This window comes from Eulemur rufifrons, chromosome 23 (assembly GCF_041146395.1).
Source record: "Eulemur rufifrons isolate Redbay chromosome 23, OSU_ERuf_1, whole genome shotgun sequence".
Classification (NCBI taxonomy): domain Eukaryota; kingdom Metazoa; phylum Chordata; class Mammalia; order Primates; family Lemuridae; genus Eulemur; species Eulemur rufifrons.
The window spans coordinates 985,106-1,123,957 of NC_091005.1; the positions used below are offsets into that span (position 1 = coordinate 985,106).

The following is a 138,852-nucleotide window of genomic DNA, read 5'->3' on the forward strand; positions in this document are numbered from 1 at the left end:
ATAAAGAAAGCATCAATAAATTTCACAGACGAAGCGCGGTGGCTCATACCTGTGATCCCAGCACTCTGGGAGGCCAGGAGTTCAAGACCAGCCTCGGTGACAGCGCAAGACCCAGTCTCCAAAAACAAATACATAAAGGTAACAACATAAAAATAGAAGAAACTTTTTCATTGTTACAAACACCATAAACAAAGTCAAAAGGCAGTTGATAAACTGGGAGAGAATATTTTCAACATAAACCCCAGACAAAAGGTTAATATCCCTAATACATAGGAACTCTAAAAAAATTGAGGGAAAGACCCAAAAACCTGATAGAAAAATGGGCAAAAAACACGAACAGGCATCTTATAGAAAAAGACACAAAAATGGAATCCCCACCTGGTTCTCTGACCCTGCCAGAGCCTCTGAGATCCTGTTAATATTTAATGAATTTGCTACCACTCACACTAGACATAGTAAGTCTGTTGTTTGCAATTTATTGGGGGGGGGGGCACAGGCTATTTCCAGATATGAGTCCACCCTGAAGCAGGAAGACTTTCCAGCCTAGAGTTCGTCCAAACATTACTCACACCAGATTCTGAGACAGTTTTGAAAGAAGAACGCACAGATCTACTTGTAAGCAATGACAGCTCTATCACAATAAGGGTAGTGCCTTCTGGACCGACAACTTTGAAGGAGGGAGAGCCTGGGGGTTGGGTGAGCTCCGGTATGTTTGTTTAAAAAGAAACCTTTGCAAGTTACACCTCATCACCCAAACAACACGTTCCCCGCCTTTGGAATGTTCTTGTCACCCACACTGGAGTCTCGGCGTGTCTCGTGCGCGGAGACTTCATTTCAGACGAGACAGAGATGGCCATGGGAAAGCTCCGTGGCTCCTCCGTCTTCCCCGGGCTCCTCTGAAACTCGATACTTCCCTGTACCCAAGCAGGAGCGAGTGCAGGCTGACCAGGTTTCAGCGAGCAAAGTCCAGGGTAAGCAGGACTGTCTTTTGAAATTCTCTCAGCACAGAAACAATCTGAATGCCCAAGAGCAGGGGATCTGTGGAATGAATCGTGGTACCTCCAGTGAGATTCCAAACCATGATTAGAAGAGAGCCAGTGACATGGAGAGACATTTGGGATATATTGCTAGGTGAAAAAGTAGATTGCAAACCATGGAGCATGATCCTATTTGGGGTAGTGTACCATTTCTGTAAAAGTATGTAGACGTAAATATATATGAATACAGAAGTGTCTAGATGAGTACATTTTAGAATTCGTTATGACTGAGACGGGAGATTATTTGCAATGTTTTTATATTATTTTTTAGTGAGGCATAATCTCTTTAGAAGGAACAGGTATTACCTCATAATCAGACAAAACAATGCGGTAATTCATATATATTTTTAAATCCTCTATTTGCTTGAAAATACTACAGAAAGAGAGCGTGGAGCGAGTTAGAGAAGCAGAGGAGACAGGAATGGCGAAATGTCCTCTCTGCTGACCCAGCCGGGAGGTGTGGGGACTCACCGCCCACTCTCTTGACTTGGGGGTATGTTTGAAAATTTCCCTATAAAAGGTAAAAACAAACAAATAAAACCTACAAGACCAATAGCAGCAAGGAATTAACGGAGGCCTTCGGGCGATATTATTGCAAACTAGAAATGTGGAAACAAACAACATACGACAAAAATAAGGCGGGGGAACCTGATGCTAAGAACCCAGGGGCCACCAGCTGTGTCATTTATCCTTGTTAAGCCTCGGTTTCCTCATCTGTGGAGTAGGAAAAATCCCTGTCTAACGGTGGGCACGTGACACGGACCCAAAGCTCTGATCACCACCTCGGTGCTGTGGCCCAACCCAGAGGTGCACCCTAGGAGCCTGAAAGCAAGAACCCCACATCCCAACAGTAATTTCCAAACTTTGGCACCAGCAAGAAATGCAGATTCCAAGGCCTCATCCCCGGGGGGGCCTGGCTCAATATCTGGGGTGAGGCTTAGCTCTCTCCATTTTAAATAATTCCCACTGGGGAAATACCGCATCTAGCCCAATGCCAAAGACACCCCGGCAAGCGGGCCTGCTGTGGACAAAAACGTGTCGCTGTAGAGAGACCAGGGCAGGGCGTCGTCCGGGATAATTGCCCATTTACGACTCTAGGTGGACTTTGTCGGCTAGGTGGACTTTGTCGGCAGTCACGGCTAGGAGGAGGTGGCATACCACAAACACCTTTGCAAAGATAGCGAAGAAACGAGATGTGTCACATTTGGGATTCTTTCCTGGGACGGGCGGAGTCTGTGGGCCATTGGCTCGGGTCGGAATCCAGTTCCGATACGCACTCACCGCTGGCCCAGGCTGATGCCCGACTGTCCGGCACCTGCAACATGGGAACTCTGACAGCAGTACCAGGACCAGCCCCACGGGCTGTGGCGATTACCGGAGGCTGCCAGGGGCCGAGACACGGAGCAAGGGCCATTTAGGGATCCATTGGATTCACGGCCTCCACGTTAGGGGTACTGGGCCCAGAACCTTCTCAACCACAGGACAGCAGGGCTCAGGCCAAAGGAAAGATGAAACTCTGCAGGTGCGTCCCACCTGGAGACCAGGCGTCCCCTGGGGACACAGCCCAGGGAAAACACGCAGCAAGCACCGCAGAGCTGCCCTGTGCACTGCCAGCCCCGGCTGCACAGGGAACTCCCCTCCTGACCGAGCGTTCCTGCGAATTCTACGTCTTCCTCGGCCAGCCCACCAGCGGCCCAGACCCCTCCTCTCGGGCGGATGCTAAGTGGGAAGGAAAAGCAAGACGACCACAGCGGCGGGGGAAGAGCATGGACTTGGGGACCAGGGGCCCATTTCTAGGCTTGGCCTGGCCACCAGCTGCGGTCCTCTGAGTCAGTCCCACCAGTTCGGACACAAGAAGTAACCCCAGGCACGTCATACCTTCAATGCAAAATGTGGTGACAAGCCTCTCTCTCTCTGCCTTAAAAAATATATATACTATTGAAGTGATTTATGCTTGATTCCAGCCCTGTGGAAGGGACAGTCCCCACTTCTCCCTGATCTGACACCCAGAGGTCACCAATTTGGCATAAACAAAAATGCAGACAGACCTATCTTGGAACCCCAGGTTTCCAGCTCCTGCTGTACCCGAGGGCCCCCTCCCCTGCCCCAGCAGGAGGCACAGGCAGCTCTGGCCTGAGTATGAGTGGATGCGCTTTTCCCACTCTGTGCCGTGTCTGAACATACCACCCGCTCCCCTCTCCCCTGGCCTGCGTTCTGCGGCCCTCACCTGGAGGCACAGCCCACGCTCTGGCCCAGCCCTCCTCTGCCTCCGCCCAGGGGACTCCACGGGGTCTGGGGCGGGTTCCTTCAGCTGCTGTGCTCTCTGGAGGAGGAGCGGGCAGCAGACGTCAAGGCCGAGGTGGAGAAAGAGAGACCCGCTTGCAGCCAGGCGTTGCCTTGTGCACCTGCGGAGACAGAGAAGTGGGAGTGAGAGCAGGCACCTGGTGCAGAAGTCCCAGGTCCTCAGGGCCAGGCCACAGGTCGGTGTCCGCCCTCTGCGGGTCTAGACCGTCAGTTCCTTAAAGCCTCGGGGCTGGGTCTCATTCCCCCAGCCCCTTCATGAGGTCTGGCCTTGCAGGGTAGGTTGTGACCTGAATGAAGCGGGGCCACACTGAAGTTCAGGGGGGATGACATCGCGCTGGCTTCCTGTGGCTGCCACAACGGATAACCACAAATCAGGGGGCTTAAAACAATATACATTCATCCTCCCACAGTGCTGGAGGGCGGGAGTCTGCAGCCGAGGAGTGGGCAGGGCTGTGCTCCCTGTGAACGCTCTACGGGAGGACCCTTCCTGCCTCTTCCAGCTCCCGGGGCCCCGGTGCCCCTTGGCGCCAATCTCTGCCTCTGTCTTCACAGGGCCTTTCCCGAAAGTCTCTGGGTCTTTTCTGTCTCCTACAAGGCCGGTCTCCTTGGATTTAGGGCACACCCTAACTCAGTATGATTTTATCTTGATTTTTACCTTGATCATATCTACAAAGACGCATTTTCCAAAGAGGGTCACATTCTGAGGTTCTGGAGGAACATGAACTTTTAGGGGACACTGTTCAATACAGTAAGACATTAAATGACAAATAGCACAGCAAGAGGTACCAAGAAGGCAGTTTGGAGCTGGGGGACCTTGATCCTGTGACTTCCACAGGATCCCTTGATCCCTTAGGCCTCCCCTGTCCCAGCTAGCCAGGGCTTCCCATGAGCATGCTTGACTTCCACTGCCAGCAGGGAGGTCAGCTTCCTGGCCCCCTGTGACAGATGAGGAAACTGAGGCTCAGAGGGGTTGAGCGAATGGCCAAGGTCACACGGCTCGCCAGAGCTGGGACCCGGATCTGGGTACTGGAGCCCGGTGGTTTCACAGCCAGCTCCGGCTGGATCGCAGGAGTCCCAGTGCTGACAAGGTTCTCAGATTTTTCCAAGATCTTTCTCCGAGGAACGTGCTTTATCAATAATAAGCAAAGGTCTTGAATCTTATGTTCATGCGCCTTCACTTCCTTAAATCGTAGATCTAGGAATGTGGCCACTGGCCTGGAATCACATGAGAAGGTGAAGTCCAAGGGAACAAGGATTAATTCAATTATTGACAGAAATTGGTCCGTACATGGCAAGTGAGGTGAGGGACCCGCCTGGGCCTGGCCTCCCCCACGCCTATGTGGGAAGCCACCCTGACTGTCCCCTCCAATCCTGCCAATTCTTGTACTGCTCCCACCACACCCCCAAGAACACCGGGGGCTCCCGGAAATGTGCTCAGGGGTGGAGGGGGCTGGGGGAAGAGGGAGCAAATTGTTTTCCTCCCAGCTGTGGCTCTCTGCAGTGTCTGCTCAGCTTTGAACACCCGAGGCTGGAGAAGGTTTAGCTGGGAAGTTTTCAGCACCGTGGACCATACCCTGAAGAAAGTCATGTATTTATTCCCCAAATCTCTACTGCGTGTCCCGCCCAGAGCCAGGCTGTAAGCGTCCCGGGCAGGGAGGGGCTGCCCGCAGGGCTCAGGCCCCGGCAGCACCTGGCAGCACCTGGCAGATGCTGAACCGAGGCAAGCACAGACCCTGTTCTAGACCAAAAGCAGCCTCGCAGGGGCCGGGCAGGGAGGGAGGAAGGCCTTGCCCGTGCCTCAGTTTCTTCAGCTTGGGATGGGATCCGCAGCTGCAGGATTTCCAGGCGGCCGGTGCCTCGCCCCTCCCCCAGCGGCGGCCGGTGCCTGCACAAGTGCCAGGGGAGGCGGCGCTGCTGCCCCGTCCGGCCAGGTGAGCTCCCCGACCCCGGCCCGCGTGCCCGTGTTTCTCGGTTCCACTCGGGGAAGGGGAAATCCCGCCGAAAGACGGCGACCGAAAGGCTCCCTTCGCTGGAGGTTTCTGGGGAGAACCTGCGGCTCCCGCGGCACCCCGAGGCAGGCCAGCGCCGGAGCTCACCGCCTTCCCACGGCCCCCGGCGGTTGTTATTACCCCCAGTCTTCCCGGGAGGCGCCCCGGGCTCAGAGAGGCCAAGTGACTCGCCCAAGGTCACACAGCAGAGCGCTGACAGCTGGGGACCGGAACGCGTGTCCGGACCCCGCCCCGGCCGTTTTGAGGAGACACCGCCACGTCCCCGTTATAACGCTCGGGAATAAAGCAGCCAGGCCGAGCGCCCGGCTTCCACCTGAAAACAATGCTCCACACAGATTTGCGGGAACAAAAGCACCCCGGAATCCACACCGGGTTTTCGGCCTCGCCGGGCTCCGCCGGCCAATCGAGTCGCGCCGGCCGCCGAGGGGCGGGAAAGGGCGGTGCCATCGTGATTGACAGCCGCTGCGGAGGCGGGGCCCCGGCGCGGGCGAATCGGATTGGGGAGTCGGAACAATCACGGCCCGAGAACTGGCCGCGCGAGCCAATTGGCGGGGGGGGCGGGCCCGGCCGGCCCGGGCTGTCGCGAGAGGCAGCCACCCCGCCCACTTGTGCTGGTCCGGCCGCCCGTCAGCGCGAGCGCGCGATCCCTCCGCTCCCGGACGCTGCCGTCGCCGCCGCCGCCGCCGTTGCGCTCGGGCCCGGATCCGTCCGCCGCGCCCGCGGATCCCTCCGCGCCCGCCGCGTGTCCCTCCCGCGCGACGCGCCCGTTCTGCCGCCGCGGCCCCAGGCGCTCCGAGGCGGCGACGCCGAGCCCACGGCCCGCGGAAACGGCCGGCCTGGGCGGCGCGGGCGGCGGCGGCATGGCCGGGGCGGCTCCGTCGGGGGGCGGCTCGCAGTGACAGACCCTGCGGCGCGGGGGGAGATGGGGGCGGCCGCCTCCCGGGCGACGACGACGACGACGAGGAGCAGCCGCCGCCGCCGCCGCCGCGCACCGGCCGCCGCTGGGGACGGGCGCGGGCAAGGAGCCTGCCCGTGAGCGGGGGGCCCGAGGCCGCTCGCCGCCCCCGGCCGCCCCGGGCCCCCCCGGCGCCCCGCGCGCGCCCGCCCGCCGGCTCCTGGCGGGGGCCCTGCCCGGCCCCGGCCCGCGCCCGCGCCCCGGCCCGCGCCCGGCCCGCGGCGCCCGGCCGCCCTCGCCCGGCCCCGGCCCCGGCCCCGGCGCGCCCCCCGGCCGCCCCCGCGCGGCCCCCGGGCCCGGCTCGCGGCGCGGCGCGGGCGGCAGCATGGTGGAGAAGCGCTGCCCGCTGCAGAGGGACGGCGTGTACCGCTGGTTCTCGGAGCTGCCGTCGCCGCAGCGCGTGGAGTTCCTGTGCGGCCTGCTGGACCTGTGCATCCCGCTCGAGCTGCGCTTCCTCGGCTCGTGCCTGGAGGACCTGGCGCGCAAGGACTACCACTCGCTGCGCGACTCGGAGATCAAGGCCAACAACCCGGCCGACCTGGGCAGCCTCACCAACCTGACGGACGAGGTGGTGCGCAGCAAGCTGCTCGTGTCGCTGGCGCTGCTGGGCTCGGAGCAGCGCGAGGCGGCGGGCGTGCTGTACCGCACGCTCACGCACATCGACTCCATCATCCACAACTACGGGCTGCAGCTCAACGAGGGCCGCACGGGCGATGAGTTCCTGCTGCTCTTCACCATGGCCTCCAACCACCCGGCCTTCAGCTTCCATCAGAAGCAGGTGCTGCGCCAGGAGCTCACGCAGATCCAGAGCAGCCTGAGCAGCGGCGGGGGGCCCGGGGGCAAGGGCGCGCCCGCCTGCCCGGCCTGCCACAAGGTGCGTGCCGCTGCCGCGCGCGGGGCTGGGGCCTCCCCGCCCGCCTGCACTGGCTCCCGGTCCCCGGGTCTGCGCGCCGCGTCCCCGCCCCGAACCCCCAAACCCCGATCTCGGCCTCGCGCCTGCACCCCACGTCTCCACCCTGAATCCCCGGCCTCACGCCTGCACCCCCGTCCCCACCCCGAACCCCCGACCCCTGTGCCGAGACTGCACCCGGCGCCTCAGGCTGCTTCGTGGCTTCGTCCCCGCCAGCGGCCCGTTTCCGGCCGCTATCCCGCACCCCGGGTCTGCACGCCAACCCCGGCCTGAGCTTCCGCGAGGCCTCGCCGGCTGGCCGACCAGGCTCCGGTCCGAGCGGCCGGCGGGGGCGCAGGGCACCCAGCGCCCCAGACCTCGGCGGGAGCCAGTCAGCACCCGGCCAGAGTTCGCGGCCCCTTGGCGCCGCCTCCCTCCACTTTGCGGGCTGGAAGTGCGATAAGGCGTTTGTCCTTTTAATTGGGCTCTTGGATGACAGAAAACAGTTACACGTTGTGTCGCCTTGGTCTCTCCAAATCTGGTGTTTATTACCAGGAAGGAGGGACTGGGCCCGTGCCAGAGCCGCTCGCGAGGTGGGAGGTGGGGTAGAACCGCGCGCCGGCCGCCCTGGGCACAGGTGTCCCAGATGTCCGAGTGCCCGAGGGGCTGTGCCCCGCAGACGTGTGTGCACTCGTGTGTTGAATGTGTGTGTTTGTGAACGTGTGTGAGAGATTGTTTTTAAGAGCCAGGCTGCCTGAATAGAGACTCATAGAGTCTGAGCACCCGCAGAGTGCTGGGACTGCCCTCCCGGCGGACAGCCGGCCTCCGTGCCTGGCCTCCAGCCTCCATGCCCAGCCTCCGTGAGGAGCTGGGCCGATTGAGGCTCAGCCTGCGGGTGAGACAGGAAAGCCTTCTGCTCGCGCGCCCCGTCCGAACGTTTCACAACTGTGGTGGTGTTTTTAGCAGCTCCCTGGGAACCCAGTGCCAACATTTTCCTCTCAGAGAAAAGATTTCCCTTTGACCCAGTGTGGTGTGCAGTTAGATTACAACCCAGTTCTCTTTGTTTGAAAGCCAGAGGTTGCGTCGGACCTGCGTGCCGAGTGCGCTTTGCAATGTCTTCATGCTCCTTGCAGTTAAAACTTAGACATGACTTTGCTTTTATGAGTGGCTGAGAAAACTGTCGGGGTTGCTTGTGCTTATTTTTTTAAAGCTCTCTTTCAACCCCACATTGTGGCTTTTCCTTTTTAATGTCTTCGTCTAAGAAGTGGTTGTGGTACTTATATTGGTTTTTTATTGATGTCTTATCTTTTTTGGTGACGATTACCTTCAGGACCATGGTTGTCTTTTTATCGAGTTGAGTCCCCCCCTAGACTCCATGTGTGCTAGGCAGGAAAAGGTTCCAGCCACAGCAGTGAAAGCAGGGCCCTGGGAAGTGTGGTGTTTGTGGTGAGCTCTGTGTGAGCTTTGCGATGCCGCGGAGTTGTCACCTGGTCCTGGAACCTCAGTGGTCCATGGTCGGTTTCATACGCTGTCAGTCCTCCGAGTTAGTAACGTCCGGCTCTGGCCAGTTACGGCAGCTCTTTACGGACACTCTTATGTGTGCAGATGCATCACTGGGTGCAGGAGGTGGTGATTATTATTTTGGTGGGGCAGTGAGCTAAATCTAGAACAAAAATATCTTTCATGAAAAGGAGAGCCTTTCTGTCGAGCAAAAATCCCTTTGATGAGATGAACGGGGTCTATCCTTCTCACGCCCCCCCCACCTTGGGGCCGTGAGCTCTGAATTTACCAGCCCTGCGGCCTTGGCCAGAATCCCCCTCTCGAAGTTCCCTATTGCAGTTGCAGGGGGTGTCCCCGACCTCACAGGCGTGCTCGGAGGATTGCACGGGTGACACATCCGGCACACGTGCCGGGAGTGCTGCTTGGTTCTCCGCAGCCTCTCTGGCTTTTTAAACTGATGTTTTATAGAGGTGCGCGCACGGAAAGCAAGGCGCGTTTTATAGAATTAAATATTCACACCTTGGTCACGAGTGCTCATGTGTTCTAATCTGATTTTTGAATAGTTATTTGAAGCTGATGATTTTTTTTTTTTATTTTTGGAAAATCAGAAAATTCCATGTGATCCTTAATAATGAGGATTATCATAAAAGGAGTAACTTTGGGGCCATTGTTCACATATTTCCAAACAACTATGGTTTCTGGTTTTCCCTCTGTGTCCGCTGTGTCACTGCTGAAGTAATTTCAATCATGTTTATTTCACTCTCCGTTCCTTTGCCACTTCACAGTTAAGGCTGGTTTCTGAGACGCGATAAACCCTGTGTTGCCTGGAGCAGGCCGCTCAGACGGGATCCGGCCTTTAAGCATTTTGCCTTCTCCGTCTCAGTCTGACATTTGGTGTCGTCCTGACAGAGCAGCCCCACTGAAGCCCTGTTGTATGTTTCTTTTGTAAGCTGTTGTGCAAACTCTTTGAGTTTAGAGACTCTGTGTTTTTGTTCTAAATTCTTTACCCTATTTAAATTTTTATTTCTTTTTAAATTATATTTTCTGAAATATTCATTATTTGCAGTTGTATCTCCAAATCTTCACTGTGTCTTTATTTTAAAATTCTTATTCTGAGGACTTCTAGAAGTTCAAAAGTGTGGGGAGTGTGGGATAGATATATCTGTATTTTACTTTCAGAAAGGGAAATACTCACAGTAGTGAAGCTGATGGTAGATTGAAATAGTTTTACTCTTAGTAAAACTAAGAGTAATTTACAGCTTAGTAGCTGAGCTGATAAAAGCTATCAACTTGCTAAGCGCTGATGACAGTTGGCTTTAGACTTAGCACTGCCTGTCTTTTCATTCATTTAAATATAAAGGGTTAGTTTTGGAAACAAGATTAATCCCTGTGCAGTTTTTTCTTTATGTCAGTGATGTGCTGTGATATACGCATGTGCTTATGTATCTTTTAGTAGCAGCTTCATTGAGATACAATTCACGCACCATACAGTCCACCCTTTTAGTGTGTGCAAGTCGGCGGTTTTTAGTATAGTCGCAGAGTTGTGCAACCATTACCACTAATTTCAGAACATTTTCATCGCCCAGAAGAGAAATCTGGTACCTATTAGCAGTTGTTCCTCACTCTTCCCAGCCCCTGACAACCGCTAATCCACTTTCTGTGGATGATTTTCCTGGACATTGCATGAGTGGACCATGCACCGTGTGGCCTTTTGTGTCTGGTTTCTTAGACTCTGCGTCGTGTCTCACGGGTCATCTCTGTCATGCACGTGTCAGCGCTTAATTTCCCAGCTGAGTGATGCTCCGTGTCATGGGGAGACCACATCTCATCTGGTCCTCAGTGGATGGGCATTTGGGTTGTTTCACGTGCTTATTTTTAGATGACTTGTTTTGCTTCATGGTTAATAGGCTCTTTGTCTTAATTTCCTTGTGTTGGACCTTACAGAAACATGGTCTTTGGAGTGCTGTCAGCACGTGGCAGCACATGGCTGTCCTGAGGAACCTGGTTCCTGTGAGCAGAGTCCACTTGGTGACCGGCTAGGCATTGTGTGCCCAGCCGTGTGTGTGTGTGTGTGTGTGTGTGTGTGTAGCCTGTCTTGGGAACTGCATTAAAGGTGGTAGCGGGTGCTGCTGTAGATACGGAGGTGTGAGGGCTGGTGGTAGGCAGTGAAGCTGTTTCTGGTGCAGGCGGGGAGGGATAGGGCAGGAGGTGGGGAGCAGGGGCCACACCTCAGCCCCAGCTGGCTGGCAGGTAGGCCCGAGTGCCCCCTGACCTTTGTATTTCAGCGTCCTTGTGATACAGACCATAATGGAACTACTGCATGGGTTTTTTTCTTAAAAGGGGGTGTTAAAATGGTGTTTTTAAAGTGTGTGGTGCAGAGGTGTGGTGGGGTGGTGGTCTTCCCGAGGGCGTGTGTTCTATGGAACAGGCAAGGAGTGCCTAGGACAAGCACTGCAGGAACCTCGGCTGTGCACAAACGCCGTGAGTGCACCTGCTAGTGATCTCTTGCCCAAGGTCAGCAAATCATCGCAGTTCAAAGGTAGAACGTTGGGTAGTTTGACCTGTGGTTATCACGTGAGGTGTAAATGACTTCTTTTGGTTTCTCCTTTAACTCTGAAACTCTTTGCTTGTTGCAACTGAAAGTAATCTAGCATTCTGCAAGAGAGGACTTTGGAGCAGCTGTTGCTGATGGTTAAAGGAATAGCTGTGACCTAAGGGAACTATTTTGTCTCCAGCTTTAACATTTGTTCTCCTGGGCAGCTGGGAACTGCCCAGTCTGTGAACTTAAGTCTGGCTGTCTGTGTATACATTACTTTGTTTATTACACTGCAGGAGATAGTGTCCTAACACGTATGGCATTTTGAGGGGCCAGGTTTTATAGGTGTAAGAGTGTCGTGTTTTTATAGTGAGTACAGTATATGATATAGGAATTGAGACCTGCAGTCGTGCACCACTTGAGGTTTGGGATATGTTCTAAGACGTGCATGGTCAGGTGACTGTCCTGTGGGAACATCAGAGCACACTTACAGAAACGTAGGCTGCGTGGTGTAGCCTGTGGCTCCCGGGCTACAAGCCTGCATAGCATACTACTGGACTGAATACTGCAGGCAGTTGTGGCTCAGTGCTACAAATGTATTTGTGTGTCGAAACATAGAAAAGGTACAGCAAGAATACATTATAATCTTACGGGGCACCCACCATCAAGTGTAGCCAAGTACACCTGGTTGTCATTGACAGAAACATTGTTATGTGGCGCATGGTTGTATGGAGTGCAGTTTTAATTGCTTTCTTGTCGGTGGTAACTTCATTTAGTTGATTAGATGAAGACCTGATGATGTGTTTTAGAGTCAGTACTTCACCTCCTGTATGACGGCTTCGCCCATGCGGCACTTCCGTTACTGTCCTCTGCCCTTACGTTAAGTGGAGGCCGTTTATTTTCGCATGAGCTAGTTCACATCTGACTTACTCAACGCAGCAAACATCGGAGTTCCTGTTTTATTGATATTATATGTTGTGTTCTGGAGTATAGTTATAGGACTTTGAGTTTTATGTCATCTTTGGGTATGATGAGTGATAGGATGGTATTAATATAATTCATAAAAATTGGAAACAGTTGTGGATAAACATCAACATTAGTCTTGCTGCTGCAGTTTTTAAAGCTTGTTTACTTAGGCTTTATTCTACCCATTTTCTCATTAGTCCTATAAGCTTCGTTTACCTTCCTGTTGGATCGAGGACATTTTTGGATTAGTACACATTTTCCAGTACGTTTACATGCGGGTCTCACAACTTCGGAGGCCAGCTAGTAGAAGTACTCACACTGGTACATTTTTGTTTGTTCATTGAAGTGGTGACTGCTGACCTCATTGGAGACTGAATTGGTCAAAAGAGATTTTTGTTATGCCTAGGAAAACTAGTTCTCCCCCCATCTTAGGGGGATTAGTTTTGTTTGTTTGTTTTTAAGAGACAGGTTCTCACTTTTTTGCCCAGGCTGGAGTGCAGTGGTGCGATCATAGCTCACTGCAGCCTCCAACTCCTGGGCTCAAGCAATCCTCCTGCCTCAAACTCCTAAGTAGCTGAGTATCTGGAACTACGGGTGCGCACCACCATGCCTGGCCAATTTTTTATTTTTGTAGAAAAAGGGTCTTGCTATGTTGTCCAGGCTGGTCTTGAATTTGTGGCCACAAGGGATCCTCCAGCCTTGGCCTCGCAGAGTGCTGGGATCATAGATGTGAGCCACTGCACTTGGCCCATTTTAGAAGATCTTTGTTTTTTGTGAGAAACTCCCAGTTGGAACAGTAGTTATCTTGTTAGTTTAAGTAAGAACTGTTAGTTTACATTATCGAAGGGTTTCTGACTTTGGACTTTAGCTTTGACATGTTCAGTTTAGAAATTAGTTTTAACAGGATTGTTTTTGTCCAATCATATGTAGATAGATGTTTTGATTGTGGAGAGACCTGATACGTTGTAGAAACATTTCCTATCAAAAGTAAAAAGAGAAAATCAAGAACTAATAAGATAGGTTAATTCTTGGCAATTTCTGTTTTGTTCCGGGTTAAAAGGCCTGAAGTTACTTAAAGTGAAGCGGAGACAAAGGCAAGACAGTATCTTTCAAACGGTTGCTATTCTGAAGCGGCGTGAAGTGCATGGCCGGGCGTGATTAAGTGTGACTGCACACAGAGGGCTGCTTGGGTGCAGGACAGCTTCCCTCCCCGCACCTGTGGACGCCATCACGGGTCTCACCAGTGAAGTTGCCTGAGGCGGGGTTTGCAGGCCCCTGGAAACAGCACTGGCCCTTGGAATGTCTTATCTAGACCTGGCCCTGGCCTTCATTTCTCCTGTTTCCTGTCTGTTTTGGTCACATCTCTGTGTCCTCAGGGGCACTGTTGGGGCAGCTGTCCAAACTTTGCCATTTCCTGGCTCCCTCCTCCTCCCCCCACTGAACTTTGACCTCCAGTATTTTCCCACTTGGCCTACAAACATGTTCATGGTTCTCTGATTTGTCTTTTAAACAAAACCAAACCCTTCCTTTAGTGTTGTCTGCCTCTGTCAGCCCCTCCTCCCTCTGCCCCTGCGTGGCCCAAGTCCCCTCAGCCGACCAGCAGGCTTCCCACGGCTGCTGCGCAGTGGCGGTCTGTCTCCGCCAGGCTGGCGTGCGTCCTCCTGGGCGTTTTTACCATGTGATACACGCGTGTTTACAGTGCTTTTGAAACGTCACACACGCGTATTTAAATCCACGCAGGGGTTAGCGGTGCTGTTCTCGACGTCCGTGTGGAGCGCAGCCGGCGTCGTGCATGGGCACCCATGGCCTCAGCGACCCACCTTGTGCCTCCAACCTCTTTGACTAAGACAGTTTTCATTAAAGGGAATTAAGTAATTTCTTGAGCTAAGAAAAATTTAAATAGATAATCAGAGGCAAGATTTGAAAAGGCGGCCAGGGTATTGGGTGACAGTCCCCCTCTCCTACCAGCAGTCAGGAAGGGCACAGGCACGTTTTAGGGGTCAGGCAGTGTTTGGTTTCTTTGCCCGGGTGTGAGAACTTTTATTTCACATTTAAAGAACAATTTTCTAGCCGGGCCTGGTGGCGCATGCCTGTATTTCCAGCTACTCGGGAGGCTGAGGCAGGAGGATCGCTTGAGCCCAGGAGTTTGAGGTTGCTGTGAGCTACGCTGACGCCACGGCACTCTAGCTCAGGTGACAGAGCAAGACTCTGTCTCAAAAAAAAAAGAACAAGTTTCTCACCCTCTCCTCAGCCATCTAGTTCCCCTCATAGCAGGTGACACTGTTCTTTGTAGAACCTTCCAGAGAGATTGTCTGTATTTATTAAATGGATAACTGGTGTCGTCCTCAACACAGGGGCCTGTCCCTTGGTTTCCTCTCTTGGTGGCCTGGAGGAGGGCTCTCAGCCATCCCTGAGAAGCTCCCTGGTTGTGTTCTGAGGCTGCCCAGTGTGGGTGTGTTTTTACTCAGTCCCTGTTGATGGACATTTTGGTGCCATCGTGTTACTGCGAACAGCGCGGTGTCAGTTATGTGTTACATACGTAGTGCCCAGGTCTGCAGGTGTGACCTTTCGCACGCAGACAGGTGTATCTGTGGAATAGAAATCTGGGCATGGAGTTGGTCAAATGGCCTGTGCTTCTCTTATTATGTTACATATTGCCACGATCTCCCGAAACAGTATGGAGGGCCTGTTTCCCTGTACACTGAAAGAGCGTGTGAGTGCCACCGCGTGAGGTGGACAGCACACCTCCGCGCCGTGTAGTCTTAGCTCGCAGCCGTCTTGCGAATGAAGTTGAGCGTTTCCTCAGGGGACCATTGTATCATTTTTGGAGAGTCAGCCATCTCCTTTGCGCATCTCTGTCGGATTGCTGGCCGTTAGTTTTCAGAAGCTCTGTACGTTTCAAGGAAAGTATCTTTAGTAGGAGTTGCAAGTGTGTGTTTTCCCTTTTTTATCTTTTGACTTTGCCATGCAGTTTTTTTAATGTCATATTTATCAGTCTTTTTTTGTATGGCTTCTGGGTTTTGTGTCATAATCAGAAATGCATTATACGTTACATATTATGCATTACACACTTGAGTATATATCACACATGCGTACACACAGGGCGTCATCCATTATGAAGGCATTCCTCTGCAGTGTCTTCTGGTATAGAACTTGTGTGGTTTCGCTTTGTGTATCGAACCGATCCATCTGGAACTTATTTGGTATAAGATACAAAGCTAGTTTTAGAGGTTCCAGATGACAGCCCGTTTGTCCGAATGCCATGTGTCCAATGTCTATCTTCTCCCTCCCAGCGCTGAAATACCTTTTATCACGTGTCCCGTCTCCGTTGGCTTCGCCTGTGCGTCCTCTGTCCTGCGCCTTCGATGTCTGCGTCTGGACGGCCTCGTCCTGGCCGGGTGCGTCACCGCCTCGAGGACCGAGCACAGTGCTGCCGCCTGTCAGCGCCGAGTGTTTCTTTCAGTTTCTCATCTGCTTTCTGCACTTTTAACTATGTTATTTCTCAGGCTTCTTTCCTTTTGCTGTATAGTTTGTGACATTCTCAGCTGTGGTTTTGCCAGTCTCACCGGTGAATCCAAAAAATGTGTGTGCCCAGCCAGACCCTGGGGTCCCAGCGAAGGTTCTGGTAGCCCAGTCCATGCAAAGGCAGGTTTCTCTGTTCGCATCTGCCGTGGTTTGACTGTGTCTGCCAAGGTTCACATGTTGGAAGCTTAATGCTCGTGCGGTGGTATTGGAGGTGGGACCTCCTGGGAGGTGATTAGGCCTGTGACAGCACTCAGTGTCCTTACTGCCCAGAGTGGGCTTGTTACCACAGCGAGTCCGGCCTCTTCTCGCTCTCCTGCCCTTCCGCCCGGGACGACGCAGCACAGGGGCCCTCGCCAGGTGCGGCCCTCGACCCTGGGCCTCCAGCCTCCAGACCCATCAGAGGTACATTGCTTTTCTTCATAGCTTGCCCCTCTCTGGTGTTCTGAGATGCCATCCCTGGCCAGCTCCCCCTTCCTCCCAGTCCCCGCCAGCCAGAGCCCACGCCTGTCATTCGGGGGCCCTTCTTATCCCTCACTGGTTTGCTCCTGAGTCCTGACCCCTTTGCAGGTTTGTTGTGCAGTGACATTGTCACGGCTCCGGCGTGTGTCTCTCAGGGTCTCCATCTGCACTTGCCGTGGTGGTCACACAGGTGGCACACTGCCAAGGCAGACTCAGGCGGGGCGGGCAGTGTGCCACGGAGCCAGGACATAGACGAAAATAGTCTTCAGGAAACAAGCACGACCCCAGCCTAGCGTAACTCCACTTTTCCTTCCGATTCAGAAATGCGTGTTGGTATGCAAGGGGCTGATGTATCTCTTTTAGAATTAAGCTGATGTTATTGTTTAAAGTCTACAAGAAACAGCTCTATAGCTGCTTTATTTTATTATTTTAAATTAAATAGTTCAGAAACATTGATACCTTAGCTGTTTATAGGAATAACAGTGACAAACTCAACTTCTGACCTTGAGTTGGGTCATCTGTTTAGCCCCTTCTGGTCTCTGGCCTGGGTCCCGTCTCTGCAGCCCCTGTGTTTGCAGGTCCCCCGTTCCCTGCGGTCCCTCTGTCCCCTGAGCAGATGCTGTTCTCTCCGGCAGGACACCTGGTCCCGGCGGCACCCCGCGTTTCCACCTCTTGGCTGTCAGGTGCCGTCCTGTCGTTGCCTCCTCACCCCCGACCTGTGTGCTGTGTTATAACAGATTTCTCTACGTTTCTGTCACGAGACTTGGGCTTCCTGGAGGGTGGACCCTGAGTCTGTCCTTTCAGTCACTAGAGCCTGGCAGTTCTGCCCCTGATGGGCTCATCCCGGGCGTGGCTGTTAAACCTGGTGGCAGGAGGTGTCGGACGCGGATGGAAAGGACAGTGTCTTCCTCTGGGCGCTTGTTCCCTGGCCGTGGTAATGACTCACGTCACCGACTCCAGCTCGTCACCTCTCACCTGTGCCCTCGTGAGACGACTGCTTCTCGGACGTGCCATATATCTGTAGATCCTGGGGAATTTTAACATCTGTATTCTACTTTCTTATTTTTAACTTAAAAATATATTTTTCAAAATGCTCAACATCCCTAATCATCAGAGAAATGCAAATCAAAACCACAATGAGATATCACTTAACCCCAATGAGAGTGGCCTTTATCAAAAAAACCCAAAACAACACATGTTGGCGTGGGTGTGGAGAGACAGGAACACTCATACACTGCTGGTGGGACTGCAAACTAGTGCAACCCCTGTGGAAAGCATTATGGAGGTATCTTAAACAGATTCAAGTAGACCTGCCATTTGACCCAGCAATCCCATTACTGGGCACATACCCAAAGGAAAAAAGGTCATTCTGTAACAAAGACACATGTACCCGAATGTTTATAGCAGCACAATTCACAATCGCAAAGGTGTGGAAACAACCCAAATGCCCATCAATACATGATTGGATTAGTAAACTGTGGTCTATGTATACCATGGAATATTACTCAGCTGTAAGGAATAATGAAGATACGACATCTCTATGGTTCTCCTGGAGAGAGTTGGAACCCATTATATTAAGTGAAGTATCCCAAGAATGGAAAAACAAGAATCACATGTACTCACCAGAAAATTGGTTTCCCTGATCATCACCTAAATACACATCTAGGAACGACACCAATCGGACATCAGACTGAGGCGGGGGGTGGGGGAGGGGATGGGGGTATGCCTACACAATGAGTGCATTGCACACCGTTTGGGGAATGGTAACACTCGAAGGTGCTGACTCGGGAAGGGGGGGTGGGGGGGGAGGGACATATACCTACCTGATGGGTGCAACACGCACTACCTGGGGAACAGACACGCCTGGAGCTCTGACTTGGGGGGAAAGGCGGTACATGGGCAACATATGTAACCTGCAATTCTGTATCCCCCATAACAATAAGATGAAATAAAAAAAAAAAATATATATATATTTTTTCAAACACTGGCGAGTGGAAGCTTCCTTTGGGGGAAACTGACCCGATAGTTCGGCTCATTACCTGGATTGCAGACACACGGGTTGCAAGCAGGTCGGCTCAGCTGGGGAGCCCGCCTCGGCGCCTGGGGGGCACGAGTGTGGCCAGTGCCTTGCCTTGGAGGGATGTTTCTAGCTCTACAAGGAAGTCCCGTGGTGTAAAAATATAAAAGGATCTTTTAGTATGAAAGGATTATACTCCTTCAGTGCTCACAAAATTGTAAATCATGGGAAGCCTTTGTGTTTTAGTTTGCTGTAGAACGGCAAAAACCTGAGCAAGTGTTGGTCCTTCCAGTTAACATTTAGTTCATATTCCTCTTATACTTTCAACAGTGACGTCAGGTCAGCCGCAGGGAGGGAGCCTTATGGAAGCGTTTCCTAGTTACGTGGGACCTTCACAGAAAAGCATCAGTGGAATTACTAGAAGTTGTTAAATCCTCAGGTTTCTTCCTGGTTCCCAGTGAATCTAATTGAAACATGTCTGGGTAGGAACTAGCTCTAGAAATTTTATAGTCTAGACTTGAATAAAGATTGAACTGTTGGAAATAGGAAGAGATTTAATTTATGAGGAAGAGAAGCAAACCCCACCCCCAATCTCTTTTGGTCATTTTAACAAAATTTGAAAGCTTGGGAATGATGCTGACAACCTAGGTGTGATACGGTTGGTGCAGTTAATAAAATACCTTGGTTGGAAGGGCTGCGTATTAGAGGGCGTGGGACCAGCGTGGCTCGTGTCGTCCGCTGGACCCTGAAACGTTAGACTTTGCGGAGCTTCGGCACTGCCTGCGGGGGTCCCCCTGACGCCGGGCTCCCGGTGGAGCAGCTGCCACACGTGGGGACTGGGCAGGGTGCGGTGCTTCTGAGAGCACCTGCATGTGTGGACCTTTTTCTTTAGAGAATAGTGTGAGGCTTGTGAACGGGTGCGCTGTTGCCACTAGGGCATTAGGGTGGGGAGGTTAGTTTATGGATCAGCACTCTCCCCTTCCGAGTCACTAGCAGGACACGAGGTGAGCGCGGCAGCGTGAGCCGCGTGAGCCGGAGGACGGTGCCAGCCGTAGCATTTCCGGTCCCTCCGTGCAGCCGCTGCACCGAGTGCTCCCGAGTGTTTATTTAACCCTCATGACAATGCTGTGAGTCAGTTTCTATTTCTGTCCCCATTTCAGCCGTGAGAAAACAGACACAGAGAGGTTAAGTGTAAGTAATTTGCCGAAGGTGACATTAGTAAGTGGCTATTTTTATTATGTGACATCAAAATTGTGTGTTCACTTCATCAGGAAAAGTGAGAGGAAAACCTGAGGAGTAAGAAATGGAAAGAAAGTGAGCCGGCCCCGGCGGCCGTGACAGTGGGGTTGACCTCGCGCGCGTGGCTCCGCCCTGCCCCGGGAACGTGGTCCCGCTCGAGTCCTTGGACCAGTCTCCAGCTGCGAGGCCTGTGCGCTGCAGGCCGGTGTTCTGTTGGGTTTTTCTTTCTTTTCATTGAAAGGTAAAACTCAGTTTAGTGAAACGCACAGATTCTGAGTGTGTCATTTGAGCGTTTTTACCATTAGAGGTTTGACAGATGCACGGGCCTTGACAGGGGTTCACGCGGCGTTCTCTGTTACCCCAGAAAGCTCCTTCGTGCCATGTTCCAGCCAGGTCCCACCTTCGCCCCCTGACCCCGGGCTGTGCTCTATTTTTTATTCTCTATTCTGCTGCTTTTCCGCCACTGAGTACTTGTGCCTTGCTGAAGCGTATTTGAACCGAGTCGTAGACGTCCCTGTTACCTGCTGGCATGCCCTGCCATGTGGCTTGGTGGCTGTCCCAGGATCACGCTGTCCATGCTTAGCTCTGAGCAGTCTGCTCTGAACCTCGCGGAGCGTGTGAGAAGCTTGCAGCTGTACCGCAGCCGTGTCCTCTGTCTCTGGTTGGCATACAAATCACATCTGCACAGCTCAGCACGGTCCCCTTGTTTGCTTCAGTGCCAGTGCGTTTCTTAAAAACCAGGAGGAAAATACTATCTTGTACGTTGGCCCACGTGTCTGCCATCTTGATGCTCTCCTTCCTCGCGGGAGCTCCAGTGTGTCACCACGTCCTTCCAGCCTGGGGGACGGCGTCAGCACTCTCTGGAGTGTGGGTGTGCTGGCAAGAAAGTCTGAGTTTTCTTTTATCAGAAAGTGTTTTGCTTTTACCTGTGTTATTGAAGGGTATTTTCACCGGGTGTAGGATTCTTTGTTGACAGCTTTTTCTTCCAGCACTTTGGAGAAGTGGAGACGCCGTCTTCTGGCCCCTGGTGTCCGCTGGCCTTGCTCCCGGGTCCGGCATGGTGCTCTCCTCTGGCTGGTTTCAAGATCGTCTCTGTCTTGGGTATTTGAGCGGCTTGACTGTGACTGGCAGCTTGGATTTATCTTATCTGGTTTCCCCGAACTTACTGGATCTGTAAATTCATGCCTTCTACCAAATGTGGGAATTTTTCTGCCATAATTTGGCCATAACTTTTTCTCAGCACCTCTCCTTCTGGGACTCAGGGACAGATACGTTCAACCGCGTACACTGTACGGTCCCTGAAGCCTCGTTCATTTTTTTTTCCTTTCAAATCTCTCTCTCTCTCCTGATTGGGCACTTTCTATTGATCTGTCTTCAAATCACTGAGGCCTCTGTTGTTCCCAGTCTGCTGTTCAAGCCCATCCACTGGATTTTTTTTAGTTTAGAGGGAGCATTTTTTTAGTTCTGGAATTTCCATTTTTAAAATATTGTTTGTCTCTGGAAAGCCCTTTCATTCCGTCCGTGTGCATCGTGATGGTCGTTCCTGCGGAGCCCGCCGTGGCCTCCGTGTGCCGCTCCGCCGTGGCCGCCCTCTGCGTGGACTGTGTCTGTTCTCCACGTGTCTGCTAATCCCGGATGGCTTCTGGGATCGCGAATACTTTGTGGAGACTCTGGGTTTTGTTCTGTCCTCCTGGGAGTATCGGTGTTACTTTGCGTGTTTTAGCAGAGAGTAAATTTGGCTGGACTCCACTGCAGACTCATCCCTGTGCCCTCGGCGGCTGGGATCTGTGCTCGGCCTCGTCCTAGGGCGTCCCGGAGCCTCCCTTGTCCCTGTGCCCTCGGCGGCTGGGATCTCTGCTCGGCCTCGTCCTAGGGCGTCCCGGAGCCTCCCTTGTCCCTGTGCCCTCGGCGGCTGGGATCTCTGCTCGGCCTCGTCCTAGGGCGTCCCGGAGCCTCCCGAGCATGCGCATTTCGGGGCTCGCCCGCAGACTTTGGTGCTCCCCTTCCCAGGCTCTCCCCGCTGTGGAATCCCCCCGACTCCCCAGCCGCGGTGGTCCAACAGCGTGGGCTCTTGTGTCTCCCAGGCCCCCCTGGGTGCTGCCTGTTCAGCCTGGTGCTTTCCGGCTGTGTGCGGAGTTCGCAGTTACCTGCGAGGGGACTGGTCTGGCTGCTCGGCCGTCACAGGAAACAGAACCACCTGTGGCCAACAGGAGCTGTGTTCTCAGAGGGGCAAAGGCGCCCTGTGGGAGGCGGCCATGGAGGAGGTTTGTGTTGCAGGAGCCCCGCTGTCAGGGAGGGTAAAGGATAAGCCTGTGTCCCCAGAAGCAGCTGGGTGGCCTCTGCCTTGAAGTCAGAGGGTCCCTTTAGGGCACGTAACGTAAGTCTTGTGGCGCGTAGAGGTGCTGAAGAGCGGGAAGGAGAGGCAGGTGTGCGGTCGCCCGCGGGAGCCGCGCGAGAGGCAGGCTCGGGCCGGGTTTCCGCCGTCGTCACGGAGTTCATCTCGGCAGCCACCGTGTGCCTGTGGAATGCGGGTCTGGTTGTAGCTGCCGTGGGAGGTGATTCCTGAATTTCTTCACCCGAACGTGTCTTGTGATCAGACCAGTTGAGCCCTTTCCGGTCCGGTCTTTCTCTGCGTGGCCGACGGTGAGAGATCTGGTCCCTGGTCGCGCTGGCAGCTCTGCCTGTTCCTAGCAGGCGTCCCGTGCGGGTCACTGGGCGGAGTTTGTGGCTCCTGTCGAAACAGGACCCGAGGGCCCGTTGCGCTGCCCTTGCTGGACTCAGGTGCATCCACGTGTTAGCCAGGTGTATCCCGCTCGTTCCGCTGCCTCAGGCGCTGTTCTTTCCGCCCCGGACACCTGAGTGTGCGCAAACTGGACTCGCGCCGTGACTGGGGTTCCCACGGGTCGCAACACAGCCGTGTTAACACAGTGACCGCTGTGAATGGGCCTCCTCGGGCAGCTGAATGTCACACTGGGAGCCAGAATGGTCATTGTAGCCGAGTTTACTTGCTGTGATTAGACATTTAGCCAGTTTCTCAAAGAAAACTGCGGTATTTAAACATACTTCCGGCCCACACGTTCACAATAACAGTGTTGCGTGTAGAACGTGCTTCATGTCAAAAATCCTGAAGGTGAGAGTAGCCCGCAGGTAGCGTGTGCTTTATCTGCCGCCCTGGTGGACGGGACGTCCGTGGGATCAGGTTCTGCCTGGAACTGCCGTGCAGAGGCAGAGCCGCAGTCTCTGCACCTGGAGCTCTCTTACCTGCCTGTTCTGCCTATTTTTGGTATTGCAGGTGACACATAATGTAAGTTTTTCTCAGTGAGGGTGTGACCATCATGGCGAATGTGGTGCTTTATTCCAGACAGTGTCGTCTCCGGTGTTGGTTGGGATGGGCTGTTTGTTCCCAAGGGGCCTTTCCCGCTTTGCGGGTGGGTCGCTGTCCCCGCTCCCTGCTGCTGCCGTTGATGTCTCTGTTCCTGCCCCTGCCGTGTGCAGCTCATCATCTGCTCTGCTGGGTCGTGCTGGGAGTAAACCCCTGAGTGAGGGTGACGGTGCCGCTGCTCAGGCCTCGCTTGCGTCTGTCCTCGGTGTGTCACCGGCCTGGGCCTTGTGCACTGCTGACCGGACACCTGCCGTGGGACAGGCTCCGTCCTGAGAGCCACCCTCCAGGGCGAGCTGCTTTGATCCTTGCCGCAGCCCTGGGAAAGTGAGGTTGTGGCCGTCCTCACTGTACAGGTGAGGGCACAGGTTTGGGGAGGTCAGCTCGCTCTCTCTAGTCGCACAGCCAGGGAGTGGGCGGCAGAATCCCTCTCGAGGGTCTCTGACGTTGCTACGGGAGGCTGGTATTTCTCACTGTCATATTCCTCTAACTGATGGGAATTTCCTCCCAGTTTTCCCAGCACTTGGGCCTGTCTGCAAGCATCTTATCACCTGTTGCATAAAGTGGGATTTTGTTAGTGGAGAGCAGTAGTTGCACAGAAACCGTGGTTGGACCCTGGTCAGCCGTGGGGTCAGCGTCGCCGTCTCCAGCAGACCACAGCCAGTGGGGAGTAGCTTGGGGCAGGGAGCGGGAGGGAAGGGCCGGGACGGGAAGAAATGAGTGGTTAGCACATCCGAACCAGAGGCTTGGTGTTCTCTCTTGAGTTGACAAACCTAAGATGCCATTTTGGCCCCGTTTTGTAGGTTTACAGGACTAGGAAATACGTCTTTAGCCCACCCAGGGCTCTCGATGGAAGGGTCCGCGCTGTTTCTGTACTGCAGTCTCTGGAGCAGCGCTCGAGGCTGGCTGTGCCCGTGCCCCTGCCCCGCCCCCGCCCCCCCTCACCTCTCCCCCCTGCCCCCGCCCCCGCCCCCGCCCCCACCCTCCCTCACCTCTCCCCCCTGCCCCCTGCCCCCGCCCCCACCCCCACCCCACAGGGTCTGCTTAGTTGGTCTGTGGTGGGATGTCCTGTCCTGGCATCTGAAGGTCTGGAAGCCCCTCGCGTGTGGGTGGTCAGGGCTGGGTGTTCCCGCGGGGGCTACACCGCTCTCAGGCTGTGTTTAGAAGTCTGTGTTATAGTCAGTCTGTAGGAGCTCATCTGATTAAGTGCTGGGTACTTTTTGCTGAGATTTTGAGAAGTAATTTCTCTTTTTTAATGAGTAGAGCTCTAGGGAAGAAATATTAAAAAGAACGGTTTTACGTGGGAAATGGTTTTTTGGTCAGCATTGGCTTTTCCTTGGCCTAAGTCAGCAAATAGCTTTCACTATTAAACTGTCTATTTTCTTGTTCTGGTTTTTGGAGACATGTAATGACTATGTTAGTAAAATGCTTACAAATCACTTTTCTTTTTATGTTTTATGTTTTTTACATTGACTTAGACGTGCTTAACAGATGTTAGTTACCCCTTCCTGTGCAGAGGTGGGCTCCTGGGAAAACAAGTTGGAAATGAACGTCTCATCTACTCTAGACTTTGTCTGGGTGGTGGGCGCTTTGGACTTGGCGTTTGCCCCGGGGTGCCTGGCCCTGCCTGCCCCTCCGTGCTCACTCGGCGCTCGGTGCAGCCGGGAAGGCCTCTCTGCCGCTCCTGCAGCCCCAGAGCTCTCTGTTCCTGCACCCGCCGGCCCTTCCTGCCATCGGCCTCTGCTCCGTGTGGCTCCCTGCCCTCTGGGTGTCACGCCACGCTCACCTTGCGCTCTCCTTGCGGTTGTCTTGCTTGTGTGCTGTGTGCTGTGTGCTGTGTGCGCCCTTCCTGAGAACAGGCCCGCTCACGTGGCGCCAGCTGCGCAGGTGGGTGTGGGACGCGCGTGGAAGGAAGAGAGGTTGCGGGTCTGGAAGCTTCTGTCTTGCTTTTTCGTATCATTCATGTCTTGTAGGAGGGCGTTATATTTAGGCTTAATATCTGTACCTTTTTTCCAATTCTGAAAGTAGTTACTGTCCCTCGTAGAAAAATATAAAATAAAAACCACCCAGAGATAAATAGTCATGTTTTGGTGCATTTTCTTTTGTCTTTTTTCAGTGCTTGTCTGTGTGTCCTCGTGCGTCTCTCCTGCCTCTTGTTTTCTGAAGTAATTTTTTAAAGACTACATAGTATTCAGTCGTATGGATACAACTTTATTTACATATTTAAATATTAATGTGTTGCTGGCTGTTTATGTTGTTTGTATTTGTTTCAGCTCTTTTAAAGCTAAGATGGGTCTCCTTGCACACAGACCTCTGACTGCATTGCTGATAATGTCATTAGAATAGATTCCTCCAGGTGCAGTTGTGGCTCAAAAGTATAGATGTAATAAAAGTTTATTATGGCCTGTCTAATTGCTGTCCAGACAGTCGCACCAGTTTGCACTTGCTAGCTGAGGATGACTAGCCAGCATTGACTCTTAGAAGCATTTTGTTTGACTATAGTTCAAATAATCTAATAATTTTTCAAGCTGTCACACATTGGGTTTAGAGTAGGTGATCACTTGTCATGGTAGAGTCCTTTTTTAGAGATTTTGTTACGTGGATGCATTGCACACTGGTGAAGTCTGGGCTTCTAGCGTACCCGTCACCGAGTGGTGGATATTGACCCCCAGAGGTAAGTTTTCATCCCTCAGCCCCGTCCCACCTTTTGGTGTCTCCAGTGTCCATTATTCCATGGGAGGGTCCACTTCTAAGTGGAGTCTCTGTTTGAAGGAGAAGGTGGCCCCCCGGTCCTCCTGCCCCTGCGTGTCCTGCCTGTGTGGGGCGCGGGGCGCTCTCTGGCAAGAGAGCCCTGCCCTCGGGAGGGGCAGCTCTCAGCTGTGCGTCCTCCCAGGGCCCCTCTCTGGCGCGGCACTTGGGCTGATGTCGCTGCCTTCCCAGCCACACTGCAGGGCTGGCCTGAAGAGGAAAAGCGCGGTGAGCGGGGACAGGGGAGCTGTCACTTGGAAATCGGGCAAGGTGCTCTGTTCAGAAAGGATTTTGAGCTACTGGAAAAGATCCGCCTGGGCTGAGCCGGGTTTGTCTAGGAGCCTTGTCTTGCCGGCTTCCTAGCGGTAGCAGAGGCAGCGTGTGGAGCTGGTCAGGCCCTGATTCTTGTGCACGGCCAGCCGGGTGACGCCCTGCGGGTGAGCCTGAGTCACAGAGCATTTGAGTCGAGCTGGGCGGGTCACGTGGAGCAGGCTAACTTCACCAAAAATAACCCCAAAACAGCATTTCTGGGAAACACAAGTGGAGACAGCTTTCAGTGTAAACAAAGGAGCAAAGTAAAGATAAAGGCTCGGTTGGAAAAAATGAACGTTTGGAAAACTAAGAAGAAATGGTTTGGGAAAAAACACCGAGGAAAACAAGTATTTCTTTTCCCATGGTTACTTTCAAAGCGTTTCCTTCGTGTGTTTGTGTCACACGCAGCACATGTGTTTTGATGGGACGGCTCTTAAGTTTTCCCTTCCGTGTGGAGCTGCTCCTGCTCCCTGTTCCTCTGTCCTGGCCGGGAACTGCGGGGGTGGGGTGGTGGCGGGGGGGGGGGGGGGGCGGCATCAGCAGTTGGGGCACTGCTGCTTCTCAGCCGGCTGCAAGTCAGAATCACCGGAGAGCTTCACGCACAAAACAAACAGAAAAGCCCCACTTAATTCGGTGTGCGGGCCATTGTCTCTGTCCTCTCGGGCCCCGGGAGTTCCGGCTGGTGGTGGCCGAAGCTCCGTGTCAGCTGCGTTCTCCGGCCGCGGCTCAGCCTTCTCCCTCCTCCCCAGGTGTCGGCGGCTGGCTGTCTATGTGGCTCTCCACGTGTTTTGGGGCGGGCAGGTGGCGTGTGTGCCAGAAATGACTGACCGCGCGTGTTTCCGTCTGGGGCAGGCGGGTTTGCCGCCGGCCGGCAGAGTTGGAACCTCTGCAGTGGGCTGTTGGGGCAGCCGTCTCCCGAGGACCAGGACTGAGGATGTTACCAAAGTGGCCTGGACCGCGTGGGGGTTCGTGCGTCAGGCCGAATGGGGCGGGATCGGCTGTGGTCATGTTTATTCTGTATTAACACTTAAACTGTTAACCTCTTGAGTTGTTTCCCAAAGTAATATTTACTATTTGGATCTGAAAATTTTCCCTCTATGTGAAATTTGTATCTTGCTTAATGGGAAAGAAGTTCATTTCTGGGATACTCTTAACCATTGGATGATAAAAGAAAGTTTGCTAAATCTGAGAGAAAACACCCAGTTTAGTTAAATTATAAATATAACTATTTCAAAAATTTAACTTTCCTGATAACGTTCTGGTAATGTAATCCAAAGAATTGGCTTTCTGGAGGAGTGCTGGACGGCTAGACTTTATCTTCTTGAGTTATATAAACTTCCACATTGACTAGCCTTGCACTGCTTTTCTTGGAAGGCGTCTGTTGAGTCTCAGGGTCTGCTAGTCCCGCGCCCTGCGTTAGCAGCCCCAGAGGCTTCTGGCTGAGCGAGCTTGCTGCGGGCTCGGGGTGGCTCCTGCAGCTCCGTCTGTGTGATGGCGTGGCGGTGGTGTCCACCCCGTGCTGCCGCGCCCCCCTGCCTCCCGCCCTGCCTTGCTGGGCCAGCCCTTTGCCCAGCACACCGTGGGGTCTGCACCTGGGACTGGGCTTGCGGGATCCTGGGCCAGCTGCCACCTGCTGTCCAGGCCGTGAGCCGATGAGCACAGGCCGGAGAGGTCAGTCGCGTCTCGAGGGGGAGGCTGCCTTCCCCGTGCGTCTTTCCTGGTGGTGAGTGTGGCATCGTGTTTCTCAGCCTTTTGAAACCCAGGCCTCTTTGATACACTTAAACGTCTTAATTGTTTGAAATTTTGAAATATATTAAATTGAGACTGTGTAGAAGTTAAAGCATTGGTAATTTTTATTCTTCTGACTTCTGCAAGTAATATACTTTGGTTGTAAAATTTTCAAATGCTGGTAAGAGAGAAAAATGAAAGTTCCTGCAGCCGTCCTCACCTCGCCCAAGAAAGTCTCCTCCTCGCCCCTCGCCCAAGAAAGTCTCCTCCTTGCCAGGGGCGGCCACGGCTCCGAGCGTGCCAGGCCCGGCCCCTTCTGCTCACTCTGGACCTGGGAGGGGGTCGGGCAATCCTAACCACATCACCAGGCGTCTTCTGTCCTGGCTGTGCCTTGAGGGCTCTCGCGGGCAGCAGGTCCCTGCCCTGGGCTTGGGCGGGGTGTCACGGTCTCTGCAGACCACCTGGGATGTGCTCCGTGGGGTCTCTGGCGCTGGGATTGAAGCTGTTCTCAGGGTTTTACTCTTGCGAACACCCTGCAGCGAGCATGCCACCCCCCATCCCTTTCACACGTAAGTGCTTTGTATGGTGACGAATTCCTAGAAATGCAATTATAATTTTAGAATCTGCCTTTTCAGACTGTACCCCAAATAGATTCATTGGTATTCTCTTCTTTACTGTTGTTTTTTAGAGCGTTTTATTATTTCTTCAAGATTTATAGCAGGATAGCGTGAAGTCCTGCTGTGTAATTGGTTTTATAGGGAACTGTTTGCTTTGAAGAAGTATAAAAATAAAATTTTACCTCAAATGAAGGTGCATAATCCCTGACCGCCTGGCTCACGTAGCTTGTGTCCTGTCTGGGGACGCGCGGGGACGCGCGGGGACGCGCGGGGACGTGAGCGCCTTGCGGAGTGCGTTGCCCGCGCTGCTTCTCAGTCCTGGTGGAGTAGCAGGCAGGTGGGATTTTTGCCTTTCTTAGGAGGTGCGTATTCTAGTAATACGTGTTTTACAGAAAATCTTGAAACCGAGGTAAATGTGGATTTTAAATAACGAGATCGTTGTGTGTTGACGTGGTGGAAGAGAATAAGGGGGTCGCGTCTGTGTCCCCGCAGGTCTCTGCGAGGACCGAGCCCCCCCTGAGCGGCGTGGGCAACAGTCTGGAGAGCGCCCTGCACACATCAGCACATTCCACGGAGGAGCCGCTGCCCAAGAGGCCCCTAGGGAAACACGGCAAAGGTGAGTCTCCGCTGGGGTTTCCTGAGCCGGGCACAGGGTCCTGGGGGGAGGTGCGCTAGGACGGGGGTCCCCAGGAGGGTGTTTCGTTAGCTGCTTCCAGACCTTTCATCAGGGCTAATATTGGGTGTTTTTCTAAGTTCTGCCATCAGTACATGAAAACGTTTTTGCCGTAAAAATCTGAATAGTGATGTTTACGAAGGGGAAGAAGATGAAAGTCGTCCCACCTTCCTTGCTACCTGGCCCCCAAACACGCCCTGGGTTCTAGAGCAGCGCTGTCCTCGGAGCCCCTGCCGCCGGCCACGCGTGCCTTCCGCGCCCTTGGGGTGTGGCCAGTGCAGTGGGGGAGCTGAGTTTTTATTTTTGTTTAATTTAACGTGGAGAGTGGCCACTCAGGCCAGGGTGAGCGGGCGGCTCGGAGGAGGCCGAGACGCGGCCGTCTGGCTCCGCAGCGTCCTGGACGGTCCCACAGTGGAACACGTCTGGGGCCTGAGCGCCTGTGTGGTGCAGCAGACGGAGGAGCCTGGAGGTCGTTGCAGGGCCAGATGCGGAGCAGTGGCCCGTGGGGTCGTGGGGTCGTGGGGTCGGGTGTCCTGGCCCCGTGTCCCTGAGGCGGCTGCACCTGCGGTCCTTTGTCCTCCCCGGTCCCTGTTCACGGGTATGGGGGCTCCTCTTCTGGAACCAGGGCGGTGCGAGGTCCGGAGTCTGCTCCATGCCCTTCTCTGTTCCCTTTGTCCCGGGCACAGTGCTCTGCGCCTCACAGGTGCTTCCCGACAACTTCGTTTTTAAAGTGACGTCCTGTTCTGAGAACATCATGGCGAGTCGCCTGTCTCTGGCTTAGGTCCCACTCAGGAGCTGTCCGTTTCCTCAGTGGCCCTGTGCTTGGGACAGCCCCGAGGGTCATTGCCCCCATCTGACCTCGCGGCAGCCCCCTGCGGTCACAGTGATCCTTATGCGTCCCCCTCCACGGAGACCGTGTGTCTGGGCTGCGTGTCTTGACCGCTTGGTCTGACCCCCCCCCACCCCGGGACGGCTGGCGCCTGAATCACAGGGACGACTCGCTTCTCCTTCCTCCTCCCTGGCGGGGGTGGGGGGTGGGGGGATGGGCGGGGGATGATCCCCCCAGGGAGTCACAGTCCCCCCAGTTCCTGTCCCGGGACAGTCAGCCTGGGGACCTGCCCCTGATCTCCTGTAGGCTCTTATTTACCACGGCTCTTCCCTTGAGGCGCAGTTACTAAGATTCCCCGTTCATTTTGTTACGGTTATAATTTAAAACACGTGGCTGTGATCTGTCGCTCTCTCGTCTGTGTGCTCTGGTACCCAGAGGGGTCAGCCCGTTCTCATGTGATCTGTGGCAAAGCCCACGTGGGAAGGCAGACGTGACCTGAAATGACGTAGTGAGCAAGCACCGCTAGTTACCTGCAGCAGCAGTCCCCAGTGTTTTTGGCACCTGGGGCGGGTTTCATGGAAGACAATTCTTCCACGGACCAGGTGTGGGGAGATGGTTTTGGGATGATTCAAGCACATTACATTTATTGTGCAGCCAAACCTGTCTGCCAGTGATAATCTGTGTTTGCAGCCGCTCCGCAGCGCTAGCATCACCCCGCCTCAGCTCCACCTCAGATCGTCAGGCACTGGATTCTCATAAGGAGCCGCAGCCCAGATCCCTCCATGCGCAGTTTACAGTAGGGTCCCTGCTCCCGTGAGAATCTGATGCCGCTGCTGATCTGACAAGAGGCGGAGCACGGGCGGTGATGTGAGCAATGGGAGCTCCTGTGAATACAGGTGAAGCTTCCCTCCCTTGCCCACCGCTCACCTCCGCTGTGCAGCCCGCTTCCTGACACTGGTCGGTGGCCCAGGGCTTGGGACCGCAGTTGTGCAGCATTTTCCATTCATTGGTCTTAGAGAGTAAGCTGCTTTTGTGCAGTTATTTTCGAGCAGGTTAACTTACTTTTTATTAGTTGCATTTCTCATCAATCCTTTTAACATTCTGTTGGGCTTATTATTGCTGGGTTATTGCTCTTCTGAATGGCTGAAGTCGCTCCAGGTGTTTAGTTTTCTCACTGCAGAGTTCTCTCCTGTCTCTTCCGCACCACACTTCTGTTTTGGTGTTTCTCTGCGTTTTCGGAAGTCTTACAGCTCACAGTTTAACTTGCAGAGGGGTCAGACTTTGCATTTCTCAGTCTGGGCGAGCTCGGGGCACAGCAGCAGGGGTCCTCTCCCAGCCTGCTCTAGCCAGGCGGCTCGTACAGACACAGACCTGCATAGTCTTCCTCGTGACCCTGGGAGGGCTGGGTCGCACCTGCTTCATTCTAACAGTGGTCTCACGAGGAGGTTCTGACCCCATCCCACAGAAGGGACAACCGAGTCACCGAGACGTGACATTCCTAAGGTAACCTGGGATTTGAAACCAGAGCTGAGGCTCTTAACCAGCGAATCAGACTGAAGAGAGCAGCAAAGGGAAGTGGAGGTGGCGGTGTGTAAAAGCTCACATTTAAGAGTGAAAACGGCTTTTTCCATACTATGATTGTGAAATTTCGAAGTGTGGAAGTGGAGGTGATAGTACAGGAACCCACGCGCCGTAGCAGCAGGTGCCACGTGTGGCTTCTGTGTCCTCGTGGTACTTGTGGGTGTAGCCGAGGACTGGGGTGCAGACTCGGAGGGCTCAGGCGTTTGTCCCGAATCCACTCACTTGCGTTATTTTTACTGGAATTTAGGGAAACAGTTGTCGTGATGTACAAATCAAGGTGGAAGTTTTCCTTTTTCTTTTTTTCTTTTCTTGAGACAGAGTCTCACTCTGTTGTTTGGGCTAGAGTGCCGTGGCGTCAGCCTCACTCACGGCAACCTCAGACTCCTGGGCTCAAGCGATCCTCCTGCCTCAGCCTCCTGAGTAGCTGGGACTACAGGTGCACCATGACACCTGGCTAATTTTTTTACATTTTTAGTTGCCCAGCTAATTTCTTTCTATTTTTAGTAGAGACGGGTCTCACTCTTGCTGAGGCTGATCTCAAATTCCTGAGCTCAAGCGATCCTCCTGCCTCGGCCTCCCAGAGTGCTGGGATTACAGGCGAGAGCCACCGCGCCCAGCTGGAAATTACTCTTATTAATAGTAATACTCTCAAGTTCTGTAACTTTGTTCTTTGGACTTTGACTAAGTATAATTTTTTTAAGTTATCTTTTTGTGAGATAGTGAAGGAGGTATAGTTTCATTAAACTTAAGTTTGAATACCAGCAATTCTAAAACTTTATGGTCTCAGAACCCCCTTTTTACTCTTAAAATTACAGATGCAAAAGAATCCTTGTTTGTGTGGGTTATGTCTATAGATATTTACCATATTTGTAATTAAATATATAAATATAATTAATTTATAATCAAAACTGAGAGTGTTTCTATTTTACTGAAATAAATGCATATTATTGTGCCCTCCTGAGATTTTTGTGTTTATCATGCATTTCATGGACTTTTTTTTTGTTGCCCAGGCTAGAGTGAGTGCCGTGGCGTCAGCCTAGCTCACAGCAACCTCAAACTCCTGAGCTCAAGGGATCCTCCTGTCTCAGCCTCCCGAGTAGTTGGGACTACAGGCATGCACCACCAGGCCCGGCTAATTTTTTCGATATATATATTTTTAGCTGTCCATATGATTTCTTTCTATTTTTAGTAGAGATGGGGTCTCGCTCTTGCTCAGGCTGGTCTCGAACTCCTGAGCTCAAACGATCCGCCCACCTCGGCCTCCCAGAGTGCTAGGATTACAGGCGTGAGCCACCGCGCCCGGCCTTCATGGACTTTTGAATGTACAGTAAAGTTCACTCAGAGGTTTGAGGTGCTCTGTGGACTTGCAGGTCTGCGAGTCCCGCTGAGCCCTGCTGACCCCCTGGCAGTCGATGGGTCCGTGTGCCTGGGTGTCCCCACCCCTGAAACGTGTTCCCGGCATTTGTGATCGATCCACACTCAGCTCAGCGGGCCCTGGGAGTCCCCAGGGGTCTGGCCCTGCAGGGCGCTCGCACTTTCGTCTTCCCCTCCCAGCCTCCGCCCTGCCTGCAGCCTCTCGGTCCCCTCGGCCCCCTCCGTCCTGGCCTTGCTCCTCCCTGGCTGGTCCTCAGGTGGGGACCGGTCCAGTGTGTGTCGAACCACTGCAGCTCCCCCCAAAGCTTGTCATCGTGGACCAGTGACAACAGCTGAGGTCGCAGAGCGCTTGCTGCGCCCCTGGCCTGTCCGTGCAGCAGGGACCGCTGTCCTTCTGTTCATGGGAGGACGTGGGCTCAGTGGGGTCACATGACTATGCTCGAGGTCATGAGCTCGAAGGTGTCATGTTTCAAACCTGGACATCTGAGTGCAGAGCCCCTGGGGTGACTAGGAACCGCAGGAGAGGCCTGGCTCTTTCCCGTGTGGCCTCTCCTGCCTCCCGGGCCTCGTCTCCTGGCATTCACCTGCCACGTGCCTGGCTGGGGACGAGCGCTGTCTACCTCCTGGGCCCTGACCGCCAGGTCCCTTTGAAGTCTAGCACAGCTTTGCTTCTCTGAACCTTTTAATTTTTATCACTTCCGGCCGGACCTGTGCCTAGTATGTGGCATTGCTGAGTGAAGTATTTACCTTCGTACGTGACGTTCCTGAGGCCACTAAATTCTTTTCTTTATTTTTTCTTTATTTTGGTCCCCTCCACTGTGGGAGGCCCCTGAATTTAAGTGCCTTTATCACTAATCAGCCAAAATGGATAATGTGTTCATTTCCTGTTTTTGCTACTTCAGAAATATCTTTTATCAGCTTTATGTTTTCCAGACTGTGCTACTTTTGTTTCTCTCTCTTTCTGGAGAACAAATCAAATTAATACAATGTAGCTAGATAATAAGAAATCAAACAAAAATAAATTACGGAGTTCTTAAGTATAACACTGTGTGTCCTGAAAACGCGGGGAAGAGGGAGCTGTTTAATCAGCGTGACGGAGAGCGTTCAAATTACAGCGGCGGCTAAAAGAAGCAAGGCTTCTAAAAATTATCCCTGTTAGCACAGACAACTACACGAAAGCGAGAAAGTAAGTTGATATTTTAGGGACATTATTATTCAACCGAGACTTTCAAGAATACAGTTTTTCAATTTTTCAATGAAGGTGGCTTTTGGTAATGAAATTTAAAGCAGGAAGAGCTGGAATGCGATTCTGGTACAGTTTCTGTGTCCCGGCGCGAAGACTGAGTCGTGTTGCTTAGGACTTAGGAGGAAAGCGATGTCTCTGCTAGAGAGTGAGACTGTTCTTTTTAAAAAATATCATTAAATATCTTTACAATGTCACAAATAATATCCGCCCCCTTTACTGTGATTTTTTAGTGTGCTTTTGGTCATTACTGAAGTGTTTCTTTGTTATCGGGCGTATGTCTTAATCAAGATACATCGAAAATGAGTGAAAGAAAGACACGTTGCAGAAAACTACCGGCCACTCGGTTTTTTCCAGCAGGCTCTGGGGCAGAAAGGGGAGGCGTGTGAGCAGAGTGACGTGCTCTCGGAGCACGCTGAAACCGCTACCCCGAGGAGCCGTTTCATACGCACCGACACGGTGGCCCCTTCAGTCGCTGGAAGACGCTTGGCAGAGAGGAGGACCCTGGGCAGGAGCCGCGTGCGCCGGGCTTCCCGGCCAGCTGGGGCTCCTGGTGGGGCCCCCGTCCTGTTTGGTTGCCACGTCCCGGTCAGGCCTTGGGGAGCGCCTGCCTGGGCGGGGGTAGCCCCTGCTGGGTGTGCTCAGCTGCCCCACCGGCCCCTTCTCACGTTGTCTCCCCGGGCCGCAGGCTGCTGCTTCCAGGCCTCGGCGTCACTGGGTTACTCGCTGCTGAGCTAGCTGGGGTCCGCGGCCTGTCCTGGAGGACCCGCCCCCGGCGGGGTCCACACCACTTCCGCGTGCACTTGCCTGTACCTGGAAGACTGCACGTGCAAACACGGAGTTTCCCGATGCACCGCCTTGCCGGAGCCCGGCCGCTGAAGCTCGTCGGCTTCTTGTTAGGATTGTGCTGTGACTGCTGCCCAAGTCAGTTTTCTCAGAGCTGTGTCTAGAGCCATTGTGCCGCCTGGGCCGTGGGGCTCGTGATGAAGAGGGGCTCAGGGCTGCTGCGCGTGGAGGGAGGGGCTTTGGGCCTGTCGTGTTGGGTCTCGTCTGCTCTGCTGGACCTCAGGTTGGGTGGGCTTGGGTGTCTCGTGTACCTGTCGACCGGGAGAGGGTTTGCTCTGCTCCCGGTGGGACTCTGGTAGCCGAGATCTGTCGTCACTGCTCGGGGCTCTGCCTGGTGGCTTGCTGCCATCGCCCCTCCCCGCCAGGGCAGAGGGGCACAGGGAATAATGGCGTCCTCACCCGCCCCACCTCTGCCGTCCCTTCCTGCTCACCTTCAGTGTGTGGGAGAAATGAACATTAACGTGTGTCCAAATATTTGTATGGGGTTTTGATCCAGAGGAAGCATCTAAGGTCGCTTGTGAAGACACTCAGACCACGCAGGGTTCGGAGAGGACTGGGGTGTGTTGGTTAGCTACTGCTGCGTAACAAACAGCAGCACATCTCAGTAGCAAACAAGGTAAACATGTTTTCCTGTGGATCTGTGGGTTGGCTGGGGTTTGGCTGGTGCCGACTGAGCTCAGCTGGGAGGCCCTGACTCACACGGCCCTCCTCCTCCTCAAACCAGGGACGGAGGGCACAGAAACCTCGGAGCCTTTTAAGGCTGGGCTCTGAACTGGCACCCAATCCCTTCTGTCCACAACAAGTCACTTGGCCAAACCCAAATTCGAGGATAGGAAAGGCTGGTCCGCCCTGAGCCAGCTGCAGTGTAGGCTCCACTGTAGGGCAGGGTGAGGAGTTGGGCAGGGAATTCAGACGGCCACAGAGCAGACAGGGACTTCAGGGGACGGAGGTTGATGTTTTTGATAAACATCCCACTTAGTGACAGTCCAGTTAGTGTTCTCCGGGAGACTGAGGAGACACCGCATTGCCACACGAGAGCCGGGGTGGCCACAGGAAAGGGCAGGGGAGAGCGGGTTCACGCAGTTGAGAAGTGACCCCCGGAGCCACAAGACGCTCAGTGGTGTTCACTGGTGGCCAGAATCTCCTAGAACATGGAAACGAGACAGAGAGAAGGTGAGAAACTTAGGCGGTCAGCTGAGCAGGTTCAGCATCTTAAGAAATAAAAAAAAAAAAAGAAAAAGAAAAGGTGTTTGAAAGAGAAAATGAAGGAAAGGAGCTGGTCAGATACGTACTGGGAGAAAATTTCCTCATGAACCTTCACACGAGAGTGTGCTGAGTGCTGAGAAAGGTGAGTTGGGAAAACCCACGGCTAGACACGTGGTTGTCTGTCTTGATTAAGGGATCAAGAAATGATCTTGTAGGTTTTCATAGAAGGAAGGCAGCGAGGCAGATTTCACCCGCAGAGAAGCCAGAGTCGGGCCGACATCAGACTGCGTTGGCAGCAGTGGGTTTCAGAGGACTGAGGAAAGCCCTCCGTGCGGAGTGGAAGTTGTTTCGAAGGATTCTGGACCTGCTGGATTATCGGCTGAAAAGGCAGCTGTTTGCAGGTGTGCCCAGGGGTTGGTAGGTTTCTTTCCTTCGCGCTGTCTGCGGAAGTCACTTCAGGGTAGAGTCCTCCACCACACAGGGTGAGCACAGGTGAAGCGGGTGCTGGGGCGCAAGGCCGGCACTTGGTCCGCGGACGTCGCCAGCACAGCTGCACGGCAGTCCAGGAAGTGGTTGCTACAGGTTGGGCTCCCTTATCCCAAAGGCTCGGGACCAGGAGTGTTTCAGATTTTTTTTTGGATTTTGGAATATTTGTGTTACAATTCCTGTTTCACCATCCCTGATCCAAAATCCTTAGTGCTCCTGTGGACATTCCCTCTGAGTGTCATGTCGGTGCACAAAAAGTCTTGTGTTTTGGAGCATTTCGGATTTTGGGAAATATAATAAATTATGATCGTAAGAAGGTTCTCTTTATATAAAAAATTGGGGTGCATCCCAAACGGTAGATACCAGGAAGAGGAAAGTGGAACACGTTAAGATCTACTAGACGTTGCAACTAGGTTTTTCCTACCTACGAGCAAAGGCGGTTAATGCCGGAAGAACACGCATTACGTGCATGGACACCCCAAACTCTACGAGAAAGTCACGATTCAGTCGTGAAGTCAGTCACTGTGATTGTGGAGTAGGACTTGCCAATCGTCAGGGAACACATTGACGCCACGACGCAGCGTCACACGTGGCCACCGAAATGACAAGGGCAGTGTCGCAGATGTTAGGACCAGAAGCAGCTGGAACTTTCTTCCAGAGCTGATGGGAGTCTAAGACTGCACAGCCACCTGGAGACAACTCGGCCGTTTCGTGTAAATGTGTCCTATGGTTCGTGCAGTTCCAGTCTCAGGGAGTTCATCCCAAAGAGGGGACAGCGGACGTCCACAGCCGTGCTTGTAGAGAAGGCTCCTAGCAACTTTATTGACAGTGGCCAACCCCGGAAACGGATGGGTGGGAGACTGGATGACTTGGGGTGTGTCTGTATGCTGGAACAGAACTCAGTGGTGTTTAAAACTGCCAGTCTCAAGAATAGGCCGTTGAATGAAAGAAGCTGAACCCCAAAGAAGCATGTTGTGTGGTTCTGTTTATATGAAGTTTGAGACTGTTTAGAGTGATCGGAATGCTCTCTGTCTTCAGTCAAGGGTTCCTGACTTCAGGGGCATATAAATTTACCCAGACTCATTGAATTGTACACTTTAGGTTTATGCATTTTACTCTACGTAAATTTCGCCTCAAGTTAAAAGCAATTGTAAGGTGGATGCTGAACACTTCACCATTTCACACAGGGCCCCGGGCGATCTACCGGGTCTCCCGACTTTGTTCTCTTGGCCCAGAATATATGTGGGTGGAGGAGGCGGCATCTGTTTTTCTCCTAGTCTTTAAGAATATGCAGGTGTCTTTCAAGACTCTGCCCTAAAAGACCGTTTTTGTAATGCCTTTTCCTAGTCTGTTGGCAATATTATTTGTTTCTCTTGAGTCTGACATTATATATGTTAGTCCTTAAACATGAAATGTCCGATTTTAAACCAAAAGTGTGGTTGATTGTATCTCCAACAGAAGCAGTACCATTAATCAAAGCATGTGCCTAAACTATCGACACAGTTTTGCCATCTTAACAGTAGCTTGTTTATGCCAGCAGCAAGAAGCCTGGAGAGCAAGTGGAGATCAAAGTGTGAAAGGCGTTTTCCACAGCTTGTCAAGAATTGAATATTTTTTCTTGCAAGAAGTGGTCCAAAGCCTGGAGGAGGTGGCAGTCAGTTGGTGCAAGGTCTGGTGAATACAGTGGGTGACAGTTTCCAAGTGCAGCCTCTGTAGTTTGAGCAGCATTGTTTGTACGACATGTGGTAGAGCGTCATCTTGCAAGGGGACTGGCCTGTCTCTATTGACCTGTCTCAGCTGCTTAATCGCAAGTGTCCTCGTCATTTCGTCCAACCGGTTGCTGTAGACATCCACTGTAAATGACTGACCAGGTTTCATGAAGCTGTAGTGGGTAACACCAGCGCTGGACCACGAGACACCATTAGCTTTTTCTGATGGATATTTGGTTTGGGACTGTGTTTTGGCACTTCATCTTTATCCTGCCATTGTGCCGAACGCCTGGGATTGTCAAAAAGAATCCATTTTTCGTCACACGTAACAATACGGTGTAGAAACGGTTCGCCTGTATGTCATGACAGCAAAGGCAGGCAAGCTTCCAGATGATTCCTCTTCTGACGCTTGTTTAATTGACGTGGAACCATCTATCCAGCTTCTTTACCTGGCTGATTTGTTTTAAATGGTCCAATATTGTTGGAATAGTAATGTCAAACCTGGCTGCTAATTTACGTGTAGGTTGAGATGGATTCGCTTCCACTATAGCTTTCAGCTCATCATTATCCACCTTGGTCTCAGGTCACCCACATGGCTCATATTCAAGATTAAAATCACCAGAATGAAACTTCTCAAACCATCGATGTGTACTATGCGTTCATTAGCCACATCCTTCCCAAACACATCATTGGTATTTGGAGCTGTCTGTGCTGCACTGGTTCCAAAATTATACGAGTTTCTGATTTATCCATGGTTTCACAAAAACTGCTCTTTAAAAAATATAAAGATAATCACAAGCCAACTGTGCATTTGAAAGACTGGGGATGGGCCGGGCGTGGTGGCTCACCCCTGTAATCCTAGAACTCTGGGAGGCCCAGGCAGGAGGATCACTTGAGCTCAGGAATTTGGGACCAGCCTGAGCAAGACTGAGACCCCATCTCTACTAAAAATAGAAAGAAATTAGCTGGGCAACTAAAAATGTAAAAAAATTAACTGGGTATCGTGACACACGTCTGTAGTCCCAGCTACTTGGGAGGCCGAGGCAGGAGGATTGCTTGAGCCCAGAACTGTGAGGTTCCTCTGAGCTAGGCTGACACCATGGCACTCTAGCCTGGGTGACAGAATGAGACTCTGTCTCAAAAAAAAAAAAAAAACCAAAAAACAAAAAAAAAAAACCCCAAAAACTAAAAAAAAAAAAAAAAAAAAAAAAAAAGACTGAGGATGTATCTTCACAATAAAAGTAAACCAAGAAGTGTCAAAGTGAAGTGTCACGAGATACCAATTGTGAAGGAAATTGGACATTTCATACTTAATAACCTAGTATATATTTTTTTGGAATGTGAAAATTCTCACATGGTACGTGTAAGTTTGCCGACCTCTGGTGTAACCCAAGGAAAGCAAAATTACTTTTCAACATCTTGTTTGTTCCAAAGGTAAAGGTTTTTTCTGTTGTTGTTGTTTTCCTCAACGTCTCCACAGACACTCTGACTCGGGTTGGCGGGCCTTCCCTGTGAAGGGCCAGATAGGAAACGTTTTAGGGTTTGGGGGCCGCGTCTGGTTTCTGTCACGTGTTCTTTTTTTTTTCTTTTGATAACCCTTTAAGAACGCAAAGACCGTTCTTAACTCTCAGACTGTACAGAACAGGCCAGTTTGGTCTGTGGGCTGGAGTTTGCCAACCCTGTCATCTAAAACGTGAATTATAAGTGAAATAATGTAGACGGTTGATGTTTGGAGTAAGCAGCACCTAAAAGTATAATATTTTTAAAACGGATTGATTTCCAAACAGCATCAGTAATTAGATATAACTCTCTTTTTAAATGAAAAATGTTTTTTTTTTTTTTCCCTGTAACAATCATTTAATTTGCTTTATTTTGAGGTTTGGCTTCAAAACAGGCAACAACAACCCATAGCCCTAGAAAAATGTTTCTCGTGTGCTCTGACTTCGCTCTGGTCTGGAGCCCTGGGCCAGATGGTCAGCATGTGTGTGTCTTGGGCCAGCAAGATGACACCGTAGTGGCTGCTGAGCCAGCATGTGGTGGCTCGGAGGACTCTCTGGTAATAAAATATCAAAGAGAACTTCAAAGAAACATCTCATCCCCTGGTAGCCTATTAAAACCTACAGCAAGTCATTCCCGAAGATGGGAAGGAGTGATTACAATGTTTCAGAGTAGAAACAAAATACAGGAAGACAATGTAGCAATCATAGTTAACTAGAAGAAATAAATTTCCTTTCAACGTAAACCGAAAAAGCAGCAGCGCTGGCAGATGACGCTTTTGTGCTGGCACACGCTGGTGGACTGTATCTGCATCTTTTAAAAATAGAGTATTTTGGAAAAAAAAAAAAAAATCACAAATTTACAGAAAAGTTGCAGCTACAGTAAAAATAACTTTTCCCGAAACATTTGGGAGTGAATTGTGGACCTCTTAGCCCATGATCCCCAAATTTTGATCACACATGTATTTTTACATTTTTATTTATTTACTCTAGAGATGAGGTCTCTCTCTGTCCCCCAGGCTGGAGTGCAGTGGGGTCACCGCCGCTCACTGCAGCCTCCTACTCCTGGGCTCAAGCCCTCCTGCCCCAGCCTCCCAGAGTGCTGGGATGACAGGCGTGAGCCACCGCTCCCAGCCAGTAGCCTATTTCTTGTCAAACTTTCAACTTAAATTTATTTATGTCTCATGGGATCATGTTGTATTCGGTGGGTTATGTCCCATCTCTGTCAGTTATCTCGATGCTCAAGACCCAGGGCTGGGCAATGGAGCCCCTGCGAGCTGGCTGTGTGTCTTTCTGAGACACCCCACCATTCTTTGAGTGCCTCCTTCCTGGTGTAACAAGATGTTCAAGGCGCGTCTTGCCTCCTCCAGCCCTGAAATTGGCAGTTTCTCCAAGGAGCTCTGGTTCCTTTAGTGGGAAGTGGGATTTAGCAGCCAAACTCTGATGCTGGGTGTGCCCCCTGCTAGTGGAGTGGGACCGTCCCCAGCCCCTCTCAGTGATGGCTGGGGATGGATGTATACACACACATTGACACTGACACTTATTTCTGTGTATTTACTGAAAACCGTGAGTTTGTAGCGATACATCTGGCTTCAGTCTGTCGCCACAGGGCTCGTTCTGGTTGCCTCCTTTTGTGTGTTTGGGACGAGAAATCTGGTTTTCATTGCCTGCGGCATCTTGGCTTGTCTGATCAGTGCCCTGTCCGTGACCCATCTCCGCTGCCCCCAGCTCGGCCACACCTGGGCAGCCCCTTCCCCTTCCCAGGTGAGCAGCCTTTCCACTTTGCTCTGCTGCTTTGGTGGCTTTAGGGATGCGCTGAAAGGACAGCAGGAGGGATGATGAGCATCTTCTACACGGACTTACTCCAAGCAGCTGTCCTACCTGGTTGCACACAAAAGCTCACTTGACAATTACTGCATTGACAGAAAAGCTGCCTACTTAAAAAAAAAAAAAAAAAAAATCAAGTTTCTTGGAAGCTGCAGTGTTTTCTCCTTTAATCATCCCTGGAGCCATCAGTGACCCGCAGTCTGCCAAGAACGCACCACCAGTGCCCGTGGACGGGGGAGCCAGGCTGCCACTGGGGCCCTCGCCCTTCCTGCTGCCGTGGCCTTACCGGTTAACCTGCCTCTTCAGACGTAGCACGGTTTTTGCTTTCAACCATCAAACCTATTTGGAACAACTCGAAAGCAGAATAGTCTGTTCTGTTTACCCAGATGTTTAACATTTCTCTGCCTCTGAAAAATAAAATGCTCTTTAGTGGAATAAAATCGTGTGGAAAACGTTAGGTTCCTTTTAGTTAGAGGATACAGAGAGCTTTTAGTAGATAGCAAAGTAACCTACAGCTGGTGTGCAGGTGGCCGTGTGGTCTGGTTCACCCGCCCAGTGGTTGCAGAGTTAGGTGTGTGTGATACAGGACTGACACGGTCAGATAACTTGGCTTCTGGACTTTTTAATCCTCCAAAATCTCGATTAAATTGTATGTTGATTTGCATTTATTTATAGAGCTGTATCATGGTTGTACACCTCTGAGGGTACATGTGATATTTTGGTATGTGTGTGCAATGTATAGTGATCAAATCAGGATAATTGGTATTTTTATTTTGTTTTGGTTTTTTTTTTTTTTTTTTTTGAGACAGAGTCTCACTTTGTTGCCTGGGCTAGAGTGAGTGCCGTGGCATCAGTCTAGCTCACAGCAACCTCAAACTCTTGGGCTTAAGCGATCCTCCTGCCTCAGCCTCCCGAGTAGCTGGGACTACAGGCATGCGCCACCATGCCCGGCTAATTTTTTCTATATATATTTTAGTTGGCCAGATCATTTCTTTCTATTTTTTTAGTAGAGACGGGGTCTCACTCTTGCTCAGGCTGGTCTTGAATTCCTGACCTTGAGCGATCCACCCGCCTTGGCCTCCCAGAGTGCTAGGATTACAGGCATGAGCCACCACGCCCGGCCGGTATTTTTATTTTTTAATTTACAGCAGTATTCTAGGTAGGTGTGCTTTACACGGGAAATCTGACTTGGTTGTGTGGGTGGAATTGTAGGAGGGAGGCTGCCCGGCACGGGGGGCAGTCAGGAATTGAGTGTCCTTTCCCCGTCTTGTCTGGAGTCCTGTGACAAAGTCCCAGGCCCAGGTCATTTCAGAAGGGAAACTTGCCAGGCAATGTTCGTGGATCGTCTGAGCTTGTTCAGAGAGCAGAGCAGTGGCAGATTCGGCTCCTGCAAACTCAGGAATACGTCTCAGCAGCAGACGCCGCTCAGTGCTCACGTGACATCAGGCCTCCCGCGCTGGCGGTGCCTCAGAAATAAACCAGCTGAATTTCAGAGACACCAGAGCAGGGCCCTGTATTGTCCCCCAGTGCTGGGCGGGAGACCACGAGGCGGTCTCTTCATCTCTTAGGGCTTTTAGAGCTTCGTGCTTACCAGAGCTGTTTGCTGGTCTTGCTTGAGTTATCGTTCCCTTTGAACAAGCGAGGAAGCAGATACAAACCGGCTGTCGTTTGAGATGACGTGGCAGGTTACTGACGGAATGAGTATTCAGCCTCAGGTCTTGGGGGACCACATTTAGTCTTCTTCCATGTGTCTAAACTACCCCACTTCAGCACATGTGAGGTACCGCTGGTCGCAGGACTTTTTATGTACTTTAAGCAAAACCGTTGCTAATTAAACTAAGGTTTTTATTGCTTGTAATTCTATTGAAAGATTTATGTAGAGTTTTAAAATCATATTCTTGTACATGCATGTAAAGGAACATGTCAAAATAGGCCGGGTGCAGTGGCTCAGGCCTGTAATCCCAGCACTTTGGGAGGCCAGGGCAGGAGGATCCCTTGAGCCCAGGAGTTTGTGAGCCCAATCTGGGCAACACAGCCAGACCCTTCTCTACAGAAAAGAAAGAAATTAGCTGGGTGTGGTGGCGCCTATAGTCCCACTCTGGAGGCTGAGGCGGGAGGATCCCTTGAACCTAGGAGTTTGTGAGCCCAAGCTGGGCAACACAGCGAGACTCTTCTGTACAGAAAGTAAAGAAGTTAGCTGGGCGCGGTGGCGCCTGTAGTCCCACTCTGGAGTCTGAGGCGGGAGGATCGCTTGAGCCCAGGAATTTGAGGTTGTAGTGAGCTATGGTGACACTACTGCACTCCAGCCTGGGCGACAGAGTGACATCCTGTCTCACGGTTGAAAAAGAAGATACTCCTGCAGTGTATTCAGCGTCGGGCGTCCGCCTTTCCCACGCAGCAGGTCCTTGAGCGCACACGGTCGTGATTTCGGGGGTGTCTGCTTTGCACATGTGTCCTTGGCTCTTTGCTCTTACTTAGAGGGGCAGGACCCGGCCGGCAGCAGCTGTGAGATGCTGTCGGCATTGTGGCTTCAGAGGTGTTGAGACGTAAGAGGCAGAGGCCAGAAACCGCGTCTCTGATCGGCTGCTGCGGTGATTTGTGGCACTGACTGCAGGCAGGGCCCGATGTCCCAGTCGCCACTCTTGTCCCAGCCTTTTCCCGCCCTCTTTGTTCAGTTACTTTAGTGTATAGGTTTTTAAAGTTGGGTATTGATTCAATGAGAAAACATGGTAGTTTGATGCAGTTATATATAAGGCTGTGTGATCTAACTAGTGAGATTTGAGAAAAACTCCGTTGTGCACGTCGAGGAGAGGAGAAGGAACGTGCCTGGACGCGGCTGAGCCCAGCCCCGAGTCCCTCCAGTCCGGCCGGGTTCCTCCCCCCGGCCGTCCTGGGGGCTCTTGTGGCCGGGCACAGGTGCTGTCCTCGGAGCGTCTTCCTGGTGACTGCAGATGTCCTCGTCATCCCCTTTGGCTGTTCCCTCCCGTCATAGGATGGAGGGATATTTTGCCCCTCAGATTCGTGTGTTTGCCGGCTGCCTTCAGAAGGCAGAGGGGCTTCCCGCGAGGCAGCCAGAGGTCGCGAGTGCAGGGTTGGGGGCAGGCGGGGCCACTGTAGGCACAGGCTGAGCGGACTGTGAGTAAATGTTTGCATGCAGGTGGGTAGTCGCTTTGAAGTCGTGAAACCACGTTATAGAAATTTTGGGGAAAAATGACCCATAATCCCACCATCATACAAAATCATCTCTGTCATTTTTGGTCATTTATTTTTAGTGCTTTTCGCTTATTTACATCTTAAAACTATAGTCTTGTTTGATATATAATTTGTAAGTTTCTACTCAATGTTGTAAGCATTTGTCCTGTTGACTGTAGTGATGGTCTTCAGTGGCGCCAGGGTCGAAAGTGCACTGCCACCCCTCCCGCCCGGCCCCCAGCCGGCTGCCGCCCCCAAGTCGGCCGGGGTCCCTCCCGCGCCTCAGTCTGCGGAGCCCCCGGGAGGCCGCCCTGGCGAGGGGTGGCCGCGGCCGGGCGGGCCGTTCTGTAGCAGCCTCCGACGCATTTGGGGCCTGGAGTTTGAAATGCCTGTTTTATCTGAAAACAGCTGAATAACATTCATCTGCTTTTCACATTTTCCTGTCCAGATATGAGTCACTTCCTACTCTCAGACCAGATAGGGGTTTTTCTTTCTACTGTTTTTCATAAACCCCAGTATTACTCAGTCCTGGGACGTTTAGGTGCACGTGGACAGTCTGTGGCCGGGAAAGTGCTGGTTCCACGTTTCTGTGTTTACTGACAGTCGTGTGTTCTGCTCCGAAAAGTAAAAGATGCGGGTTAGAGTGATGTCATTGTGGGCAGGTCTTGAAAACGCTGCTCTGGAAAAACATGAAAGCGTCTAGTTGCTGACAGTCCGCGGAAGTCGGGCGGGAGCAGCGCGGGGTTTTCCTGAGTGAAGACAGGGAGGTGCAACCTCCAAACGCCACCGCGTGCGCTTTGTTTTGCCAGAAAGGAAATAAACATTCTTATTTTTCAGAATAATTCCTTCCTGTAAGGTGCTATTTTTAGGCTTAAAATACTCTAAACGGAGTGGATCCTGGTAGCCCCGAGGTGGGGCTGCCGGAGCAGAGCAGGCTCCCAGGGAGGTGCCTCTCCTGCTGGGCCCCTCCCTGCCCGCCGTGAGCGCAGAGCCACCTGTCTGGCTCTGTGTCCCTGTAGGTAGCAGGGTGTTAATGATCAATGGCGGATGAATGAGGCCTGTTGGGTCAGAGCAGGGATCAGCAAACTCGTCCTGCAAAGAGGCAGGTAGTGAACGTTTTTGCTTTGGGAGCTGTGCTGCTGTGTGGGACAGCAGGGCCCCAGGTGAGGGGCGTGGCCGTGCCTGCAGGGCCCCTGGCAGGCGGGGCAGCCTGGGCTAGAGCAGCGCTGCCCCAGGAGCACTCCCTGAGGACTGACTGGACTGTGCTGTGGCTGTGCCATCTCTCGTGGCAGCCACCAGCAGGTGTGGCTGCTGGACACTCTAAATGTGGTTATTTAGTGCAACTGGGGGTTTGAATGTCTAATTTGCATTAATTTGAATGTCAGTAGTCAGGTGGGCTGTGCAGAGCAGGCTGCTATTCTTGGGGAGGTTCATACATGTTAGGGAAAGAAAGAGTTCTGTGGCCAAAAGAATTGGGGAATCATCATTTAAAAAAAACAAAGATTTATTTATTACAGGACTTCTCAGAGCCTTTAATGTGCTAATGCACATCAACAGTGTATGAGAGGCCGGGTGCAGTGGCTCACGCCTGTAATCCCAGCACTCTGGGTGGCTGAGGCAGGAGGATCATTTGAGCACAGGAGTTCAAGACCAGCCTGAGCAAAAGTGAGATCTTGTGTCTACTGAAAGTAGAAAAATTAGCCGGGTGTCGTGGTGTGCTCCTGTAGTCCCAGCTACTCGGGAGGCTGACGTAGGAGGATCGCTTGAGCCCAGAAGTTTGAGGTTTCTGTGAGCTAGGCTGACGCCACGGCACTCTAGCCTGGGTGACAGAGCGAGACTCTGTCTCCAAAAAAAAAAAAAAAAAAGTCCATGGAAAGGGGTTTCTGAGTTTTTTTTTTTTTTTTACCCAAAAGCTTTCTGAGCATCCTTTTCACTGAGGGGTGGCCACCTGTGCGAGCAGGGGCGTTCCTCGGAGCAGACTTCGGACAACATGGGCTGTGCTGAGTGTTTCACGTTGGACAGAGTGAGGTTTATAGACACGCAGAAACCCCCTGGCGCACGGCCAGATGGCCGCGAGGACAGCGAGAGCAGCGGAGGGCGGGTGGCACGTTGGGAGCCTCCTGTCTGGGGACGGGCCCTTCCTGGCTGTGCGTGAGCGGTGGGGAGTGTGCTGTGCCTCTGGGGAGGGAGGTGAAGAGCTGGTCACACTGGGCGGGGGTGGGGGGGAAACGCCAGCCTGTGACCCAGCGGCAGGACACACACAGCCCATGTGGGCGGAGCTGGGAACTGCGTCCTGTCCGATGAGTGACTGCTGGATTTGGACGGATACCTGGGCTCGTTTAGAAGTAGCGCTGAAGGGCCAGGTGTGCCGGTCCCTGCCTGTTGTCCCATTGCTTTGGGAGGCTGAGGTGCTAGAATCGCTTGAGCCCAGGAGTTTGGAGGCTGCCAGACTCCACTGACAGGTGACACCACTGCACACCAGCCCGGGTGACAGAGGGAGACCCGTCTCAAAAAAATGAGAGAGAGAAATGGTGCTTGAAACTTGTTATCCTCTCATTTTTGAGAATGAAAAAATGCATCAGTGTATGTGGCGAGGGAGGGACGAGGACATCATGGCTCCAGGGCGGCTGGCACGGCTCCTCCTCCCCGTCCTCTGGTGCCTCTGAGGCCACCTGGCGCCCTGGGACCTCGGGCTCCCGCTCTGTGATCTGATCGCCCCTGTAGCTGTCGCTCGGGCCCCCTCCCTGGCCTGTCAGAGGAGGGTGGGAACACGTCCTGTCAACAGGGAGATACGCAGGACAGGCTCTGGGTGACCGTGCTCTCGCAGAAATACCGTCACGGTGGAAAATGCCGAGCGTTAGTTTGTCAGCAGTTCGAGCGGGTCGGTTGTGCCGGGAGGGTTCACAGGCAGCCCAGACGCTCGGCTGTGACGAGACCGGGGCTCGCCGGCCCCCGGGTGCACCGTGCTGGGCTCAGGCTCTGTGCCCCACTCTTCCTCCTCTGGATATGGTTTTATTTTTTGTCTGCACTTTCTGTTTTGCTTGTAAATTTGCCGTCCGTGTGCACGGGCTGCCTGCAGTCCCCTGCCGTCCCCCGCCGTCCCCCGCCGTCCCCCGCCGTCCCCCGCCGTCCCCCGCCGTCCCCCGCCGTCCCCTGCCGTCCAGGGTGCAGATGGGGCCCAGGCGCGACCAGGCGGCCCCCGGCATTGACAGCCTCCGTGTGAAACCGCTATAGTATCAACTGCAAAATAACCATGTGTGTACTGCAAGCTCTTAACTTCATTGTCATAATTTGTTCTTTTGTTTTTTGTTTTTTTTTACTTTTACAGTGAGTGTTGAAAAGATAGACCTGAAGGGATTGTCACACACAAAAAATGACAGAAATGTTGAATGTTCCTTTGAGGTAAGATGCTAAGTTTTTTTCCCCTCTCTCCTCTAAGGGGTAGGAAGAGAACATTGCCGTGAATAGGAACTTTATCTAAGTAGAAGCTGTGCCTCTTTGCGAAGCCGGGCACCGGTGCTGGAAGCGCCCGGGGTGGGCCGTCTGCGGGCCGGGGTTGCGGGCGGCCACCATGGCTGTCCTCCTGCCCGTGTGCGGCCTCTGCGGGGGGCAGGCCTGGCCCGGCAGCGTGGCAGCGTGGGTCTGTCTGTCGGCGGTGTGGCCAGGTGTGGCCAGGGACGGGAGGAGGTTGACAGCACGTGCCTCGGGGTCTGGAGAATGAGCCGAGATGCCACTTGAGCTGAGCCCAGAATCTGGGGTGTCGATTGTCTGTGACAACTAGGTAACCAAAGCTCCGTGGTCACACAGGGAAAGTTCTCTGAACTGACCTGCTCGGGTGCTGGTAGTTTTCACCAACGTTGGGTACAGTGAAGAGTCATGAAAATGGAGAGATACCGAGTGTGAGGGTTGGAGACCATCGCGGCAGTGGTCTAACCCGCACAGAGTCGTTTCTGTCGCACACGGGAGCACACGCACACGGGAGCACACGGGAGGCCGCGGGCTGCGCCCCCCCCCCACCCCCCCCGTCGTTGCTCGGACGCCCCAGGATGTGCCTTCGGGCTCCGGGTCCCTGGCTCTTCCTTCTGGGCAGCAAGATGCTGGGGGTCGAGGAGAAAGGTTACTCTTTTGTCTTTTTTTTAAGGAACATTCCTGAAGGCAGTCTCTAGCCTCGTGCACTTGTGTTTTGTTGGCCAGAATATAGTTTCTTGGTCCTGCTCAGCTGTGAGAGAGGCTGCCGGGGCCCCCCCCACCCCCGCCCCCCTTGTGGTCAGGCTGTCCCCGTCACCCGTTGGGCTCTGCTCGGCCAGGGGCGCTCTGGGTCCTGCCTGCTCCTAAAGGCTGCGCCCAGCGCTGTCGCCGTGTGCTGGGGACGGAAGCTCGGGTTCGTGCCTGGCAGGCAGGCCGTGTGCGGTTTACTGATGCATTGAACAGCGCAGCTGCGTCGGGGTAACTTTCGGTCCTTTTCCCACCTAAAGGATAAAAATCTTCATTTGACCTGGGAGACACTGAACTGTGGGAATGGGTTATTACGCTGCAGAGTGGTCTTTTCACGCTGTGGGGACGATACTGAGCTTAGGCCGTGGGGGCTGTTGAGGCCGGGGCGGGGGTGGGGTGGGGGGGTGGGGTGCAGCCCTGTGGGTGACCCGAGCCCGGCGGTGACCCTGGGAGCCCTGGGGCTTTGTTGTCTGCGCTCGGCCCCTTCCCTCTGGTCTGCGTTGCGCTGTCAGTCTCCTGACCGGGTCCCTGTCGGCCTCAGCAGGGCTGTTGACTTAGGAGAGTGTCCTGCCGGGAGCCGTGGCGGGAGGGGCCCACCCAGGCCTGGGCTTCGATTTGCTCCTAATCCTCGGACCAGTTATTTGCGGCAAGGAAGTCAAGGCCGCGCAGCGCGGGATGTGGTAACTTCGGACAGCGTGGCTGCCGATGGCTCTTCTGTAAAGACGGGAGCGCTGACAAGACACGCTTGGCCTCTCACGGCCTCTGCCTGGAGGCCAGAGTTCCGATGGGGCCAAGGAGGGAGGGGCAGCCACGAGGCAGACGTGGTCCCCCGAGCGCCCTGACACAAACAGAGCCGTGGGCCACGTGGACTGCGGTACCGTCGCTAGAGTAGACACTGCTTGGTGCACACGTCGGGGACCCCCGTCTAGTGTTAGGTGTTCAGTTTAAGACATTCTCTGCTCCAAGTGTGGACCCCGAGGTGTTTCAGGATTCGCAGAGAAAGCTGCCCTTGCCTGGAGCACCTACTCTCCGTAACGCAGCAGCTGACAGTGTCCCCGTGTTTGGGACGTGGATGACCCTCCACCCCCAGCGTCCAGCCCGTTCGCCTTTCAGGGCTTCATGCGCCCTCAGGAACTGGCAGCCCACAACACACGTGTAGCGTGGGGGTGTGAGTCAAGGCACAGAGGAAGGGTATAATTATTAATGTCAATGTCTGTTAAAAGTGTGTCTTTTTAGTTGCAAAACACACTGTTCACTGACACGGCTTAACTGTGTGCTCGTCTGGTCATTGTTGGTTTCTTGTGCCCTGATGCTCTTACGTGGCTGCTCGTAAGACACCGACGGCGTCACTGTTCATGGACCTCAGACTGGAGTCTCCTGTCCTGGAGGAGGAGTGAGACCCTCTGCCGGTTAGACGGCCTCGGGCACCCGCCGTGGCAGTCCCCAGCCAGCAGTCCCAGGACCGCAGCTGTGCAGAGAAGGTGACCCAAGGGGCAGCCTGAGAAAATGATTTCACATGTCTTTAAACGTACTTCCTCTCATCTTAAATGAAAACTCCCCCCTCCAAAAAAAAAATCCCAGTGGGATTTTTCTATTTTAGAAATCAACAAGTTGATTCTGAGAATTGTATGGAAAGAACTAGAGTAAAGCAATTTTGAAAAGAAGACAAAAGTTGTAAGACTCACGCTACTTGATTTCAAGGCTTACTCAGTACGGGGTCACGACCCTGCTGTCGCTAAAGGGGTTGTGGCACAGATGCATGGCACAAGCGCGTGGCACAGACGTGTGGCACAGAGGAGGGACTCTAGACTCAGGCTCAAATGCAGACGGTTGGTGGATGTCTGACAAAGGTGTGCGGCGGGTTCGGCAGTCCAGTGGGGCCCGTGGGCAGGTGAGGCAGAGGTGAGGGCCGGGCAGCCGGGACCCAGGGCACAGCCGGGTCCGGACCTGCCGTTGCAACTGAGAGTGAACCAGCCGCGGGCTCTGCCTGTCGCACGCGCTCTGTGACTGCCTCGGGCGGGAATGTCAGCTCCATCTGTAAGCGAGAGACTATCGGGAGCACACGACCTGGAATGGTTGTGCTTATTTGAGGTGCGCAGTTGTTGGAAAAGCAAGTTGTCTCTCTCAGCGTGGAGCGAGCTGTGCGAGCCGAGCCGAGCCGTGTCGTGGTGGGTTTCCTGTCTCCGTCGGGCGGCGCGTCCGTGCGATGCAGATGTGAAAGGACAGAGAGAAGAGTCATCCTTAGAAACAGGCGTACGAGTTGCAAAGAAGGAAGTTTTCTACGACATGTTTTACTTCAAAAAATGCAAGTTGTGGGCAGTGCTTTGGGTCAACCGTCTTAGTGACGAGGAAGTTTCCCCTTTGCTCAGAGACGCTGATGGTGTTGTGCGAGCCCCTCCCAGACTCCTTTTCAGTGTTGTGAGGTTTTACTGTTTCGGACGGGGATGCAGGTAGGTGCTTCTGTCCCAGGTACAGAGATTTTGGATGGCGAGGCCCAGGCTGGCGGCAGCTAGTTCAGAGAGGGCCAGCGTTGGCCGCGTCCCTGAGTCCTGGCGGGTGCTAGGAATTCAGAGATAAGGGAGAGAGGTCCCTTCCCTCATCAGCTTGTGTTTTGTGGGAGTCCGATGGCACAGACCGGTCAGTGGCTGCTCCGAGGTGTGGTGACGTGGGGGGGCGGGGGGGGGGGTTGGCTGGTCCAGCCTGGAGGCCGGCGGGGCAGAGGATGGGGGAGCAGAGGTGGTGCGGCATCTCCAGGCTCTCTTTGCTCTAAGTCAGCGTAAACGTAGTATTTTCTTTGTGCATAACAAAATACATTTGGTCATTTTATTTCCTGACTCGAAGTCCCCCGATGGCTCCTTCTAGATTAGAGAGTGCAGTGGGCATGCGGTGCAGACCCTCCTGCTCCGGCCCCCCTCTGTCTGTCGCGTGCCGTCCCCTCGTGCTGCCGTCCCCTCGTGCTGCTTACTTGCCTTCCGGAAGTCGACTCGCGCTCTTCTACACACAGAGACGTCCTTCGCTATGCGCGAGTGCCGCCCCGCCCCTGCCACTGAGTTAGCGCCTGTGGGGTGCACATTGGGGTGCACACTGTGGGGCCAGCGAAGACACGCCCCGCCCCCAGCCGATTCGCTCGGGGAGACAGGACATCAGACAGATGCTTGTGCCTGGCCTGGGACACACCAGGTGTCGTGGAACTTCCAGGGAGCTTCCCCGACCCTGCCCCTGGGTTCTTCCTGCCGGCCCCCTCCCAGGGGAGACAGTCTCTCTCTCTCTCTCTCTCTCTCTGCTGGTGCTCGCCACCCTGTCCTGCTGCCATGGCCGTGCGGTGTCCTGAGAGCGGGACTGGGCCCACTTTGTCCACGTATCTGCAGCACCTAACCTACCGTGGGCGCTCACTGTGGAATGAAGGGGCTTGTTTCTGGGAACTTGTTGGTTTTGCGTCTACAGTTGCGTAGACGCACCTGAGCAGGGGTCCCCTGGGAAAAGGTGAACACTGGCATACGCACGCACATTTTCTTTTAATTTACAAAGAAAAGAAATGTCTTAAAGTCATGGAGGCAACAAGCCCATTGTGGAGGGGCCACAGCTGGTGACAGGCTTCTTCCTGGCGGAGGCTCCGAAGAGCCCCGAGGCCCCCCAGGCTGTCCGCGGGCTGGAGGGCTGAGCGCGCAGGGATTTGGCAGTTGTCAGTGATTTTCCAGAACTTAGCAAGCTCTGGACCCCGTGCTTGAGTAATTTGGTGATACGCGATTCAGAGTGCATAGAACAAGGAGTTGAGCTTTAACGGACTTGCCTTACGAGACTCTTCTTTTCTAAGGAGTCGAGGCGTGTGCAGACGCCCCACGTACCAGACGCGCGAGGTGCTCGCTAAACCCGCGCCAGCGCTCAGCACCAGGGCATGTGTGCTGCGAATTCAGTATGTGGTGTCTGTTCTGAAGGTTTGTTTGTTTATTTGTTTTTAAGGTCTTGTGGTCTGATTCTTCAATAACATCAGTAACCAAATCTTCCTCTGAAGTGACTGAATTTATTTCAAAGGTAAGGTGATGAAGGGCTCATGTAACCGTGGAAAGAATCGCGTTCCCGGCGGTTGGTGACACTGGGGAGTGATTCCAACAGGCCACTGCCCTTGCAGCGTAGCAAGCTTGGGCCCCGGGCCACCTCCGAGAGGGTGCGCAGCAGTGAGCGTGATCCCATGATCCCGGGCGCCAGGCACAAGTGACTGACGGCCGCTCTGTCTGCTTTGTCACTCCTCCCCCTCCCCACCCCCTCAGGTTTCCTTGGCCCGGCGGGGGAGGGGCGCGCTTGGGTGGCTGCGCGGGCGGAGACGCACCTGGGTCCACCCTCGTCTGTGTTGCGCGTTGGTTCAGCAGGTGCCGTTTGAGCAAAGTCCCCTGCTGGACACAGAGCTCTCCGCCTGCGTGTGACTGTGCACGCACCTGCGTGTGCACCTGCGTGGTTCGCGGTTCCCTGGCCCGTGCTGCAGCAGGAGCCCCCGTCTTGGCCAGAGTGGTGCACGTCACGGTCACCGTTGCTGACGTGTCGGGTGTCTGGGGGAACGTTCCGCTGACGGCCCTGTCTCCATGGCCTGGACAGATGTTTGATGACACGGATCTCTCTGGCCTGTTAGGCCTTGGAGAACACGTGCCGCACCCCCAGGGTTGCACGCGCCACCTGGGAATTGCCCTTCCTCTCCCTGATGCTCAGGACACTCATTCCCTCTCCTCTGTGCCTGGCTTCCCGTTTTGTGAAAACAGCTTCCCCGGACCCCGCTAATGCCGACTGGAACTTTGACCTTCCTTGGTCTTCGGTCTGGGTGGCCACGCTGGCTGACCTTCACACTGCTTGGGCATCTGGTTTGTTGTCTTTCGTTAATTTTGGAGAATGCTTGTCCATTAGCTCTTCAAGTATTCCTTCTGCCCCGTTCTTTCCGCTGGGACTTGGCTGTGTGTGCCTCAGGCCCTGGCGCTGTCCCCGGCTCTTTGCTGTGTGTCTGGCTGTTCTCTCCTGCTCTCTGGGCAGCGTGGGTGATTCCTGTCCCCTGTCCTCCAGCCGGCACCCTTCCTCCCCTCACGCAGCCCGGGCTGCTGCCGCGCCGGGAGGATGTGCTGAACTCCCCATCTCTGGTACCAGGGGTCTTGTTTTGTTTTTGTTTTTTTCCCTAGTTTTTCCACCGGACGTGTCTTACAGTAGTTTCCGTCACTGCTAAAATCTCCCTTTTGTTTTCATGCATGGTGTCACCTTTTTAACTAGATCCTCGAATATGTTAACGATGGTTATTTTAAATAGTTGCTGTCTGGTAGTTCCAGCGTCCGGGTTGTTTCTGAGTCTGGATCTGACGATTGCTTTATCTCTGGACAGTAGCTTTTTCCCCCTGTATTTTTTTGTGTGTCTTGCAAATTGTGGTTGAGTGTTAGACACGGTGTCTGGAGGACTCCAGATGGAGGAAGAGCTGCTCGTGCCGGCGCAGGGACGCGCCTCTCAGGCCCTTAGAGGGATCCCCAGGCCAGTCTGGGCAGCCGTGCTGGCTCTGGGTGGTGTTGCCATGGTTACCCTCGGTGTGCCCCTCCAGTGAAGGGCTGCCACCCGAGCCTGGCCAGGGGTCTTCTCGGTGGTCTGGCTCCCTCTGAGCTCTCGGCAGTCCTGGACGCCTGTGGCACAGAGGGGTCTCCCTGTCCTCTCTCGCCCCCTCCCGGGAGTAGCCTGCTGGTGCTTGTGACCTGCTGCCGGCCCTGGGGGGCTCCAGCCTCCCAGTCCAGCCTCGTCCCGGGCAGGGCCCCCGAGCCTGGGCTGCCCCTGCGGAGGGACGTTGCCCCTGCTCCACCCCAGACACGGGGGTCTCCGCTTAGGCTCTGGGAGTTCTCGTCCCTCCCCCAGCGGCTGAGGGCTTTTGTCTCAGACTCAGAGCGGGGTCCAGGGGAACGCACAGGGCCTCTCGCCTGGTCCTCCGGCCACCACGCGTGGGGCCCTCTGTGCTCCTTCTGGGAAAGAGATGGGGGAGGAGGGCGGATGCGCTGGCCACGCGGCCCGTAGCGGTGTGCCCACCCGCGCCCGCCTCTTCTGACCCGCTGGTGTGGCGGCCACCTTGTCCTTGTGCTGTCGGCAGGACCGTTGCCATGTCCTGTTTGGAATTTGGTGCGTGTGGGGCTTGCGGGGAGCCAAGACGGCACGGGTCACGCCAGGCAGTGCGGGGGGAGTGACGCTCTGTGGCCATCTCCGTCCTTGGCGGGTGCGGAGCCCCACGTAGCTACTAGAGGGGCGGAAATGCCGCCACACCCGCCGGGGTCGCCATGGGTACCTGCTCAGGGTGTTCTCACGTTGAGGAATTGTGGGCTTTGATGCACATCCCAGGCGCCTTCTTCTCTTCCAGTTATCTCAGCTCTACCCTGAAGAGAACTGGGAGAAACTCATTCCGTGCTTGGCCGGCCCGGACTCGTTCTACGTGGAGCGAAACCACGTGGATCTGGAAGCCGGCCTGAGGTGAGGCTCCGTCCGGCCGCGTTGGCGGGGGCCCTGCCGACCGGGCCACCTGCAGCGGGCAGGGCCGGGCGGGCCCCCCGGGGCTGTCCTGCTCCCCCGAGGGCTCCTGAGGGCCGTGGCCACCTGGGTCTGGGTCGCTGCTTCACCTTTAGGGATTTTCATCAGTTACAGAGAGTTGGAAAGATCCCTATAACCTAAGGGTGATTTTAAAGGTAATAGGGAAGGAATTTCAAAGTACAAACCATCATTTAAGGTAATTTTGATAGTTTTTCATAGTAATATTGGATGACTGTTTCTGTTCTGTAGTGAAAATTAAGACTGTTTGAATTAGTGCCTACCAAGCAGTTTCTCAGAGGGCCCTTGGTGGTGTGGTGGTCCACGTGGCACACGAGGCCTGTAAGTGACGGACAGGGAGGGGGCCTTGCGCGAGCAAGATGGACCGTAGCAAGAATTGAGTTAGGCTGGGCCAGTGGCTCGTGCCTGTCATCCCGGCGCTCGGGAGGCTGAGGCAGGGGGATGGCTTGAGCCCAGGAGTTGGAGGTTGCTGTGAGCTATGGTGACGCCACGGCACTCTAGCCCGGGTGACAGAGCAAGACCCTGTCCTCCCCGCCCCCCCCCCCCAAATTGCATTAAATTCAAGCAGGAAGAATGTGAGGTTATGACACAGCTGTTTTTTTTTTTTTCTCTAATATATATTTCTTGGAATTGAAAATTACATTTTCTCCCCAGTGGGTTTTGACAATGCCATTTTAGTGCTGATGAAACCGCTCTGTTTGAGTTTCAGGTATTTGGCTTCATTACCTTCTCATGTATTAAAAAATGACCATGTTAAGAAGTTTTTCAGCACTTCATCTCCCACCCAACAGCTTCAAAGTCCAAGTGAGTTTACGAAATATGACTAAATTAAAAATATTTTTGTTGTCTGGAAATGTTTATGATAATTATTTTTTTAAATTTACAGGTCCTGGCAATCCCTCCCTTTCTAAAGTAGGTACCATGATGGGCGTGGCTGGAAGGTGAGAAATATTCTGTGTAACCAGCGCGTTCCGAGTAGGCTCTGTGTAAGGTTTACTTCCACCTGTCAATACCTCATTGTTCCTAGAGTAAAGCAACTTGCAAATCTAGCCTTGGACAGTGTTGAGAGGAGGAACTGGGTAGAGATAATCCAATTCAGGGCTTCCCAGACAGGGTTCTCCGAGCCGTGGGAATTGGAATTCCAGGGACACTCACTGCAAGTTCAAGTTCTGGGCGCTGCCCCAGACCTAGAAGCCGGAATGTCTGAGCAGCGTCACTTTCCTGAGCTCCCCGGACTCTCGCAAGCTCGATTTCGTGCTCCCGGGGTGTCAGAGGGGCTCTGTCAGCACCCGGCCCTCGGACGACAGCAGGGCTGCTCCGCTCCGAAGCCGGTCGCCTGTCTCTATGGACAGGTGACCGTGGAGGAGGCCGACAGGGACAAAACTGCTGTCACAGTGACACAAGCCCAGACAGCTCTGTGCGAGCACTAGTCGCGTGACAAGGTCGTGGCGGGTGCTGACTCGCGTGCCCCCGTGCCTGGTGCGTCGTGAATACGTCCGGGTCTGCCGTGGAAGGAGCACAGGCAGGGTGCGGAACGCTGTGGGTGCCTTGTAGGTTTTGTTTTTCTAAAAGTAATTTGAATATTAGAGATTTAGTAGTCAGTTTTAATTGTGATGTATCAATATCATCCTGTGATTTAGAAGTAACAGAAAAGGGCCGGCTCGGTGCTCACGGCTGTAATCCCAGCACTCTGGGAGGATCACTTGAGGCCAGGAATTTGAGACCAGCCTGAGCAAGGGCGAGACACCCCCCCCCCCCCCCCGCCTCATCTCTACAGAAAAATAGAAAAATTAGCCAAGCGTGGCAATGCACTCCTATAGTCCCCACTACTCAGGAGACTGTGGCAGGAGGATGGCTTGAGCCCAGGGGTTTGAGGTTGCTGTGAGCTACAATGACGACACTGCCCTCCAGCCCGGGCCACACAGTGAGAATCAGTCACCAAAAAAAAAGAAAGTGGCCGGGTGTGCCGCGGTAGCTCATGCCTGTCATCCTAGCCCTCTAGGAGGCTGAGGCATGAGGATGGCTTGAGATCAGAAGTTTGCGACCAGCCAGAGCAAGAGCAAGACCCCATCTCCACTAAAAATAGAAAAAATTAGCGGAGCAACTAAAAATACAAACAAAAACAAAAATTAGCTGGGTGTGGTGGCATACGCTGTACTCGCAGCTACTTGGGAGGCTGAGGCAGGAGGATCGCTTGAGCCCAGGACTTTGAGGTTGCTGTGAGCTAGGCTGATGCCACGGCACTCTAGCCTGGACTACAGAGCGAAACTCTGTCTCCAAAAAAAAAAAAAAAAAAAAAAAGTAATGTGTACACACGTGTGATGCACACATTAAGCCCACGCGTGTGCACGGGCGCACTCCCACAGAGATCTCAGCGGGAGGCAGGCGGCCGGCTCAGGCGGAGCCGTGGGAGGGAAGAGCCGCGGCGTGTCCAGAGCGTGCTGCGGGCCGGGCTGCGGGGGGCCGGCGCCTGAACACCTCACAGATGTGTGGTGGAGCCTGTGGTTTCTCTGTTCTCCGCCTGCCCCTGTCCCACAGGCCCGTGTGTGGCGTGGCCGGGATCCCGTCCTCGCAGAGCGGAGCCCAGCACCACGTGCAGCACGCGGCCGGCCCGGCCCCCGCCTTGCCCCACTGCTCCCACGCGGGCGGCGCGGGCGCGGCGCTGGCCTACCGGGCCCAGATGGACGCCGCGCCGGCCATCCTGATGCCCTCCAGCCTGCAGGCCCCGCAGACCCAGGAGCAGAACGGCATTTTGGATTGGCTTAGGAAACTGCGTCTGCACAAGTACTACCCCGTCTTTAAGCAGCTCACCATGGAGAAGGTACGTTTGTTTCCGAGCAAGCTGTGCAGAATTTTCTTGGTTGTTTGGTCAGGTAATCCATCTTCTGACCTCATCCCTAGAGGAATTGAGTTGGGTTCCAAAATATACGTGAAGCGGAAGGATAAGGGTGGGCGAGCCCCACGGCCTGGTCTTACGGGGGCGGTGGGCCGCCCGCAGCTGGAGCCGGACGGGGACAGGGTTGATCGTACACAGAAGCTTGTCTTTCGGGCCTCACAGTCTGGATGCTCTGTGTGCTGTGACGGACAGTCTGTCCCCGAGCCCTGCTGGGGACGGGAGTCGTGAACTCTGGTGCCAAAGCCCCGTGCTAAACGGGTTCATTGCAGCTTGTGCGTGTCCCGAGGCTCAGTGAGGCCCGTGTCACATGGACCCAAACACGCTGGTCCGCGTAAGTGACTCTCGGATGATCTGGCTGGGTTTCAAAGTCGTATCTAGAAGAACAGACGGATTTTGCATCTTCCAAGCAATCCTACTTAGAAATTGTTCTTCACAATGGCGAGTTTGATGAGGAATGTTTTTTCATTGCTAAGAAAATTCTGAAATTTAGGGTCTTGATGTCACTAATAAACTGAATTGAACCTGTAGGAGGCATTTGAACTCTGAGCACCCCCTGCTGGACAAAATGACTTTGTGGCTTTTATCTATGTAAAAATTTCATTCGTCCAAAAATCTATGGTTGAACCTAGAAATCAAGCTTTCACTACATACCTCTGTTTAGAGTTTATAAATCTTAAAAAGAGATTTTATGGCTGGGCACAGTGGCCCATGCCTGTAATCCCAGCACTTTGGGAGGCTGAGGTGGGAGATCACTTGAGTCCAGGAGTTCAAGACCAGCCTGGGCAACATAGCAAGACCCCACCTCTACAAAAAAATGCAAAAATTAGCTGGGGCCAGTGGTGACGCCTGTAGCTCCAGCTAGTCAGGAAGGAGGCTGAGGCAGGAGGATCACTTGAGTCCACAGGTGTGAGCCTGCAGTGAGTTAGGATTGTGCAACTGCACTCCAGCCTGGGCAACAGAGGGAGACCCTGTGTCCAAAACAAAAGGAAAAGAGAAGATTATACTAACCTTGATCGTAGTTTAAAACTTCTTATTCTAATGTGTGAGCTGAAATGGCTAAACACAGAATGATCTGAAAACGGGAGTATCATTGTGTGCTCAGTCCCGGCCTGGGGGTTAGTCAGTTCAGTTTGAGTGGCGTCTACTTTTCCGGATCACTTGCTGCCTGACAAATTTGCTGTCATCCCCAAAACATTGGTAGTTTTTTGAAAGAAGACCGTCCTCCCGTGTGCAGGGGGGACGTCTAAAGGGACCACGTTCTGCCAGGCGGTGGCAGGGGGGGTCTCACCGCGTGTCTGTAGCGCTGACGGTGACTCACGCAAGACGTTTTCTGCAGTCACCTGCCCACACCGCACGCACCTGTCGGGGCTGGGACAGCGCAGGGCAGGGGTTGCCCGGCTGCGTCACAGGGTGGGGGACGTCTCGGTGCCCCTCTGCACCCCGGGGTGCGCCGGAGGCAGACCTGCGGCGTGCCAGTCTGAACTGTCGATTCCGGACCGTTCAGCGAGTGACTGGTGGGCTCGTCCCTGGTCTCCACCGCCTGGTCCGGTCCATGCCTCCCGGACGTGGAGCAGAGGCTTTGAATTCCAGTCCGAGCTGTTTTCAGCGTCCGAATTGCTTCTCAGTAACTTGGCCATTTGTTTCTCCCACGCCAGTTTTTGAGCCTTACCGAGGAAGATCTGAATAAGTTTGAGTCCCTCACCATGGGAGCAAAGAAAAAGCTCAAGACTCAGCTGGAGCTGGAAAAGTGAGTGTGAAATCGCTTTGAAACCTGTATTTCTCTTCGTTTCTCGCGTGCTGCAGAGCGCGCTGAGACTCACAGTGTTGCTACGTATCGGGGATTGGGTTGCTTGTTACCGCTCATCCTGTCCTCAGTGATGCTTTTAACGTTCCACACACGTGGCTTTGGAGGGGCAGGCGATGCCCTGTGTCGTGAGCTTGGCAAATCCCTCTCCCACCCTGAGACGGTTTCATGGGCGCCGCCTGCGTGTGATGTGAGCGGTTTGGGAGCGGCGGGAGCCCGAGCGCTCACGTGTCCTGTGCTGCTCTGTTCGCAGGGAGAAGTCAGAGCGACGCTGCCTGAACCCCTCGGCCCCGGCCCTGGTCACCAGCAGTGGCGTGGCCCGCGTGCCCCCCACCAGCCACGTCGGACCCGTGCAGGCCGGGCGGGGCAGCCACGCTGCAGGTGGGGGAGCTCCCGCCCGGGCGAGCACTGTGGGCTTTGATGACAGTCAGACCTCGGGTCACATTCACTCGCCATTTACGGTTTTACTCTTTAGACTTACTTTTGTTTATTTTAACTTTCACAGTCTCTGCTGTAGGCAAATAGGTGGGACGGGGGGTTGGAGCTGGTCTCTCGTCTGAAGCGGTTTGGGCAGAATGGTCAGGTCTGGAAGCCGCCGGGTGAGAGCGCGCTAGGGGGCGAGCGGACGCGGGAGGAGACTCTCTCCCCGGGACTGGTGCTCAGGGTCACGCCGAGGTCAGCGCCCGCCTACCAGGGGCAGCTGGTTCTCCATCGACCCCTGCTCTCGGGGACTCGAGGTCCCCGTGCTCTTTTATCCACACCGCATTTTCCTTCCTCCTCCCTCTCCTCTGGGGAAGGGCCGGGACGCGGTGACGGTGGCTCTGCTCTCTCAGGGCCTTTATGACAGAAACCCGGGAGGAACAGGGAGAAAGCCCGCCCCTGTCATCCTCAGTCACTGGTCCACAGAGACGTCACTCGGCCGGCCTCGTAAACCGGGGGTGTCTGTCCGTGTCTGTGGGCGAGTTGCGTGTGCGACAGGGATTACAAGGGCACGTGTTCAGGGAATCTTCGTGTTCCCTGGCGTCGGGTGGGCAGGGCTGTCGCAGGGCTCGCAGCGCCCCTCTGAGCCTCTGCCTCCTCCCCGCTGTGCATCCCGGGCGGTCGGCTGTCTCCGGAGACGCTTGGAGCCCCGTCTGGCCCCGGACGTAGCGCCTGGTTCCCCAGGGCTGAGGGTGCAGTTGCTGCGCACGGGGCGGGTGGCGGCCGAGCCGGGGGACACTGGCCAACGGCCCCTCGCCTGTCCCTTCTCCGCAGAGCTGCGGGTGGAAGTGGAGCAGCCCCCTCACCAGCTACCCCGGGAAGGCAGCTCCTCGGAGTACTCCAGCTCCTCCTCCAGCCCCATGGGGGTGCAGGCCCGCGAGGAGAGCTCCGACAGCGCCGAGGAGAACGACAGACGTAAGGGCGCCGGCGTGGCGCGTGGTGCTGGCCCGGCCCGGGTGTGAGACGGTGCTGACCGCTCTGTTTCCGCCTCTAGGTGTGGAGATTCACCTGGAGGGGCCCGACAAGGAGAAGCCCGTGATGCTGCTGAACCACTTCACGCCGAGCTCCGCCCGGCCCACGGCCCAGGTCCTGCCTGTGCAGAACGAGGCCGGCTCCGCCCCGGCGGGCCACCACCCGCTGCCCCCGCAGATGCTGAGCGCAGCCTCGCACGTCGCACCCATCCGAATGCTGAATTCCGTGCACAAGGCGGAAAGAGGAAGCGCGGACATGAAGCTGCTCTCGTCCTCGATGCACTCGCTCTTGTCTCTGGAGGACAGGAGCAAGGGGTCTGGGCCGCGGAGCGGCGTGAAGGTGGACAAGAGCTTTGGCGGTGCCATGGTGGACGCGCTGCCCCCGCCTGCGCCCCACCAGCCCGTGCAGGTGCTCTCCGGGCTCTCGGACAGCAGTTCCATGTCACCCACGGTCTCCTTTGGTCCCCGGGCCAAAGTCGTGCACGCGTCCACGCTGGACAGGGTACTGAAGTCGGCGCAGCAGCCGGCCCTGGTGGTGGAGACCAGCACGGCCGCCCCGGGGACACCCAGCACGGTCCTCCACGCGGCCCGGCCGCCCATCAAGCTACTGCTGTCGTCGTCTGTCCCCACCGAGTCTGCCATCGCCGGGCAGACGTCCTGTCCGAGCAACGTGCAGATCAGCGTGCCCCCGGCAATAATCAACCCCCGGACTGCGCTGTACACAGCCAACACCAAAGTTGCCTTCTCCGCCATGAGCATGCCAGTGGGCCCCCTGCAGGGCGGCTTCTGCGCCAACAGCAACACTGCCTCTCCCAGCAGCCACCCCGCCACGTCCTTCGCAAACATGGCCTCGCTGCCCAGCTGCCCGGCCCCCAGCTCCAGCCCCGCCCTGTCCTCCGTCCCCGACAGCAGCTTCTACAGCAGCAGTGGTGGCGGCAGCTCCACGGGGAACATTCCTGCCTCGAACCCCAACCACCACCACCACCACCACCATCAGCAGCCCCCCGCGCCCCCGCAGCCCGCGCCGCCCCCGCCCGGCTGCATCGTGTGCACGTCCTGCGGCTGCAGCGGCAGCTGCGGCTCCGGCGGCCTGACCGTCAGCTACGCCAACTACTTCCAGCACCCGTTCTCCGGGCCGTCCATGTTCCCCATCTCCTTCCTGTCCTTCAACCCCAGCTACGTCAGCGCCCAGCAGTACGGCGGCGGCTCCACCTTCCCGGTCGTGCACGCGCCCTACAGCGGCAGCGGGACCCCGGAGCCCGTCCTGGGCGGGCAGTCCACGTTCGCGGTGCCACCCATGCCGAACTTCATGGCGGGGACGGCGGGGGTGTACCAGACCCAAGGCTTGGTGGGCAGTAGCAATGGCTCCAGTCACAAAAAGAGTGGGAATCTGTCTTGTTACAACTGCGGGGCCACCGGTCACCGCGCTCAGGACTGCAAACAGCCGTCCATGGACTTCAACCGGCAAGGTAAACGCTCGCGGCGGCCGGGTCCGGTGGGCCCTGCCTTGCAGGCACCGCGCCCAGCGAGGCTCCCACGGGAGAAGCACACACAAACGCTTGGCTTTAACGAAAATAATAGTATGCTTTTTTCTTTTTAAAGCAATTAATTGTTTTCCGAATACTCTGAAACAGCGTGGAAATCTTACAGACGGGCTGTGAAGTCCCTAGAAGGGTTACTGTGGGTCTGAGACTGTCCTTACGGTTTCAGACGACTCGTTGTTCTGGAAGGCGCGTGGCCGGCGTGCGCAGAGCCCAGGCTCTGCCTGGTCCTGCCGTGTGCCCAGAGCAGCAGGTGTGAGGGGTTCAGTGCCAGCCCCGGGCCACGGCGGGCGCTCAGGCTGGGCACGTCCGTCCAGGGCCTCCGGGGTGGGGCTCGGGGACCCTCTGCCGCCCACCCCGTGTCACACACGCTGCACGTGCGTCTTTTCCCTGCTCTCCTTGTTTATTTCCGTCCACTCTGTTTTGACTCCTCCAGCCGCATTCAAGTGCGCGTCTGCTGTGCTTTTCACAGTAGCTCAGTCTTGCTGTTTGTTCTGGAAAGATTAAACGGGGGTTGAGGCCGGGCGCGGTGGCTCACGCCTGTAATCCTAGCACTCTGGGAGGCCGAGGCGGGTGGATCGCTCAAGGTCAGGAGTTCGAGACCAGCCTGAGCAAGAGTGAGACCCCGTCTCTACTAAAAATAGAAAGAAATTATCTGGCCAACTAAAATATATATAGAAAAAATTAGCCGGGCATGGTGGCGCATGCCTGTAGTCCCAGCTACTCGGGAGGCTGAGGCAGGAGGATCGCTTGAGCCCAGGAGTCTGAGGTTGCTGTGAGCGAGGCTGACGCCACGGCACTCACTCTAGCCAGGGCAACAAAGCGACACTCTGTCTCAAAAAAAAAAAATAAAAAAAAATAAACGGGGGTTGAGAAGGCTGGCCCTGACGCCGACTGTTCCCCGTGCAGCCGGGGATCTCCGGGGACCTCCCTTAACTTCCGAGGGTCTCCGCAGATCTGTGCCCCCCAGGCCTGCCCATCCCCCCCGCCCGCCCCCGAGAGTTTGTAGGGACACACACTGTCTGCCTCAGTAGGTCTGATTGTGGGGGGGTGATGGTCTGTGTCTCCGGGGGCCCCTCCCTTCAGAGAGTGGTTGCACTAAGGCTCAGGGTGCCGGCCAGGCCCTGCCCTCACCCCTGGGGGCAGGGGTGCCCAGTGCCTGCGTCTGACTCCCAGACAGAGACTCCTGCGGAAGAAAGAAACGGACTGGTAACTTCCCTCGAGGCCGTCTGTCCCTGTCCGATTTTATAAACTTACAAAATAACGTCCGGTGGGGGGAGGGGAAGGAGGTGGGCGTGGCTAGACCAGGTGGTCTAGGTTTCCGGTACCAGAATCCTGACTCTGGAACGAACTGGGCAGATTGGTGGCTTGTGGTGGCGACTCTACAGCGAATCACATTGGATCTCTTTTTCCCCTCCTCTCTAGGTACTTTTAGGTTGAAATACGCCCCCCCAGCAGAAGGTCTGGACTCCACAGATTGATAATTTTCTCTGGCAGCAGAACATTATTAAGCCATGGAGACATAAGGAAAATTAAACACAAAACTGAGAAGTCTAGTTGCTGTTGAGCTTAATATTTTTAATCCAAAGGTGCTTTACTTTCCTAGACTGGATAGAAAACCTAGCATAGAAGTACATCAAACTCGATTTTATTGCCAAAACCCTAGACTGGCGCTTGATGTCAGGACGTGGCCCAGCGGCATCTCCATGGTGTGGAACCGGCCGGCTACGCTTTTGGCCGAGAGGCAGAGACCGCACGTCTCCCGAAGAGCATCGCTGTCGTTGGTCCTTCTAGGCTCACACGTAATTCCAGGGCAGCTACGTGGTCTGAACCGAGAACCGAAGGTCGGGGTTCCCCAGGTGGGGTTCCACCCGTCGGACTCCTGACACCCCTGGGTTAGGGAAAACGTCGACTTTGTTTTGTTTTGTTTTTTTCCTAAAGTGATTAGGCACTAATCTCTGGGATTTTCAAGGACTGCGCTACAGAAGAATGTAACCCGATGTAAATCTCTGCAGCTCTGGGAGACGCCTCCCCGGAGACCAGTCAGTGCAAGAGCCCCAGCTCATCCACACAGAGTCGGCACCAGCAGGCCACTCGGCTTAGGACACACAGAGATTTTAGCACTTCCCTCCCTCCTGCAAACACGTAATAGCGGTTCCAGGTTTTTAATTTTTTTCTGCAAATAAATTAAAACTACATTATTAGGTAGAAACAGTTTACTCGCAACAACTTAATTTCTTAAGGGTCCAAGTCCCAGAGAATCCGTAGTCGTCCAAGCTTTGAGAACACCTTCCTTCCCGGCCGTTCAGTGTCTTCGAGCCCTGATACCTTCCACCAAGAACGAACTCTCGCAGGGACAGGGTGACAGCGCGGCTGTGTGACTTGGCTGTGAGGGATGCCGCACAACCTTGGCGGAGCGTGCGAGTCGCTTTGGGTCACATGCGCTCGCCAAGAGCCCCCAGCCCCGAGGCTCACTGCTAATGGATTCGCACCTGAGACAGACATTTCGGCAGGAACACAGTCTTCTCACTCACGAGCAAAAGATTGGGGGTTTCTCCTGTCGCTTCTTTTGTATTAGGCTGTGTACTGACAGTCAGTTCCGTTAAAAATTACCTGGGAATCTTCCGTGGAAAGTGGTAGGACTCTGAAGAGGCCACACACAGGAGACAGAGCTACGAGATCTGTGCAAGTCTGGTTTTTGTAAGGTAGGAAACAAAAGTCTTCACTGTCGGTCTCTAAATTTCAGCCACTGAAATGAAAGCATTTTCATCTGAAATTTAGGGACTTGCATCTTCAAGGTTAAAGGGAATTTTCTGCTCAAGTAATATTATTTAAAATGCTAAAGCCTTCAATATTAAAGTACCGATTGGTAAGGTCTTGCCAGGGACTTTCCAGTTGAATATTCACTTTTTAAAAAAAATTACAATATTCAGACCATTCTTAAAATGGGACAATCAGCCTCATGGAAAATTGGTATCAATCAAAAGAATGCCGTAGAATGTGAGGCCTTGCGAGGGAGGCCGCAGACCTCGAGGTCAGTTTCCTGACGTCATGGAAACAAACGAGAGAGTTGTTACGTTTTCTTACGGAAGGCTTTTTAGTAGTTTCTAGTTCTGTTTCAGTAGAGTTTTATTTCTATGCAATGCAGAACTGACCTCTGTCCTCTCCATTCCTGGTACACAGTATTGCAGTGCTGAAATAGTGGTGACGCGTGACACAGCGGCTGTTGAGGGGAACGTTACATTGATCTCTCGAATCATAAACACTACGAAATGTCAAAACCATGAGAACGACACAACTTTGCCTTAAAGAGTACTAGACTGGACCTTATCATATTGTGTTAGAGGAAGACTTAAGAGTGTTCATTGATGTTTACGATTTTAATATTTCTGAGGCTATTACGGTGGCCTGCGTATGTGCTGAAAGCCAAACTTTTAAATTTTTTGGTTTTTTTTTTTTAAACAAAGAAGTATTTTAAATAAATCCTATCTCAACACAGTGAAATTGTTGAAAACTGTCTCATAACAAAAGTAAAAATCATTTAAGATTTTTGGTTTAGTGTCAGTACAGGGGAATGAAAGTTTCTCTTGTTACCCTTCTGATAAATATTCGAGGTTAACCTTAACTATGACAAAAAGTTAGGACAGAAACTTCGGTGTGCAGTACGACACTCAGAGTCGAGGCAGAGGAGTTCTGACGTTGTGTGGCTGTATGTGGCCTTCAGAGGTCGCTGACGGTGTGTGTACGGTGTGACGCCTCCCTCTTCCCGGCGGCCGTTGGAAGTCGAGAATCGCGAGACCCGCGTGAGTTACACAGTGCAGAGACGCAGCCGCCGGTCCGCGAGACTCCTCCTATGGGGGCCTCACACCCGGACTCGAGAGTCTTTGCTAGCGGTCTCATCTCTGATGAATTTCTCTCCAGAAGCAGCCACGGTCGGGGAGCCCGAAGAGCATTTTGCATTTCGCCAGGTAAACGCACAGCACACGCTGGCCCTTTCCGGAACTGCGTCGTTTCCCTGAGCTCGCGGTCTCGGTTTCAGAATGCCGTAGCGACCAGGTAGGTGTGGCACCAGCCACGTGGCTCTGTGTGGTCTGTCGGGTATGGAAGTTTCTAGCGCCGTTTTCTCACGTCCCAGAACGGGGAGAGTGGAATGCGGAGATGGAGGGAGAAACAATGTTGGGATAAAACAACTATTTAATCTTTATTTTTTAAACAAAACAATTTTTTGCCTTATTTTCTAATTTTTATTTCATGGTGACTTTGACAGTTGGTATTTGACATTGGAACTCCTGATGGCTAAAGAGCACTGAGGAGGTGGGAGCTAGCACTTGGATAAAAGTAAAGACGTTGTCTTGAACACGTATAGTTTATTGGGTATTAAAAAAACCAGCATCATCTGTCATCTCCAAACGATTACAGGAGTCAGCTTGTTAATACAGTAGTTAGTAGGTTCTGTATTTTAATTCAGTATTTAGAATTCTAGTCCTTTGTTGCCAGAAGTCAGTATGGTTAGTTTGTACTACACACTCTGCCCTGGGGCGCCGTGGCTGTGACTTTGCCGGGACCCCCCAGCTGTCCTGTGGTTCGCACCTGAGCGCAGGCTGGCCGAGGCCCCCCCAGCCCACTCTGCGCACTGCTCGTGGGCGCCTGCTGGGTGGGACTGGGCCGCTCCCTCCTCCGTCCCTGTCGTGTCCGTCACCCTCCCTGCTTCCTCGTGTCTCACGCCTCGCTTGCTTTCCGTCCTGGTCACGACGGAGGTCCTCACGTTGTGAGGGACGCTGCCTCCCTGCTCGCCTCGACCCCCACCCCAGACCGGGGTCCTGAGCAGCCTGAGCGGAGTCGGCTGTCCTTGCCAAAGTGCAGGTGACTCCCAAAGAACGAGTCAGGTGACATTTAAAGCCATGGGTTCTGAAGAGGCTGAATTGTTGCAAAGTCCCAAGGGTCTGAATGAAAGTGATCCTCCTTAATCAACACTCGCAATATTCTAGAAACCATATACTGTGCTGGTTGAGGCCAAAGGTCAAGGTTGCTGCACTGTTCACCAGGGCAGGGGAGGAGCGGCCCTCAGTCCCCGCTCCGGCCGCACGTGTGTCCCAACAGCCCTCCGCACACGTGTCAGTCCTCGCGTGCACAAAAGATGAGGCTTTGGTACCGAATCTGAGACCTTGTGTACTCTGCCCAGCTTCTATTCGGACACAATTTCTTTTTAGGAATGAAGGAAAATTCTCCCATTTTTGAGCCATTCTTTTGTCAATTCTACAAAATTGCATGTAACTTTATAAATATTTTTAAAAGATATAGTTTTGTAAATATTTAATATTCCGCTAATTTGATTTTGAATTGTAAATGTCAAGTATTCTGTTTTTGGGGTTTTTATGTTTTATTATACTTTGTTAAAAAGGAAAAATTGTACATTTTTAGAATGTTTTTATGAGTAAATTTAATGTACTGAAAATAAAAATTTAAAAAAAGGCTCAGTGTCTGATTTTATTTGGCCTTTGTCTCAGAACACGAAGCACACATCTTTTCAAGTCGTAATCTTGGTCCCGAAACCGGGGATTCAGCCCTTCCTACCTACTTCCCAGATTTACAGAAGGGATACTTGGTCTTAAATCCACCCCTTTTCTATCAAGGTTCCCAGGTTTGTTAAAAAAATGTCCTTGCTAAAAACAAAGATCTAATCCTCGATTTGTGGTTGAAGCTGTTGCAGCTCAAGTGTCCGTAACATTGTGAGTTGGCGCCAGGCGGCGGCAGGTGCTGTGGCCCGTGGCCCTGCTGAAGCGGTGCTGTCCTGGGGTGGCGGGAAGCTGGCTGCTGCACCAGCCCCGGGACCGACTCGGCCCCCACATGGCGCAGAACCACTCACTCGAAATCTGAGACCATGCCCGGCCAGATTCGGGGCGGTGGCGACCGACGTCAGGTAAGTCACGAGACAACACCCACTGTCCCCATGGGGTTGTCTTGAGGGAGCTCTGAAGACAAGACGGGGTACGTGTGCGCTGCTTTGGAGCGCCGACTTGGGGACACAGTGTGCTCAGCGCACTCCCTTGTATTTTGTACACACTTAGGTGCCTAAACTGGGTTTGGTCAGTTTCCTAAATGAGCAACGCCAGCAGCTCCCCAAGTGTCACCTGAGGTCACACTTTCATGGCCACACCCACCACACTCTGTACCCTTTGTGCTTGTTCCACTTCCGTGGCGGTTGGTTTAGGGCAGTAGGCTGCCAGGTGTTTATTCCCACAAAACACCTGGTCCCACACCCACGCTCCACTTTGCAGCAGGTCCGCAAGTTCTCAAGAGATTTCAGTTTGCGAGACCAGGCGGCGGGGCCGGGACCGAGGCGAGGAAGGTGCGGGCGGGTGGGCCGGAGGCTCCGTGTTGGGAAGGTAACAACGACCTGCTTGGCTTTGGAGAGAACCGTAAGTGTGGGATCCGGGGTCTCAAATACTGACCCCATTAAATTAAGCTTTGATGACAGTTTTTAATTGTGCCTTTATTCACCTTAGTTCATTAAAAATGTACTTGTTTTAAAGAGCCTATAAATAAAGTGACCAACCACTAAAGTGGGACGCAGGTCTCACACACAGACACGCGCTCCCCGCGTGGTATTTTTTTTTTTTTAAGCAGTATTTCTTACAGGAATCTTACTGGTCACACAGGAGTTACAAGAATGTCAGGTATAACGCGCACAATCTAAAGACAGGCCGGGTAAGAACTTACATCATGTAAAAATACACACGTTAGAAGTGAGCCAAGTGGACAGGTGCATGCAGTGGGACAGCAGGTGACGGGGCCCTTCTGTGGGCGGAGCTTCTCCCTCCATCACAGCGAGCGTCGCTCCCTGACAGACACAGGTGTGCCACACGCGTCTACACACACAAGGGGAGGCTGCGGCCTGCTGCACGTGCAGTCTGAAGTGGGGCCACTGGGATCTGTGACACTCCCGGGAACACAGTGAGCGGTGACGCCCATGCGGGTGGTCGGAAGCACTGGCGTACCCAGGCTGGACGTGTCTGTGAAGCGCGTACGTCTCACTCTGCCGCGTCTCCTCACCACTGAGGTGCACGCAGCAGGGAGAACGGTGGTTTGACCTAAGTGACCACTGAACTACTCTTTAAAATGTGAAAACCTTTTAATAACATCTTAGTTATACACCCAACATAAAAACATGGGTCACCTATAGCTTGAAGCCAGAAGGTAGGAGTGCATCTGAATTTTAATGCTTTTAATTTTCCTGCTCTGTGGGAAGATTTGCCGCCACCGTCCTAGGACTGACGGCGGTGCAGCTGCCTGTTCACCTACCAGCGCAGGCACTCACTGGAGCTCTCAGAGAAAATCCAACAGAAGAAATACCACTCTCTTTCTCTGGGGCCTCTTAAGAAACTAGACCAAAATTATCAATTACTCAAGGTTCCTACTGAGTGGTGGTGTTTTTCTGTAACTGTCCAGAGAGCGTGGACTTGGGGTAAACTGAGACGCAGGAACCTGGAGCAGTTCAGAGCTCTTTCCCTACACACCCCGTCCACCCTGCTTTTGTGCCAGCCACTGTGTTTCGGGGGATCGTGCTTGACTAACTTTTGCTTAAAGATCCTCCGAGGAAGATTTCTTCAGTTGAGTAGAAACCCCTCTATAAAAAGGTGGCAGGTTCTGGGAACTAACGAGAAGACTCAGGGTCTCTCTGAACGCCTTTAAATTATTGCTCAAATTGCAAGTTCCTATTGGGGGAAAAGGAGCATTAAAATAATGTGAAGGTCTATGTGTTGGCAACTTAGAATGCAAAGTATTTTATTTTTAAACTTCTAAGATTTGAAAACAAAAAAGCCTCGCTTAAGTGATACAGTTTTCCAAAGCTGAATGTGCCCATGTGGAGCTCAGTTTTTCTGTCTGAAATACAAAAACAACTTCCTAAAACCCTAGGAGGTGCGAACACTACTGTTTTGATGATCTGTGATTAGATGAACTGATCAATCTGAGTTGGTAACATCCCTTTTTTTTCCTTGGTAAGGGTTTAAAAAGTTCTAGAATGGGTGCATTTTTCTGGTCTTACACTGCCAATTTCATTCCGAACGTCTCCTGGGAGGCGTAAACCATGTACAGGAACCCGTCCTCGTCCTTCTCGCTCTCGTACACCTCCGAGATGGGCGTGGAGACGCTCACCATGCTGTGTCCGTTCACCAGCAGGAAGAAGGCTTGATTGGCGCTGAGCTGTAAGCGCCTTCTATTCAGAGAAAACAATGTGAAGAAATACGTATCAATGCGTTAAGTACGCAGCATGTGTAAAAATACCACCCACCCTGATCAGTAAAACGTTAAGATTCTGTAAATGCTGCTGCTGAATCTGATACTCCTCATAGAGACCTTTTCTATGATTATACTGATGTTCAATATTGGCTATAATCACTGAAAGATTATTCTTACTGTAGCCCCGAGACTAGTCGTAAGCCAGTATGCTGTCGGAGAGGCAGTCAGTGTCTAATGTGAGAAAAGCCGTTTAAACTGTAGTTCACGAACAGAAGTGCAGCCGACTGCCACGGCCCCGAGTGTGTGCTCTCTCTTACTAATTTTGCTGTACAGAACTTCAGTAGCTTGTAACGTTTCTTTTAAAGAAGAAACAACATCTGTGCCAGATGTTGGGATGAAAGAATTAGGGACCGGAGGTCCAGCAAGGGAGATGCACAACCTGGGAAGCGAATCCCTGTGTCATTTTGTTGGGCTGACACAGATTTCACAGAACTAAAGATTCATCTGTAAGTCTGATAATGAGAAATTACTCAGAGGAAACGTAAAACAACGGTGATTAAATACCTAATTATCTTGATGAGTTCACTCATGTTGACGTGATCAGGTACGAGAAACTTGGTTTTGTCCAGGACAGGAAGCTGCTTCTCACCCTTGTATCGTTCTATTATCACCTAGGAAAGAAGCCAGAAGAAATTTAAAACGTCATCAACAATGAAAAATAGATAAAATGCTTCCTGTGTTGTTACTGGCACAGGCCAAAATGGGTCAAACAGCACGTTCATTAGTTTCCTCCAAACTCGCCGATGCAGAGTGATCAGTTACCAGCTCAGCCTCTATCTCTTACGAAACATGGTGCCCAAGAGATGTCATGGCCACTACCAGGTGAGCCGGGTGGCTGCAGGGCGGGCAAAGATACTTCGCTATGTATCCTTTCGTTCTGCTTGAGTTTGGAACCATGAAAACTAAACTACCTAGTCAGAAGACCCCAAGCCTTAGAGGAGCAGAAGCTGGGCACCAGCTTCCAGTGCAAAGATCCAAACCACTGTGTCCAGCCCAGTCCCACCAGTTCCTGAGACGTGAGAAGTTCTAATGAAAGCGTAAGTTCAGCCAGGCACAGGGGCTCACACCTGTAATCCTACCACTTCGGGAGGCCGAGGCGGGAGGATCACTCGAGTCCAGGAGTTTAAGACCAGACTAGGCAACATAGCAAGACCTTGTCTCTACAAAAACTGCAAAAACTAGCTGGGTGCTGTGGTGGCTCCTGTAGCCCCAGCTAGTCAGGAGGCTGAGGCAGGAGGATCACTTGAGCCCAGGAGTGTCCGGCTGCCATAAGCTATGATGATGCCACTGCACTCTAGCCCAGGCAACAGTGAGAGACACTACCTCAAAAAAAAAAAAAAAAGTCTAAGTTCTTCATTATGGTAACATGCTCAATGTTTTCCCATGTTAGAGTCTGTTTCTCCACTTGACATAAAATTGTAAGTCAATATTTGACAAACCAAATAGAGACTATGATTAGCTGGTTCTGGAGACAAAGTTGGTACAGAAGGTCTTGGTCCTTTCATTTTGATAAGATATTCTCTGTATTTCTTTAAATGAGGTTAAAACTGGATCAAGTCCTGGAACTACGTAGGGAACAAAATAGTTCCACATTGTGAATTGAAATGAATCCATTAGATCCTTGCCATACTTCCTTTCCTTGGCAACAACAAAAAAAGTTTTAGTTTTAAATAGCTATAAAATCTAACCACAGACCTTTGAGCCTCCCCCTTTTTTTTTTGAGACAGAGTCTCGCTTTGTTGCTCAGGCTATAGTGAGTGCCATGGCGTTAGCCTAGCTCACAGCAACCTCAAACTCCTGGGCTCAAGCAATCCTCCTGCCTCAGCCTCCCAAGTAGCTGGGACTACAGGCGTGTGCCACCATGCCCGGCTAATTTTTTCTATATATATTTTAGTTGGCCAGATAATTTCTTTCTATGTTTAGTAGAGACGGGGTCTTGCTCTTGCTCAGGCTGGTCTCGAACTCCTGACCTCGAGTGATCCACCCGCCTCGGCCTCCCAGAGTGCTAGGATTACAGGCGTGAGCCACCGCGCCCGGGCGAGCCTCCTTATCATTTGTGTTTTCTGAGTGCCACAGAGACCCTTTGCTAATCCACTGTTAACTCTTTCACCACGTCAAAACGATGGAAGGTGAGAGATGGGTATGGAAAATCTTCATGTTTCTCTGGAAAGAAAAAATGCTTTTCTGCACAGTGTTCCATTGTGCGGGGCCTACGTAAGGTTCTGTGTAAGGCCTAGCCAAGCTGTCGTCATCCTCCTTGGTAAGACCCAGAGCTTGATCCAGTGGGCATGTTCAGAAGCACGGGGTCCACCAAGACGTACCAGTGTGCAGACACCACCTGCCTGGGCTTACGTGGCAGTACAGAAATCTTGGACCCTGGGCCCAGGAGAACTCAGAGAAGGCCACAGCATAAGAAAAATTCAAGCCCTTAGACTCCTACTACTAAAGGAACATACCCTGTCACACGGGGGTGCTTGGGCAGCAGTGCTCTGAAGCTGCACTTGCCACAGTATCCTCTGCAAACATCAGTGACGGCACAGATGCCGCAGACTACCTACCGGGATTTTGGTAGGATGCTGCTCTCGGATAAGCCGGACATCTTCTACTCTTTGTTCTGCAATGAAAGGGAGAGACATGGGCGTTACTTAGGGCCAGGCAGCTTCTTCCTAGCATTTCTACTGGTTCCGCATCTAAATTCAGCTGTTCTTAGCTGTGGCACAGCAGAGCAGTGAAGACATCTTTCCTGGAACCAAACAGTAACACTTCTTATCTGACAAAGGCCAAAGGCAAAGCGTGGGAAAACCATGTGGCAATGGCCTGGCTCCATCAAGTGGTGTGACACAAAACCAGCAGTGCGGAACCCCTCGTTTCAACAGACTAGAACCCTAGGTGTGTAGTCAGATATCCTAAGCAGGTTAGCTGCGTAGGATGCCCATCTTTCCTCCAAGGATTCCTACACCACCTATAATGTTCACATCAACTGCTGTTAATTTTCCACAGTTTTTAAGTTGGTATAGGAATCCATTACAAATCATAGACTTTTCAATACAATTTCCTTCTCATTTCCAACTTTTTATTGGTATGGTGCTTAAGAGAAAAGAAAACCTGCTCAAGAGAAAATACAGAAAGAAAAGAATATCCTATTCGAGTTTTAAATAGTTTTGGTCAGTGCCTAAAAGAAAGCAAAGCTTAAGGCACAAAGTCTACTGTTGAATACTTTTGTGAGAATATCTCCATTCTCCCTTTTAATATAATCACTTCTTTATCATTTCAACGGTTACACTAGGCTCTCTGAACAATGCAGGAAAAAACACGCCCAGTCCAGTTCTCAATAACCTGACAATAGTTGGAGAGACATGTCATCACAAAGCAATATGCGAACATAATGATTTAGATGACGTGATTTAAAGCTTTCAACCAAGAAATGAACAAAATCACCTTAATTTACTATAGCAGGATTCATTCTCATGGTATCTGGAAATAAATGATCAATGTCATGAACTTCCTGAGAAGGTGGCTCCGGAAAGAAGATACTATGACCTACATAAATATAAATTTATTCTAACATTGTTGCCAATCTCATCTGGATTTAAAACAATTTTATTATCACTCTTTATAAATATTACTATTTAAAAAATCCCTGTGTGCAAGTGCAGCCACATACTGTTCCATTTTCCCCGCGGACATCTTTTCCAGTGTTCAATACTAATTTCCGGAATACACACATAAACTGTCCAGGTGAAACACGATTCAGACCACCCAACACTTTAAAATCAGCTTCTAAACATAAATATAAGTTAAATAAAACATCTTTGCTGTGGACAAAGACCGCAGCTTCACAGACTGCTGCCAGTGCATATTCCTACTGAACGAGTAGGGGAATAAGGATAAATTCAGCTATAATAAACTTAACTGAGCATCTCGCCCAGCTGCACTGAAAACCCAGCGAGCCTGGAGTAACTGTGTTTGGTAGATGCTTTTTCTTAAGTAGACAGCTGTTTCAGAGGTGAACAGCACGTTTACGTTTAACAACAGCATTACCAGCAGCGGGGATCTAAGTATGGAAGGAGGGCAAGTCTTTTGCTCCACTGGTTCCCTAAGGCGGCAGATGTGTTTACTCCCCGTCTTCCACAGCAGACGGCCCTGCCCTCGGGCCCAGCTCCAGTCCTCTCCACAGCCCCAGGGCCCGGCTCATGCACAGAAATGGTTAATATGGTTAATAAACAACGGAACGAAAGCTGTAAAGTGGAAATGATGCTGCTCCAAATGCACATCAACATCTATTTCCCCAGATTCCTTTCCTCTGGTCTCTGAGAATCCTTAGAAGCCTTACAGACAGACAAAAATGAAGGGCAGGGGTCTAAGGTGTCTAACTTTTACTAGCACATTATTTGCAAAGTTGTCTGAGATAGCCTCAAGCATTTAAAAAGTAAAATTTTAGTTACACACATTTTCCAGGATTCATTTCACTAATAGAATGGAAGCATAATAAACATTTTCCCCCAGTCTCTGTTGATAAGCCGTGAGTGCCACCCAGGCTTCCACGTGAATCACTCTCCAGCCCCCCGTTACAGCAGTCTCAGCTGTTTTTTTTTTTTTAAAGACCAACCCATAAACCTCCCAGAGACAAACACTTTCTTTGGGACAGCTTAGGACCTAAGTTTACCAACCTTGACAAAATTTCAGAACAGTATTTGGGAAACAAATCTGTTATTTAAAAAACTGGGGCACCCCAGAAGAAAATGGGTTGAAATTATTACCTTTGAGAAGGCTAAATACCAACTTTGCTCAATTTTAATTTTTGAAGTGGGTTAAATTTTTCAAAACCATCTGCAATGCAAGGACACACCATGTCTCCTGGCTCACCCCTCTCGGTAGACATGATGGCTACCTGCCCCTGCTGGAGACTGGGATCCAGGCCAGGCAGCTACGGTACCAGTCCCGACTCTGCCACTAGGCGGACCCTGATCTTCCCCTCCCGGCTCCACCCACTTTGTTTGGCTACAAAAGGGCTTGTTTTGTATGAGCCCCGAGATCAAGTCCACTTCAAGAACCTTCTCAGTCCTGGTGGAGGATACCAGCAGAGCTACATTCAGCTTTAAATCAGCCTTAAACTTACTCACTTGGAAAGGGAAAGAACCAATCAAGCCAAGTGGGGCCGGTCTTGGGTTCTATAAAGAGGTTCTCTCCAAAGAACTGATTTCCCTTATTTACTGTGCTACAAAGACTACACTTTCAGGGGTAATTTCTACAGTTCGTTACTGTGCTACAAATCTCTGAAAACTGTCAGCACTGGTTGTCAAGATGACCAAAATCAGAAGCAAGAAAAGGCAATAGCCATTAAATGATATTTGAAACTTTTCTACAAAATGACTATTAAAGAGATCTTTAAGGGTGGTGGGGGAAATACAGGTGAGCTAAGCAGAACCACCAGAAAACACAGCACATGTAAGATACATGCGCCAATGGGGCGGGGGAAGGCCATCCCTGTCGGTTTACCCTAGGGCCACTTTGAGGTTCAAGGCCAATTCCTTGTTCTGATGTGTTAATCTTGTTTCCTACCCTTACTACCTACTCTTCCTTAAGGATTTTTCCAGAATAACCCAAAAGTACTACAAGCAAAACTGTAGTTTGCATGATGAGACAAAGGGCACCTCTCCTACAAATATGTCCCCCGTTAACTTCCAGGCCAGAGTTCGTGAAGACAGAAACCAGCTAAAACAGCAAATCTACCTCAGATGTTGCTCTCAGGTCTCCATAAAGCCTTAGACAATACTAAGTTCATTAAGGTCACTGAAGAGAAAAAACTAACAACAAAAGGCATGTCTAAGTCTTGCTAACCAACAAACTGCCTCAAGACGCTGTATGAAAAGATACAGCTTGGCAGGCCAATGTAAATTTCCATTTATTGAAACTTGTCAGGCACAAGCAATCAAATATTTGTCAATAATGAGACACGCAAAACCATATCCAAACTCGAATGCTAAGCTCCTTCTGGACTCTTCCAGGAAACCAGGCGCCAGCAGACCACCAGCACCACTGTGTAAGACCCCACAGAGGATCAATCACACCAATCTCGCTGTCCACTGGAATGACACTGCTTTCCCACGACTCCTGTAACGTTCAGAGCTGTCACAAGCAAGTCCTACAAAACAGACATCCGACCCCGTCGGGATGCCACTGCAGAGCATTCTTGCTTAAAGCAAGAATCACTTCTTTCTGCTCATCTGTGTGCAGTAAGCGTTGCGATGACACTTTCATTTCAACCAGATGCCAGCGTGCCTACGGTGGGCCTCCCGTCTCAACCGGCAGAAAAGGTACGAACACGAACGTAGCTGCCGCCGAGGAGGACAGTCGCCCGCCCCCGCCCCCGCCCCACGGTGACAGCAGTCGTTCCAGATCCTGCCCGGACGGCGCCTCTCCACCAAGGCACCGACCTCCCTAAGTGGGCGCACGTGCCCAGGTGGCCGTTTCCTTTTCCATTAATACAAATTCCCTGCAGGTGACTCGCTTGGACCCTCAGCCGCAGCACTTCAGAGCGGACCTGCCCCAGCTCGGCACCCAGGGCCCGTCGACCCCAAACCCGACGCTCCCAGCGGCGCGCTCGCGGGAGGGCCCTGGCCGGGACGCCGGGAGGCGAGAGGGGTTCGGCAGCCCAGGAGCCCCCGGGGACGCCGGCCCTCTGCCCGGGCCCCGGCCCCGCCGCCCAACCTCACTCGGCCCCGCTCGGTCCTCGGCCCCCGTCCCCGGTCCCGTCCCCGCTCGGTCCCCCGCCCCGGGCCCCGCCGCCCCGCTCGGCCCTCCACAGCTCGGCCCCCGGCCCCGCTCGGCCCTCCACAGCTCGGCCCTCGGCTCCAGGCCCCACTGGTCCCCGGCCCCGCCGCCGCGACCCCCACCGAAGGTGCGGCGCTGCTTGAAGGTCTTCTCCGACGGCATGGCGCGGGGACTGGCTGGCGGCGCGGAGGGTCCCGGAGGTTCCGGGGTACGGCGAAGGTTCCAACCCTGGCGACAGCGACTTCCCTTGTGTCTCCTCAGCCCGCAGCCGGGTCAGGTGACCCGCGTCACGTCACCGGGAGGCGGGGCCAGAGCCGGCCGGGGCCGCCGCCATGGCGGGCGTGGCGGAACCCGGGGCCGCGCGCAGCGCAGGGGGCGGGGCCAGCGCGTGCGCGGCAGGGGCGGGGCAGGAGTGCGCGTGCGCGGCAGGGTGGGCCGGGCGTCTGGGGGCGGCTTGTTTACGCCCCGGGGCCTCCGCCCAGCGTCCCGCGCTCCGCAGGCCCCGAGGAAGGCGGAGGGGCGGTCCCGGGAGCCTGCCCTGATGGCGGGCGGGCACCTGGGCGGCACCGGCTCCCTGGGAGCCTGGGCGGGCGCGCGGGGACGGGCAGGCTGGACCCTCGCGGGCGCGCTCACCCGGGGGCTGGAGATGGCCGGGCGGCGACACCGGTGTCCCCGTCGTGCCAAACGGGTGAGGCGGCCGGGCCGGGAGCCGCTTCCGGAGTGGCCACGCTGCTCTTGAGTCACTCAGCCTCAGTTTCCCAGCGTTGCGTGCTGATGACCAACGCCGTTGCCACTTGGAAGTAAAGATTGTTTTCGCTGTTTCATGGCGTATCCTATCTCAGGGATAAGGTTTTGGTTTCTTCGTGTTAGTGGCTGTCGCATCTAACACATCTCGGTTTGTTGTTGTTTTTAAGGACACTCCACTGGTAACTCCTACCACGTGTTGTCTGGACCCGAGAGAGAACTGATAGAATCCAACCTTGGAGAACGTCTGGGAGAATTGGGCTTTGTGTTAAGGCCTTCGTGTGGGGCGAGTTCCTCCTTTGACACGATACTACAGCTCCTAGGTGACAGCTGGAAGTCCCTTGTGCTGTCACATGGGCTGCTACCCACCACCCACACGTCTCAACGAGTCATTTTCATACTCTCAGTCTTTCAACCACTAAACCAAATGAGCAACCTTAAAACAAGTAACGAATTTAGTAAGGTTCAGACTCATTTGTAAAAGGGCAAGGATGTTTTAGAACTCCAAGTGTTTTGTGAGGAACAAAAGTACTCTGTAGTCTATACATCGCTTTGCTACGTTTAGTTATTATCGTTACTGCAGATCTCAACGTAGGAAGAGCACATCGTTATGAACAGCGCTAGATTCTTTGGCTGTTTTTGTTCTTTAGTATCTAATACTTTGAAACAGTCCCATCATTCCAGGCTTTCCCCTTTTGACTTTGTAAAAGCCTTTCTTAAATGCCTGTTTGATGAAGTAATTGAATTAGGCTAATGTACTCTATCTTATCAACTCAAAACATACAAAGATACATTTCTCAAAGTGGTTTTATACACTTGAGATTTCCTATGGAAAAGCCAAATATTGTTGTAGACCCTTGTACAATTAATTCTTCCCCAGGGTGGGGGGAATAAAAAAATTATTCCCACCACCAGAAGAATGTTAGTTGTAGTTCTTTATTCTACTGTTTATAAAATTAAAAGTGCATTTGTGCACAGGCCACTTTCTTTGTTTTCTCTTGCTGTTTTTTTTCTCTTTCTGTCATAGTTCTTTACCTCAAAAATCTCTAATAGTTATACAATTAATAAAGAGTAGCACTTACACATTCTACCTAGTTCCCAAAGTTCCAAAGGAAGATTTTTCGAGCTCCAGGTGTGCCATCACATGAGCTAGGACGGTGTTCTTTGGAAGACGTCTGTGGCTTGGTTCTCTTCTACTCTGTAAAAATTGAAAAAAACGACATCCAGTGAGTGCACATTATGTACCTACCTTCTGCCAAATGCAAAATGACCAGTTTTGAAGTCTTAAAAGGGAGTGGACTATGTATTACTTTCTTTTTTGGATTTTTATGATATTAAATATTGACTGGTGAGTGCTTTCTTGGCTTAATTTCTTTGTAAGGAATGAGCTTTTTCTTTCTCTTTTGGGACAACTGTTCCAAATGCAAGAAGAGGGAAAAAATCGATATCTGGCATATGGAGATGGGGGGAGGGGAAGGAGAGTCTCCTATTTTCCTACCCTTAGGCATCCGTAAAGCTTTGCCAGATTACCCCAGACCTTGGGTTCACTGCCAGAGGAAGTAGCCTCAAGGGATGTGGTATGATGGGCCAGAGTCTCTCTTTGTGTTTTTGGAATACAGTACTGAAGTCCACATTTGCAAAACTGTTATAGTTCTACCCCTAATTTCTAATTCCAGCTTGAATTTAAAACCACACATCCCTGTGTTTCTCAGGAAGTAATCCAAAGCAGCTGGAGGTCAAGATGTTGCATAAGCATCAACCCATGTAAGAACAGCACATTTAGACACGTAATATATAAATTACACTTATTCATATACAAATACATACAAATTTAGAAGCAACTTCGTGTAACTTTTGAAAGCAGAAGTGTACTTGAGTATATGTAAAACACGTCATGTGACCCAAAAGATTGTGGTTTAATAGACCATTTAATGTAGTGAACAATATTAAGTGGCAAATATTACTCATGAATTATTTTGAGCTAGTTACTATGAGCATGGTATGATTTTTTTTAATCAATAATGTTTTTTTTTTTTTTTTTTTTTTTGTTGAGACAGAGTCTCACTTTGTTGCCCAGGCTAGAGTGAGTGCCGTGGCGTCAGCTTAGCTCACAGCAACCTCAGACTCCTTGGGCTTAAGCGATCCTACTGCCTCAGCCTCCCGAGTAGCTGGGACTACAGGCATGCGCCACTATGCCCGGCTAATTTTTTTTCTATATAGATTTTTAGTTGTCCATATAATGTCTTTCTATTTTTAGTAGAGACGGGGTCTCGCTCAGGCTGGTCTCGAACTCCTGACCTTGAGCAATCCACCCGCCTCGGCCTCCCAGAGTGCTAGGATTACAGGCGTGAGCCACCGCGCCCGGCCTTAATCAATAATGTTAACATAAACATTAATGTTCCCTGAAATCCATGTAAAGTAGGAGGGCAAGAATACATCTTTTGTTTTAGTTTATTCAATGTTTTCTTTAGGAATTTCATGTTGGTTTTTTTTTTTTTAATCAAATAACCATTCTAGAAAGCTCAGCAGTGGCTGTTTTATTTCTTTATTTTTTGTTTCTTTTTTTAAGGCAGTCAAGGGAAGCAGTGGGAGTGGAGAAGCAACAAAGGAATCTGTAACTGGTGTGATCAATCAGTTGTACACACCACTGCATGCAGACCAGCCTACAGTGACAGTTGAAAATAACTCACCCCATTTCTTTTTTCAAGCCATGAAATGACCATAACCATAGGGGAAATGATGTAACTGCTAAAAGTCGAATGTGATCTTCCAGCATTAAGGATGTAAGTGGCAGTAAATCATGCTGTCTAGCAACATCTAAGAATCTGTTAAATGAAGCAGGAACATGACCCCGCAGCCCACAACACGTTAGGGTTACCCTCGCCACACTCAACATGGAGGGCACGTCCTGCGGAGGATCTGCTCAGCGCCCCGGGCCTGCTGGGCCTGGCCCGCCTCTCCTCCCTCTGGTTGGCCGCCGTCCGTGCCATCCAGGCTGGCATTGGCAAGGTGTCCGATCAATCATGGTGTCATCACTCTGCTCTTTAGAACAAGTAAACAAACAAGTATTGCTCAAGAGCAGCGCCGGGAGCTATTCTCAGGAGGGACTTGGTCAGGAGGATCTAAAAGCTGACACTCGAGGGGAGGGGGGAAAATAAAAAAAAAAAAAGCTGACACTCAGTAGGTTGCGGGCGTTGGGTGCTGGCGGGGTTGTCAGCAGCCAGAGCAGGTGTTGTGCCTTGGTTTCCTGTCCCCAGGGAAGCTCGGCCTCTGTGTACAACTTGAGACAGCGCAGATTAGTACTGGCGGTTCCATAAATCCTTCGCACAGCCTGGAGTTATTTCCTGAGAGTGTGTAACAACCGGTGGGACTGACTGAGGTCCCACCACCTTTTTGTTTGCTTAATTCTAAGGAAACTGTAGGATCCCTGTGTTTACAGCTGGGGCCCCAGAGGGACTGTGGAGCTCTCTTATTTTCAACTGTGACCCTCTTGTTTATGTAGCCTTTGAGTATTTTCCCTTATTTCTGGTTAGTTTGACTATTTCTTTCGAGCGGTGAGAACGATGCCATTTTTTTCACACCCAGATTCTGAGAACTCGTACAGGTAAAATTAACCTGGATTTCTTAACTCCAAGAAATATGATTTCTAGTTAGCTTTGAGACAACCAACTCAAAAATGCCCAGCCCTATATACTACTTATTTCCTTAGATGTTATCAGTTCTTCTGACAAAGAGCCCATTATTGTAAAGCCTCGTTACAGTGTTAAAACAAACGATCTCTTCTATCTAGTGCTCATGCATTTTAGAATGAATGCACCCTCCTATTGTTCTTTGTAAAGCATGCAGTGCTACATGAGGGATTATGAAAGTGTTTCAAGGATGCATTAAGCTTTCAGGATGCGATGTGTAATAGTTCTCCACTGGCACTCACTCTTTCCTCTTCCCACCAACGTGGTTCGTGCAAGCTCTCCAGCTTCCTTTCCTTTCTGCTCCGGTGGTCAGTGCTGATCCCACCCGCACCGCCCCCCCACCCCGGCCCCCGCAGGTGTGGAAGATGGAAGACGGGTCACCCACACAGCTTCTGTTAATCCTGCTGTCAGTCTCTTTTATCCCCTAGTCCTGTGATTTCCAACTGTGCTTATCCACGTGTCACCTTCATCTGTACTGCTATTACCATTTCCTTTTAAACAGCTTTTTTAGTTTTTTGAGACAGTCTCACTCAGTCACCCCAGCTTGAGTGCAGTGGCGTCACCAGAACTCACAGCAACCTCAAACTCATGGGCTCAAGTGATCCTCCTGCCTCAGCCTCCCGAGTCTCTGGAACTACAGGCACATGCTACCACGCCTGGCTGATTTTTCTATTTTTAGTAAAGACAGGGTCTGGCTCTTGCTCACGCTGGTCTCGAACTTCTGACCCCAAGTGATCCACTGGCCTTGGTCTCCCAAAGTGCTAGGATTACAGGCGTGAGCCACTGTGCATGGCCACAACTCACTTTTTATTTGAAGTATTTAAAAATGGCTTTGTCATCAGCAGTAATATCCTTGTGATCATAAATTTGATGTACTAGTTACCTTTTGACTTATGTATATCAAATACTAAACCAGTATAAAAATGTACCACATAAAGTCATCATGCATACAAGACCATGCTGCACACTGAAGCCGGGGTTGGCTTCCCAAAACACCACTTTTATCACTATGTCATCTGCCATTCCCAGATTCATGAATGTTGAACCTGGTGTTTCAGGAGTTCAAATTCTGGCCCCATCTCATATTGATATGGTTATTTATATTTTCATGTGTATGTCTTTTCTCCCTTTTAAAAATTTTCTTTTATTCTTAATTATACAAATAATATATGAATACTTCCTCACCATTAAGGTACCTAAAGACTAAAGAAAAAATAAAAGTTTCTGTTGACCACCATCCAATCCCTCACAGCTTCAGAGATAAACACTGTTACCAGTTTGGAATATTTTCTTGTTGAAGAGAGGCATCTGTGTACACTTATCTATAGAAATACATATATATTTGTATTAATTTTTTTAATTTTAATATTTTTAGAGACAGGGATCTCAGTCTTTTGCGCAGGCTGGCCTTGAACCTCCTGAGTAGCTGGGACATCAGGCCTGCACCACCACACCAAGCTGTATCTGCATAGGTGCATAATTCAAATTGTGAACATAGACTCATGTAACCATTCTTCTAAAGATGGAAACTTAACCAAATTATTATCGTGTATTTAAATAAACTCAAAGCTCTTGGGGGGGGGAAATGTGTTTTATTAATCTTTTTATACTCAGCCCCTAGGATAAGACCTGGTAAGGGATAGACAGATTTTTTAAAAATAGATAAACTGAGGCCAGGCACGGTGGCTCACACCTGTAATCCCAGCACTTTGGGAGGCCGAGGCAGGAGGATCACCTGAGCCCAGGAGTTCAAGACCAGCCTGAGCAACATTGAGAGACCCCATCTCTACAAAAACATTTAAAAATTGGCCAGGTGTGTTGGCACATGCCTGTAGTCCCAGCGACTCGGTGGTGGGGGGGGGGGGTGGCTGCAGCAGGAGGATCACTTGAGCCCAGGAGTTTGAGGTTGCTGTGAGCTAGGCTGATGCCCCTGTACTCTAGTTGGGGTGACAGAAAGACCCTATCTCGAAAAATAAAATAAAATAAAAAACCTGAAATACAACAGTGGCAAGGATTGTACTTTAGAATCTGTGGCTACAGACATGACATAGCACATAGGCTAGTCAGGCATTCTGTAAATGTTTGTGAAATTTGTGGCTGCCTTTCTGCTTGCTGAGATACTTCCTGGCTTGATTCTCTGACTGATCCATCGGTCTTCTCTGTTTGGTTCCTGTTTCTCGTTTTTCAGTCTTTTTGACAGTTTATGTGTTTGTTCTTTTTTTTTTTTCATTTAACATTTAGTCAGTGAACATTCACTGATCACACGATGTTTGATGCCACAGCATGTGACGGGATATGTCTAGAGGAGCGGGTCAAAAGGAAACATGTTTGTAATAACATAATAGGATGCGCTACAATAAAGCGACCGTTCTCTCCCCTGGGAAAAGGCGGCAGGGTGTGGCCATTTAGTGGCACAGGGGACAGCTTGCCTGTCACAGAGCGAGTGAGGCTCAGGCTGGTTAGGGCACAGGAACAGGGACCGAGCCAGGATGGGAGGGGCTCTGCTTAATCACTGAACACTTGTAAACGAGCGAGTCACAGGATGACTGGGCGTTTTATTTTTGTTTTTGAAGGAAGGGCGTTCTGACAACACTGGAGGAAGGATTGGAAAACAGAGGTCTAGGCGCAGGGAGGTCGCTTATTACAGCTATTGCTTTCCAACTGGGTGGACCCGAGATGCCCCAGGTTTGGACTTGGGTGCATGTGCCTGGCTGTTTTCATCTGAAGATGCGCTTCACGGTTTACTGGACTTTTCGGACCAGGTCGCCAGCCCCCTTCTCTGCGTCTCACCTCCCGGAGGTGGTGCCCGTAGCGAAGCGCACGCGGTGGTCGTCGAGCAACACCGCAGCACGCGAGGGCAGGAGCTGGTCCCTACACCTGTGCGCAGCGCTGCGGACGTTGGCACCTGCGGACGTTGGCACCGGGCGCCCAGACGGGCAGCTCCCCCCCCCCCCCCCCGCCCCGCGCACGGAGCAGCGTCTCAGGCTGCGCCCCTGCGCTGCGCCTTTTTAACTTCCTTCATGTTTATTAAAGTATGTCACATACTCATGTGGAACCAAAAGGTCACAGGGATGTGCAGCGAGCATCCTGCTGGCCACACACCATGGTAGCTACGCGTCTGTGTGTCATCCCCAGGACAACCCCGCCTGCCGGGAGCGCAGGGGGCGGGGCGGGGAGTGCGGGACGCAGGCGGACCGGATGCAAGTGGGCGGGACGCAGGATGCAGGTGGGCGCGCGGGATACAGGTGGGCACGCGGGGCGCAGGGGCGCGGGCTACAGGTGGGCGGGGCGCGGGGCAGCGGCCTTGCAGTTGCCAGGTTCGCAGTGGTGGAGTGTCGCGTTGACGTAAAGAGAAAAGGGCGGACAGACGCAGTTTAGGTGTACCTGGCTCCTGCGTTTGGAGTGGACACGTGCCCGTCGGCGCTGGCCGGTCCGCGAGAGGCGCCCGTGTTTGCACGTGTCGGGGTCGCCCTCTCCTAGAGTCACGGAGCGCCGTCGCTGGCGCGCCAGCTCTGTCGCCGGGGTCGTGGGCCGGCCCTCGTGGGCATCCGCGCTATGTGCTCCTCGCTCCCACAGCAGACGGCTCTTTCTCCCGCGCCGGCCGCGGGCGCAGATATCGCGAGAGAGGAGGCGGGACCAGGCCCCGCCGGGGCGCCCCCGTGGCGGGGTTTCACGGGGGCGGGGTCGGCTCTGCGTCTCGGCCGCGCGCGCCCTGCCGGCGGGGGCGTGGCCGGCGCGGGGCGGGGCCTGGCGCGCGTGCGCAGGGCGCGGCGTCCGGCCGTCAGACCCGGCATGGCGGTGTGCGCTCGCCTCTGCGGCGTGGGCCCGTCGCGCGGGTGTCGGCGGCGCCAGCAGCGCCGGGGCCCGGCCGAGACGGCGGCGGCCGACAGCGAGCCGGACACGGACCCCGAGGAGGAGCGCATCGAGGCGGGCGCGGCGACACTGGCCGACCTGGGGGACGGCCCGTGCGCGGGCCCCGCGCCGCCCCCGCGCTGTTCGCTGCTGGAGCTGCCGCCGGAGCTGCTGGTGGAGATCTTCGCCTCGCTGCCCGGCACCGACCTGCCCAGCCTGGCCCAGGTCTGCACCAAGTTCCGGCGCATCCTGCACACCGACACCATCTGGAGGCGGCGCTGCCGGGAGGGTGAGTGCGCGCGCGGCTGGGTCGGGCCGGGCGGGGGCGTGGGAGGGTGGGGGTCCTGGAGCGGCGGGGTCCCGAACCTGGGAGGGGGCGGGGATTCTGGGAGGGGCAGGGGGATGGCCCGGGCCCCGGAGGAGGATGGGTCCTGGAGGAGGAGGGGGTCCTGATCGGGTCCGGTGCTTGGACCTGGGTGGGGGCGGGGGTGACCCCAGGGCCGGGGGACCTGCGACGGACCCGGGGCGCGGGCGCGAAGACGAGATGTTCCCGCGGGGGGGTGGTAGGGAGCGGCCGCGGTGCTGCCCTTGTTGGGAGTCCGGGCGGGTTGAGGGGCGCCCCCAGCCTGGGGGACCAGGCTGGGACCCCTGGAGGTCCGGGCTGGGCACCAGCTGGCATCTGCCGGCTTCTTTCCCGCCCCTGGCCGGGCGCAGGCACCGACGGGCGAGAAGAGGGAGCTGGAGTGAGTCGGGGCGGGGGGTCCCGGTGGCGGGTGGGTCTGTCCAGAGGCGGGTAGAGGCGGAGGGGCCGATTCCCACCCCTGCCAGGTCGGGTCGTTCTCTCAGGGGCAGTTCCGCACCTGTCGCAAGAGAGATTTAATCAGTTCAGAGTTCAGGGCTCTCTGCGCTTAAACGTTGGCAGGTCACTGATGGTCAGTCAGCGCTCATACTTTGGTGAGAAAACATCCAAACAACAGAACAGCGAGGAAGATAGTAAAACTCATCAGATTCTACACAGGCCTCCCTGTACTGAGTAAAATAAAAAAAAAAAAAAAAAGCTCATTAGAGACTCCGGCATTCAAAGATAAACCCGCCCTTAAAATTTTAGAAAAATATCCATCCACATACACACGTAGAGTCATGTACACATTTTTACCCAAATGAAATCGGGACCAAGCACGGTGGCTCATGCCTGTAATCCTAGCACTCTGGGAGGCCAAGGTGGGAGGATCGTTGAGGTCAGTCAGAAGTTGGAGACTAGCCTGAGCAAGGGAGGGAGACCCCATCTCTACAAAAAATACAAAAAAATTAGACAGATGTGTGGTGCACACCTATAGTCCTAGATACTCAGGAGGCTGAGGCAAGAGGATTGCTTTAGCCCAGGAGTTCAAGGTTACAGTCAGGTATGATGATGTCACTGTACTACAGCCTGGGCAACAGAGAGAGGCCCTGTCAAAAAAAAAAAAAAAGCCACGGGGTAACCGTAACTGGAATTGCAGCTCAGGATAAATTCTTAACGGAAATAATGCAAAGTGCTGATGAAGATGTAGAAAGAAGATGGGAGCAGACATAGGAGGACTCCTCAGTCCTGCTTTGCCTACTGCAGTTGGGCACAGCTGTCCCGGGATAGATACAAACAACTAAAATGAAATAAATAAAAGATATAGTGAAATCTCTCTCCTCCCAACCCCTTCTGCCGGGCTGTCTGCTCACTCCCACCACAGGACCACTGTTACTTTTCTCTTGGGTGTTCTACCAGAGGTTTTTATGCACGTATAAATAAATGCAAATACCTGTTTACCCCCCACACTTTCCCCAAAGGTAGTATTGTTGTGAGCACGCTGTCGTGTCCCTAGCTGTGTTTAGTTTATTCATATCTCCTGTAGAGCATGCCACATCAGCTATAGGGACAGTCCTTTCTGTTACAGCTGCTTGGTCCTTGATGGCTTACCAGTGTCACCACCTATGCATCCAGCCCCTGTTGATGGGGCTCAGGTGATTCCCAACCTTCTGCTATTGGAAATACAGCTGCTAGTCAAGTGCGGTGGCTTACAGCTATAATCATAGTACTCCGGGAGGCTGAGGCGGGAGGATTACTTGAGGTCAGGCTTTTGAAATCAGAGCCAGACCCCATCTCTACCAAAAATAGAAAAATTAGCTGGGCCTTGAGGTGCGTGCCTGTAGTTCCAGCTACTCGGGAGGCTGAGGCAGGAGGATTGCTTGAGCCCAGGAGTTTGAGGCTGCAGTGAATACTCCAGCCTGGGCGAAAGAGCAAGACCCTGTCTCTAAAACAAAAACCTTATAGACATATATATTTATTGAGGTAGGACGAGGTGGCTCATGCCTGTAACCCCAGCACTTTGGGAACCTGAGGTGGGAGGATCACTTGAGGCCAGGAGTTTCAGACCAGCCTGAGCAACATAGTGAGACTCCGTCTCTACAAAGAAATTTATTGGCTACGTAGATTCCTCTAATTTTCACTTCTTTCATCTTTGCCTTTTTTCCTATTTTCCTTTGATTTGTGGGTTTGGTTTATATAATCTGGATAGATTTGTTTAATATATTGTAAAATGTTTTCTTATTTACAGTCATTTGATGTTTAATTCCATCTATAGTGACTTCTGTGAAATTTCCAACTTTAATCCCAGTTACAGATTTTAAGATTCGTGCTTACGTGATAATTTGTCAGCCCAAGGTCGTGACCATGGTGGCAGTGAGGTCCTCGGAGCCTCAGTAGCTCGTTCTGGCAGCTCCAGCCCCACCCCATCCAGGGCAGTCCCCCGAGGTTGTTTTACAGGTGTCTCCTTTTGTTAGTCTGATTGTGTTTGGAAATACGTTTAGGGATACTCATGTATGAGGCAGATCTGATCTTATTTCTCTGAGACCCGAAAGCTCATCTTTCCTGAACTTGACATTTGGTTGTGGTGGATGCTCTTAAGGCCTAAGTCAAGTTGGTTTAAGTGAAAAACTGGGCTGTTCCCCGGCTGCAGGGAGGTGGATCGTCCTCACCTGTGTTTCCTGGCAGAGCGATGGCCCTGTTTCTTAGTGTCTTGGGAGGGTGACTGAGACTAATCTGTGGGTTTATCACTCATTGTTTACATGTTTACTTCCTATATTTTAATGATTGGATTTCCCAAAACAGAGAACAAGCCACAAAAGTGGGAGTGGGAAAGAAGGAGCTCCCGCCTGCGTTTACTGTTTCAGAGAACTCCGCCTCGACTGTCTCAGGTCAAGCGTGCACGGTCAAGGGCTCTTTCCACGGTGATGGGGTGATTTAGGGGCAGGGGCAGGGTACACTGGAAACTTAAAATGAAGTAGTTATTTATACTTCTTGGTGAGTGAGGAGCTCACCGTTTGCAGTGTCCTATTAGCAGTAGTAGACCAGTTATTTTTACACTGCTTTGGCCTTACTCACCCCTCCGTTTTGGGAAGTGGAGTGACTCAGGCTGAAATGGGTGTTGGGGCAGCTTGGAGCCGGTGGTGTTTCTCTGGGCAGGTGAAAGTCCCTGCTGAGAAGCCAGCTCGTGCTCTTGGTACTGTGGCGAGCAAGTAACCAACAGCGGTGGCTTCCCCCGTGCTAGGGAACAAACCCGAACCCACCCCGGCCTCATGGCCTGGTGATGCGTCAGCCCCTTGGCTGCAGGCCTCCTGCAGTCCCTGCGTGAAGGGCTATAAATAAGCCGGGTTCCGAGTGCTGGGGGCAGAAGCCAACTGCTGTGTTTGCCTTTGCCCTGTCTGGGCTTTTCTTGGTTAATACTTCACCGTTCAGTGGGTGAGTTTTGCAGTGTAAACCTTTGATGCTGTTCACTTATGAAATACATCATGAAGTCTGCCTAAGGCTGATGAGTCTTGAAAATTTAAACCCTAATTCTAAATCACAATATTCAAATAATCACAAAAGATAGATTTAAAAAGAGGAAATGCTGACGTGTTTATTTTTCCCCCTCCACCCTGAACTCCAGGTAGTGAGACGGGAGGATTGAGTATACTTAGCTTCAGATCTGCCAGCGTCGGGTTTTGAATTTGTAACTTATAGCTAGCCTGTTTCTTCCCTTGATGGTAAATGTTTTAAGGTCACATGGAATAATATTTGTACAACATTTTGATTATTTTTGAGTCTAAAATGGGTTTAAATTTCATCATAACTAGAAATAACGTTTTCCTATACAAGTGGTTAAACTTAGGATTTTTCAACTTTACGTTGGTACAAAAGCAGGACACATTCAGTGGAAACCATACTTCAAGTACCATTCTGTTGACAATTTTCAGAATGTTAGTCAATAAATTACATTAGATACGTAATTTTACTACCAAACAGGCTTTGTGTTAGATGATTTTGCCCAGCTTGTAGGCTAGGGTAAGTTTCTTTCTCTGTTGTGGTTTTTTGTGTTTGTGTTTTGTTTGGTTGTGGGTTTTTGTTTTTTTTTTTGAGACAAGAGTCTCGCTCTGGCACCCTGGGTAGAGTGGCAGTGAGTGGTGTAGTCGCAGCTCACTGCAGCCTCAGACTCCTGGGCTCAAGTGATCCTCTTGCTTCAGCCTCCCGAGTAGCTGGGACGACATGTGCCACCACACCCGGCTAATTTTTCTATTTCCTTTCTTTAGAGATGGGGTCTCACTCAGGCTAGAGTGCAGTGGTGCAGTCATGGCTCACTGTAACCTCGAACTCCTGGGATCAAGGTGTCCTTCTGCCTCAGCCTCCCGAGTAGCTCGGAGTAGAGGGACATGCCACCATACCTGGCTAATTTTAAATTTTTTGTAGAGATGGTGTTTTGCTGTGTTGCCCAGGCTGGTCTCCAGCTCCTGGACCCAGGTGATCCTTCTGTCCCAGTGCTGGGAATACAGGTGTGAGCCACCATGCCCAGCCTCAGTGCATTTTCAACTTAGGATATTTTCAACTTCCAGTGGGTTTATTGGAGTGTAACCCCATCACAATTCCAAAAGCGTCTGTAATGTCTGATGTTTATTTATAATAAAAATGGGAAATTAAAAAAAACCAATATTTAATTTTGTTTTTGCATGCAGAAGAAAATGCAATTTCTGTTCTTTTTGATTTGCTGATGCAAAACATGAATAATGTGGCTTTTGTGAAATATGGCTGCAGTTGGAGGGGTCATCTCAGGAAGAGGTGAAATGAAATTGTTGGTTTTACAATTGGCTGTAGGCTCGGGGCTGAGGAGGGAGGATCGCTTGAGCTCAGAAGTTGGAGACCAGCCCGGGCAAAATAGCAAGATCCCATCTCAAGAAAAGGAAAATAGGCCGGGCATGGTGGCTCATGCCTGTAATCCTAGCACTCTGGGAGGCCGAGATGGGCGGATTATTTGAGCTCAGGAGTTCGAGACCAGCCTGAGCAAGAGCAAGACCCCATCTCTACTAAAAAAAGAAAGAAATTATATGGCCGGGCGCGGTGGCTCACGCCTGTAGTCCTAGTACTCTGGGAGGCCGAGGCGGGTGGATCGCTCGAGGTCAGGAGTTCGAGACCAGCCTGAGCACGAGTGAGACCCCCATCTCTACTAAAAAAAAAAAAAAAAAAACAAAAAACAATAGAAATTATCTGGCCAACTAAAATATACATAGAAAAAAAATTAGCCGGGCATGGTGGCGCATGCCTGTATTTCCATCTACTCGGGAGGCTGAGGCAGTAGGATTGCTTAAGCCCAGGAGTCTGAGGTTGCTGTGAGCTAGGCTGACGCCAAGGCACGCACTCTAGCCCGGGCAACAAAGCAAGACTCTGTCTCAAAAAAAAAAAAGAAAGAAAGAAAGAAAAAAGAAAATAAAATTGGCTTTGGGAATATTTCACGATTCCTGCTAAGTGGATGCTTGTTGAGCCCCTGGTTCTGGTGGCAGGGTGGTGGGGTGGCATGTCGGGGAATAAACTGCCAGATGGTGGAGACCCAGGGACCCAGCCCGGAGGAGGCTGCCCACCTCCCGTGTGTGCGGCAGGGTCTCAGCTGTGGGGAGAGACTCATCCTGTCCTCCTGCCTCACCACTGGGAGGAGTGCAGCTCTCTGTGTTGTGCGTCGAATATCACATGCTGCTTTATAGAGCAAAGCAGGATAGAGGAAAATGGGGCTTCTTAGGGGACATGTTTTTAAACCCTGCCTCTTTTATCACTGTCCAGGGGAACATTTTTTAAGACTTTTTTTTTTTTTTTACCCTAAAGGAGTAAGCTAGAAAGTGAATCTGGTGCGGAGAAGTGGAGTCCAGGTTTTCCTGTCCCCCTGTGTGGCTGGACAGACCCTGGTGACTTGGCCAAGGGAATCAATTGGTTGCTGGAAGCCCCGGCATTGCCGTTCCTACCATTTCTGGGTGTTTGTAACTCGATGTATCTCAGGACCTGGGGTTTGTCCCTCTGACTGGAAAGGGCTTGTAAACACAAGGGCATCTTGCGAGTTTGGCGAGGAACAAGTGTCCTCTCGAAAAACAAGTCCGTCCCCGCCTTCCCTCCCCTTTCTGGAGATGGCCGGGGTTTGGAACTCGTGAGTCAGCATCCTTGGACACAGATGCCTTCCCGGTCACCCTGGAGAGAGGGAGCAGAGGGAGGTAGCGGGACGCACCGGGCCTGCCTGGTGTCAGTGGAGGAGGAGGAAGCGTCTGAAATCTTAGGGAAGGTCCGGGGTGAGATGGTCCAGAGTGATGCTAACAAATGAGTGGTGAGCGGCATCACAGAGGTGTCTGTGCCCTTCAGGAAGGAGGGTGTCTGGGGATGACAGACGGGCCTCAGTGGGAGGCTGCTGCCTGGGCCGGTGGGGGCCTGTCGTGGGGGCTGGACGGCGCTGGAGGTCCACTGGCTGTGAGAGCCAGGCTTCTGCGGGCTCCTGCTGCCCCAAGACTGTCTTTGCAGGGATCAGGCTGGTTGAGAATTAAGTCCCCCTGATTTGGCAGTTTCAGCTGTCCTGTTGAGCATCCCAGGTGGTCTGTGTCTGATGGAGACACGTAGGGATTGGGTCCAGGTTTTGGTTTTTACGTTCTTCCCACCTGAAGGGGTGCTGGCTGCAGGAGTGTTCTCCAGATCTACTATGTTATTTAAAAACACAGTTTCATGCAGTCACGGTAATGGCTGAGTCGCCGTGAGCGTGGGGAGGCACGGCACAGGTCTGAGGTCCCTGCTGGTGGTTGGAGCGCTGTCCTCGGAGCCTGGAGTTGCCCTCCGCCGCTCCCAGCTCATTCCCTGTGCCTTAACCTCCTCTGTAGCCTCAGAAGCAAAAGAGTTTCGGCTGTATCTCCAGTCGTCCCCCAGTTTAGTGCAAATGCAGTCTTTCCAATCAATACTGCCTTCTAGTTTTAAAGCGGACAGGACACTTTCCTTCAGCGCGTGTCCTTGACCCCTCCTGCTCACGAGCCTCGGAGTCCCGGCCAGCTTCGGCGTCTTCCCTGCGGCACTGTCACTGACGTGGGGGCCTGTGCCCTCTCCCTCGAGTTCTCCACCTGCACATCAGCGTCACCTGCGCCCGCTCCACTCTCCATGCCGACCCCAGCCCTGGCGTTCGAGCCCCCTGGGGCTGGGGCAGAGGTCCCTTTCCAGGCTTATCTCGCGCACCCACCAGCTCGCCTCTGATGGCGTCCTGGCGACAGTGCTTTTCTCTTGAGGCACTTTTGGGAGTGTGACGCCAAGTTCCCTCTGACTGTGGTCCCCAGCACCCACCCAGGGCACAGAACCATGCCGTCCACAGCCACGCCGGGCTGCCGCAGCGCTCACTAGAGCGCGCCGAGTCTTCGGGGCAGAGGTCGAGGAAAGCCCACTTTGGAGCTTCCCGTGTGTCCGGACGAGTTTCCGCAGGTCAGTCCTCCTCCCACGCACGGTCCCATCTGCGGGACGCACGCCGGGTGCTCCGTTTGGTCCATGTTGCCAACAGCATCTGCGGCCCCTTCCCCCTCGGCGACTTTGCAGAACTACCTTGAGTGCAGCAGTCGATCGGAAGAACAGATTGTGTTGTATCAACATGACTGAAATAAGATTTTAATAGAGCGCGCAGGTGGGCGGCGTCCCAGGTGTGGTCGGGTGGCCGCCAGCGCTGCGGCAGTGAGCCTGCCCGCCTGCCCGTCCCCGCTGTGCGGCCCGTTTCCCCCAACGTCCCCTTGCCGGTGGGGACAGTTGCTGATGAATGTTCTCTTTTCTCCAGTTAGAACTGGAGACTGCTAAGAGTTTGGAAGAGGAATTTACAGATGATCTAGTCTAATCCCTCTCATGTACAGGTGGGAAGTGAAGACGTTTATTGCGTGGTCACTTGTAGCTCAGCTGCACACTTGGCCCCGGCTGCCCGGAGAGTGGGCCTTGCTGAGCCTCCGCAGACGCGCAGAAACGGCCGCCGACTTCCGTTCTGTGGGTTCCTGCCGTCCTAGGCAGGCGCCTCGGACAGTCGGGGAACTCTCCCAAACCAGCAAACAAAACTCTTTGGACGAAATTATGTAATTTTCCTCATTGGTATTCCATCGCTGACAAATTTTCACTCGAGAGATTCTTCCCAGTCCTTGGTCCCACCTGGGAGGCAATGTCACATCCTAGTCACCTGGGACATCCAGGCAAACTGCAGTGAGCTGGTGTCATTCACTCTGTCCTCACAAGCAGTAGGTGGCAGGGCTGGTTCTCAGAGTGGCCCCTGCACTTCCTTGCACTTGGCTTTGGGTTATTGTCCCTGGCCCTCATTGAAGGGGGGACAAGGTCCCTGTTCCCTGGGCTGGTTTGCAGTGAGGACAGACTCCCCACTGACCCCAAGCTCTCGTTCCTTTGTGGGAGTCATATCCGCTCGCCAGGCCTGTCTCCTCAGTGCTGAGACAGATGACGTGGTGCCTCTCGCGGGAGGCAGCACAGCGATGCCCGGCAGGCCTGGCCTGGTGCTGGCACGTGGGAGGCTGCTGGGGCCCGACGGCAGTTCTGTGGTAGGGAGGTCAGCTCAGCAGGTGCTGTGCTTTCAAAGCCTGGCTGACACCTGAGCCGGAGGAGCTGGCAGGGTGTGGGTTGGGACATGTGGGTGGTGACCATGAATAGTGGAGCTGGGCTGGGAGGGGGACAGGGAGGAGGTGCAGGAGGGTGCAGGCAGGGGTGTGAACAGGGAGAGTGGGAAGGTGCCAGGGAACCCTTCACTGATCCCCGGCCCAGGGCAGCCATTGCACAAGGGACGGATGTCCACTTCCTCCCTGTGACTCACATGGTCCTCGACGACTGGCCTCACAGCTGAGTGGAACAGAATTGGCGGCGTGGTGAGGTACACAGGGTTGAATAGGCCTTTGTGGCCGTCTGGGCCCTAACACCAGTGGTGATTGCGTTCCCATGGGGACATGGCACTGTGTCCAGACAGCTCAATTTCTGCCACACGTTATTCATAAACCAGGGATTGTCTGAGTTTGGTTTGTGTGGTTAGGCTTCTAGAGCGCAGCAGGATAGACAGCGCAGACTATTATTTCTTCGAGGGTGACGCTGACACAGAGAATAGTGGCATCACTGGTGAAGGAGGGCGTTGCCTGCCTGTGGGGACGACCAGTGAGGCCCCCACGATGCGAGACGCACCCTCGGGAGCAGGGCCAAGGCCACGCTGCATTCGCCCTTGTCGCGCGGCCGTCAGCAGTCTGTCCACTCCCGTTGCTTTGTGATTTCTAGGTGTTAAATTTCAGCAACTGTTTCTTGTTGCAGAGTACGGTGTTTGCGAAAACTTGCGGAAACTGGAGATCACGGGCGTGTCCTGTCGGGACGTCTATGCGAAGCGTGAGTAAATCTGTTATCGTCCATTGTTCACTTCGTACCAGAAGCGGACGGTGCACATCAGCGATCAGTGATGAGAACAATTCGGCCCATGGTTCTGTTTTCTCAGACACTAACTGACACCCACAATCTGCATTTTAAATACAGCACTGGTGGTGACAGCACCAGGATTGGGGCACTGTGTCATTGGTTTTTCCGTGCATCGTGGGTACGGCGTCTCTTGCTAGGCATCCTGGACCCCTGGATCTGAGAGAGGTGGGCTGCACGGGAAACAGCTCCGGTGCTCTGGCGCTGCCTGCTGCTCTGGGCCTGGGCCGCAGCCCGGTGGGAGGTGGGCAGACGCGCCCTGGGTGGCCTCCTCCGTCCAGCCCCTCGGTGGCAGAGAGGCTGCCCCTGCCCACTGAAGCTCCACCTTCCCCTCAGTTTTCCGTGAGCAGGTTGAGCCTCCATCGCCGTATTTCCTTTTTCCCTGGATCCTTTGCTTTCCGGAGTCGTGTGTGACATTCACGGAGTACTCAGCGTCCGTCCTCAGCCCCAAACTGCCTCCCCAGCCGCCCTTTCTTCAGCGCCAGGAATGTTCCCGTGTCTCGCTCTGTGGATGAAGCTGTTGGCTGCTCTGGGTGGTCAGTGGTTTCCACGAGCGTCTCGTACGGCACGTTTTCCTCTTCTCACGACTCTTTGAGTCTGTTAAGCCATTTGACTCATACTGTCTCAAAGCAGCATGAAGACAGATTTCTAAGAGCTGTAAGCACCAGAAGTAACACCCCGGTGGGGACACGGGTGTGTGAGCCTGCCCAGGTGTTAGTGCCACCTGGAGCACAGTGCACCCGTGCAGCCCATCTTGGCTGGGGGGGTGGGGGGCAGAGAAGTTGCTGGGCCCTGCTTTCCGCTGTCCTGTGGGAGAGGCCATCGGGCACATTGGGCTGGAGACGGTGTGGCTGAGGTAGAGCAGGAGTGGGTACAGGAGAGGGGACGGGCCGACGGGACCTCGGGAAATGACAAGGTCTCGCTCTGTCCCCCAGGCTGGAGTGCAGTGGTGCAATCACAGCTCACTGCAGCCTCCAACCCCTGGACTCAAACCATCCTCCCGCTACAGGTGTGCAACACTGTGCCCGGCGGCAGATTTTTCACTGCAGATTCTTGACCCCTTGAAAATTTATGAAAAATGTAGAGAGAATAATCATACTATCTGCACCAGCCAAAGCAAATTTTAGTTTTGTTTTTCACAACACAGGAACTATGTTTTTGTGAATTTGCTTTGAAAGCCATGTCCAGGGGAAAATTCCTTAGCTTTGGGAACAGGTAGCAGAAGAAAATCAACTGTAGTTCCTGGAACAGCTGGTTGAGTCGGCCAGCCTTGGTTCAGCGGCGACAAGGTCTGACGTTGAGTTACAGGCTGGGAAACATTGTCCTTTATCAAAAACAAAACAAACACACGCTGGCACTGGGTAAGGTGAGTGTCTTATGGGGCAAGGATTCCCTGGATGGTCACCCCAGATACCTGTTGGCCACGACACCCACCCCTCCCCTCCTGAGCCCCAGCGAGCCGTGGCAACTTAGTGGGACCCGTCTCTAAAACAATTTAAAAAATAAATTTGCTGGGTGTCGTGGCGCATGCCTGTAGTCCCAGCCACTTGGGAGGCTGAGGCAGGAGGATCGCTGGAGCCCAGGAGTTTGAGGTTGCAGTGAGCTGTGATAACACCACTGTACCTCCCGCCTGGGTGATAGAGCGAGAGCCTGTCTCAGAGAAGAAAAAACAGTCTTGAAAAAGGAGCCGTCCTCAGCCCTTTCCCTGCTGTGTCTACTCAGGTATAAACCCACGCGTGAAGTCGGGACGTTTTATGAAAATCCTCCCCGATTACGAGCACATGGAGTACAGAGATGTGTACACCTGCCGTATGTACCTCCGCTGGCTTGGCTTGTGCGGCAGCGAGCTCGCCTGGAACCCGCATGAAGAGGGTCTGAGCACAGAGCGCACCGCTGGGTCCCGAGCGCAAGCTGACCTCCTGGCTGTCGCTGTGTGTTCACTTGGCCGTGGCGTTGCTCTGTGGTTTGGCCGCGGCAGAGATCACGGCCGAGCGCGGGCCCCAGGGAAGCTGTGTGTGGGCCGGGTTTGGGTCGCACCGATTGAGACCGCCCTGTGGTGCACATTTTAACCTTGGTGGTTCATGGAGGAAGCGACTGCAGAAAGTCCCGCAGAGGCAGAGAGGAGAGAGTAGCAGAAGCTTTAACACTTTTCTAAGATGAAATGTTGACTCCTAAGCTTTATTAGTTAATCACAAAGCGTGTATGATTGAAACAATTCACATACTCACAGTGGACAAACGCGGGTAGCTCCAGTCCATCCTTTAGAGCCAAGTCCCTCTTTCATCTGGAGATTTTTCTAAGCCACAGTCAGGACATTAAGGTTGTGCTGGTGGCATTAGCTCCGAGTGGCTGGTGGAGATGGAGACGGTGAATTTCAGCTGTGAAGAAAGAGGCTGGAAACACCTGCCCGCACTGACGGCCATGGACCCCCACTGCCCCCGCCCCTGCCAGTCCCTTCAGCCCGTCAGCGTGCCCAGCTCTCAGTGTGGCCCGCTGCGAGCACGCCTGCTTCCGAGTTTTATAAACACCTAATTTCTGACAAATCCTGCCAGAAGCAGAAAGAATAAGAGCAGTTGACAGAATTTTTCCCAGCACCCGCCGGACCCTGGGCAGACAGCTGCAGTTTGGTAACTGGAGCCCACGTTACTTAGGGGACAGTCCCAAAGTTATTGCAGGGATGCCTGGTGTGTTCAGCGAGCTTTGGGTGGTGTCTGCGCTCCCTGCACGGCGACTAACAGACCTGCCTTGTGTGTGTGAACAGGTGCGGAGGTGACCTGGCTGGCTGGGTGGACTTCGAGGGCAGCAGACACTCGGGGGCTGCGTGAACACCCCCCGGGGCAGGGAGGGGCTGAGACTGCAGGGGAGGGGCGGGCACGTTTGAAGACGTCAGTGCTGTCCCTTCCCAAACCTTCTGGAAATAGCCTCTCTAGAACATTCTGTCGTAGACGACCAGCTCTTCCTGCCTAGCGGTCGATGCAGGGGCCTTCTCCAGCCCCGTGGGAGAGAACAGCTGATGCAGTGAGCACTGATGAGAACAATCGATCCCACTGTGCTGACGGGAACCGCCTGGCCTGGGCTTTGCAATACAAGTGGACAGTCACCCAGTGACGTCATCCCTCTGTCCCAGGGTTCCTCCGGAGCTTACACCGTGGAGCTGGGGTGAACCCTGGCAAACCCGGGGCAGGCTGAGCCTCTGGCACCCAGGGAGCCCCCAGGGGTGTGCTGGGGGGGCTTTCTGCAGCTTCCAAGGGGTAGACCCTGCTGCCGCTGGGGGGACTTCTGGAGCGTCCGGACTGTGAGCCTCACGTGGGTGCCCCTCCACGCCTGTGCGGGCGCGTCGCTGCCGACTGTCCCCGTGGGTGTGCTCCCGTCCCCTGTAAGGTTTCAGTGTGGATATAAAAATAGTCACTGTGGAAAACCTGGAAAATCCAGAAAATATAACAAAAAGCATCAGTTGTAACATCGGTTGCATTTCTCTGGGGACACATTTAAACGGTGACAGGTCTGTTTGCTCCATGGCCTGCTAGAATACCCGGAAAAAAGTTCATGTGCGTGAAAAAAGACACCCAATTCAACAGCCTCAGTTTGAAGGCTATCGTGTCTGTGTTTTTAGTATTCGTGTGTTCTTAGCGTGTTTAATGGAGGGCGCCTCAAACTTCACTCTGTGCTGTCCCCGTGACCTTTCGGAAGTCTGCCGTGACGGTTGGCTGAGTGTTTCGGGACCTCGAGCTGTTTGAGTTTCCGTCACCCTCGAGCTGTGAGACGGTGGTGTTCCCTGGCCGTGTTTTCCTGTGGACCCCATACTTTGGGCCAGGGAGGCCCTGGGGGGCCGGACGTGGAGTGCTGAGCCCACTCCCCTGACGCAAGGCTGTCCGCGTAGCAGCGGGTCAAGCCCGAGAAGGCCGAGGACCCCAGCTCTGCTGAGTAGTTTTGTGACCTCAGATTGGCTTGTTTCGGGGTGTCTTTCCTGCTCGTTTTTTCTCTTGGCCACGTGTTGCTGCCTGGTACTCTGGAGAGTTGGCGTCTGTAGGGCGTTGGGAGCGTCATGGAGAAGTATCTGTGGTAACAGGCCCTCGGCCGGGGTTCAAATGTGCGCGGTCCCAGCAGCTGGGAATCTATCACCAGATTTTACAACAGCATTTAGTAAGAGGCAGCATTTTTCTTATTTACATTCTCATTTTTTTCATCATGTGTGTAACTTTTGGTATTAAAAAACTGCATAAGCCAGGTGCAGTGGCTCACGCCTGTAATCCCAGCACTTTGGGAGGCTGAGGCAGGAGGATCACTTGAGGTCAGGAGTTCGAGACCAGCCTGAGCAAGAGTGAGACCCCATCTCTACTAAAAATAGAAAAAATTAGCCGGGCATGGTGGCACATGCCTGTAGTCCCAGCTACTTGGGAGGCTGAGGCAGGAGGATTGCTTGAGCCCAGGAGTTTGAGGTTGCTGTGAGCTAAGATGACACCACAGCACTTTGCAAGCCCGTGTGGCAGAGTGAGACCCTGTCTCCAAAAAAAAAAAAAAAAAATTTTTTTTTTTTTTTTTAAATTGCCTAATGTTCAAAGCTTTGAGCCAGTGTGCTGGTTCCTAGTATCTTAGCCCCTGAAGCAGGTGGTGGGACAAGAGGGCGGAGGGTGGAGGGGCGGGGTAGGGGTCAGGAAGAGGGGCCCTGCCTGCCGCTGGAGGCTCCCTCTCACTCCCTTCCTGGCAGAAGGGCCAGAGCACCTGCTCCTTGGGGCTGGCGGGAGGGTCACACGTGAAAAGGCACCTGTGGCCCTCAGTGCACCTGCCAGGAGTTAAGTGCCGAGTAAACGGTAGCTAAAACCAAACAAAACTGAAATACATTTGTTTCTTTTTCCTATGTAGTTGTTTAGCCTCGTAGATTGTCAGGGAAGCGTTGATTTTTACCTGACAAGTAATGGTTGTATGAGTACATATTTGTGGGGTGCGCTGTGAAGTTCTGACGTCTGTTTACACTGTGGATGATTAACGTGCTCCGTGCCTCACCCTGGCTGCGCTTCACAGCCCCCACGAGGCTTCTCAGAAACCCGCTGCCCTGCCTTGGTGCTGCGTCCCCAGGCGAGGCTGATGCCAGCCAGGATTGAGGAACCACCGTGCCAGCCCAGGAGGACAGTCAGCTCTTAATGTGAAGCTGGTATTTTTTGCAGCATTTTTCTTCTAAGACTATTCTAGAGCAGTTTTAGGTTCACAGTGAAATGAGGTGCCCCAGCCCCCCACGCACAGCCTCCTTGTTGCCACCCCCCAGAGTGGCACGTCCTGAGCAGTCGATCAACCCGCATGACACACTGTCACCCGGGTCCATGGTCTGCATTAAGGTTCGCTCTCGGGGTTGTACATTCCATGGGCTGGAGAGGGGTTGCTGTGATCCCGGTGGGGGCCGAGAGCAGCCGCAGGCGGTGTGGACAGGCGGGAAGGCCGTGTAGCCAGATGACGAAGGAGCGCTGGAGAGAGGTGACGGGTGGGCCGGGGCGCGTCGCGGCCAGGCTGGAAGGCAGGCGGCCGGCACCGTGGCCCACGCCCCGTGAACTGCAGCTGCTCCAGAGGCGAGAGGGCCTGGGCGGGCTGGCTTGGCACGTGACAGAGAAGTCCAGTCTCAGGCCTCCCGAGGGTAAGGACACGATCATCGGTTACCGTAATTGCGAAGGTCCGATTGCTTTGACACGCCGGGGAAGATGCTGGTCTCTGCAGGAGGAAGGCGCTGCACCCGCTGTGCGTGTCCTCTGCTGAACTCCGGGCAGGGGGCTTCCCCAGCCTTGCTGAGTCCCCGTGATGGGAAGCTCATCCCTTTATAGGAAACTCACTCCCTTCAGGCTTCCCAAAGAGAGTGTCATTCTTAGAACTCTCTGGAGACCTGTAGGGGAGGTTCGACGCACATTTGTTCAAGGCTCTCCCGCAACCCTTTTGCGGCGGCCTCTCCACCGCGCCTCCCCGTTCTGGGCCGGCCCGGTTTGCTGCAGCGCAGGGTCTAACACAAGGACTCGCTCTCTCTCCCGTAGTGCTTCACCGGTACAGACACATTCTGGGACTGTGGCAGCCGGACATCGGGCCCTACGGGGGACTCCTCAACGTGGTGGTGAGTGTCAGGGCCCTGTGGGTGGCGCCTGGCGTGGAGGAGCGAGTGGCTCCTGGACCAGGGGCACGAGCTGCTTTGTTTGTCCACCGCTCGCTGTCGGTCGCAGTGGTGCAGTCGAGCTCCTGGCTCCAGGGGTCCTCCTGCCTTGGCCTCCTAACGTGCTGGGACTCAGGTGTGAACCCCTGTTTCTGGCTCTTTCTTGTTCCCTTGAACCGAAGGCCGGGCCCCGGGGGCTTGTGCGGTTAGACCCTGAGGTGTCACTGTAGCTGATGCCACAATGAAAACAAAGTGAGCTGCCCTTCCAGGGTGCTGGCATTTAGATTCTGACCCCCTTTTGTGCACTCAGGGGACTGGGAGCTGAGTCCCTTTAATGACGGCAGGTGTGTCTGCCCTCACGTGGCCCTGCGCCGGGCTTGGGCAGCTCCACGCAAGTTCTGGGGCCTGGTGTCTGCAGGTCACTCTGTGCGTGTTGCTCACCAGGCGGGGCTCGGGGGGGACAAACGCTGCTCATTCTTTGTGACGCGGAGGAGCATCCGCCGAGAAACACACTTTACGTGGATTGCGTTTAAGGTCACTGGGATGAGCCTTGGTTTCCGAACGTTCCCTCCAGGGACAAGCCAGGCAGCTCTCAGCGTGGGCAGATTTCTTTCTTTTCTTTTAGTCGGGAGGGTGATAATTGGTTTTCTTACTGGCAGTGAGTAATACAGTTGAAAACAAAAGACAAAGATCACAAAAGCAGCCTCTGAAAAGCGGGATAATTAGGGAAAGGAGCCGGTGGAAGAGCAGCACTAGCTCACTTGTGTCTCAGACAAATTGGCCACAGGGACAATCACGTTCTGTCCTGGGTGCCGGGGCTGGGGCAGCGGGTCCAGCTCTCCGAGAAGGGGGTGACTGTCAGGTGTTGTGCGGGCCGGTGAGGGGGCTGCCCCAGCTCTCACGTGTTGGACAGGATGGCGGGACGCATGCCTGTAGGCGCCACCTCCCGGGCTCCCGTCTGTGCAGGCGCCTCACTCCTGGCACCTGTCCCTCCCCGAGCTTTTGTTTTGAAGCATTTTAAAGCAGATCCAGGCCTGTTTGAGGATGGGGTTCTCAGAGGCAGGTGTTTCCCGACCTGACTCCCAGGTTGCCGTCACTCCTGACTTAGGCAGCGTCGACTCTCGATGTTCCCCGGTCCATTTCCCAGGCTGCCTCACAGCTGCCTTTTGACATCAGCTTGTTCAGATCAGGCAAACGGGCCCTCGCGCTGCGTTTGTTTTGCCTCCTGAGCGTCTTACCTGTTGAGAGAAGCCCCTCCGCTTCCTCTGTTAGCTCAGCGCCCTGGTTGGGGGTCTCAGGTCGTCTTGCTCGCTCCCCTCCCGGCGGTGGAGCTGGACGTTGGCGCTGAAGCGCTTGCTTAGGTTCGGGTCTGGCTGCTTCATTGACTCGCCCGACCAGCACCTCCATGGTGGGGCGGGCACTGCCGGCCAGGAGACGGGGCACGCGGGCCGCCATCGCTCCGCCCGCCTGAGCCTGCGCGTGGACTCCTGCCACCCCCGCTGCAGGTGGACGGCCTGTTCATCATCGGCTGGATGTACCTGCCCCCCCACGACCCGCACGTGGATGACCCGATGCGATTCAAGCCTCTCTTCAGAATCCACCTGATGGAGAGGAAGTCCGCCACGGTGGAGTGCATGTACGGCCACAAGGGGCCCCACAACGGCCACATCCAGGTGCGCGGGAGCCTGGGCCCCTTAGACACAGCGTGCCGGGCGTCCGTGCGGGTGCCAGCCAGGCGTGCTGCGGACGGGTGCCGGGTGCCACAGCGGGTGGAAGGGAAGGGAGCTGTGCCCTGGCCCGCTGCGCGTTGCCGGTGCTGTCCTGGTGAGGTGGGACTCCTCAGACTGGGGACGCTCCGGCCATCCATATTGGGTCAGAACCACTGGTTCTTACAGCTGCCGTTCCTCTGCGAGTCTTTTCTCCTCTTTGCCAGAGTATCGGCTTGGGACAAAGTGCTCTGCTCCCATGGGGCCTGGCAGACGGCCGCTCCGAGGAGCGCCGTGTTACCCCGCACACCGTGTGAGACACAGCCCCCGCGCCGCCTCTGATCCCCACTGGGAGGTCGCAGACTCCCCTCTGGGACGCGTGGCTGCCGCCTCCTGCTCTGGGAAGGGCGGTTCTGCACTCCCTCTGGACGGCCCGTTTCGGTGGCATCTTGGGCTTCTGTGGGTGGGTTTGGTGGATGTAGGTGAGGGAGGGGTGACTCCCTCGTTGTGCTGTGACTAACTGTGTTCCTCGATGTCCTTTTTCCTTCTATTGTGAACATTCAAGATTGTGAAGAAGGACGAGTTCTCCACCAAGTGCAACCAGACGGACCACCACAGGATGTCTGGCGGGAGGCAGGAGGTGAGCGGGCCTGCGGGGGGGCAGGGCCCTGTGAAGACACTCGAGCCTGCCCCTTGCCCTCCGTGGCGGCCGACTGGGCCTCCCCTTCAACGGGCAAAGACAGCACCCGAGGTCAAAGGGTGTGGAATCGCCAACATGCAGCCTGCGACGCGGCTGTTTCCCGTGGTGCAGCCTGACGCTGTCAGCGCAGAAAATGCACCTGATGGCTGTCAGCAGCAGCGAGTGGGCGTGTGCACACGAGTGCAGGCTGTCGGTCCCTGTCACCCCTCGGAATGAACCGAACAGAAGTGGTTGTTGCCTTGATTCGCTCTCCTTTGCCCCCGGCGGGAGCAGCATTGCCGAGGGGCTGCTGGGAAGCTTCTCTGTGCGAGTTGCAGGGAGACCCAGTGGGCGTGTTTGGGGCTTGTGTTTTCCCTCCTTGGAACAGGCCGGCGGAGGGTTGCGGGCCCCGGCAGTGCAGCGGGCGAGCCTGTGTGCCGGGCTTCCTGTTGTCTGCATGGCTGTTGTCACGTTGCCCTTGAGCTGTGGTTTTCTGAGGTCCCCGTCACACTGCCATTTCAAAATATTTTTAAAAAGAACTTGAACTTGTGAAATACAGGGTACTCGTAGCTCCCGTTCATTTGTGGGGTGTGCCTCTCTCGGCCAGTTCCTGGTCTTCTGGTGGTTTCCCCACGGCCAGAGAGCTGCAGGGAGAGCTGGGACGAGCAGGGTGTGCACGTGGAGTCCCGAGAAGGTCAGCGAGTTCCCTGTTCTCTTGAGTAGATGACACATGTGGACAAGTGATGGAAATGCTTTCTCATTCCTAACACCGTCATTTTACATGTAGTCACACGTGCAGCATTTATGTGGCCGCTGCAGTTCACATTTAAGTGAAAAATGTCAACGTATTTTCCAAGAATAGAAACTCCTCAGCTGTCGAGACCTTAAAGAGAACCGTGTATTTCTGGTAATATATTCTCTGGGATCCAAAAAAGTTGCCGTCGGCCGACTTCCGTGTGTGGGTGCACTGATTGTGAAATGGAGTAGTGTCTTCTGATTGTAAATGTAGTGACACGTGCTCCCCGTGAGAACTAGAAAAACACCCAGGAGTTAGGGTGAGGATAAACGTTTGCGGGGATCTTGGCATTGGTGGTGAGTTCGTGTTTCTCTCATTCCCGGCGAGGCTGAGAACAGTGCCCCGTGTTCAGGACCTCTTCATGAAGCTGAAGGTGGTGACTGTGTGAGGGCGCAAGCCCTGGTGGGTGCTGAGTTTGTTCTTACGTGTCCCAGACTCCGTGTTTGCTCTTTGTGCACAGGTGTCTTGCCCAATAAGATAATTTTCCTTTTTTTTTTTTTTTTTAAGCGACAGGGTCTCTTTGTCGCCCAGGCTGGAGTGCAGTGGTGCAATCATAGCTCACCACAGCCTCAAACTCCTGGGCTTAAGCGATCCTCCTGCCTCAGCCTCCCAAGTAGCTGGGACTACAGGAGTGCGCCACCATGCCTGGCTTCTATAAGACAGTTATGTAATACACATACTTCAGAGATCTTTGTTCTGAGTAATGGGTCCTGATGACTTTGACCTTTTCATGCACAGTAATTAAGATTATGACTATACACAAGTCGTCATCTTGATGGTGTTTAGTTTATATCTAATTATTTACTGTGATAACAATGAAATCTTCATTCATTACATTGAGTTACTTTTGTTTTTAAATACTTTTTTGTAGAGATGGGTTCTCACTGTGTTGCCCAGGCTGATCCCAAACTCCTGGCCTCAAGCGATCCTCCCACCTTGGCCTCCCAAAGCCCTGGGGTTCCAGGCGTGAGCACTGTGCCTGGCCTGTTTTCGTTTTTATCTGTTAGTTATCTATTTGATTTTTTTTAGAGTCTTTTTTCCATAAGTTTAACCACTTTAATGGAAGGTTTTAATTTGAGGAAATCTAATTTATCAAATTTTTTTCTTTTATGGTGATTATTTTCTGAGTCCTTAAAAAACTTTGAATACCTCTAATTTGCAAAAATAGCCTCCTTTTCTTATTTAAGTAGAAGTTTGGTACCTTCGCATTAGGTTTTGCTGTTCTGTCTAGGTCTGTGGCCATCTGAATTATTTCGTGTGTGTGGTGTGGGGCAGGGGTGGCGGCTGGTTCTCCACGTGAACATCTGATTGATGGACCGGGTACCATTTGTTGGAGAGACTTTCCTCTCCCCGGGTGGTGGGGAGGTGGGGGGGACGGGCGTCTGTGCCGCGGGCCAACCGGCTGGCTGGACGCGCGTCTGGTCCTGGGCTCTCTGGCACCGTCCGTGCGTTTGTCGGTCCTCAAGCTTGTGCCACGGTCCTGATCCTGGAGCTTTATGCGGAGTCGGCACACGAGCTAGTGAGGCCTCCAGCTCTGTGTTCCCGAGGCTGCTTGTGCATCTGGGTTCTTTGTTTCCCTGTGAACTGCAGAGCCGGCCTGGCAGTGTCTGTGCGGTGCCGGGTGGGATTGGTCAGCGCCGAGTCCCGGGCCGTGGCCGTGGCCGCTGTGGCACTCTTGGCTTCCTTTCCACGGCGCCGTGTGGTTTTCAGGACGGCGGTCTTACACACATTTTATGACATTTGTCCCCAAGTCCTACGGTTTGTGAGGATGTCATAAAGAGAATTTTGAAAAATTTCTTTGTCTAGATTTATGCTGTTAGTGTATAAAATCCAGTAGATTTTTATATATTGACCTTGTAGTTCTAATGGTTTTTTTTAGTTTAGTCACTGTTCTTTGTCAGAATTTGGGGCAGTAACATATTAAAGCAATTGAGAGATTGTAGCTTTCTTGTTTATTTTTTTTTGAAATTGCTCTTCAATTTGTAGAGCTAATTCTAGATAATCATTAGAAACACTGTATTGAGTCAGAAACTTGGGGTTTGGATAACTTATGTTGATTGTCTAAAATCAAACTGTTAAGCACTAAGTATCCTTAGCACGTTGATTGCGGATGCTTCCGGAATCATCGAGCTCTGGGGACGTGGCGTTGATAAACGCTTCCTGTTGCAGACGTGCCCTCCGAATGCACAGCGTCACTGTGAGGGCACTTTCTGAAAAGGCAAGTCCACCGCCGTCTGCCGGGCTGTGTCAGCGGGCCTCCCTCATTGGCAGCCACAGGGACAGGTCTGGCCGACTGCGGCTCGGGGGTTGGTGGCGAGGGGTCCCGCCTCACGCTCGCTGGAGCCTGAGAACCAGGCTGAGGGGCCGTGCAGTGTAGACGGTCAGTGAAGACGCCGCCCATCCCAGCGGTGGACTCGGAAGTGAGGCTGACTCGGAGCTTTGGCTGCGGCTGTGGCCCAGCCTCCCGAGGTGGCCCTGCTGCTCCCTGTCGGGAGCCTGGGCACCCTGGGAAAGCCAGGACCCAGGAACCTTCGCTCTTCACGGACGGGCGCGCAGACACGCAGCTCCCGTTTCTCTCACCCGGCGCCGTCACAGGTGTGTCCTGTGCGCGTGGACGCGATGGTGACGTTCACGACCTGTGTGTTCTCCTGCAGGAGTTTCGGACGTGGCTGAGGGAGGAGTGGGGGCGCACGCTGGAGGACATCTTCCACGAGCACATGCAGGAGCTGATCCTGATGAAGTTCATCTACACCAGCCAGTACGAGTAAGCGCAGCCGCTCTGCCCCCGCGACTGTGTCCGTCGGATCTGGGCGGGTCTCCCTCCAGCCTGGCTCGGCTAAGCGCAGCCGCTCTGCCCCCGAGACTGTGTCGGTCGGATCTGGGCGGGTCTCCCTCCAGCCTGGCTCGGCTAAGCGCAGCCGCTCTGCCCGCGCGACTGTGTCCGTCGGATCTGGGCGGGTCTCCTCCAGCCTGGCTCGGCCTCTGTCCTGCTGAGCCCCGTGCGGTGTCCCTGCGTGGGGATGTCGCTCTGTCCCAGGTGGCGGGGCCCACCTCTGGGAGCCCTGGTGGAAGCAGACGATAGCGCCTGTGCCCTGTGCTGTGGGTCGGCGGGGACGGGGGCTCCCTGAGATCTGGGGGGACCCCGAGGCCCTGGCTGAGCTGCTGTGCCCCACGTAGCTCAGCCCGGGTGCCGTGTGGGCCGCCTTCCTGCCCACCCCACACGGCCTCCTGCGCTGATGCCGCTGCTCCCTCCGCAGCAACTGCCTGACCTACCGCCGCATCTACCTGCCGCCCAGCCACCCGGACGACCTCATCAAGCCCGGCCTGTTCAAGGGCACCTACGGCAGCCACGGCCTGGAGATCGTGATGCTCAGCTTCCACGGCCGGCGCGCCAGGGGCACCAAGATCACGGTGAGCGCCGTGCGCCGTCCCAGGCCGCCCTGCGGGGCTCAGCTCTGTGGGGACTTGCGTTATTGGGGGGCAGCCTGGGAAAGGGGCTGCTGAGCTGCCCGGGTGACGCTGACGTGCAGCCTCCTGGAGACCCTGCGTTCCCAGGCCACCGTTGCGCCTGTCCTGGCAAAGCTCCTCTCCCAGGTTTCAAGGGGGCTGCTAAGAACAGGTGCTCACTTCCCGCCACCGGGCCACCTTTCACACTGCCCTGGCCTGTCATCGCATAGTTATGTGGGCACTTTCTGGCAGGTGGTACTAAAGTGTCCTGAAGGAGCAGAGCCACCTTCCTGAGCTTCCTGGGACCAGGGCCACGTGTTCCCTCCACCCCGTCCTGGGTTTGGGCTCCCCAGTCCCCTCCCTGCTGGAGCTGCTCCAGGTGCTGCTGTCCGAGGGCCTCTGACACGTGGCTCCTGCGTGAGGGATGGTTCCTGAGTCAGCAGGATGCTGGCTCCAGGGCCTTTGGCCACAGGCACAGTCTGGCTGGACACTGCGCAGGGGCTGCTGTTCTGGTCCTGAGCCCCGCTGACCACCGCCTGCCCCGCAGGGCGACCCCAACATCCCCGCCGGGCAGCAGACGGTGGAGATTGACCTGAGGCACCGCATCCAGCTGCCTGACGTGGAGAACCTCCGCAACTTCAACGAGCTCTCGCGCATCGTCCTGGAGGTCCGAGAGCGGGTGCGCCAGGAGCAGCAGGAAGGTGGGCGAGAGGCAGGCGAGGGCCACGGCCAGCAGGACTCGCGGGAGCCGCCGCCACCCGGCGGGGAGCTGGACGGGGCGCCTGCCGAGGACGGCGGGGAGCCTGGGGATGGGGCAGCCGCGGCTGAGCAGCCCGGCCAGGCCGGACAGGGGCAGCCATTTGTGCTGCCAGTCGGCGTGAGCTCGAGGAACGAGGACTATCCCCGCACCTGCAGGATGTGGTGAGGACACGGTGGGCCCTGGGTTGGGGGCAGGCCGGGCGTGGGAGCCTCAAGACCAGGCTGGGACTCTGACCATTTGTGCTGTCCCAGCCTGAGCAGTCGGCCGCACAGCTGGGTCTGGGGACGGAGGCTTCTGTCCGTTCCCCTCCTGGGGGCTGCACCTGGGGACCTCAGAGCTGCCGGGGCAGGAGGCCTCCTCCAGGTGACTCGCGTCACACCGTGGGTGGGCAGCTGCACCCCGGGCTCTGAAGTGACTTTGTAGTCAGTCGAGGGAAGCATGGAGACTGTCTGACAGCCGTGACAGTAGAGAGTGGAGAACAAAGCCGCCTGCCACCCCCACGGGAGCCCAGGGGTAGCACTGCTGTGCCCAGGTGTCCCCTGTAACTTCCGTGCAGGCGCTTCTGCTGTCCCCTAGCGAACACAGCCTCTCCTCCTCCTCCTGGGGTCTCCTGCCACCTCGGCCACGCTGGGCCGGCACCGGGCCGGACTCCCGCCCGGACCGTGTGTGGAAGGGGTGGGGTTGTGGCCACGTGACGCTTCGTTCTTCCACCTGGTCTCACTGCTGCCTGTGGCCTTGGAGGCCACCCTGGCCGTCCCTTGGTGGGAGACGGAGGCGGCCCCTGCCCCGTTCCCCTGTCCTTTAGGGCTGGTTCAATTTAAATGAACTGCGGTTGAATAAAATGAAAAGTCCAGGTCCTGCTGCGCTGGCCACGGGCCACGTGCGGGTGGACAGGGCAGCTCTGGAACACGCATCCGCGCAGCAGGTGCTTATGCCCGGTTGCCCGGGGCCTTGGGAGGGTCGGTCTGTCGGTCTCCTGGTCACGTTCGTTTCTGCCTTTGTCCAGTGTGTGTCATTGTCCTTCCTCTGGACGCACGGCTGCCGTCACGTGCCCACGACGGTCTGGTGGGCATTTCCCCATGAACTTGACCTCAGAGAGCGATGAGTGCTGCAGGCCAGGCCCGGAGGGGGCCTAGGTGTCTTGGTGGGGCTTTCTTCATGGTGGCAGTTAGGATGACAGTGACTGGGTTCGGGGTTTGCAGAGACAGGTACGCAAAGAGCATTCCAGTGTAAGTTCAGCTGCTGTAAGTCTTGAATGGCCACAGAAGAAAAAACCTTTGTCACCCTGTGAGAGTCTCACAGCTCCCAGTTCCTCACAGCCAGCTCAGAGCCACCGTGTCCCTCACGGCGCGTGCTGTGGCTGCTGGCTGGGGAGCTCCTGCAGGACAGTTGTCCGCCCTGTGCTGAGTGTCAGGGGCTGTCGTGGCCCGGGAGGGGCGAGCTGTGTCCCTTCCATCCCTGGTTCATGTGTCTGCAGGGCCTGGCCTGGCTCCTGCGCAGGGGATACCTGTGGCCTGTCTGCTAAGCGGTGGCCGCTGCTCCACCTGCCCCTGGGCCACGGTACTTCTTTCCCCACCTGAGGCGCCCCCTGAGGCATGGGCGCCGCTCCTCTCCCCCCCGGGCCAGGGGGGCGCCAGGGCGGCGGTGGTGGGTCCTGGGCCCCCCTTCCATGGGAGCACTTAGTTCTTCGTTAGAGAAGCGCGAGCCGCCTCCCTTCTGTCGGCTCAGGGCTGTGCACAGGCGTTTGCAAGTCCTACCCTCTGAATTCAGCCGCAGGCTACGTTTTGTTATAACTGAATGGTTCGTATGGTGGCGTGACTGGCCCGAAGTTAAGGCTTTTGTCACGCTGGGCCTGCTTTGAAGGTGTGTGCGTTGGGACAGAATTCATCGGTGGGCCTGTGGAGACCTTGTGTCAGCGGGGTGAGTTGGGAGAGCGTGGTCAGCGGTGGGCTGACTACCCGGGAGAATCCCGGTTCCCTGCGCCGTGAGTCACCGCGTGTCCCAGGTGGCCAGAGCCTGGGCCTCTGCGTGCAGAGAGCTGTGCTTCCAGCAGGAGGGTTCGGCCAGCGGCCCCGGCTGCGCCCGCAAACACAGGCTGTCTTCAGGTGCCATCAGCCCGCTGGGTCTCAGCGTGTGGCTGTTGAATAGCGGAAGTGGCTCTCGTGGCCTAAAGGGTGTTGGAGAATTCCGGCATGGCTTTCGTGGCCCCCTCCCGCCCTCCTCACGCTCCCCGTCTTGTCTCTCTCCAGTTTCTACGGCACCGGCCTCATCGCTGGCCACGGCTTCACCAGTCCCGAACGCACCCCTGGGGTCTTCATCCTCTTCGACGAGAACCGTTTCGGGTTCGTGTGGCTGGAGCTGAAATCCTTCAGCCTGTACAGCCGGGTCCAGGCCACCTTCCGGAACGCAGACGCGCCGTCCCCGCAGGCCTTCGATGAGATGCTCAAGAACATTCAGGCCCTCACCTCCTGACCGGCCACGGCTCTGCGCACGTCCCGGCAGCTCCGGGGCTCTGGCCTCGACCTGTGAATACAGCAGCATGCACTGTGGGAATGCGGCCTTCCCGCCAGAACGCACACCTCCGTCGGGCCCGAACACTTGACGAACGGCGTGTGGCACACGCTGCGTCTCTGTCAGTGCCGCGATGGAAAAGCTGAGCATGTCTTGCCAAAAAAAAAAAAAAAAAAAAAAACCGCAAAAAAAGAAAGAATGAACTAGAATAACCTAGATCTCGAGGGACGGCTGCAGGGCATGTGGGAGTCGAAGTGGCGGAGTCCTGCATGTCCTCGGCTCGCTGGTGGTTTTCCAGGAAAACACGGTCCTTCCTCCTCCAAAGAGTCCTCCTCTCGAGAGCAGGTAAAGCAGGTTGTGTGGGGGACGTAACTGTCCCCTCTGGATGGAGCCAGCAGGAGTGGCCCCGCGCGGGGGTCTGGAAGAGGCAGATGGTTCTGGCCGGGCAGGTGGCTGGGGACGGTGCGGAGAAGGAGCTCCCGGAAGCCGGTGGAGGGCCAGGCTGGGGTGGGGACCCGGGATTGAATTCCTGCTTCTCTACTGACTCGAGTGGGTTTTGGACAAAAGCATTTCATCCCAACCTCAGTTTCCCTGTCAGTGAAATGGGGTTAGCGACACGGGTCACTGGGGACTGTCACTGTGTGCCTGTCCCAGTCACTCGCTCCAGCTTGGAACCAAGGCCACGTCCTGGCCACGTGACTGCCGCAGTGGCCTGCTCCAGACACAGCATTCGTTCCGTGCACGCCGCCCTCCCTGCGCACGCTGCGGTGTCAGACCACGTCTGCAGGGGTCACGCGTCTGAAGTGGGCCCTGCGTTTATTGCGTTTGTGTGGTTCACACAGGTGCCATTAATGCTTAGAAGCATTAATGAGCCAGAAGTGGCCGCACCAGATGTGGAAGCCCTTGGCAGGCGAGAGGACAGCTTTCTAGAAAAGCTACACCTACGTAGGGGTGCCCTTTGGAAGCCAGGGCCTGTGGGGGACCCTCCAGCTCCGACACCCCGAGTGCTGCTGCTTCCACTGGCATGGTGCCCGTGTTGTGTTAACGCCTGCCTTTGGAGACCCTGTAGACGATTTTAGCGATGTTAGTGTCACCTGAAGAGCAGTGACCGCAGGGCCTGGAGCCGGCCCCTCCTCCAGCCTGCAGCTGGTGCCGTCCCATCTCGAACTTGTGGGTGCGTCTCCCTCTGCCGCTCACCCTGGGCTGGGCACCCCGGACTCAAGGGACCCCCTCCCCCGGATGTGACCGTCTCGTGGTGCCTTTGTACAGAGACCCGCCTGAGGATGTCCCAGGAAATGTTTTCCCGATTAATCTCTCCCTGACTGGCCTTTAAGAAAATAAAATTCCTGTTGCCCGAGCTTCAGTCCCTTTGCAGCTTCCTTTGCTTCCCGGAGAGACTGGCAGGCGGTGTGGCCGGAGCCCTTGGTGGCGCGCTGCCCTCCTGAGCCGCAGGACGAGGCCGTGGAGAAGGCGCCCGGGGCAGCAGCGGCCTGGAAGCTGGAGACGTGCTCGCCTGGGGATCCTTCGCTGCCCCTGCAGGGAGTCGAGGGCGGGGTCGTTTCTGGTCTTTCACAGGATCAGCCTAAATGCCCTTGGGTTGTGACTGTTCCCGTGCGTCAGATGAGGCAGTCCCTGAATGATGGTGACTGTGGCTACCAAGCCACAGGACCGTGCACGTGTGGGCTGGTGCTCTAAGTGCACCACTGTTTAAACTAAATCAAGAAGATGCATTTTTTACCCAGAGCCTGAGGCTCACTCTAAGGGGCCTGTCCCATTAGAGGTGTCCCCTGGGGCCGTAAAGAGCACATGGATGGGGATGAGGACTTCTGATTAAAAAGTGTCAAATTTGAATGTGTAACCTGCTTCTAGTGTTTGGTATGTAAATGGTTTCCGCTAATGATGACTAATCTCAGGCCACTGGTCAGTTCACGCGGCTGCTGGCTCTGGTGTGTGGGGGCTGCGGGGTCCAGGCAGGGCCAGCGGCCGGGAAGGTGAGGCCTCGGTGCTCGCACAGCTGGTCCCTTCCGGCGCGAGGACACGCACGTCCTGGGGGGTACGGGAATGTTTCCTCCTTAGCCAGTCCTTGGCTCCACTTCAGTAGGGACAGTCCCAGATTCTGTCTGCGCCAGCCAGACACCAGCAGCTTCCCTTCCAGCGCAACGCACTGACTCACAGGGAACTTCCAGTGAGCTCACCCACCGCAGTTGAGGATTCGGAAGGGTTGACGTCACTGTCAGGCCTGCAGACAACTGAAATTCTGATAAACAGGTTCCAGGAATGGCCTGGGTAGCCCAGTTCAGGGCATGGCTTAGTCCACGTGGTGCTCAGTGGGGGAGAGTGGCGGGTAGACCTGGGGGCTTTGGGCTTCCCAGACCTCTGCCCTGCTGGCTGCTGTGGCCTCGCCGCCTTGCCTGTGCCGGCTGTCACCTGTGGTGGAACGGCCCTTGGCGCAGCTCTGCACACCTGAACCTGCTCTTTGTGTCACTTGTTGGAAAGGCTGCGACTCAGGATTTCACACACGGCACTGGAGACTTTACTGGGCTGGATGGCTGTTCGCATAAGGATGTTGCAAAGTGTCGGGCTGTGTGGTGTGAGGCTGGTGGTATCGGGTCCATCGGCCCACCTGGGCCCTGACCGCAGCGCCTGCTGCTGAGTGAGTAGGTTGGGGGCCTCCTGGCAGCCTCCTTTCTTCCTTGTCCTGGCTGAGGCCGCCCTTCCTGGCCTTGCCCCAGGCGCCTCCCAGCTCGCTGCTGCTGCTCCTTGGGTGAGTGCTCCTGGCCCTGGGACCCCCTGGTCTGGCCACGGCTCTGTGGCCTCCCGGGACCCTCCCTGGCAGATGAGGGCTGGGTGCTCAGCAGCGACCTTCCTCCAGCCACACGCCCTGCCTTGAGGCTCTGGGAAAAGCAGCTGGGCTCTTTCCACACCTTTTTATTGTTTGCAGCCTTCATGTTCTGACTTTTAAGTGCTCAGGGGACGTGCTCGTGGAACCCTGGCTTGAGAGCAGACCCCCCACGTGGTCCTGAGTGCCACTGTTAGCACAGACTGCCACTCCGCCTTTGCTTTCTGGGGGCAGATCAGAACGTAACTGACTCTGTGTCCTCAGAATTACTTAGAGTAGCAGAAAGCAACAGGCCATCTCAATAGGTACTTTGAATGATTGTGCCACACAGCCGCAAGCTGTCACCTGCAGCATGGTGGCTGCGGCAGGAAGGTGTTTCCTCTTCCACGTCTTGCTGTGTTTGCAGGGGGACCAGCCAGAGCGTATGAAGAGGTCAGAACCTTTTGGTTCTTTGCTCTGATTTTACATTTGGTGGTGGCTGATCATGTAGCTACTTGGAGAAGGAAAACATTGCTTCTGTTTGATCATGAACCCCTCCGAGCCCTTGACTGAGGTGGGGAGACTTGTGCTCACCCTGTCACCAGCTCCGGTGTGCCCGAGGAGGCCACTGCGCAGGGAAGGGCCCCGAGGAAGCAGCTGCCAGGTGCCTGGATGTCCTCACCCGGTACCATGTGGCTGTTTCTCCTGTGCTTTATGGTGTTTCTTCAGGGATGTGATTCAGACGGAGGCGAGAGCCCCGAGCAACACGGCTGCTGGGCCTGGGAGGGGCGTCCTGGGAGCCTGCGCTTCCCACGCCCTTGACAGACTCGGTTTTCCCGCACCCATGGGAGGAGCAGGGAGGTGACTCCTTGGAGCCCAGACAAGGCGGTTCCCTGTGTCCTTCCCTTTGACCTTGATGTGTCCCGTTCCCTACCCAGTGACCCTGAGGGAGTGGGGGCCTCAGTGGGCTTTGTTAGATCAACTCCACCGTGCGTTTGCCTTTTGTGAGACCAGGATAAGAACGGGGCGGATTCCGGCCGGGACTGTGCTCCTAGCCCGGCAACCTTGATGCTTTCTGTTTACTAAAGTAATACATTCTTGTAAAAAATTCAGATGTTTAACATAGTACAGGTACCTCATGTTCCCATCCCAGCTTCCCCAGGAGTCATTGTTGCTAATTAATACTGTTAGCCTGGATTTTTAGAAAAAGGGACTTTTTTCCTGGAAATACGCTCAAAACTGTATCATCAGTTGGCAGAAACTGGCAAGTGTAACATTGCTGAGTGTTGGCAGTGACGTGGGGGAACGGGAACGCAGACTGGCAGCCACTTTGGGGACAGTTGGTTGTAGCCTGAGGCCGACTTCGGAGCCAGCAGCCCTGACCCGAGGTGTCTCCCTGGGAAATGGGGGCGCAGAGGGACGTGGCCCACGCGGGATGTTCACTGCAGCCTCGTTCCAGCAGCCAAGGACGGGCAGTGCCCACCTGAGACACCCTCTCTTTTCTCTGTGGTTCAGAACTGACCTCCCAGGACACACGCCAGGGGCAGTGGCCCGCGGCCTGCCCACGCCGCCCCCACTGCCTTCTCCCGCTGGCCTCGGTGCTGCCGCACGAGCTGCCGGCTGCAGCCTCCACCTTCCCGGGCAGAGCAGAGGTCGCAGGCCCCTGGCAGGGGACACCGGCTTTCGCTCGGGTTTGCTGCTGTCTCCGGGCTTTTCTGGGGGACCTCGGCCCCTCCCCTGGGCTGAGCCATGGGGCACGTGTCGTACGCACAATGCACGGGTCGCTCGACACCAGTCAGAGCAGCTGTGAGCAGAGCCACGGCGACCTCCTGCCTGGATGAGACCCTGTCACTGGAGATGCACCCGATTACCCACGGTCACAGGGCGGAGTATGCGCCTAACCATGGACTAAACACGGCATCTTCCATGCATTTCTCTCAAATATTCTGCTTTAAAATGAGAAAAGTTGGCCGGGCACAGTTGCTGATGCCTATAATCCCGGGCTTTTGGAGGCTGAGGTGGGAGGATCACTTGAGGCCAGGACTTTGAGACCAGCCTGGGCAACATAGTGAGACCCCATCTCTACAAAATATGTGCATGGTGGCGCGCGCCTGTGAGTACAGCCTCACCGGAAATGAGACAGCTTGGGCCTTTGTTCTCCAGGTTCTGACACCAGCGTCCCCTGGGGGTCTCTGACTTTGGGCTGCTTTTCCGTCTGTGGCTCGGCTCCTGATGTCCAGGTTGTCTCCTGATGCCCGGGCCGCGGGGACAGCAGGCAGGCAGGGAGGCGCCCGTGTGCTCACCCCAGTGGGCCGGGGCCCTTCAGGTGGTGCAGGGCAGAAAGCTGCGGGAGGGTCGTGCCGGGGTCACCTGGCGCCAGACGGGAGCCCACCTCCTCCATCCGGGGGGCCGCATGGCTCCACTGCCCTCGAAGGCATCGCGTCTTGCCTACTCGGTGGACCACTGTCCGGCCTTTCTCCCTGGACACCGGGTGGTCCCTTCATCTCCGCTTCTGTGGGGACGTCTTTGTAGTGTGACCTCTAGTGGGGACTTAGGGTCACTGCACACATCTTGACCCAGGCAGCAACAGAAAAAGAACAAAGAAAAAGCCATTTGGATCAAGTTTTCAAACCTTTCCCCCCATTTTGACTGGAAAGTCCACACGTGACAGAAGGCAGCGATCTGTGTCCTCCCTGAGAGGCCCCAGTCGGACGTTTTATGAATAAAATCACTATAACATCCGTGTGGAGATTTTTGTGTGAACACAAGTTTTCATCCCTTTAGGGTAAACGGCTAGGAGTGAGACTGCTGTGTCGCATGGTAAGTACACGCTTAATCACACAAGAAACCGCCGGCCACGAAAACAGGCTCAGCTGCCACCCACGTACGGTGGTGTCTGCTCAAAGCTGCTGCACGTTCCTTGACAGAAAATAGGGGACGAAAACGGGAGGTTGTGCAGGAAGACACGGGAGCCAGACGGCGAAGGGGAGGAGTGCAGGGCGGACGGGGACTCGGGCTGGGGGATGGAGGACACGCCGCTGCACGCAGCCGCGCTGGGGTGCGACCCGCAGGGAACACAGAAGCTTTTCCCGAAACTTTCAAGGGTCCAGAAATACTTCGTACCTCCCAAGTGTCCTAAGGAGCAGTCTGGGCACTAAGGAAAGAGCCCATCAGTGAGTGTCACTCGCCCAACACAGGAAAGTCTCAGCTTCCTCATCTGTGAAGAGGGTGACAATAATGGCACCTATCGCCTAGGTTACTGTGGGGAGTAGATGAGTCAAAAATACGGGAAGCACAGACTAGTACCTGGCACCGGAGAAGCTTCTGCCATAGTAGCTATCATCACCACCACCATCATCCCCATCACCACCATCACCATGACGACCACCACCATCATCTCCATCGTCACCATCCCCATCCCCATCATCACCATCACCACCATCATCACCATCACCACCACCACCATCATCACCATCACCACCACCACCATCATCACCATCACCACCACCACCATCCCCATCATCACCATCACCATGACGACCACCATCATCATCATCCCCATCACCATCATCACCATCACCACCACCACCATCATCCCCATCATCACCATCACCACCACCACCATCATCCCCATCACCACCATCACCACCATCATCACCATCCCCGTCATCACCAGCATCATCCCCATCATCACCATCACCACCATCATCACCATCACCACCATCATCATCATCCCCATCATCATCCCCATCAGCACCAGCATCACCACCACATGCAAACTCTTACGTCTGCTCTGGGGACACCTGTTATGTGGACCTTAAACAGGGAGCTCAGTGGAGGCCTCCTTGAGAAGGGGACATTGAGCGGAGATCGAGAGGAAGCGAGACCGCCCTTAGACACCTGGGCTGGAAGGCGGAGGAACCTGGACAGGGTGCATCAGTCCCGGCTGAGTGTGTACACGCATTTGCGTGGGTGCGCGCGTGTGCTTATGTTAACTAGGCACAGACCTCATGGCACCTTGTGGCCATAGTGAGGACCCTGGCTCTCTCTCTCAGCCCCAGGGGAGCCCCTGGAGGCTTCTGGGCAGGCTCAGAGGTCTCTGGATGGCACACCAAGAATGACTTGCAGGCAAGGAGGTGGGAGCCCTGGGAGGTGACAACCTCTGGGTGAACTGGGGACTGGTGGATGGGGTGGGCATGAGCAGAGCTGGGTGTTGGATCTGATTCAGCCCTTGCTGGACGCTGCGACTCAGGCTGTACTCGCAACTGCCTCGCCCCGGGAGCCCACCTCATGGAGCCGCGGGCTCAGGGCTGCCGTCCCCACCTGGGCACCAGGCAGCAGAGAGAAGGGTGTTTGCCCTGAGCCCTGTGACGGACGGACGGCCAGCCCTGCTGAAGGTAATTGCTCAGGGAGCTGCTACTGAGCACAACTGTGGCCCGGGGGCCCACTGAGGAATTAGACCTAATTTCTGTCCCCTCCTCAGGCTCCCCTCTCCTTGCTTCCCTGCAGGACCAGAAGGGGGCAGGGCTGGACAGCCCTCATCACTGTGGAGCTTTTCTCTCCTCTGTTCCCAGCATTCCACAGTTCTATCAGAGGGCCAGCTTCTGTGGGCGGCACGGCGTGGGGGATGCAGCGCACAGGACCCTCTTCTAGAGAACATTCTGGTAATTTCAGAGAAAGCCCTAGGGGTTCCTCGGTGCCACGTGTATGGGGTGGGCGGTGAGATGGTGACAGAGGCATTTGGAAATCAGGAAACCCTTAGAGCCTGGTTGTCACGGCTGTGCCCTTTCACTCAGCTCTGGTGAGAGGAGGACAGCGATGCTGTGTCCCCCAGCAGACTGCAGGACGGATGGAGTGAGCGAAGACCAAGACCCTGATGTTCTACGGCCCCTCGGAAGACAGAACTGCAAGATGTCACAGTGGCAGAGGCAGGGAGAATAGGGGGCGACCATGGAGCCAGGGGGCCCTCGAGGAAAGGTAAGGGCTGGAGCCAGCAGAGGTGCTCGGAATGACGCCCAGGGTGGGGACTGGTCACACACCACAGGGCGCCACGGTCTGGTTTAAAATAAGAGTCCTGTGTCAAGGCACACTCAATACAGAACACAAGCCAGCACAGCAGCAGCTGGGACCCCAGTCTGGGAAGGGACTGCTCAGCTTCAGAGGGACCCCAAAAGTGCCCCCAGTGACAGACTGAGATTTTTAAAATTATAGTTTATTTATATATTATTTTTAAAACCACATTTTTACTTTACCCCCAGGGTTTGGATGTGTAGGACACCTTTTCTATGCCTGTCGTGGGTCATATTAGGCAAGTTATCCTGGAAGAACAAGCCAGCCTCAAAACAAAATTAGGGATTTTTGGTTCGTTTCTGGTTTTAGTAGTGCTGTGTGCTCCCGTAGTGCTGTTTTCAAAGCCACAGACAGAGAAATGTGCACACGCGTGGGAGCAGCGTTCTCCCCAGTCGGGCCTCCCAGGGGAAGCTGCACAGTCTGGCGGACATGTCCCCGGGCCCTGCCCTGCACACTGTCCGACACCAGCACTGAGGACAGTGTCCCTCCTGGAGGACGAGTCTCTTCCCTGCTCCTTGTCCACTGGCAGGGAGTCTTGCTGGCAGTGAAGGCTGCTCCTTTCCCTGCATCTGCCCAGGGGTTTTTTTTCCCCCCCTAAAGATTTTACCACTTGCTGGCAGCTGGCCAGGACCACCAATGTGGCAGTGACTGGCGGAGTCCACCTCTGCCCACCGGGTCTCCAAGGGTCAGTGCTCTCGTTCCTGGGTGGACCGGCTCTGGCTCTGGACTCTTGCTGGTGTGTGGCACAGATGCAGGGGCCATGAGGCTCGGTACCCATCGGAAGGAGCCCCTTCATGCAGCAGGTGTGCGGTCTGAGGGATGGTGGGAAGGGGCTGTCTTTTCTCCAAGTAGTTAGTTGGTCAGGGAAACACAGGCAGGGCGGTGGGGAGGTGGGGGGGGGAAGGCCGGGCCTGCACCAGGGTCTCATCACAAGTGCAGTTCTGCGGGGGATGCTGGAAGCTTGTGCAGATGTGCCCGGAGTCGTTCCGGCTGCAGAGCGGAGAAGCTGGAATATTTATCCACCTTCCCCATCGTTGTTGAGGGCTGGCCCTAGACATGGGTCAGGCTACTCTCTGACTGGAAGGAGCCATTGAACAGAGTGACAGGTGCTGGCAGCTGGCAGCATGTGGCCATGAGTGCCCGGGTGGGGGACATGTGATTTGGTAGGCTGAGGGCAGAGTAAACACAAGCCCCGCTCATGCTGTCAGCCAGGGACCCTTGGTTGGTGAACAAACTGCACCACTGTGCCCAGCAGCCCTGCTTCTGCCTGGTCACAGGCTGCCTGGGAGGCGCCTGCAATCGTCTCTCTCCGGGATCAAGCAGCTTCTGTAGGTTTGGCTTTGGTCCCCGTGACTCGGGGACTCACAGAGCTGTGCCTCCTTCCTACCTGGGGCTTTGGGAAGAAAAGCCTGGCAGAGAAACACTTGGTAACCGGGAGCTTCTCTGGTCCCACCTCCCTCTCCGGAGGCAGTAAGCCGACCTCCTGCCTGGAGCAGGAAGGGAAAGGGACGCACAGGGAGAAGGAAGTGCCGCTCAGCCACGCTCACAGAATAAGCTGACAGGCAGCGAACACTCAGTCTGTGCCCTGCTCTTTGAAACACGTGTCACGCTCTGTCTCATCTGATCTTCTCAGACTTCCTTGGGACTGGTTCTGGGATTATTTGCAGACAAAAATGAGCAAAGTGGAGCAACTTGTCTGTATCTATCTGTCTCTGGTAACTTTGAACACTCAGGGGCCGCTAGGGCAGAGTTTCCTTTGAATCACCAACTTGTGTCGTGACGGATTTGCTTTCCTGGACATCACACAGGTGGAATGATACGTACATTTGGGGTCTGGCTTGTCTGTATGCTTCAACCCAACTGTCGTGGGTTACAGTTTTGTGTTCTTTTCTGTCCTTGTAGCATTAGCATTCCTCTGTGTGAATATGTCACACTTTCTAAAATCTTTTCTCCTATGGCTGTGGATGGACATTTAGGTTGTTTCCAGTTTGGGGCTGTGGATGTTTTTGTTCATGTCTTCTGGTGGATATAAGCTCTTATTTCTTTTAAGTAAGGAAAAGAATTAGTTGGTCATAGGGTATTCACATGTTTAAGTTTTTTTAAATACTGCCAGTTTTCCAATACGGTGTATCAATTTCATGAGCAATGAATGAGGGTTCCAGCAGCCACATCGTTGACAAACTTGGCACTGTCAGTCCTTTTCATCTGAACCGTTCTTGGGTGGTGGTGATGAGCTATTCTTGACACCAAATGACAAGACAGTGTCCCAGAGGTGACAGTCAGCGCTTCCAGGGGCATGAGCCTGTCTTCTGTAACTTGCTGGGCTAGAGTGACATTTCAGTGGGCTCAGGAGGAAAATGGAGACAGCAGAGAAGCCGAGAGTGCTCCAAAGTGGGCAGAAATGAGTTAGTCATAAGTAAAAGGCTAGGCTAATGGTGAGATTCTGGATAATTTTGTCATTAGCTAGAAAGAGGCCACCGACAACATTATTTACACACACATACACATGGTGACATTTGAAATAATTAAGAGCCAATATGGTAGGGGCACTGCCCAATCAGCAGGGGTGCTGGCCAGGACAGCATGCATGTATGAACTGGCTGGAGGCTCAGCCTTGTTCGTGGATCACGACTTTAACGGTTAAAAACTGGAGCCAAGAAATCCGAGCAGGGATGCCTGGGAGCATCCTGTTGCTCTATGGCTGGACCGCACGCAGCAAATGAGGTATCGCCCCTCAGGGCTAGAGATTTTTCTGATGGGGTTTGGGCAAATACAAATATTAAGAGTATTAGAGTCCCCATGAAAATACTGAAAAGTGGGACAAACTGGAGTCTGCGGTAACCCGAGGAGGGTAACGAGAGAGGCAGAGGGCACACTCGAGCTCGGGGGAGGACTGCGGTGGCCTGGGGGGTCCAGGGCCCTCGGATGGCGGCTGTCTGAACGTGCGGCCTTGACGCCCGGGCTGCTCCAGAGGCACATTTCTCTGAGGGTCGCAGCTGGAGCCCACGCCAGGGCGGCCGGATGCGGCGCGACGCCGCGGCTACCTGAGATTTCAGAGGAGCCCGAGGGCCCTTCAGTGCAGCTCGTCCCTGCACCGCGGGCACGGTCGCCCTCGCAGGCTCTGCGCGCCCGGTCCCACCTCCTTCTCTCCTTGCAGGGGACGGAGCCCCCGGCAGGGGCGCCCGCTGGCCCCCCGGGGCCGGTCCGCAGGACACGGTGAGTGGCTCCCGGGCGGGCGGGGCCGCGCTGCGACCAGGAACGACCAATCAGCCGCCAGCTAAGTGCACATCGCTAGAAGGCTGCGTCTGATTGGCTGGATGTGGGCCAATTGGCGGGGCGGGCAGCCGGCGCGCGCGCCGGTGGGGCTGTTGGGTGACGGCCCGAGGGCTTGGGGTTCCTGACTGGATTGGGGTCCGGGTCGGGGTCGGGGTCGGGGTCGGGGCGGAGGGAGAAGGGACGGACGGGCTCGCTGGCGCAGCGAGGCTGCAGACAATGGTGTGAAGGTGCTTGTCAGCTATAAAAAGTGACAGCCGTGGGAGCCGCTCTCCGATTTTGTCGGCGTCGTGGTCGCTGTCATTATCGCAATGTTGTTTGAGCGGCCCTGGGCACTTCGGCCGGCGGTCGGGTCCGGTCCGGTCCGGTAGGCATGCACGCACACCCAGAGCGCATTATGCAGGCAAGTGCACCCCCGAAACCTGCCCACCGGTGCCCGGACCACACCTGTGAGCGCCCAGTGCCCGGCGTGGCTCGCCTTACCTCCACGCAGGCGGGACTCTAGGTCACGACTGACCAGAACCTGTCTTCATTGGCCTAAGCACAAAGAGGCAACTGATTGTTTCACAGAACTGAAACTGACATGAGTAGGCCTTCAGGCATGGGTGTATCCAGGTGCACAAGGACAGTGGTCCTGGACAGTTCCTTCTCATGTCTGGGCTTCGTTTCCTTTGTGCTGGCTTCCCTTGTGGAGACAAGATGATCACCAAGACCTCCTGAGGTTTACATGTTATCAGATTATCAACCCCAACCAAAAGAAGGAGAGTTTCTTTTCCCAATAAGTCCAGCACAGAGTCCCAGAATTAAGTCTCGTTGGGCTGACTTGGGTTATGGTACCATACTGAGCCAATCTCTGAGACCAGCTTGGCTTCACTTTCCAGATTGGGGAGTGGTGAGTTCAGCCACCGGAGGCACATGGACTGAGATGGGTTATGGCCCCCCAAGAAAATAGCAATGCTGTCACTACCAGAAGGGGGCTGGTATGCTGTGCAGGGCAATGCCCCTCGGCCTCTGTTTTCAAGCATCAGTGGGGAGAGTAGATGTTTGAATCTATTACTCTAATAAAGTAGCAATAAAAATGATTATGATAATGCAGTGCAAAAACACTCGTATCACTCTTGTAGTTTCCAGGTTACAAAGCACTTTGACACACCTTCGTCAGGGAAACGGGGCTTTGCTTTGTGTTTGATTTCTACCCGCTGGAGACTCTCCACGTGGCTGACATTCAAGCAATGTGTTGGGGAGAGGGATGGGGAAGAGTAACCCAGAGTCTGTGTACCCCCAAATGCTACCACCCCAGAGACAAAGCACCTGGGTTTTTATACTGGAAGGAGTTTCATGAACATACAGTTTTGACAGTATTTTTCTTTAGTATTTCAGTAAGCTGGGGGTGTCTGGCAAAGTGTCATAGGTAGTGTGATTGGCAACTCAAGGTCTTGGAAAGTTCTCACCAGATTGGAACACTCCCGTCTTTCCTGGGGGTCCAAGCACAAGTTTAGCTGGAGCATACTTGAAGCAAGTTGGCTTGGCAATGCAGGATGCCACAACAGCTGGCATCCAGGAACCCCTAGACATTAGCAAACACACACCTGCTTCTGAGGTCACCCCCTAACCCTTCTTGGGCTCAGAAGGATGACCCCCCACCCCAGGGGTTTATTGATAAGAGTCTGTTCCAAGAAGGCTGGCCCAAGCCCCTGCCCTAGCACCCTGGCCCCTCAGTTTATGCAAACCCTGGAACTTTCTAAGCCTTCCGCTTTTTTTTTTTTTTTTTCCTAGGAAGAGCACATTTCAAACCTTCGGGAAAGAAGTGTGCCTCACAGATCATTCGGTAAGGAAAGCAAACCCTCAGCCAGTTTGCCACAACCCTAGCACACCCCGTGGGGCAAGGAGAGTGGAGAATGTGGGTCTAAAAGCTGCATCTCATGAGAGGATGCACAGGACAGGAAAGTCTGTGGTCCCAGGGGCCATCACTGAGTCCTCAAATCTCTGTGTAGAGGCCCCCACTGCCACCCACTTTCCCCTCCACCCCCTTGGTTCTCATGGTACCTCATCGGGTTTAGGAGCCCTGGGAGAACCAGCAGGCCACCTAATGTACCTGCTTTGGGGATCAGCTTCTCCATCTGCCCCTAGAGGTGATGGCAGCCCCTCTCCTTCCCGCCTGTGGGTGTTGCCAGGGTCCCATGAGATGGAGGTGAAAGCCCTTGCAGACCATGAAGCACTCAGAGCTCAGACTCAGCCCTTGCAGACCATGAATGACGCAGGTGACCTTAAAGGCAACACTCATCTCCCGAAAGCCTCCAGAGCTGGTTGTACTGCACCATTTTCAGAGGGGGCCCATGAGACTTGTTTGCAGTCACATGGCAATAACCGGCTGAGAATCCCAGCATGCCTGGTCTGCAGATCCTCCTCCAAATGACCTTGGAAGGCGTTGGGGTGAGCCACGGTCACCTGCCTCTTTCTGAGCTGCCGTAGGAGCTGGGGCACCTGTCCCTGGCCCTGACATTCTTGCTCTGAGCATCACCCTGCTATGCCAGGGTTCCTTGGCTACGTCACCTTCAATTCTGTATTTTCTGGACCTTGCTCAGATGTACCGTGGCCCCTGCGCTGCTCTCCGGAAGCCCATCTGCTGTGAGTGCCAGACCGGATTCGGGGGCCGCCTGCCCGTGCCCAGGGCTGAGGCAGCGCTGCCTTACTGGGTCCCTCAGTCCCTGAGACCCCGAAAGCAGGTAGGTGACTTGAAGCAGGGGGTCTTCACCTAGGTGCAGGGTGCACGTCAGGGGATCAGAATTATAAGTATTGTATGAATGATATTTAAAAATTTCTGGGCCACAGCTTGTGATTTTTTAGAACATATTTTTTAAAAACTAGATTTCTGGAGGTATGACTGGCATGGGATAAATTGCACCTGTGTAAAGTGTTTAGATTGGTGAGTCCTGACGCATGTATTCCCCCCGTGAAACCACCACCACGGTCAAGTAACGGGCATATACACAACGCTCGGAGGCTTCCTGGGGCCCCTGCGTGACCCTCTCCAACCTCCTGCACCCTGACATCCCCAGGGCAACCCTGATCTGCTTTCTGTCACCATGGATTAGTTTGCGTTTCTTAGAGTTTTATAAAAATGGAACCGTGTAATACGTACTCTTTCTGTCCGGCTTCTTGCACTCGGGGCCATATCTTGAGATCCATCCACATGGTGGCGTCAATAGTTTATTCTTTGTATTGCTGAGTAGTGTCTCATTTTGTGAATGGGTCATAATTTGTTCATCCAGAAGGACATTTGGATTGTTTCTACTTGTAATCGGTTACGGATAAAGCTGCTGTGAACATTTGTGTACTGCTTGGTGTGCGGGTAACTCTCCCACACGCGGTGTCAGAAGTGTCGTGTTTTCCTGTATTTCTAAGGGTTGGTGTCAGTGAAGTGGGATTTGCTAGAGTGGCCTTGGCCCAGGGCAGCATGGGGTTTGGGGAGAGAAGGTTGAAAGGGTGGGGGTTGAGGCACCTTGGATTCCTGGGTGGCCACGTGTTACCTGAGTGTGGAGCCGCAGTTGTGCTCACTAAAGGTAAACGTTATTGTTACCTGTGGGATTTGAGATGGAGCCAACTCCAGGGAGCTGGTTCACTGATGCATAAGGAAATGCAAACTAATAAGAAAAAAGCAAAAATATTCTATCCCTAAATGCAATTAAATGAAATTAAAATGAAAAGGGCGGGTCCGAACTTGCCGCCAGGCCCAGCTCAGGTTTCAGTGAGTCTGAGCTTTGGCCACTGGCCTCCGAGCCACCCCCAGTGCCGACAGCTCTGCTCTCCCCTCCCACAGGTGGCCGCTGCCCTCTTGTCCACCATCCGTTATTTATTGTCCGTTTCTGATGGGCATTCAGGCTGTCCAGTCACTACGGACCATGGCGCAGTGAATATTCCTTTGCACACAATGCTGCAAATGCAAAAGTGTCCCCAGAGGCTGTATTCCTGGGACTGGGACTGCGGGGTCACAGGCTGTGTCTGTGAACTTGACGGCTTGTCAGATGCCAGCAGAACTCTCTTCCCGCTGAGAGTGCTGGGGCCTGGGATGCTAAGTGTTTCGCCCAAGGGCCACTGCGGGAGACCACTAGGCTCAGGCTGGAGCCAGGTCTCCCGATGCCGCCCCGTGTGTTCTGCCCGGGTGCCATGTGGATGTGCCACGGCACAGGGGCAGACGGTGAGTGATGAGGGCAGGCAGGCCACGGAGGTCCTGTGTCCCCCACCTCTGGGTGTGTCTTCACAGGGAGACCGTGGTCTGGGTCCTGTGTCGGGAGAGACGTGGGAGGAGCTCTCTGGGCCCAGCGGGTGTTGGGTGTGGCTCCAGCCCCTTCTGAACCTGCTCTTCCCCTCCTCTCTGTTAGATTGCAAAGAGGGTCCGGTTTCATATCCCCCAAACCACCAAGATGTGCCCCTGCCCGTGCCACCGATTTGGAGGCCACCTCCCAGTGCCCAGGGACCAGGCAGCGATGCCTTACTGGGTGCCCCGGGTCCTGAGGTCACAGAAGCAGGTGAGGATGGCTGGGCCTGCAGGGTGAAGGGGAGCACGGGGTGCCCGGAGGTCCCCGAGAGAGGCCTACGCCACTGCTCAGAGCGGGTGCTGTGACAGCTGTGGAGCGCAGAGGCGCTGGGCCGAAGGGAGGGCCGTGCAGGTCTCCCGGGGGGGTCTGCGGAGGGCTTCCTCGTCTCCTCTGCCCCTCCTCCTCTTCTCCGCTGCCTCTCCCTCGTCTGCGCTGCATCCCGTGGTTGTAGCCCTGGCCCTGGCACGGACGGAGGCTGGGAAGGACCATCAGGATTTCCTGTCCTCTCTCTGGTCCATCTGGCTGCCCCCACAGCACCCGTCCCAGGAGAGCGGCTGCTGCTAGGCGGGCCCTTCTGTCCCCTGCGTCCCAGTCTCTGGGAGGGAGGCAGAGGCTTCCTTCCTCCCCTCACCCACACCTCCAGCTGCTGGTTTTCGTCACTGAGGAGCGCACTGTCCCCAGAGTGAAGGCCTCGTAGCAAGGCACCACGGCTGGCGTTCTGAGTGGGCCACTGCCTCTGCCCAGAGGGGTCGAGTCCGGGTCCCCAGGCCCTCCCCTCTCATGGGTTGCTGGGCTGACACAGGTGCCCTGTTCTTGTCTTGTAGGTGGCGAGGAGGCAGCGGAGTGCTAACGGTATGCAAGGTAACTCCGTGAGCTCACCTCATCCCGTCCCGAGTGTCACGGTGGGTGGGGAGACTCCTCTCGTCCGCAGACACCTGTGAGACAGAGGACCACAGTGGTGACATGCCTGCAGGTCCCTGCCCTGCTTTCGCCAGGCACCACTGGTCACTCACCGTCTTTCCCCAGTGACCCCAGAGAAGCCGCAACTCCCCAGGCCACCCCACCCGTCTGTTAGCCGCGGCTCTCCCGATGGAACCAGGTTCCAAGCCAGCTCGGTGACATCTGAAGTGGTTGTCATTTAAGCTCTAATCTTCTATAATTCATGACATAGTTGGGGCGTGTGTATATACATGTATTCATGACATAGCACATACTCCTGTATATCCTATTATATACTCACACATTTGTGTATTCATGATGCGTTATATATTCAAAACATAACATTTATGTATCTATTCATTACATACATACATAATTCATGTACTTGGGACCTGGTGTATGTACATTTGTACATTCGTTATGGGTGCAGCATGTACTCACACAGTGTCACATACTCATGACAAGCATATTCTTGTATTGTGTGTTTGTGACCTGCTGCATGTTCCTATGCTTGTGACACGGACATCTGCACGTTCACGCTCTCCTAACATCATATCTGGGGCATCGACATCTCCACCCACCGTGACTTTGTCTCTGAAACAGGCGGGTGGGCCTTGGCATCTGCGAGCGCGGGACTCTGGGAATGGAGGCGGGTGCCCGGGGTCCCGGGGAGGGAGAGTGGTCTGAGTGGAGCTCCTGGAGCCCAGGGGTGGGGCAGTGCTTGGGAAATGAATAGTCACCAACCAGCACGGCCACCTCTTCATGGTGCACAAATAAGTACTTTTTCTTGATTATAAAAGTCACACGATTGGCAGGGCTGTAATTTGTCACAGCCTTTGTGGGGGGCAATTTGGAGGCAGCTGTCATATTGTACAACATGCATAACCTTCCGTCGAACCCCCCGTGGAGACTCCCACACTCAGCAGGAGTTTTCAGAGCAAAATACTGGAATCACTTGAGCACCTCTGGTAGGACAGCGGACACGGTGTGGTGTGTTTGAACCGTGGCACCGGCCACCTGGGGACGGAGCGTGAGGGACAGTGAAATGGACCCAGATGAGTAACTTGGGAAGGTCCCCAAGACTTAGCGCTACGTGGAGAACAGGCCCACCCGGCAGGACTCCACTGGTGTGAACCCAGAAGGCCAGGGCCCTGCGGGGTGTAGACACAGGTCTGGGGGTGCGTGTCACAGGGGACGCGTGTGGGCCCGGCGGGAAGAGGTTAGGCGAGGTAAAGACCCCACAAAGAGAGACTCGCGTTTCTCACTCTGGGAACAAAGCAGAAAGTGGCACGTTAGCTCAAGTGGCAGGTACGAGAGCCAGAAATCACCTTCGTAACAAAACTCCAGGGCGGTAGGAAGGGAATGGGAGGAACTGCACAATCACACGTTTGAGGGCTTGTTTTTGATTATTTTTGGCTTTAAATGCCTTGCATATTAGGAAGAGCTGAAAGCTTACTTGGTTTATTGTTGAATCATATGTATCAACTGGTGTGTTTTTAAAAACCAGCATTTAATTTTTACTCCAAGCATTGTTTTATAGTGTAGGCAATTTGTATACGTAACGTTCCAAGCCTCAAAGCCGTTCAAGCGGGAAGATTTTCCCGGGACGGGATTAGGAGAGCGAGTGTCACAGGAGAATTACGACCTCTCTCTCCCGAGTCTTCAAGTACAGGATGATTTTTAAAACGTGGAATGTTTTCTCTGGCCTCAAACCCAGCTGATTTCCACGTTATTTTATTTGCTTTTTGCACTGGGATGGGAGAGTCTTCCAGCAAGGACCAGAGCAGCGCCAGAGGCGTTCTCAAAGAGTCGCCATGCCCGAGTCCCACTTCAGCAAGACGGCTCCTATGTCTGGTCTTCGTTTTTCTGGTAAAGAGGCTTCTGTGCGTTTCTGCTCGGTGCTTTTGTGGCGCAATTTCTTATGAGGAAACTATGTTTGTTATATTTCTATGAATAGTGCATTTCCTTTGAATGTGATTGGAGTGCGTATTTTATATTCGTAGCATACTAACAGTGTAATAATAACAAGAAAGAATTTTCCGGAGGCGCACACGTGGGCCGAGGCGGTCTGCGGAGTGCCAGAGGGCGTGGAGGCGCTGGGACGCGGGTTCCTCCCGTGGCCGCCACTGCCTTTTCGTCGTGGAAAATTTCAAATACTTTTCGAGGCGGAGGTTGGTTTAAAGAAGCCGCTGTGCCACTGCCTGTAGCCCACCTGGTTTCTCCCTAAAGGTGGTTTTGGAACAAATCCCAGTAGACGTGGTATCATCTGCACACACTGCATGGCCGCTAGGGGATGGGGACTGTTGGGAAGCACCCGCTGGGGCCACTACCGCCCAGGAAGTCAGGGCTGGCAAGACTTTCTCCGTCTGCCTGATGGGGTCAGTGTCCCCAACCCGAGGCTGCTCCCCCGACCTCACACCCGCCCTTTGCCCACATAGAAACCCTCCTGGACTCGAGTTCCCAGCACAACCGCTGGCGTGTCTGCTGTGGCGACAGGCACCTCCTGCTCAGGTGGCAGCAGCTCCAGGCCCTTCACCAGGACAGGCCACCTGCTCTGGGGCAGGGAGCCAGCGCCCCCACCCCCCTGCTGCCCATGAGCCTCGGCTTCCTCGCACTCCTCCAGGCCGTCCTGAGGGTCATAGTGGCCATTCGGTGAGCAGGCCAGGTGGGAGGCATTGGGGCCCTGGGCACAGTGCTGCCCTCGTAGGGGGCGAGGGGTGGTGGGCAGCAGGGGTTCCACCGAGGGTGGGGTGGCCGTCCTGCCCTGCAGGCCCTGCCCCTCCCCACCTTCCAGCCAAGGGCATACAGAGGGGCCAGGGGCAGGTGGGGCTCATCTACCTTTCTCTGTGCACCCCTTCCCTGCTCCCAGGATAGCACCAGTCCCAACTTCTGTCATCGCGGTGGGGTTGACGGTGGATCTTAGTGCCCTGCCAGCCTCTGGGGTCTGAACGCCCCCTCGGGGTGGGGACCTGCTCCCAGTCCCAGCCCAGCCCTGGCCACCAGGCTCTCCATGGGGAAGCCCATCCCTGGGCTCCAGCTCCCACCCTGGCCCCCCAAGTTTTGCCCCTGGAACCCTCACAGGCCACAGCCCCGTGACCACCCACAGCCCCGTGACCACAACACCTCCAGGGCATCCTCCCGGTCACAGCAGAACCTTGCTCCCAGAGTCAGAAAAGCTCCTCTTCCTCCTCCTCTCCCCTCCTCCTCCTCCCTTCTACCTCCTCCCTCCCCTCCTCCTCCTCTTCCTCCTCCCTTCTACCTCCTCCCTCCCCTCCTCCTCCTCCTCCCTGCCGTTGCCCAAGCAGCGTAGGTGCTTGCTAACACCTGTGTGGGAAAGCACGTGGGTACATGCACACGACGGATGCACGTGGAGACCTGCAAACGCACATGAACATGTGAAGACACACAATTCAAATGCATAGCCACTTGTTTGCTCTTTAAATGTCTCCTCCACTCTTTGTAAGAGGAAGGTTCTAGAAAATGAGCAGTGTCTGCACACAGCCAGCAGGTATCTGGCTGGTGTCTGGCCACTCTTGGCAGGAAGTCGGCCTATCTTCCCACTTGTCTGGGCTGGAAGCCGGAGCCTCTCTCCTGCCTCTGTCGGGTGGCTGGGAGACGATGCTGAGATGAGCTCCTGTCGGGTCCCCAGCGACCCCGAGAGCCTGTCCAGGCCGAGAGCGCTGGGGCGGGGCTGGGCGGCGCCCTCAGCATTGCGAGTCTCTGAGCACAGTGAGTGGTGCGAGAGGGCAGCTTCAGAAGACTTTCCTTCTTGTTGTTTTTCTTGAGAGTTTATCTTTTTATTTTTGCCAACTTGATTGTCAAATTGAGTTTGACTCCTTTGTTCCCACTCTGGGAGCAAAGAAAGAAGCTTGGCTGGAAAGATAAGTGTGAGGTAGACAGTTGGGGAGGCCAAAGGGAAACTGCTGGATCACCTGGTAGGTCTGAAGGAGGGAGGAAGAAGGGAGGGCAGGAGGGGAGGAGGGAAAAGGAAAGCTGCCTGGCCCAGTTCCAGAGGTTCAGGGTAGGTTGCTCAGGGTGGGCCCTGGGGTCATGTTTTTGTTTTGAAGTTCCCCAAAAGTACAGTGGAGGTTGAGGCTCACCCTACATGTTAGTACGGCTTCCTGTTTCCCACCTCTGGATCCCGGTACCCATGGCCCCCCATCTCCTCCCGTCCTTGTCACCATTTGTCCAGGGGGATGGGGGAAGCCCCCCACTTTGTAGTTCTGTAGCAGTCATGTGTTTGCTTCTGAGCCGGGCTTGTAGGACAGGTGTGGGCACCTGCCGGCCATTCGGGAGAACGTGTGTTGTCCGCCTGGGATGTGTGGGTGCCTTGTGAGACCCCTAAGGCCACATGCCAGGCTATCTGGTGAGGAGCCATGGTTGCCCGTCTGGTGGCCTGGCTGGAGAGGGGCAAGCTCAGAATTCCCACCAGGGAGCCCTCTGGGTCGGGGGTGGACCCGCCTTGGCCTTCATCTGTTCACAGTGGGAGTTGTCATCCCTTTCCACAAGGAGCACTGAGCAGAGGTGGAGGCTCGCCTGGGGTCCCACTGCTGGAAAACAATGCCACCGGGACCACACCCCAGAGCCCCGTCCCTGCCTGGGACGTCTCGGGCCCTGAGTGCTGTGGGGACCCGCCCCATGGAGGCCGCCGGCCAAGGGCACTCCGAGGGCAGTGGGGGCTCAGTCTGGGGGACGCTTCCTAGTAACTGCCTCTCTCTTTGCTTCCCAGCCAGATTTTTTGGGTTTGAAGTTGGAATCTTCAGCTACTGTCGAGAGCATCAACAAAAATGTTAGTCACAATCAAGATCTTCAATGACAGTCCTCCGATCGGGAGGAGTCTGTGATGTCCATATTTTCTCATATAATATAATTCACACCCAAAATCCCACCCAAATTATTTACCATCAGGTGATTCTTAGCCGTAGCGGAGTTGGTGTGGATCGGGTGAGATTCTGTTTTGAGTGCAGTCAATAAACGTTATTTATGAAACTCACACGTGATGCCCTCTGGCTTCCCTTCACTTCGGAGGGGCTCGTTCCCCACCTCCGTGCCCCCGGACGAGGGCTCCGAGATGGTTTTTGCACCCATTTCAGGTGGATGTCACTTTATATACCATAATGGTACATGTGAATAGAATTTTTAAATCTGAGATATCATTTACATATTATAAAGTTCATTTTTTTAAAAGTATAAAATTCAGTTGTTTTTAATATATTTACAGTGTTGGGCAACCATCACCATCAATTCCAGAACATTTTCATCACCATAGAAAGAAACCCCGTCTCCATTAAGCCATCACTCCTTCCCCTCCTCCCCCGGTCCCTGGAAACCACGAAGCTCCTTGCTGTCTCTGCGGATTTGCCTGTTCTGGGCATTTCGTGCAAGTGGCATCACACAATATGTGGTCTTGAGACTGGCTCCTCTCACTTAGCGTGTTTTTCAGGTTCATCCATGTTGAAGCGTGTATCAGGACTTCCTTTCTTTGTATGGTTGGGTAGTATCCCACGGTAGGGATGTGCCACGTTTTGTTTATCAGTCATTGGTTGATGGGCATGTGGGTTGTTTCCACTTTTCGGCTCTTGTGAATTATGCTGCTATGAACATTCACGTGCGAGTGTTTGTGTGGACAAATGTTTGCATTTCTTTCGGGTGTATACCTGGGAGCAGAATCGCCGGGTCATATGCTGACTCTACGTTTAGTGTTTTGAGGAACTGCCAGGCTGTTGCCCGTAGCAGGTGCACCATTTTGTGTTCCCGCCCACAGCGCATGAGGGTTTTCGTTTTTCCACATCCTTGTCAACACTTGTTAATATCTGTCATTTTGATGGCAGCCATCCTAGCAGGTGTGAGGTGGCATCTTGCTGCGGTTTTGATTTGCATTTCCCTAACAAATAGTGATGGTGAGCGTCTGTCCACCTGCTTGTTGGATGTTTGCATATCTGCTTTGGAGAAATATCTGTTTAGATACATTGTATTTTAATCGGGTTGTCTATCTGTTTATTGTTGAGTTGTGTATGTTCTTGTATATATTCTGGGTACTGGACTCTTATGAGATATGTCACTTGCATATAACTTCTCCTCTTCTATAAGTTGCCTTTTTACTTTTTTAGTGATGCCCTTTGAAGTACAAAAGTTTTAAATTTTTGTGAAATAAGTTATCTGTTTTTTTCCTGGGTTGCTCTTGCTTTAGGTAATATGGTCATATCTAAGATACTATTGCCTGATCCAAGGTCACAAATGTTTGTTTGCATCTGTGTTTTCTTCTAAGAGTTTCATAATTTTGGCTCGTACATTTAGGTTTTTTATTTATTCTGAGTTCAATTTCAGTGTGTATATGGTGTGAGGTAGGGGTCTGGCTTCACTCTTTTGCATGTGGATATCCAGTTGTCCCAAAAAACCTTTGAAATGATGAAATTATAGAAATGGAGAACAGGTGCCATTTGTCCCAATGGCTCTTCTCTTGCCGGGGGCTGAGCCCCACTGGAGAGCAGTGAGTTGGGTCCTTTCACTTTCCCACAGACAGGATGAGGAGGGGATTAGTCCCAGGACTCAGTAAGCTGCAGCGTGACAGGGATATGTCCTCCTTTGCCACAACATCAAGTCCAACATCTTTCTGGGGCAGCTGGAGCTGCAGATCTGGGACACGACAGTGATGTAGCCATGCAAACGTGTGACGTAACGGGGAATCTGTTCCTTGTCAGCTGGCCGTGCGATAGCAGTAAACCCTGCTGCGCCTGCGTCTGCCTAGAGCTCGGCCATGGCCTTCCTTCCACATGGGTCTTTCCACAGGTGGCCCAGGCGGCCTCTGAGCATGGCAGCTGGGTTCCCAGAGTGAGTGTCCCCAGAGACAGGAGGCGGAAGCTCTCAGGCTGTTCCCGCATCAGTCCTGCCAAATCCAATGGACGTAGACCACCCCGCTGATGGCAGGAGTGTCAAAGAATCAGGGCACGCATTTCAAACCCCTACAGTGCTCCTAAAGATGGGGATGGGGTCATCTCATCCTCAGTGTGAGGGCTGAGAATGGGTGGCAGAGTGGCTCCCCCAAAGTAGAATCAGATGCCAGAGGCAGGAGCAAAAGTAGCCAACATCCGAGATGAGGCAGAAGAGGTGTGGGGGGCAGAGGGCCTGCAGGAGGCCCCCACCAGGCCCCGAGAAGGCAGCACATTCTAGGATTGCTCGGACGTGGCCCCAGGGCTCCCAGAGCCTGCAGCGTGGGCTCTGCCCCAGCTGCCCCATTCCGTGGGATCTCGTCCATGTGGGGCTTGGGGCACCAGGCAGCAAAGGCTAACCCAGCGCCTGTGGGATGCTGGCTGGGCTCTGCCACAGAGTCGACGGCCTCTGGTCTCCTGAGCACATTTCTCCTCCAGCCTGTTCCGAGTGGGCCCCCGCTGTGCTCTGGGCCCCGCGGGCCTGGCGTGAGGGTGGGAGACAGGACTGTTGCATACGTGGCCGCTCAGCTCAGTGGTCTGGTCCAAACCCTGTTCCACAGTTTACTGTGTGTCCATCTCTGCACCTCGGTGTCCTCGTCCTCAAAATGGGGCAATAATGTCCCCCCTTAGAAGGCTGACATGATGATTAAATGAGTTAATAATTATAAAGTACTTTCAACAGCACCTGGCAGGAAAGCGCTACGCAAGTGTTCGTTAAATAGAAACAAGTGACTAAGTCATTGGTATTTGTCACTGGTGTCAAAGATCTGTTCTGTGTGTTCATGAATCGACCTGGACTCTGAGTGCTGCAGTCCGTGTCACACTCGGCCTGGGGAAGGTGACGTTGGGACCCTGGATACAGCACTGTTGGTGGAGCCTGCAAACCTGGCCCTGTTGATCTGTTTCACTCGTTTTACGAGGTGCCTACTATGTGCTGGGGGACGTCCCAGTCCCTCATGTGCCGCTGACAGCCAGGGTGAGGCGTCTTAATTGGCTTTAAATGTGGCTTCCCCCTCCCCGAGCCACTTAATAGCCTGGGGTAACGAGCTCTCCCCATCTCAGTGTTTGTTTAATGCTTTATTCACGGTCACGAAACAGTGGTAACATTAATTTCAGGGGAACTTTTAATGATGTATGTGTTTGGTGAAGGTCCCAGCTCCTGACCCTTAGGTGACAGATCTGTTTGGGGCCATGCGAGATGTTTTGCGTCACTTGCAAGAAAGAAAAAAGAGGTGCTGGTTTTCCTCAGGAAAAGAAGAGGCATTTTACAGCTGAACTTTGTTCTTCTGTGGAACGTTTGTCAAAGTCTGCAGAAGGAAAACATGTGGAAATTTCCAGCAGTTCTCCTTTAAGGATTTGGACTTCTTACACTCAGAACTATAATCCTATTCCTCAATTTGCTAATCTGTTCACCAATCCACTCATCTACCCATCCATCCACCTACTCATTCACACCCCCATCCAGCTATTCATCGCTCATCCACCTATCCATCCATCCACCCATCCATCCATTCACCTACCCACACTCCCTTCTGCCCACCCATCCATCTATCCACCACCCATCCATCCACCCACCCACGCACTCAACCATTCATCCACCCACCCACACTCCTATCCACCCACCCACACTCCCATCCACCCATCCATCTAACATCCAGCCACGCATGTACCCATCCATCCATTCACTCAACCACCTGTTCACCATCCATTCATCCACCCACCCACACTCCCATCCACCCATCCATCTAACATCCAGCCACGCATGTACCCATCCATCCATTCACTCAACCACCTGTTCACCATCCATTCATCCACCCACCCACACTCCCATCCACCCATCCATCTACCATCCAGCCACGCATGTACCCATCCATCCATTCACTCAACCACCTATTCACCATCCATTCGTCCACCCACCCACACTCCCATCCACCCATCCATCTACCATCCAGCCACACATGTACCCATCCATCCATTCACTCAACCACCTGTTCACCATCCATTCATCCACCCACCCACACTTCCATCCAACTAGCCACCCACCCACCCACTGATGTACCACCTATCCATCCACCCATCTGTCCATCCATCCTCCCATCCATCCATTTATCCATGCACCCACACATCCATCCACCCACGTACTTACTCAGTGGCCTGCTATGTGGCACACACTATGGGAGGTATAAGGGAGAGATAAAGGGTTTCTCCCCTTAAGGAGCTCACAGTTTAGCAGAGCTCATAAGACACAAACCCAAGCGGTCACCCCACCAGGCATGTGGGCATGATGATCGGACAGGACACCACTGCAAGGTGCTTAAGAGCATGGACTTCAGAGCCATTCTGCCTGGTTCAAATCCCAGCTCTGCTGTTCCCCCCAGTGTGAGGCTTCAGGTACATTATTTAACCCTTCTGAGCCTTGATTCCTCTTCTGTAAAATGGAGCTAATGATAACACCAGCCTCATGGGGTTGTTAGGAAGGTTAAGTGAGCGAGTCCCTAGAACAGTGGACGGTCCATGCTAAGTCCCACGTATGTGTTTGTTTAACAAAGTCACTAAACCTGATGCAGACAAGAGATGTTATACTGCAGAAGACGCACATGCTGACAGTCTTTGAACACCAACTTGTTTAAAGACCAGATTCCTGGCGTGAGATAAATGGCTGAGGTTCGTGCGGTGGGAAGCAGCTTGATGGAGGGTTTGAAGGGCTCTTGCAGAGACCGGGATGTGCCAGTGACTCCGCTGTGTTTATTTCTGCAGGTCAAGGCTGAGGTCAGCAGGGTCCCAAAGCCTCCTACTGGCCTCCCTGCTCACACCTCGACCTCCACCACAGGTTACTATTACATCTGTGACACTCAGAGTGAGAGCCAAAGTCACTGGCCCTGCAGTCCCCTGTGTCCCCTAGCCCTGCCGGATGTGCCTCACCCCCAGGCACACGCCCACCTCTGCCATCTCAGCCTGGAAGCCTCGGTCCCCGGATAGCCCCCCCCGCCCCCCTGCTAGTGTAAGAGCATTTGCACTAGCCTACAGCTGGACATAATCATCGAGCACAAAGCCTGTTTTATACTAAAGTGTTGAATATCTCGTGTCACTTACTGACTACTGTACACACAGAGCGTTGTGTGGGTCCTCACCGTTGACATGCACGGCTGAGAGCACGCTGGCCCAGAGCATGTTGGAAGCCTTGAGCCAGAATTAA

The 138,852-nt window shown here is 53.9% G+C and overlaps 4 protein-coding genes across 13 annotated transcripts; 3 read left to right on the top strand and 1 right to left on the bottom strand.

The window, feature by feature from the left end:
• Nucleotides 1–6,594: 6,594 nt before the first annotated feature.
• Nucleotides 6,595–68,485, top strand: ZCCHC14 (zinc finger CCHC-type containing 14). Of its 6 annotated transcripts, XR_011231297.1 has the most exons (14): nucleotides 6,595–7,179; nucleotides 28,713–28,836; nucleotides 48,011–48,084; nucleotides 52,858–52,929; nucleotides 55,262–55,371; nucleotides 56,150–56,250; nucleotides 56,333–56,387; nucleotides 57,985–58,267; nucleotides 59,998–60,089; nucleotides 60,400–60,527; nucleotides 61,401–61,541; nucleotides 61,621–63,066; nucleotides 64,564–65,843; nucleotides 66,322–68,485. XR_011231297.1 is itself a non-coding variant. In XM_069456517.1 (13 exons), the coding sequence occupies exons 1-13, from the start codon at nucleotides 6,631–6,633 to the stop codon at nucleotides 64,617–64,619; spliced, it is 3,231 nt and encodes a 1,076-aa protein (XP_069312618.1). In that variant the 5' UTR covers nucleotides 6,595–6,630; the 3' UTR covers nucleotides 64,620–68,485. The 6 variants fall into 6 exon arrangements, 5 of the variants coding, with proteins under 5 accessions (XP_069312618.1, XP_069312620.1, XP_069312615.1 ...); XM_069456517.1 differs by having other exon boundaries at nucleotides 64,564–68,485; XM_069456519.1 differs by having other exon boundaries at nucleotides 56,156–56,250; nucleotides 64,564–68,485.
• A 2,421-nt stretch (nucleotides 68,486–70,906) lies between these two features.
• MAP1LC3B (microtubule associated protein 1 light chain 3 beta) lies at nucleotides 70,907–78,447 on the bottom strand. Its single transcript, XM_069456520.1, has 4 exons — nucleotides 78,336–78,447; nucleotides 73,998–74,053; nucleotides 71,944–72,050; nucleotides 70,907–71,356 (listed from the first exon to the last, which is right to left on the bottom strand). Exons 1-4 carry the CDS (start codon nucleotides 78,373–78,375, stop codon nucleotides 71,182–71,184), a joined length of 378 nt encoding a protein of 125 aa, XP_069312621.1. The 5' UTR covers nucleotides 78,376–78,447; the 3' UTR covers nucleotides 70,907–71,181.
• A 7,967-nt stretch (nucleotides 78,448–86,414) lies between these two features.
• On the top strand, nucleotides 86,415–114,166 carry FBXO31 (F-box protein 31). 5 transcript variants are annotated; one of them, XM_069456497.1, is made up of 10 exons: nucleotides 86,415–86,787; nucleotides 96,127–96,198; nucleotides 98,005–98,091; nucleotides 102,297–102,373; nucleotides 103,915–104,082; nucleotides 104,681–104,755; nucleotides 108,245–108,354; nucleotides 108,848–109,001; nucleotides 109,585–109,958; nucleotides 112,047–114,166. In XM_069456497.1, exons 1-10 carry the CDS (start codon nucleotides 86,439–86,441, stop codon nucleotides 112,267–112,269), a joined length of 1,689 nt encoding a protein of 562 aa, XP_069312598.1. In that variant the 5' UTR covers nucleotides 86,415–86,438; the 3' UTR covers nucleotides 112,270–114,166. The 5 variants fall into 5 exon arrangements, with proteins under 5 accessions (XP_069312598.1, XP_069312599.1, XP_069312602.1 ...); XM_069456498.1 differs by lacking the exon at nucleotides 98,005–98,091; XM_069456501.1 differs by lacking the exons at nucleotides 86,415–86,787; nucleotides 96,127–96,198; nucleotides 98,005–98,091 and adding an exon at nucleotides 98,102–99,043.
• Nucleotides 114,167–120,076: 5,910 nt separating this feature from the next.
• C23H16orf95 (chromosome 23 C16orf95 homolog) lies at nucleotides 120,077–133,504 on the top strand. The gene is made up of 8 exons (XM_069456717.1): nucleotides 120,077–120,103; nucleotides 123,354–123,412; nucleotides 125,246–125,297; nucleotides 126,055–126,195; nucleotides 127,852–127,998; nucleotides 128,613–128,649; nucleotides 131,166–131,379; nucleotides 133,457–133,504. The coding sequence occupies exons 1-8, from the start codon at nucleotides 120,077–120,079 to the stop codon at nucleotides 133,473–133,475; spliced, it is 696 nt and encodes a 231-aa protein (XP_069312818.1). The 3' UTR covers nucleotides 133,476–133,504.
• The last annotated feature ends 5,348 nt before the right edge of the window (nucleotides 133,505–138,852 follow it).

Bases quoted from the DNA above. Each gene is read 5' to 3' on its own strand.
- ZCCHC14 (XM_069456514.1), top strand. From the start codon at position 6,631: ATGGTGGAGAAGCGCTGCCCGCTGCAGAGGGACGGCGTGTACCGCTGG. The intron at 52,930-55,261 runs GTAAGGTGATGA...CTTCTCTTCCAG, and splicing joins TGACTGAATTTATTTCAAAG to TTATCTCAGCTCTACCCTGA. The intron at 60,528-61,400 runs GTGGGGGAGCTC...CCTTCTCCGCAG, and splicing joins GCGGGGCAGCCACGCTGCAG to AGCTGCGGGTGGAAGTGGAG.
- MAP1LC3B (XM_069456520.1), bottom strand. From the start codon at position 78,375: ATGCCGTCGGAGAAGACCTTCAAGCAGCGCCGCACCTTCG. The intron at 72,051-73,997 runs GTAGGTAGTCTG...CTTCTTTCCTAG, and splicing joins AGCATCCTACCAAAATCCCG to GTGATAATAGAACGATACAA. The intron at 71,357-71,943 runs GTATTTAATCAC...TTCTCTGAATAG, and splicing joins GAACTCATCAAGATAATTAG to AAGGCGCTTACAGCTCAGCG.
- FBXO31 (XM_069456497.1), top strand. From the start codon at position 86,439: ATGGCGGTGTGCGCTCGCCTCTGCGGCGTGGGCCCGTCGCGCGGGTGT. The intron at 86,788-96,126 runs GTGAGTGCGCGC...TTCTTGTTGCAG, and splicing joins GAGGCGGCGCTGCCGGGAGG to AGTACGGTGTTTGCGAAAAC. The intron at 104,083-104,680 runs GTGCGCGGGAGC...TGAACATTCAAG, and splicing joins CCCACAACGGCCACATCCAG to ATTGTGAAGAAGGACGAGTT.
- C23H16orf95 (XM_069456717.1), top strand. From the start codon at position 120,077: ATGGAGCCAGGGGGCCCTCGAGGAAAG. The intron at 120,104-123,353 runs GTAAGGGCTGGA...CTCTCCTTGCAG, and splicing joins CAGGGGGCCCTCGAGGAAAG to GGGACGGAGCCCCCGGCAGG. The intron at 128,650-131,165 runs GTAACTCCGTGA...TTGCCCACATAG, and splicing joins GAGTGCTAACGGTATGCAAG to AAACCCTCCTGGACTCGAGT.